General features: G+C 40.1%; 23 protein-coding genes across 23 annotated transcripts; 11 read left to right on the forward strand and 12 right to left on the reverse strand.

The window, feature by feature from the left end:
- Nucleotides 1-184: 184 nt before the first annotated feature.
- Nucleotides 185-3215, reverse strand: MELLADRAFT_44300 (family 47 glycoside hydrolase; the record flags this gene model as incomplete). Its single annotated transcript, XM_007412588.1, has 13 exons — nucleotides 185-798; nucleotides 906-962; nucleotides 1032-1246; nucleotides 1327-1472; nucleotides 1550-1711; nucleotides 1779-1865; nucleotides 1936-2055; nucleotides 2131-2172; nucleotides 2233-2539; nucleotides 2702-2745; nucleotides 2819-2888; nucleotides 2956-3131; nucleotides 3202-3215. 12 exons carry the CDS (start codon nucleotides 3108-3110, stop codon nucleotides 380-382), a joined length of 1824 nt encoding a protein of 607 aa, XP_007412650.1.
- A 5110-nt stretch (nucleotides 3216-8325) lies between these two features.
- On the forward strand, nucleotides 8326-9312 carry MELLADRAFT_89590 (uncharacterized protein; the record flags this gene model as incomplete). Its single annotated transcript, XM_007412477.1, has 5 exons — nucleotides 8326-8373; nucleotides 8447-9055; nucleotides 9142-9149; nucleotides 9200-9248; nucleotides 9301-9312. 5 exons carry the CDS (start codon nucleotides 8326-8328, stop codon nucleotides 9310-9312), a joined length of 726 nt encoding a protein of 241 aa, XP_007412539.1.
- A 2083-nt stretch (nucleotides 9313-11395) lies between these two features.
- MELLADRAFT_65080 (uncharacterized protein) lies at nucleotides 11396-13807 on the reverse strand (the record flags this gene model as incomplete). Its single annotated transcript, XM_007412587.1, has 6 exons — nucleotides 11396-11797; nucleotides 11913-12371; nucleotides 12458-12637; nucleotides 12676-12987; nucleotides 13079-13564; nucleotides 13637-13807. The coding sequence occupies 6 exons, from the start codon at nucleotides 13805-13807 to the stop codon at nucleotides 11396-11398; spliced, it is 2010 nt and encodes a 669-aa protein (XP_007412649.1).
- Nucleotides 13808-15806: 1999 nt separating this feature from the next.
- MELLADRAFT_108688 (uncharacterized protein) lies at nucleotides 15807-16601 on the forward strand (the record flags this gene model as incomplete). The annotated part of the gene is made up of 2 exons (XM_007412478.1): nucleotides 15807-15889; nucleotides 16322-16601. 2 exons carry the CDS (start codon nucleotides 15807-15809, stop codon nucleotides 16599-16601), a joined length of 363 nt encoding a protein of 120 aa, XP_007412540.1.
- A 15172-nt stretch (nucleotides 16602-31773) lies between these two features.
- Nucleotides 31774-32270, reverse strand: MELLADRAFT_108689 (uncharacterized protein; the record flags this gene model as incomplete). The annotated part of the gene is made up of 3 exons (XM_007412586.1): nucleotides 31774-31878; nucleotides 31967-32053; nucleotides 32142-32270. The coding sequence occupies 3 exons, from the start codon at nucleotides 32268-32270 to the stop codon at nucleotides 31774-31776; spliced, it is 321 nt and encodes a 106-aa protein (XP_007412648.1).
- A 480-nt stretch (nucleotides 32271-32750) lies between these two features.
- Nucleotides 32751-34760, forward strand: MELLADRAFT_108690 (uncharacterized protein; the record flags this gene model as incomplete). The annotated part of the gene is made up of 3 exons (XM_007412479.1): nucleotides 32751-33356; nucleotides 33445-34547; nucleotides 34685-34760. 3 exons carry the CDS (start codon nucleotides 32751-32753, stop codon nucleotides 34758-34760), a joined length of 1785 nt encoding a protein of 594 aa, XP_007412541.1.
- A 332-nt stretch (nucleotides 34761-35092) lies between these two features.
- On the reverse strand, nucleotides 35093-35930 carry MELLADRAFT_108691 (uncharacterized protein; the record flags this gene model as incomplete). The annotated part of the gene is made up of 5 exons (XM_007412585.1): nucleotides 35093-35188; nucleotides 35300-35357; nucleotides 35439-35476; nucleotides 35577-35676; nucleotides 35770-35930. The coding sequence occupies 5 exons, from the start codon at nucleotides 35928-35930 to the stop codon at nucleotides 35093-35095; spliced, it is 453 nt and encodes a 150-aa protein (XP_007412647.1).
- A 4055-nt stretch (nucleotides 35931-39985) lies between these two features.
- On the reverse strand, nucleotides 39986-43260 carry MELLADRAFT_44303 (uncharacterized protein; the record flags this gene model as incomplete). Its single annotated transcript, XM_007412584.1, has 7 exons — nucleotides 39986-40433; nucleotides 40550-40827; nucleotides 40922-41032; nucleotides 41104-41278; nucleotides 41364-42853; nucleotides 42887-43043; nucleotides 43130-43260. The coding sequence occupies 6 exons, from the start codon at nucleotides 42950-42952 to the stop codon at nucleotides 40259-40261; spliced, it is 2295 nt and encodes a 764-aa protein (XP_007412646.1).
- Nucleotides 43261-43783: 523 nt separating this feature from the next.
- Nucleotides 43784-44242, forward strand: MELLADRAFT_89595 (uncharacterized protein; the record flags this gene model as incomplete). The annotated part of the gene is made up of 3 exons (XM_007412480.1): nucleotides 43784-43789; nucleotides 43913-44011; nucleotides 44135-44242. The coding sequence occupies 3 exons, from the start codon at nucleotides 43784-43786 to the stop codon at nucleotides 44240-44242; spliced, it is 213 nt and encodes a 70-aa protein (XP_007412542.1).
- A 501-nt stretch (nucleotides 44243-44743) lies between these two features.
- Nucleotides 44744-45643, reverse strand: MELLADRAFT_89596 (uncharacterized protein; the record flags this gene model as incomplete). The annotated part of the gene is made up of 4 exons (XM_007412583.1): nucleotides 44744-44770; nucleotides 44857-45301; nucleotides 45392-45482; nucleotides 45589-45643. The coding sequence occupies 4 exons, from the start codon at nucleotides 45641-45643 to the stop codon at nucleotides 44744-44746; spliced, it is 618 nt and encodes a 205-aa protein (XP_007412645.1).
- A 956-nt stretch (nucleotides 45644-46599) lies between these two features.
- Nucleotides 46600-46955, reverse strand: MELLADRAFT_37633 (uncharacterized protein; the record flags this gene model as incomplete). The annotated part of the gene is made up of 2 exons (XM_007412582.1): nucleotides 46600-46687; nucleotides 46762-46955. The coding sequence occupies 2 exons, from the start codon at nucleotides 46953-46955 to the stop codon at nucleotides 46600-46602; spliced, it is 282 nt and encodes a 93-aa protein (XP_007412644.1).
- A 1327-nt stretch (nucleotides 46956-48282) lies between these two features.
- On the forward strand, nucleotides 48283-48934 carry MELLADRAFT_37606 (uncharacterized protein; the record flags this gene model as incomplete). Its single annotated transcript, XM_007412481.1, has 4 exons — nucleotides 48283-48410; nucleotides 48491-48562; nucleotides 48652-48759; nucleotides 48832-48934. The coding sequence occupies 4 exons, from the start codon at nucleotides 48283-48285 to the stop codon at nucleotides 48932-48934; spliced, it is 411 nt and encodes a 136-aa protein (XP_007412543.1).
- Nucleotides 48935-49690: 756 nt separating this feature from the next.
- MELLADRAFT_37553 (uncharacterized protein) lies at nucleotides 49691-50096 on the forward strand (the record flags this gene model as incomplete). The annotated part of the gene is made up of 2 exons (XM_007412482.1): nucleotides 49691-49852; nucleotides 49983-50096. The coding sequence occupies 2 exons, from the start codon at nucleotides 49691-49693 to the stop codon at nucleotides 50094-50096; spliced, it is 276 nt and encodes a 91-aa protein (XP_007412544.1).
- Nucleotides 50097-50436: 340 nt separating this feature from the next.
- Nucleotides 50437-51840, reverse strand: MELLADRAFT_49258 (uncharacterized protein; the record flags this gene model as incomplete). The annotated part of the gene is made up of 3 exons (XM_007412581.1): nucleotides 50437-51231; nucleotides 51321-51597; nucleotides 51683-51840. 3 exons carry the CDS (start codon nucleotides 51823-51825, stop codon nucleotides 50632-50634), a joined length of 1020 nt encoding a protein of 339 aa, XP_007412643.1.
- Nucleotides 51841-70185: 18345 nt separating this feature from the next.
- On the reverse strand, nucleotides 70186-70917 carry MELLADRAFT_53086 (uncharacterized protein; the record flags this gene model as incomplete). The annotated part of the gene is made up of 5 exons (XM_007412580.1): nucleotides 70186-70260; nucleotides 70349-70392; nucleotides 70492-70645; nucleotides 70731-70769; nucleotides 70852-70917. 5 exons carry the CDS (start codon nucleotides 70915-70917, stop codon nucleotides 70186-70188), a joined length of 378 nt encoding a protein of 125 aa, XP_007412642.1.
- Nucleotides 70918-71636: 719 nt separating this feature from the next.
- On the forward strand, nucleotides 71637-72104 carry MELLADRAFT_37635 (uncharacterized protein; the record flags this gene model as incomplete). The annotated part of the gene is made up of 1 exon (XM_007412483.1): nucleotides 71637-72104. The coding sequence occupies one exon, from the start codon at nucleotides 71637-71639 to the stop codon at nucleotides 72102-72104; it is 468 nt and encodes a 155-aa protein (XP_007412545.1).
- A 14199-nt stretch (nucleotides 72105-86303) lies between these two features.
- MELLADRAFT_108698 (uncharacterized protein) lies at nucleotides 86304-86969 on the forward strand (the record flags this gene model as incomplete). The annotated part of the gene is made up of 1 exon (XM_007412484.1): nucleotides 86304-86969. The coding sequence occupies one exon, from the start codon at nucleotides 86304-86306 to the stop codon at nucleotides 86967-86969; it is 666 nt and encodes a 221-aa protein (XP_007412546.1).
- A 1412-nt stretch (nucleotides 86970-88381) lies between these two features.
- On the forward strand, nucleotides 88382-88934 carry MELLADRAFT_108699 (uncharacterized protein; the record flags this gene model as incomplete). Its single annotated transcript, XM_007412485.1, has 2 exons — nucleotides 88382-88778; nucleotides 88837-88934. The coding sequence occupies 2 exons, from the start codon at nucleotides 88382-88384 to the stop codon at nucleotides 88932-88934; spliced, it is 495 nt and encodes a 164-aa protein (XP_007412547.1).
- Nucleotides 88935-96213: 7279 nt separating this feature from the next.
- On the forward strand, nucleotides 96214-97458 carry MELLADRAFT_108700 (uncharacterized protein; the record flags this gene model as incomplete). Its single annotated transcript, XM_007412486.1, has 4 exons — nucleotides 96214-96427; nucleotides 96522-96607; nucleotides 96709-96808; nucleotides 97304-97458. 4 exons carry the CDS (start codon nucleotides 96214-96216, stop codon nucleotides 97456-97458), a joined length of 555 nt encoding a protein of 184 aa, XP_007412548.1.
- Nucleotides 97459-97780: 322 nt separating this feature from the next.
- On the reverse strand, nucleotides 97781-98714 carry MELLADRAFT_37566 (uncharacterized protein; the record flags this gene model as incomplete). Its single annotated transcript, XM_007412579.1, has 6 exons — nucleotides 97781-97920; nucleotides 97991-98066; nucleotides 98149-98381; nucleotides 98459-98495; nucleotides 98577-98595; nucleotides 98674-98714. The coding sequence occupies 6 exons, from the start codon at nucleotides 98712-98714 to the stop codon at nucleotides 97781-97783; spliced, it is 546 nt and encodes a 181-aa protein (XP_007412641.1).
- Nucleotides 98715-99061: 347 nt separating this feature from the next.
- MELLADRAFT_49259 (uncharacterized protein) lies at nucleotides 99062-101771 on the forward strand (the record flags this gene model as incomplete). Its single annotated transcript, XM_007412487.1, has 3 exons — nucleotides 99062-99259; nucleotides 99337-99498; nucleotides 99584-101771. The coding sequence occupies 3 exons, from the start codon at nucleotides 99077-99079 to the stop codon at nucleotides 101576-101578; spliced, it is 2340 nt and encodes a 779-aa protein (XP_007412549.1).
- A 3814-nt stretch (nucleotides 101772-105585) lies between these two features.
- MELLADRAFT_89606 (uncharacterized protein) lies at nucleotides 105586-107408 on the reverse strand (the record flags this gene model as incomplete). The annotated part of the gene is made up of 4 exons (XM_007412578.1): nucleotides 105586-106042; nucleotides 106144-106328; nucleotides 106394-106619; nucleotides 106693-107408. The coding sequence occupies 4 exons, from the start codon at nucleotides 107406-107408 to the stop codon at nucleotides 105586-105588; spliced, it is 1584 nt and encodes a 527-aa protein (XP_007412640.1).
- Nucleotides 107409-108599: 1191 nt separating this feature from the next.
- On the reverse strand, nucleotides 108600-109821 carry MELLADRAFT_108703 (uncharacterized protein; the record flags this gene model as incomplete). The annotated part of the gene is made up of 3 exons (XM_007412577.1): nucleotides 108600-108931; nucleotides 109016-109417; nucleotides 109563-109821. The coding sequence occupies 3 exons, from the start codon at nucleotides 109819-109821 to the stop codon at nucleotides 108600-108602; spliced, it is 993 nt and encodes a 330-aa protein (XP_007412639.1).
- Between the last annotated feature and the right edge of the window lie 6078 nt (nucleotides 109822-115899).

Here is a 115899-nt window from a genome sequence, read left to right on the forward strand (position 1 = left end):
AATATAAGAAAAAAACATCAATCAAAATATCATCATTGATAGAAATGTAATTTTAAATTTCCTCCCTTACCTTGTACAACTTCATATGTACCATCAACTGAAACCTTTTGAATCGAAAGACTCAATGCAGAAATGTTTTTAATAATTACTTGATTTGAAATTAAATCAAATTCGACTTTTTCAATTCCAGGTAAAAGATCGACTTTTTCATTCACTCTTGCAAATACTAATTCGATTAAAGAACCCTACAAACGAAAAAACAAACCAAAACAAAGAAAACAACAAAAAACATCATAGAAATATTAATTTCTTTACTTCAAAAATAACCATCGTCATAATTTTACATCTGATCTCATCTAGAACAGATATAGATGATCAATCAAATATCTCTAGAGTCTTTGTTGTAATGAAACATTCTCAACAGATATTCCAAGGATTGTAAAGTCTTTCTTACATCTAAAACCGGTGCTTGAGTAATTCCATAATCAAACCAGCCAATCGAGCTATTGGAATTCCCTTCAATCCTACCTGTCAACATTTTAGCTAATTCAAAATCAGTTCGACCTCTAATTGTTAATTTCAATCCACTTGAGTATTTTGAACTTTGAATTGATGGTTTGAATACAGAACATATCTTTTCATTTGATTTTGATTTTGTTGAACGTGGGATTGCCATTTGAGATCGTTGGTTTTTTGGCAAATCAGTTGCATTTGGTATAAATAAAATGTGTCCTTCTGTTGTGAATACAAATGGATCATCCTTATGATTGATAGGATTGTCTTCATCGAAAGTGAGGTCTGTTGATCGGAGAAATAGAACAAATCTTTATCAGTATCACCTACATCTTGCACATTTGGGAGGTTGATCGGAGATATAGACAATAGAGATAAAGACAATGACTTACAAAGATATTTGAGTGTCTCAGATAACACAAAAGAATTCATTCGATCATCCAAAGCACCTAGACCCAAGATCATCAAAATAAACCAAAATACCATCTTCTTCAAGTGTCTTAGATTAGTTGACTAACCAGTTTTCAAATCGGCTATACATGCTAATCCACAATCGACCCAAGTCCGTTCCACAAGATCGTGAATCACCAACTCGGCCATTTCTAAATAAAATTCATCTTTTGTAGCACGATATAGAAAATAATTACTCTCAATGAATTCAGGTCGAAGTGGATAACCTAATGAGGTTGCTTCTCTCCTCGCTGTATCAAATACTTCAGGTAAACCTGAATACCTATATTGGTAAGAAGTCAGCGGAAGAAGTTTGATCTTATTGAGATTGTACATATTCCAAATGAAAATCAAGAGACTAACCTGATCCACAGATTGGCATAAACCATATGTGATTGTATTGCACCCTCTATATCGCCTGCCAGAATTTGTAATCCAGGGAAAAAAGCTGCGAGAGAATCGATTGTGAGTGAAGCGATAGATCCAGTTTGCATATTCACCCCACGATACTAACGATTTCAAACAACCAAAGTCTTAGCAGATGACATGATGTAGCTCATGGATTGAAAAGAAAGATGAGTCTAACCCAAAATCCATCAGAGGAACGAATATAAGTCATTACAGATTTATATGCAGCTTCCCATAGTTTGAGGTATGAATCATCTTGAAGCAAAACATAAGATTTAAGGAGGTATTCATAATACGAATCAATTCCAGCTCCAATACTGGCGATACCATAAGACCATGCCTAAGTTGGACCATCTCGATCAGTTTTGTCCTCTGTATGCTTTTCGCAGCAAGACTCGTGAACGTACGCCGGTTTGTACATCAATTGTATTTCCAAAAAGATCCAATTCCGATCTACGATTCCAGAGAGCATAAAGAGCTTTTCGTGCAACTTGCTGTGATGAGATAGAGTATATCAGTATGCAGTTATGTTTGTGAGCGATGCTGGTAAACCACGTCTCTTACTTCATAGGTCGGTATGTTGGTCAACCTGCTCAAGGTTGCAAACTCTAGCAGCAATGACCCTGCTCCGGCTGTACAAGTTTCTCTTGTTTCTCCTTTGGAGATTCCGAATCTCAAATTGACCTGTAATAGATGAGACGATCATTCAGGAAATTGGTAATTGAGTTTGTGTGACCACCAAGAACGAAATGACTAAACTCGTGCATAAGGAAGACCTGTGCGACTGGCAGTGAAAGCAGGCTATGATTTCAAACCATCAGTCATGTTCAATAAGATCAGCTCAAGTGGATGGTAAATCACCATCATTCGATCCGCAAGATCTTTTGCCAAATGTAACAATTCGTCATGATACCAATCCAAACGATACCCCCAATGATTTTCATGATCTGAAGCAAATAAATGACCACTTAAAAGTCCACCCAAGACTCGAATCGTCGTTTCAAAAACTTGTACACGTGAATCGAGATCGAAATTAGGTACGGTTTCAATGATCTGTCGTGTTGCTTTTGAAAATGAATCGAGATCTTGAAAGACGATAAAAGTATCGAGTGAATCAATCAACGTTAATGCAAAGTTTCCGAGTACGTCGTTAATCTCATGATTTGCTCTGTGTATAGGTTTCATAGGGTATCATAAATGGATTTATGAAAACGTAGGAAAAGGTACATTCAAGAGTGTCGGATACGAGTTTTTCTTTCGTTAGCTGCTTCAAACTCTCGGATCGTCTCGATAGCGGTAAGGTAGGTAGGTAGGTAGAATGGTTGATTACTGATTTTTGTCCGGTCCTAGACCCTGGCAAGAAATTGGTCGTAGCTATTGAAAATAGGAAGATGCTGGATCAGTGATGAGCAAGATTGAATAGGTTGAGTTTCCTGAAAAAACTAACTTCATCCTTTGGAAATGCATGTGTCATGTAGTTATCGAATCCATGGTTCCAAGTTCGTTTGACCAGATCTCTGTGTGATGAGTGAGGATTTCAAATCAGCTTCGTTTAAGATGAATTTGAGTGAATGAAGATCTTACCTTAGTTCTAGTTTCCTAGATTTAGACATTGCAGCGATTCGATTATCATCTTGAAGGTTCAGGAAGAGAAGAATGAATAAAACTGAAGAAAAGGTCTTGGTAAGATTAGATTGATTGGATTGAGAAGTATTGATGATAAGTGAAACCCATTTCATAGTATTCTTAACTGATGGACTGTTGATAAAAAGAAATCAAAGTTAGTTAGTGTTTATCAATCGATCAGATGGTAAACAGTTAAACTCACAAGTTGATGTTAGTTCTAGAATGGTTTGGATGGTGATGACCAATTTGATGGATGGTCAGTGGTGGTACCCAAAGGTACGACGGTACTATATAGCCCGGATCGGGGGTCCGGGGCCGGCTGTGAAGCCCAGCCCGGACCTGGTTAGACCCGAGGGCTTCTGAAAAGAGGTTGGGCCAACCAGGGCAGGGTCAAAACCCCTCGGAAAGGGGATGTCCATTGACAGTAAGCTGGTAAGGACTTTGTATGTCCTCACTGAAGGAAAGGGAATACCGGAAGGTATGTGAAGTTATTATAGGATCCCAGTATCCCCACCACCCCCCCTAGTATCCCCACCACCCCCCCCTAGTAGCCCCACCACCCCCCTCCCCTTCACAGCTGGTGAAACGCTTGGTCGCTGCTGACACATGTCGTGACAGTGCCAGCCTGAACCACGCTCTCAGCACTCACTGAGAATTTTCTTTTATTGTTTCTCTAACAAAACATCCTATTGGTACGATAATTGAAGGATCCTGCAGTTTTGCACAATGAACAAACAAACGAGATGAATCGAGATCGCTCCAACTGATTGAATTTGAATCGATCGGAGCGATTGGAAAACAATTCTGAAAAACAATCATTCAGACCGATTGAATTGATTGTGTTGAGTTGTGTTTCCCTTTTTTGGGGTTAGTGGGATTGAGCACTTGAAAGACCAGAGAAAAAAACACATGATGTCAGGGAAACCGATCGGATTGATCACATTGTTCTCAACCTTTTTGAGCAAGTGTGATCGCTCCGATTGCTCAGGTAAATTCTGTAGCTTATTGTGTAGCTGGACAAGGTTTAGTATCTTTGATGACTCGATTACACAAGAGTCATTCCCAAAGACAAAGGAGTGTAGTGTCAAAATGAATGATGAGAGCCAACAAGGTCTTGTAAGCTACGGAGACAGACAAAGAGGGAGAGAAGGACAATTCGGATCTATGTATGTGTTTGGTGGATCTTATAGTGTTTGTGCTAGGATGTGTCGAGCTTTGTACATATAGAGCATATAGAGGTGACTAGACCACTCCATGCTCGACTGTGGCCGGGTTTGCTGATTCTACTGGGATAGGACAAGTCCTCCTGTTGTGACCTGTCGTGTGGCATTGGCTACATCGAGGACCGTTCTGTTCAGCTTCCTGATGTTCGTGATGACAAACATCGCGCTTGGTCTTGTTTGAAGACCCTGTAGGCCGACCACGAGATCGAATCGGAGCTGGATCACCAATGGTGAGAGTCGGACTCACAAGAATCCGACTTAACTGACTCCACAACACGCTTTGTTGATGGGCAGGGAGAGTGTTATGTTGTGCTCGTACGAGGTTGAGAAGCGTGTCAAAGTCAGGTGGTTGGTTGTGTAGAACTGGGTCAACTGAAGTCTGATCTAGATACCAATGAGGGTCGAAGTGGTTCACAGCCAATTTCCTCGAAGATAACATGAGATGCTTCAGGAAGTGGGCACAGGGTAATCCCTGTGATCCAGAAAGTACGTAGGTGCAGTTGTTGGTGTCATCTAAAGAAAGGGCTTTTTGATACTGCTTGTAGGTCTATTTGTGATTTGTGTTGAGAATGTTTCATGATGAATCAGGAGAGGAAATGTTGGGAGGTAACTAGACAAAAACTTACCTCTAGTAGTGCGTAGTGCGAGATTTTTCTGTTGACATCAGTCCAGATTTGAGGACGAAGTCGAGATAAAGTATGAGTCCGATCAAAGGATATACGGTGTTCTATTCTATCTCTTTGCTGTTGACAAACAAATTCCAGCTTGGTGTATACAGTTGCAAGATCACCAGTTGATGTCCAGACCCAGCCTTTGATACCAGCATGACCACCTTCAATCCGAGAGGTGACGGTGTGACCAAAATGTTTGATATCCTTTGTCCAAGCAGTTACAAACTTTTCCTTGTGGATCACCCACGTACTCTTGATGTAATTGAAAGAAGTCTCGCCAATATCAGTTCGAAGAGCCTCAAATCGTGCTTCAAAGTCTTCGGGAGAGATTGAGTTGCAAATTTCCTGCCAGCTGCTTTGAAACACTTTCCATTGCTCGTCTGTTAATTTCATCTTGATGTTAGCTTGAATATTTTTCTCGATATGCCATTTGCAGAGTAGATTCTTGGTGTGTGGTAGAGTTTCCTTCAGGGCATTCATCAGGGCGAGTTCTCTATCAGTCACAACAGCCTGCAGATTTGAAAGCTTGGACCCAAAGCACAGCTTCATCTGCTCCAAAACCCATCGATAGTCGGCTTCAGTTTCTTGTCGCATTAGACCAAAGCATAGAGAGATAGACTGATGTGTTGGTGAAACTCCCATCACGTGGAGGAGTGGCATTTGAAACCTAAGACAACCAAACCACAAAAATCAGTCAGTCTCAACTCTGATTAAACTTGATTGCTGTGAAAGCATCTCACCAATTGGTTTTGTAAGTTGAATCCATCAGTAGCACATCAGATGTCCAGAAGTCCAAAGCCGACTTCACACTAGCTTTGGGAGCAACAAACAGACACAGGAGTCGGTGATTAGAATCCAGTTCAAAGGTATGGAACACATCATTTGCCTTGAGGTTGTCTATCAAAGCTTCAAGTGGAGTGCGTCCATTGAGGTCCAAAAGTTTTTGTTTCTTGATCATGTTGTAGATGTCCTGGCTGGTTGACAAGTTAGTGGGATTGGAAGCCTTCAAGGTGCGTAGAATGAGTCGTGGAGGAACACCTGCATTTGCAAGGTTAATAACCAAGTTGTGCTGTTCTGGTGTAAGTTTACGTGCAGCTGGTATCTCAGCAAGGTTTGTAGAAGGTTCGTGATTGTTGTGCTGATCATTTTTGAATTCAATCTTCCACTGATGAGTGATTTCCACGCGTTGAATTGTAGCAGACCATTTGCATCCCAGAAGCTGAGTTGAGGTGGATCGAACTGCACTGATGACTTGCTGAGGTGTTCCGCCATGAGAACAGGCAAAGACTCGTTTCTTTGGTCTCTTATGTTTATCAGAACAGGTGCGGGTGATTTTCAACCAGTAGCCTGATCCTTTGGCATAGTTCCGCAGTGCATCTTCAGCTTCTTGTAAGGATGGGTATATAACTTCGCCAAAATCCATTTTCAAGGTGTGGTGTGTTGTTAGACAGTGACAAGATTTTTTGAGTTGTGAGCTATGGAGTTGGATGATATGGAGCTGAGAATGAACTTCAAAAATTATGAAGGTGGGAGCGTGGTTCAGGCTGGCACTGTCACGACATGTGTCAGCAGCGACCAAGCGTTTCACCAGCTGTGAAGGGGAGGGGGGTGGTGGGGCTACTAGGGGGGGGTGGTGGGGATACTGGGATCCTATATATATAACTTCCAAGGCACGTTGGCACATTCAATACCACAAGAGTGGTGGAGATCAATACTCAGCCTACTTGTCAGCACTCGAGCTCTTTGCACTGACAAAAGAGCCATAAGTACTACACTTATTTGTAGGCTGAGATAGCTTTGAAATAAACATCTGATTGCTTATATTTCAGTCTTATAGGTTTAGTATGAAGACATATTAAACAGTACAATTACGGGATACAAAGTTAAAACTGGGAACCTACCTTCAGATGCAACGGTGCATCTCAATGCCGACACCGGGGAGTTCGAAAACTTGGAAAGTCTTCAACAAGCTGACGAGTCCAATAGGGCACACGAGGCGGCGCGTGATGGTGGACAATCTCAAGGAAAAGAGAAAGTATGTCTGACTCGTATGCAAACACACAACGATCAACTCATCGTGGGCCCATGTGGAATTATCTTGGCGCGCAAGACTTTCTACCATTCAGAATCAGTTAGTGCGGTAAAAGTGCGTGTCCGTCCCCTCTTTTCAAAAATGTTACCTAATCAACAAATCAAGCAAAACTCATTCTCAGTTGAAACGCACTGGCAGGCATTCTTGGAAGAGACTTTCCCTCAGGGAATACCCGAAGTCGTATTTTACGATAATGCGTGTCGCTTAACGCAACACATTTACCACGGGGCAGTCGATTCCAGCAGATTCAAGGACACCGTCATCCCAGTCGATCCGTTTCATCACCGCTCCCACACGGGGAGCGACGATTTCTGCCAACGTTTCACGAATCCTAGGCTCTTCCCTGACATCCAACAGGACGGCAAATGGGTGTTCAATGCCTCAGCCGTGGAACTGACCAATATATGGTACAGTGGTTTTGCGTCGATGTGCAGAAGCATGCACTCGACGAAGTATAATTTTTTTTTGGAGGAGATGGTATCGCTGAGGAATGCTTGGTTACTACGCAAGCTGAGGAAGCGTTCGGGTGTGGAATTTATAGGTAATGGAATTCTGTAAAATCCGGGAGAATCTCATTGTGGTAAGGGTATATGATTGGATTCTGCCTCTCTGTATTGTGATTTTGCTCTAGACTGAGAAAGATTGTGAATGTTCAGTTCGTATTTTTCAAATGACGTTCAGGACAAACTTCCATATGGATATGGAAGTTTGTCCTGAACGTCACAAACAAGAATACAAACGAAGCAACCTTGTGGGCTACCACTAGATAGACGGTCTTTATTGTTCAATGATTTCATCATTCTTCAAATATTGAAGAGTTTGGCCGCCTCGTTTAAGGTGTTTCTTTCTTTCATTTACAGCTCGTATAGTTGTTGGTATACCATATCGAAAGACCTTAAACGAGTTCTGTTCCAATGGGTTTACACCTTTGTTTTTTTGTCTTATGCCTGAATCAATTGGTTTTATAACATTAACACTGACTGGCTTTAGAACAAAAAAAAAGGCATATATGTAATTCAATCTACATCCTCTTGAAACGAATCCTACCGACAATCACCTCCTGCTACCGCGGCATGACCTAGACCACGATGCCTCGATGCCTAGGTCGGGGATTCCTCGCGAGGGCTGCTGCTGCCGTGGTCATGCGAGCATGGCGTGTCTTCTTCACCGAGGCATTTCTGTGTATCTATATAATGCAAAGGCTTTCCAGAGTGCCATTGAACTCTTGAATCTCATCGCATTTCTTTCTGCCTCTTCCACTTGATCAAAGACATCTCATCTCATCTCATCTTAGCTGGCCCGAAATTGTTCGTTCTTTGCATTTTCAGCGATACCGTAACCAATGCCTTTGCCTACCCTCATGTTTGCGATTCTCCCCAACCTTGATGATGTAAGTCGCATATTCTTTTTGACATATGTTTTGCATGATTCTCTTCGGGGTTAACATTCCTTTTGGCGCTCAGGCAACACGCGTGGACCCAACCGAAGACGGAGCGGGTTGGCACACGTCCAACACGCATCTTACCTTGAAAGCTCCCGATGGCGGTCACGTATTTGAGCCGCTGACCGCTCTTGGCTATGTTCGCCCCGACCACAAACTTGAACGTGCCAAAGCGTATAGCATCATAGGCCCCTTTGGGCATGATGTGATTTCAGGCAAAAGCATTATCGAGCACTGCCGCGATACCAAAAAGGAAGTAATCATCAACCCTCAAGAGTACGAGCACCTCGCAGGCAAAGCTGTGGTTAATGGCCTCGGAATGATTGTGGATTTCTACTTTGAAGATGTAGACGATGTCACAGGATGGGAACTCACTGTCAACGCAAAACATGATTGGTTTGACCCGCGTGTAAGCCGTTTCAAACAGATTGTAGTTCATTACGCGGCTACTGAGTCATCACGCTTTTGGCCCATTCAGACTGAAGAATTGAAGGAATTTGTAATCACGTACCACTTCGTTCTCTTCACTCCAATCAGCTTTGACTGGCCACAGATTGCTGTTGGCGCAAAGATGATGCTCCATGGTTCTGTGATCAGGAAAGATCCCATCTCCGGATGGTTTATTGTCAAGGTGAGTCACGTAAGCTTCATCATGGTGTCGACTCACACTGACGAAGCTTATGTCCCAGGTACGCGGTCATGGATTCACCAATATAGAGTGAATTGTGCAGTTCTTCATCTTTTCATGGATGATCGTTCACATCATTCATGACAGTGTCAACCATTTGCTAGTCTTTTGGAATGGGTCTCTGCTTCCTGACCAGGTTTGTGTTTGTAACTATATATAAATCACATCCAAGCGCAAAATCAATTAAGTTGTTGTCGTGAGATTTGATACACAAGATGTTCCGTTGAAAAGGCCATGTTGTATGCATCATGCACAAATGAGATCACACTCCCCCTATTCAATATGCACCGTATTGAATAATTCTGAACCACTAAATGTAAATGATTTGTTATAATTGGCATTTATGGTTCAACTCTACACTTGATGCAACTCTACATATTCACCAAAATTGTAGAGTTGCATTCTGTGTAGAGTTCAATTTCAACTCCCGCATTTAGTCCTGCCTGCACACCATCAGTGTTTTATGATCACTGATGGTCCATCCATTATAATATATAGATCATATCCTTTCTAGTGAATAATCAACCAACTACCACTCTCCACACAATCCCTTGCAGTGGAGTGTGCAGGCTTTCCATGGCGCTGCACCGTTGGTTTCGCCCCAGACATTTCAAGTCATTACATCCCTACCTGCACGGTCCACGAGGTAGTAAGGAGAACAGGTTGGCATCACCACATGATATATAATCTGGGGTGGTGCCACAGCTAGGGTTCCAAGCACATGTAGCAATTGCACAAATCAATCTACCTGACTGTCAGTGCACCAAAAGGAAATGACATGCCTCTTGGTGCCTAAACAATGATCCAAGGTTATCATTGTTTAGTCAAAAGAGGAGATCAATGGGTTTTGATAAAACTATTCATCTCCGAATTTTGTGTGTAAAGACCACCGTGTTTGGGGGATTCACCCCACCAAAAGGGTAGTCTTTCTGACACTTTATTGATTAGTCATGATGACATGACTAATTTTGGCATCATCACCATTCATTGGGGGAGTGCGCGGAAGTCATGCATCAGCTGGCTTATGGGTGCCTCTTGATGTTTGTGTGGTGTGTTTATGCATGCAAAAACACATCACACAAACATCAAGAGGCATCACAAGTCCTCCGCACCTGCGGGAATGTACCTTGCGGGTAGGTACTCAACATCCAGATATAATTAACATTATAATTGAAATTTATGACATTCAAAGCGCAAAAGTGTTGCAATCCTCAACACCGCAAGGGGGCAGGGCTTGCCTATTTTGCAGTCTTTCAACTGTCCCAAGGCAGATGAAATGTCTCAAATAACACGATCAAGGCAAACAGGGAGGCACTGACCACAGGCTGCCTGAGATGAGTGCACAGGAGGGGGGGGGAAGGTGAACACAACACTGAGAGGTTACTTGGTCAACCATTCATCCTGACCATTCATCCTGCAGGTGGGCCGAATGTGTCATGCGAGTTGGCCTTGTAATTGACATTGAAGGACAAGACTGTCAAATTGTAAGGGTCCCCAAATGTCAAAAGAAATGGAAATCATATCTTGAACCATCAACACATGATTGTAATAGCTTTGTGCTTTATGCTCAAATTCATGATTAATCACATAATTCAGAAATCAGGAACCAGGGTTCACATGCTATACTCTTATCAAAGAGTATAGCATGTGAACCCTGGTTTGGGGCATCAGATCCATTTTCACTGAGTCAATCAAACCTCTAGGACCACACTGATAGAAGCTGGGCGCTCATGGATTGCCTTTGGCATGAGGTTATGTCTGGTGCATATTTCATTAGATTTCTTTCTACAGCTGAAGCTTGGATGGACTGTCTTGTCAAATTCAATTGAATAATTACTTACTTTGATAATGCAAGCTTAACAACTCATAAAGGAAGTATTTATGAGTTCTTGAAGTAGAAGTGGTGCATCAATCAATTTGTCATTATCATATCTTCAAGCTTGCTTGAAGACAACAAGTTATTTCTTGATGACAATGCCTTATTGATGTAAAGGCATTGGACATGACATTTCTCAAGCTTGATGTCATGTCAAGAAGCTCCTTCTTGTTCTTGTCAAAGGCAATTGACAAGAAAGTTGACAAGATAATTCAAAAATTTATTTTTTGAATATTCGACAATATAAAGTAATATAATGGATCAATTCATATGTGTTTATAACTATCAAATGCTAAATTGTTATATAATTGTGATCTTATTTGCATTTCAAAAGCACTGAAAGTGAACATGCAGGCCACGCGCTTTGGGCACGTCAATCTAACATTAAACAAACGCTGTGTTAAATTTCAACTCTGTGGCATTGACAAACATGCCACCTGGTCTGCCGGCGTCGCAACCGTTTCACTGCCAACCCGCGCGACGTAGTTGAACTCTTCCTTGAACCAGAGACGTGCCTCCCCCACAACGGCATTGGGCTGGAATTGGTATTCAGCGGCAAAACGCTCGTAACCTACGCGATTGATCCAACCGCGATACCGGTACATGGTCGGCAAGACTTCCTTCCATTCATTTCCAAAGTGCTTATGCCAACTCAACACAATGTCGCTGTTTTTACCTTCCTTGTGCCAGGCGAGCATGCTCGAAACTAGCAGCGATTTAGAGGGCCATCTCGGTTTGAGAGGGCTAGCGCTAGGGGTAGCCGTGACTGGAACTGGATTTGAAGGTGATGGTACAGTCGGGGCAGATTCCTATTTTTATTGACGATCGGACGGCAAGACAAGCACAAAATTTGAATAATTAAATAATTCAATTTGTCTCGAAGTTATAGTAGTTCTGAACTATGTCAGAGGAGGAGGCGCTCACCAAAGATGACACCAAGGGTGTGGAAGCTTGGGCTTGCGGTGCTTCCGGTTGGTCCTCGGAATCGGGTTCATGCTTGACCCTTAATGGTGAGGAAAGTGTCTCAGCAAAACCAGGTGAGTCAGGCAGTTGAGTCAGGTCGACTACCGCTGATGGGCTCAGGTGGGCTGTTGATGTGATTGGGCTGGGCGCGCTGGAAAGTTTGTCTACTAGTTTCCGAAAGGGAAGGGGTGGAGAGCTGTGGAGCGCTTGGTCAGGGGTCGAAGGAACGTATCCTGACGTTTTGGAAAAACCGCTCGCTAATGACGATGTCCCTTCGCCTGCGTGTCCTGGGATGGGGGGTGGTAACAAACGGGCCCTCTGCGGTAAGCCAGGAGTGAGAGGATTAACTTTGGCCACGCGAAGCACAATGGACCGTTTGGACGAAGAGTAAATGTGAGGGTAACCGACCGGAATCTCGCGCTGTCAATTGTGGATGATCAATGCAGACACATTGGCTCGCTGGACAGGAAGAGCTTGACCAAGAACAGTTTGGAGAACTAACTCACCCAAGCGTCAATGCCTTCGTCCCACATGCTTATTGCTCGGTTCCAAAGGTCGCCAACCTCTCCAAGCACCGCCTGTATCATAAGATCACATTCCTCAAGGCGGGCTTGAGGCCAGTCTTTGAAATAGGCGGTGATTACCACCGGTTCGATTTCCTGCAGGTGGAACGCAATCGTCAATGACTTCGAAAGGGTGATAGATGTTGGTAGATATGCCTTACATTTAACCATAGATATACAGTTACCATCTTCGTTTCATCGTATTTTTTCTGTATTTCAGGTTGGTACTGTTCGAGACGGTTCTTATGGAGAGTTACGACACTGTCCACATGGAGGCGTTGACCTAAGGAGTTGGCACTCTGTGCCCATTGGTGACAACGAGGCTCGGTGACGCGTCTTTGGGGTGTAGAGATGCTTTTGGGGGTGGGGGTAGTTGATGATTGTGGTCGCGCGTATGGATGGACTGAGGCGTCGGTGTTCGAAAGGGCCTTAGGATGTGTACGGCACACGCCGGGTCCGTACGTATTGCAGCACTTCAAGGTATCAACTGTTAGCTGGCCGGTTGGATGTGGGACATTGTGATGGTGTGAAGTGCCAAAGAGAGAAAATTGCAGAAGCACTTACCGCCTGGCAATATTGAAAACGGCACTTCTTGTTGGCGTGCTTGCGGTGGCCCTTAGGCACGGGGCCCTGCGATTGTCTCTCGCATGGGACAGGTGGCGTACTGAGGTGCGGTCCGGAAATCGAGGCGCCAGATGGCCCGGTAAGAACTGGACCCGGTGTCAACGACGACGATGGAGTTAGAGGATAGAGAGGTTGGGACCATGTTGTTGAATTAGGTGCAATGTTGCCTTGAATGGCGCGTCCTTGAAAGGGATGACCAGTCGGTTGGGGTTGGAGGAAGTGGCTAAGCAAGGGGAGGTCATTTGGTACCGGCCTTGGGGGTTTGGGATACATGTCAAGAATGTGGCCGGCAGGTGAGATGCGAGGACCCCAATCTTGGAATGTCGATACAATTGGCCTTGGAACCCCAAGGTTGATGAGGGTCCTTTCGTGGTTGAATTGGTCACAGCGCCATGTTCGGGTGTTATGCTTTTGGTCATTTGGGCACTGTAATGACCAAAACACAGTATATCCGTCAGGCGTGCTGCAGTTCGAAAAGAAGAACAATCGTGGACTTACACCAATCAACCACGCGTCCGGTTTAGGAGTCCAGTACTTTAGTCCTGCATGACAAATCAGGCACAGGATACCGACGGGCCGCCCAGGCTTGGCTCCTGGGGGCGGAGGCTCAGGAAGGTGGCCAGGTGTTACGAAGATGTAATCGGGGTGGATCAGGGTCGCAACAACCATGTTGTTGCGATGTCGGAAGGTATTTTGGTGGTTTGTGAGCGCTGAACGTAGCGTAAAGCCAGTGAAAGCTGGTTGGAAGAGATTTTGAGTCGACCTAACATGTGAATGATATGCGGAGGGTCAACAAAAGTAAATTCACGGAAATGGGAAGATTATGGTGGGGGTGCACTGACCTGATATTTGGAAGGGAATACGGGTTGGACGAGTGAAGGAGGCAGATCGTGCAAAGATTTCAAATGTTGAGTGTCTGTGGAAACGATGCAAACATTGGTGGTTAGTGAGCAGGCATGGGCCAGTGCTTATACTTATATCCATAGCCGTCGTGGTGTGGGTTCGTCTGTGATGTAGGCAGGGTTTTTTGGGATCGCGTGGTAATGGTAAAAAAAATTTTCGTGATGAAACACTAGAGGTATGAATGGAATTGTTGAGATCAGGTAAGGTGGGACAGGTCAGTGACATGCACACGTGATGACCTAACGCTAAGGTTTCCGACTTTTCACATACCTACGGGATATGCTTATGTTTAGTAGTGAATATGCTTTGAGCGAGGGGCCTGTACGCTGTATTCTCAGAATTTTATCATTATCAGATTATCAGAAATTATCAGGAAAAAACCCCGGATCCTCAAGTGTTCCCGTTTTTGGCTGTGTTTGGAACTTTCCCACGTTCTCCCAGTTTCCCAGTTTGCATTTTTGGCTGTATTTTGAAAACTGGGAAACTGGGAAAAAACTCTGAGTTTTAACTTTGTATCCCGTAAATGTAATCTCAGCGGTCATCTGAAAGACGTCTCAAAACAGAAAGTGGATAGCTACATTGGTAAAGAAGAAATCCAAATAAGTTTCCATAACACTAAAATTCTAACAAGCTCTTCTGAATGAGGACAGGTTGAATACCAGAGGTATCATTAGTCTATTAAATATAGTCCACCACTGCACCATACAGATTATGTGATTGAAATGTAATAAATTACTGCCAAACTTATATATGATCATGTTCTAGCCTGTTCTATCACGCTTGAGAACAAATCAATTGGAAACAATCAATTGTATTTGATAATAGTTCAATCAAAAATCTTGATTGACATCCAAAAGACTAATGAAACAAGTCTTGGAAGCAAGATTGAACTGATCACATATAGAATAGCCTGGGCTCGAAGATGTATCAATTAAAACGTATTTGATAAGAAGACTACGCCAAGAAAAAGGTATCTCCGATATATCCCTTAAATCTGAACAAAAAGAATATAAATAAAGGGAAGTCTCTCCAAGAGATGGAGAGCCTCACCTTATCATACTTTAACCAATTATTTCAGACCATCCTCTGTTCTGAAGTCCAGCTAGATTAGTTACTCATGTATCTCAATCGTAGTTCCACTTTACCCTTAATTGCTTAAAGATGAATCGTTGCTTTGTCCCTCTTAGTCTCTTGAACTATAACCATCAACTATTACACTCCAAGTACCTTTATTAGTCCCATCGTATTCATCTACTTTCCGGCTGATAGCTTTGATTATAATATGTCCCATGATTTAAATTAAGAACCCCTTTTACGTACCTAAAAACTACGTAAATCTATTTGGTCACTACCCAGTTCTTGCAACGCAAAGTTGGCAAGATCCCTGTTAGTCTTTGGACGCAGGCTACTCTAGATCTTGTATCTCAGAGATTATAACCAGGCCTAAAGGTTGACCACCTTACATCTGTTAACTTACAGTGGGCCTCGGAATTGTGTTTCTTTGAATCACCATGAAGGGCTTGTGGTTTTAACCACATTCATTACGATCATTATCCTCACTTTAGGATAAGATACAACAGATATACCACGTAACCAGTGGAATCCCTTGTCAGGACTCAGAATCAAGTAATGACTAGACCACTTGACTCTTTAAGTAGTAGCCACCCTGACACTACTTCAGTGAAGGACACCAAAGCTCCTGCCAATGGCACTACAAGCGCTACCATTGTTGTAGCTCCAAACAATTCATCTAGCCAGACTCCAAATGAAGTTGAACCATTCTCCTAAAGATGCTGCTACTAGAGGTGGTGGTCCACCCTCCATCAACCCTGCCCTAGCCAGTCCCATGTCAGCACCAACCGCAGGTGCTAAATCACAAGCATTGGATTAGCCTCTTGACTTGCAAAGGAAGTGATAAATGAGAAAACATATGGTGATGCACCATGTAAGCTGTGTGACCCTTTGGTCAATACAGGAGATTCCGCTTTAACAATGCTGCAGTTTCTTGTGATACCACCTGTGGGGTGTGCCTCACTTGAGAGTTGTCCAATAAGACTAGCTTTTGAATTTTGACTTAAATGTTGTCATGTTGTAATTGTTTCTGCTTTGACAATTCCAAGTAACACCTTTTTCCACTCAGCTGTGTGCTACAAGGTTTCAATCTTGCCCCTCTTGTCCCTGACACCATCAGTTTTCATGCAGTTAAGATCTGCAATGGGAGTCGTGTAACACCTTCACAGCATGTCTCTCAATCCTTGTCAATGCCTACCTCTTTACCAGTCAGAGTGCTAGTGTGATGGTCAATGGTTCCATCCCAAATATCCCAGGTTTGTTGACAAGCAAGGATGTCTCTTCTACTGACACAGATTGTAAACCAATGGTTAGTCAGGCTATTGGGAATGTTGATCTTGCCTTTGTCAAACAAATTTCTGTTGAAGACAAACCTACTTCGGCTGCCATCATCAGGTTTAGTAATGACAAGATAGCCTGTGGTCTGGTTACCTTGTCAAAGTTCTTCACTGCAAAAATGGTTTTCCTAGACGCATACATTCTGCCATAAGTGTTTAATACACAAGGGTTGTGCCAAGACCTGTTCCAAGAATCATTTGCAAATGGCAAAAGAAAAGCTTGAAGATACATACATTGGCACTGCCAGCATTTTTGGCTCGGACACCAAAATCCGAGGAGTCCTCGGATCATGTGTCCGAGATTTCAACCGAGTTATTTCAACCGAGATAACACCGAGTTAATCAAACCAAGTCAATTGCACCGAGTTAGGCGTCCGATCTTCAACCGACGCTATCCCAAACCAAAATTTCATCCGACTAAATTCATCCGACCATCCACTGACCAAATCACCGACGGAATTGCTTCATCCGAACCAACACCACCGAGTGATCAAGTGACCAACTATTTCGACTTCCAAGGTATCAAGGTAAGGCATCTCAAGATCAGGTCAAATCCCATTTCAGTTACCTCGGAAGTAATAGTTTTACTTGACTCAATCCCCTTTTTCACCGAGGTTTTACACATCCAATGCGACCCAATCCATCTCTCCACCGACCCAATTCACCTCTCCACCGAGCCAATTCACCTTTTCACCGAGCCAACTGTACACCTCACCGAGCCAACTGTACACCTCATCGAGCCAAGATTCCTCAAAACAAAATAGATACAAAACTTTCCTAATTTGATTGAATTTATATGAGTGATACGGTCAATTTGATCAGATAGAAGTTGATTCAATGAGTAGATAGAGAAGTTGAATCAAGTTAGTATGAGATTAAAATAGGTGTTTAAATTGAATTGAATTGAATATAAGTTAGACTGAGTACAAAAATAGAATGTATTAGAGGTTGAATTGATTTAAATTGTTAGAATTGTGTTAATAGAATTGATTGATCGATGCAAGTTCATATCGAGGAGATTAATTTGAAGTACAGAAGGCAGTTTTCGGATGAGGTGATCAAATTGATCGTGAAGATTACATTTAATCAATACAAATTGATGTGGTAGGCGTTTTTTAGGGAGATAGAGGGTGGTTTTGTTAATTGAATGATCATTTAAAGACCTTTTATCAATAGATAACTTACGGTAAGGTAAGCTGTTGGTCCCTGAGTCGTTTAAATTGTTGGTAGGTGTCCAATTAGGAACTTGAACGCCATATTCTTCCTTATTTTCATCAATTTCTATACGGTTTAAGTAGAAAGAGAGACATTTTGGGTGTTAATGAGCTATTTGATTGATTAAAGGTAAAGTAGAAAGGTTCAAAAGACTTACCATTAGTCTTATTAGAGGCCTCTTGAGTGAAAATATCTTCAAGAAGATACTTATCAGGATCAGTATCAGATTTAGATTCGACATCATTGTTGTTGTTTGAGTTGGAATCAGAGCTCGAGTTGTCAGATGACATGGATTCTTCAGAACAGATTTAGTTCTTTTCTTCTTTCCTTTATCATTCAAATTTTTAGGATCAGAAGTAACAGATTTAGAAGTGTCTAAGTCAAGTAATTCTGTTCTTGATAGTATATAATCAATTGTTTAATCAAATATAAGTGTTAGTTTCAAGGTATCACCAGTTAGTTAGACTAATAATGTCCTCCAACTTACTTTAATGAGAATGTATTTAATGAGGATGTAGGTTGATGTAGTCTAGGAAAGTTTTGTATCTATTTTGTTTTGAGGAATCTTGGCTCGATGAGGTGTACAGTTGGCTCGGTGAGGTTTACAGTTGGCTCGGTGGAAAGGTGAATTGGCTCGGTGGAGAGGTGAATTGGGTCGGTGGAGAGATGGATTGGGTCGCATTGGATGTGTAAAACCTCGGTGAAAAAGGGGATTGAGTCGAGTAAAACTATTACTTCCGAGGTAACTGAAATGGGATTTGACCTGATCTTGAGATGCCTTACCTTGATACCTCGGAAGTTGAAATAGTTGGTCACTTGATCACTCGGTGGTGTTGGTTCGGATGAAGCAATTCCGTCGGTGATTTGGTCAGTGGATGGTCAGATGAATTTAGTTGGATGAAATTCCGGTTTGGGATAGCGTCGGTTGAAGATCGGACGCCTAACCAATACCCGAATCGCTCCAAAACAATATGAAATTTGGTCCATTTTCATATCGTTTCGGAGTGGGCGCTATGAATCGCTCCGCTCCGAGATCGCTATGAAAATGGAAAAAATCCTTGCCAGGTATTGGAGCGGAGGAATTGATCAATTCCCGCTACATAGCGCACTTAGCGGTGATGTAGGAAGACCAAACAAAAATTTTGTATTTCAAATATATTTGTACGTGACCATAGGGCTAGATACGTAGGAGAGTAGGACGTGTTTTCATAGAGACATCAGAAGCAAGAGAAACATGTATAATAAGAAAACTCAGAGTCAAGGTGAGACTTGAGTCACTTTAAGGAAGGAACACGTGTAAGAAATGAAATTGTATAAAAAGAAATTCTTTCGATGAAAGTAAATTGATGGACCTATCGGGTCATCTTTCCCGATGATTGCTTCTTTACCAATGCTTGCATATAAGATTGAAGCGCTTTGGCAGCTTCTTCAAACACCCCATCAGGGACAATTCCCTCCTTCAACCACGCTTGAGATCCAACAAGTCGCTCCATAGTTTTTGGGAGCATACTGCCTCTTGAAGGTGTACACACATCGGCAGCGGCTGAAAAAGTCCGCTCGCATGCACATGATGTGGCGGAAATCGCTAAGTAATTGCGAGCAATTGACGAGAGGATAGGGAAGTGGGTTTCGTGTTCCTATTGGTCATAAAGTAGGTAAGTAGGTTAGTATCCTCAGAAAGGGTGAGAAATAAGATAAGGATGGGACATACCTTCCACCATTGCAGAGGAGTTTCACCTTTACCGATAGGGAATTTACCAGATAAGTAATCTTCCAGCTCTGAAGTCGGATTCTTACTGGGACCGGTGTCAGATGTTCTAAACACATCAAAGTCATCGGACTCTGAGACTGTAGGCTTGTTAGTATCTTCTGGTGGTGGGGTTGGCTCGTGACGGTGAATGTTGATCTCATCAATGGCAGATTTGAAGGCATCCTCAATAAGCAGCTGCGATGACTCTTCGTGATCTGGATAATGAAGTTTGAAGAACTTGACTCGAAAGCGAGGGTTGACGATGGTTGCCAGGGCTATCGCGTCACAGTTGGCCGCCTTGTCTTGATATTCGGTCAGCCACTTGACATGACATCGATGGCCTTGTCAAGAGAAGGGAAAATGAAAGCTTTGTTTTGAATATCGAGGAGTTCTTTGATTACGCGCTTATATTCAGCCAAGAGGATGCAGCCAGTAGGCCCATCCCCTTCTACTCGAGCTGTAGCATCAACAAAAGTCTGCCCATCCAAAGCGGTCAGATCAGTCAGTCAATGAACAAAACATTATAACCAAACTTTTGAAGGAAAACTTACCTTCAAAACCTTGTTTACCATTTCGACAGCATGCCACTCTGAAGCTGAGATTGTGACACCTTTAAAAAAACACGCCTTTCTATCGGCAGCAATCATCGAATTGATTACCTGCAAGGAAAAAGATGGATTTTGAGTGATTCGAAATGAAAAATTAAATTCAACTTTGAAATAAAAAGAGACTGACCTCCTGTGCCTCACATGCTATCTTTCGACTCTCATAGTGACTGTTCCATCGCGTTTTGCATGGCCTTTTCAACATTCGGCCATTGTATCCCATTCAAGTGGCACGTGTTTTAAAGTCGTTTCTTCGGGCGGCACTACTGGCAATCTGTCCAGAGACAGCGTCAACCTACATAATAAACATGATAAGCATCGATCAACTATGAGATTGATTCCAGAGAGGGATACTGACCTTGTGAAGTGCGGCTGCGACGAGATCATCTTTATCACAAGGTGATAAAGATGAGTCATCAATTATATCGTCTTCGTCATCAACACCGTCAGTGTACTCAGGCAATCCTTCATCGCCCTCGGATTCGGTGTCAGAAGCATGGAACTCGATGTCGTCTTCGCCATCGTTGACTTCTAGACCAGGGATCGGAAGAGCCACACCATGGGGTATAGAAGGTTTCCCATTGCTTACCTTCTGGCCGAGGGCCTTGAGACCGTGCCCAACAACCAGGTTGAGTTTATGTGCATAACATCGCACATGATGAGTTTGGCTACACTAGTGAACCAGATCTTCAGCTTTGTTAAACATTCTTTGGAGCTCAGCTGCCATGGTGGAGTTGTTTCCACCGCTATCTGTAGTCTGCGCTAAGATGTAAATACAATACAAACATAGGTCAGCATGAGGTAACAATGGTTTGAAAGAAAAGAGAAACCAATAAGTGAAAGAGATATGAGTAAGAGGACTCATCTTTTTATGAAGATCATGACGTATCAAGAAACGCCCAACGGGCCTGGCTAGCAGAGCCCCGAAATGTCGCCATCCCACCATCTTGAGTGTAAGATGGGTCAAACGATATTGCCAATCGTTGTCGATGTAGTTCGCGGTTGCTCCAACAAAGGCATAGCGATTGCCTTTGGTGGTCCAAACATCGTGGACGAGACAGAATTTACCTTTGTTTTCCTGTTGAGATTCCAATATTAGATCAGTTTAAGTACTACATGTAGAGATAATATGTATTTACTTACCTTCAAGTCGTTGAGCGCCTTGTGGTGTAAAACTGCAAACAGATGGACTGACTGTTTAGTCGCCCAAGCAGTCGATTGACACAGTAGAACGCAGCACGCAGGGCCGGGTCTTGAAAGCGAATCCATGGGAGCGCATGTCGAACGATCCAGATCACGAGGATCATGTTCAGCAGGTCGACTGAAAAAACCGGTCCATTGACAAAGGAGTCCAAAGTGGAGTTCTTCTTCTTTTCTGCCGCCATCTGTTCGTCATATGTCGGAGGAAGTATGAGACCGGATTTGATCGCCTTATGGCGCATCTTACACACAGGCCGGGACTCGTTCCCGTCGCGGTGGCCCCAGAGGTTCCAGTACGATGTGGGATGTTTCAAGAACGTGACCTTGCAGAACCTACACTTGAAACTGCGACCCTTTATATTGAATGAATCAAATGCAAGACAACATCAGCTGTGCTAAACAAAAATCGAGAAAGATGTAAAGAAAAGAGATAACGGGGTAGATGGAAGTCAACAATTGAGCGAGTAAGTGTGAAACTCTTACCACTGGAGGCTCGAAAAACTTGAGGAGTTCTTGAACGTGATCGCTTCGAACTTCCATGTAGCCAGGTTCTTTCGTTCCAACAAACTCGATATCCGAATCTTGATCTAAGTTAACCTCTTCGGGCACCTCATAGGCCTACAGATCATAGAACAAGTTAGGTCAAATCGACTGTAAGTGGTAGATATTAAGATTAAACTTACATCCGTATTGGCCTTCTTGCTTGGTCGGACTGAAGGTGAGCCACCCTTGGAATTGCCTGATGGTGATCTTGCTCGCTTACTGGTTGAAGAACGAGCCTAGAAAAATTGATATCAGTTTCGAGTGGTTGATAGAGTCATCTTGACTCATCTTACTTTGCCTTTTGCATTCGGTTTGGGTGCAGCTGGAACCGGAGCTTTGCTGACCTTCTTCTTGGTTGGCGGTCGAGGTGATGCTGGCCGATCAGCAAGAGGATGAGATTGGTCACCATCCGAAGAAGGAACTATCAGAGTGGTCCGTGAATCTGATGGGGTCGCCACAAATCCTGGCTGTGATCGTGCAGGGCTTGGTGGCCTAAGAGTTCTCGATCTAGAACTTGGTAAACTAGGAACCTGAAGACTAGGAGTATTGGAGATGGATTGGGTAGAAGGGGTTTTTGAGATAGCCATCGATATATACGATATGAGCAAAAGGTTACAATTATGATGGAAGTAATAACTGTTTGAGTGGGTAACGAGAAAAGAACAAGTAAGTATCTTTGATTGAATCAATCAAAGATGAGGGATAGAATCTCACTGACCAAAAGATCACTACTAATACAACTTGGTAGTCGATTGGACCACATTTTGGCCCTCGAAATGTATTCCAGGGGTCGTGTTCCATTGGCCGTGGAGGTGGTGATGGACTAGGACCAATTAAGACAGGTGAAGTGGTCATCTAAGATCAAAAGAGGTGAAGGTGGGTGGCGTGAGGCGTCGATCTAGTGAAGGGGTGGGGTGACAACCCTCTACCCACCCCTTGGATCATGATGTCCGCTATATATCGGAGAACCCGATGTCCCGGGGCATTGCGTAGCGGTCCTTTTGCTATGGAAAAGTCTGGGGCTCGAGTTCGGTGCGCAGTTTCCGCTATGGACTGCGGAGGTCATAGCGGGTTCCAAATCCGCTCCGAAATCGCTCCGAAACAGCTATCTAGAGCGGAGCGATTCGGGTATTGGCCTAACTTGGTGCAATTGACTCGGTTCAATTAACTCGGTGTTATCTTGGTTGAAATAACTCGGTTGAAATCTCGGACACATAATCCGAGGACTCCTCGGATTTTGGTTTCCGAGCCAAAAATGCTGGCAGTGTGGTCTGACCGTTCTCCTTGAATGGAAGATGCCATTTGGCAAGTGGGTTGTGGCCTTCAATCTGTTTTTTGCCCATCCAGAATGGTAAAAATGGGCAGAATTCTCAAACAGGTTCAAGGTTCACAAAGGGAACATGTATTCCATCACAAATTTGCCAGTTGAATTTGGCTATGGCTTGGCAATCAGGACCACAGCAATGACCTTTAGGCTCCTTGATGGTACAGTGGCCACCATTTCTATTTGAGATGCATGTATTGAGAGGGAATATATATGAGATACTGATCAAGATTGAAAGAGTTCTTACCTTGCCTCAAGGAAATCAATCCCTACGCAGATAGAGAAGCAAAAGTTATGGGATACAAAGTAGGATCCAAGCACGTGCCTGGCCTTGTGCCCAGAATTTTTTAGCAGTAAATTTGAATCTGGGGCCCGGACTTTTGCCCAGAAAATCAAAATTTACGGCTAAAAGAATTTTGGGCACAAGGCTGGGCATGTGCCCGGATTCTACTTTATATCCTGCAAGTGTTGTTTGATCCAATCTCTGGTGTTGATAGTTAACGGTCTACTAATCCATCCAACAGCCAAGCTTTCAACAAGCAAACTCATTGTTCTTGAAGTTTTTTCACAGAAGATTAATTTCACTAGCTTACACCACGGGGTGACTTTGAACTGGCCCCACCTGAAACGAGGCATAGTGGCATTGTGTGGTGGGGCTGTGAAATTATAAGACGTTTTTACGTGACAGGCACGTGAGGGAGGCCACCTGGCCCTCACCCAAGCCGTCACCTAGCTGTAACGTGAAAAAAGTGACCACATCGGCGTAGTGTGGTTTACCAGCCAATTGGTAGGCAGATCAGGTCTGGAAATACCGACCTGCCATCCAGGTACTCTGTGAGGCTGGCATCGGCTGCTGAGCTCACGCCGGGTGCTCAGCACCTGGCTATCGTGCAATTGACAGGTGAAATATACCTGGGTCCTTTAAGTAAGGACAACGAAAGATCAGTGAAAAGATTCAAAAAAAATGATTCAAGACTTTGAAAGCTGACACGGCAGATGCGGGGTCGCGCTGACGCCACGGCTCGGGTATCTCAAAACTCGCGGGGTCTTGATGCCCTTCGACTAATCCAGTGACTTTCAACTTGGCAAGTCTTTCATCCAAAAACCCAGTCATCAACACATCTCACTCGCCGCGATCTCATCAACATATCGAACACCCTCACTCTCAATTAAAAACCGTTCATTACAGCAGCAAGGTTGATTATTGCTGACTGGTTGCAGTGCTCTAATCACCTTGTGGCCATTTGAGAATTACAACTGGTGTGTAACCTCATTGGCTTGCTTGAACTGGGCTACAATCGGTTTTTGAAATACACACTCAGTCGTCGTTTTGGATATTTTCACACTCATCTTACACTCGCTCTATCACACTCTTTTACTACTCTGATCCTATCACTGGTCTGTCTACTTTTCTCTTTTCTTATCAAACCTTCATACTTGATTCTCAACCCGGATCTTCTAATTTGATCTCACTGACTTTTAATTCACTATCGATTATTTTTAATGGTAATCATCTCTAGGTCTATTCATCTCTAGTTGGATATCACCTTATCGAGTTCTTTGTTTCTTTCGATCAGTACATTATACGTCTCATCACTCTACTCAGACTACCTTTGACTTGTCTCAGCTCAAACCAGCAAGTCTAAACTCATCTTCATCAAATTTATCGAATCAAGAATCAATCATTAATCAAACTTCAGATGATATTTGTAATATTGATAAATCTAAAATACCATGGTAAGTCAACAATATCACTTATTTTGTATATTCTTACTGATCTGATTTGATTCTTTGAAACTATAGACCCTATAAATGTCCAATATGTGATCGAGCATTCTATAGATTAGAACATCAAACTCGTCATATTCGAACTCGTACTGGAGAAAAACCACATCATTGTACTCATTTAGGTTGCGATAAGAGATTCTCTAGATCTGATGAACTAACTCATCATGCTAGGATTCATACTCATACAACTCAACATAAAAAGAATAAATCAATTTAACAACAACAATGTCATCATCAACAATCATTAACATTACCATTACTTGTACCACCTTATCAGTCACATCAGCAGCAACAACAACAGCTTGAAGTTTATCAACATCATTCATTGGTTTGTCTTCCTTTTGTGATGTTCATTTTGATTGATTAACTAATTTGGTTCTCTCCTTTAGCTTGAATCAGATCTTCCGAGATCATCCTCATTGAATCTGAATATGAACTCTCAAGTACGTTTGAATTTTCGCATTATGAACACTTATTAGCAGGAGTTCATCTTTGAGCAGGAGAGAATCAAACTCACTTACACTACCAGAAAGATAATATTTTCTGGGCAGAAAATTAAATTATTGATACACAAAAATATTGAGAGGCCAGGAGGAGAGCAAAAAATGAATAAAAATATGCATCTTGTTCCCTGCGTTGAGAACTTCACTCTGCATATTTTTCCGTATTTTTACAGTCCATATTGATAAGTGTACTAACAATAACCCTTCACAATCATCCAATTACAACCTGTAACAAGCACTGAAATCTGGCTCATCAGTGTTTAGAGAAACTTTTGATTTCTGAAAATACTCATAACTTTTTCAATTCCGGTCTAAAATGCTCGATTTTGGGTGCATTGGTAAGCTGGAATTGTCCTCCAAATAGTTCATAATAGGACCACACAGCATGCTGGTCTGCTAAAAAAGATATCATCTTTTTTATACATTTGTACATACCGATCCATAGAATGCTTTTCATACTACCTAAATAGTTCTTGATCTTATGAAAGTTCGAGAGGAAGAGTTCAGCTTTCTAATGCACTTAAAATCGAGTGTTTTGAGGCAGATTTGACAAAGTTATAGGTGTTTTCAGAAATCAAAAGTTTCTCTAAGCACTAATGAGCCAAATTTCAGTGCTTGTTACAGGTTGTAATTGGATGATTATGAAGGTTTATTGTTAGTACACTTATCAATACGGACTGTACAAATATGGAAAAATATGGAGAGTGAAGCTCTCACCGCAGGGAACAAGAAGCAAATTTTTATTTATTTTTTGCCCTTCTCCTGGCCTCTCAATATTTTTGTGTATCAATAATTTAATTTTCTGCCCAGAAAATATTATATTTTGTGTAGTGTTAGCGATACGGTACCAATTTTACAGATCGGTCAATCTTCCAAGTTTATCTGCTCATTTAGTAATTTACGTGGATTTTATCTTGCTCCGTAAGTTTTTATTTCACTTGTCTTTCTATTGTTCTGGAACCATTGGAATTCAACGATCCCGATCCTCTGCATCTTTTTTTTTCATAGTTTTGTTCTTTCCTAAACTTTCTCCAATTATCACTATGTCATCCACTTCAACTTTACGATTACGACCAGCTCCTCAAGCTGAGATCTCCCGAAAGACTACATGGACACACTGTGTAGCAAAATGTCGTCTTGAAAGGGAACAACCAGATTTCGCTCGCAGTCAACTACAAACAATCGCAGTATATTATAATCATGAACAAAACCTTAAACTCTTGCAAAGGATCGACCCGTTCAGTTCGAGAGGAAGAAAACTGAGCAAATCTCAAATATTGACACCGCGACAAATACTCTCCCGACCTTACTTCAATCAAGAGTTGTATCATGAATATTGTCAAAGGAAGCCATCCAAGAAGTTGTCTCGAGAAATCCGCACCAGAGAGAGGGAAACCCAAGATTTATCCCAATACATTCCATCATCTGATTTAAGTCTTTATTGAGCGTTTCCTAGACAAATCTCGTCATATCAAAGTACAACTCTTAGGGGATAGCGCTGGAAATGTGATCCATCTTTTCAAACGTGATTGCTCGGTTCAACCTCGTCACCAAAAGGTTGTCGAGCTTGCTCCTGCTTTGGACTTGACCGACAAAGTGCGCTCAAAGATCTTGGAGGATGCAAAGAAGTTAGCATCAGCTGTGAATTACCGTAACGCAGTGACTGCCAAGTTCCTTGTCGATCAGGTGGGCAATACACTAACCTCATGTTTCAAAGCCAACAACTTGGTCTTGGTACACAATGGGCTGCGGTGAAGAAAGCTTATGTACGTGGTTTCCTGCTCAATCACGCAATTGCTTTGCTGACTTGGCTATCTCACTTCCGGTTGCTCATAGATTGAAGCCAATCAACTATGTGGTGATATTGTAGAGGTAACCCCTTAATCAAAAGTTGTGGGAGACTTTGCTCAGTTCTTGGTGTCCAACAAGCTCTCTAAGGCTGATGTCGAAGCCCGAGCCAATAAACTTGACTTCCCTAACTCAGTGGTTGAATTTTCCAACGCTATCTCGGTCAACCTATGGGTGGATTCCCAGAGCTGCTATGTAGTCAAATCATTCGTGATAAACCTAGAATTGAGGGTCGTCCGGGTATCAGTATGGCACCACATGATTCTGATAAGACCAGGAAGGATCTTCAGGAGAAATTTGGAAAGAGTATCACCTTAACGGTTCGTTGTCTTTTTCAGACTTGATAATGAATCACAATTCCTGCAAATGCCAATTGACTTTTTGACGCCTTTTATAGGACGTTCTCTCTTATTGCATGTACCCCAAAGTGTATGAAGCACAGCTACTGCTTCATACTGTTCTGAACTTCAATACCTTGCTTCACCTGTGACTACTCATGTTCAAAGTGCCAAAACTCATAATCAATCCGTGAATTCACTGAAGAAGAACAAAATGGAGATAGCAAGATGATAATGGATTTGGAAATGGGCTTCATGATCCGTCTGTAGATGAAGACACTGGTTCACCTCAAGTTTAAGATGATTTTCTGTTTTTTTTTTTCAATTTTCTTGTTTTTTTGTTTTTTTCTCAATTTATTTGTTAGGCTTTGTTCTAAGTGTAATTACTATTTCCTTTCTCATTTGTATTCTTTCCAGTCTTCCTGTAATATACTATATGTAGCAAGAATGCTATAGATGTGAGATGCCTGAGCCACAACAATAAATTTGTGTCTAATGAAACATGACTGGAATAAGGTGAACCTGAACAGATGAGATGGCTCACCTGTTCATTAGATGATGGCTCACCTGTTCATTAGATGATGGCTCACCTGGTCATCAGGTGATGGGACACCTGGTCATGGTGTGATTCATCTCACCCAATGAACAGGTGTCCCATCAGGTGAGATGACTCACACCATGACCAGGTGAGGCTTCTCACCTAATGACCAGGTGAGCCATCACCTTGTGATCACATGGCCATGTTGGGTGATGGTCACACTGGCTTTCATGTGTAGCCGGTAGATGTGGCATAGTGTGAAGAGCCTAGGATTTATTGGCAGAGGCCAATTTCACCTGATCTTCATGTGCCGGCCGCCCCGTGGTGTACCTCTGTACAATGGACCAGGTGTGGATCTTTGTTGTTATTATCATTCTCATGAGCTAGATTAGAGTTGACTGAATGTTCCGTTGAAACACACTGGCTTTGGGTGACAACTTCAATATCTTGGCTCTCACCAAGGAAACTGTGGGCAGAAGCAAGCCTTGTATTACCATGTCCTGACTCAAAAACACACTCCATCTCAAAGTAATACTTGCACTTCTTCAAGATAGGTGCTATATGAAAGACATCGAACTCATCTATCCAAAATCAGGACCTCATCATCATTGTGAAATTGAATACTTACCAAGAGCTGTCTTCTCTACACAGAGCCATTCCGGTTCACCATCTCCCCAACCCTTACTTGCCTTCTTTTCACATGTGGTTTGCCAGGCTTCAGATCCAGTGTGGATATGTATATTGTTAGCATCACACCAAGAGGACTCTAAGCATAAAATCCTCAAGTGAGAGTAAAGGTAAATGTATTGAGAAGATATTTGGAGTCATGAAAAATCAAATATGAAGTATGAACATACCTTCCTTTGAATAGCACTCACATCTCACCATAAGGTGTCATTCTTGATCATGTACTGCTCAATCTCTTCTGCTGATCCTCTCTTTTCTGTTTTATTTGTTTTGAATCTAGTCAATTTTGCTTTGTCTGTGTGCCATTTGAGAAGTAAGTGTGTCAAAGATTTTCCTTGAGGGAACCGACGAGGCACGAGTTGGTTACTAAGCCCATGGGGACTTAGCGGGGCTAGAGAGATGAGGACCGAGTCCCGAGAGCGGAATTACGAGAGATAGGATCTACCGCTCTCAGAGAGATAAGTTGAGAACTTAAACAAACAAACCTCAATCTCTCAGCTTCCCAAAACATCATTCTTAGTCAAAGAATTAGAACTTTGGAGTTTATACATTATTTAGACCATCCCACCCACCCTACATAGAATAGAACACCCTCCCACCGACCCAATGGTGTGAAACCTACCTTTCAGCCCTTGGTTCTACAGAACCAAAAGAGGGCCGGGAGGTAGGGCTCCGCCACTACCCCCAAACTAAGATCCTCTGACTAATAGGCGAAGTAAGAGGATCTTGAGTGGTGTTCTCCTAGAAGTTAATCTCAAGCAAGAGATTAACAGAACTAAGAAATTCAACAGTGTTAACATCTCAATCAGCTAACTGAGGAATGGGCTCCTCAATATTATCATGAGCCCATTGAATAGTAGTGTTTTGCAATTTGTTTTCTTCAGACAACTCATTATCATGTACAGTCCCCTCCAAGTGGTTTATGTAACCATTCAAGTTCTGCAGTGGCGGGGGCGGGGCCGGGGCCGGGGCCTGTCGCAAACCCAATGATCACAAATCCTAGGCGCGGGACGTGTTCAGTCTTGTTGGTCTTCTCAAGGGATCTGTTTGGTATGGTGGCCATGGACGGCCAAATCGGACAAAACATCAAATATGCAAAAATGTTGATGAAACACCCTTTGAAAGCCCCATGGAGCATGTCCCAAGCTCAAGTCCGCTGTGCCGGACAGCACTCTGCCTGTGTTTGCACCCTAGTCCCCAAGAACTATGCTCAGCATACTATTACGGCTTCTGAGATCTACAATCTATATGTATCACATCCTTTCTTCAGATCCTGATCAGCCCATAGCCAAGATGAATGGCAATTTTAGATCATTGTAGATATTTACATACTATCATATCCCATCCCAATAAACAAAGATCAATCTTTAAGCAATTTACATTAGAAGTCCTGAGTTGAGACAAATCAATTGTTTGTCAACAAAAATCATTGCCTCAAATCACAATGTTGTATTTACTGGACAACTGATAAATGGTGATGTCTTTGGAAGACACTATCACATATTCTGGAACATCACAGCTCTTCAAATCCAACGTGTGTAGGTCATGAGCAAAACAACTCCAATTCTTATGAAAGCAAATTATTGTGAGAAGAAAGACAAACAAAGAAACAATATCGAGCAAGCAAGACCAAGGCCCAAGTCGTGTGATCCTTATGATTGGGCCAACGGACTTGAGCTTGGGATATGCTCAACATGGCTTTCAAGGGGGGTGTTTCAGGGTGTTTCATCAAGATTTTTGCATATTTCAGAAGGGGTTTGTCACGGTGCAGCAAGGCACAGGTTGTCTACGGAAAACGGGCCTGGGCCCTGAATGTGATTTCCCCAAAAAACACACAACAAATAAGCCTAGAGAGAATAGGAAGAAAGACAACACATGAGGGCGGATTATTACTATTTCTACATTTTGTTGTTGAGGGTGCAGGAGGATGGGCTATAAAAAATTGTTTGATAAAGAAGGTTTGAAAACTAGTGTTGTGAATGAACTACAGTATGGAATTGTATAGAAGAAGGTAGAAGGTGTAACTTTGACTAGACTGTATTCAGAGGAATATGAAGGAACTGATAGGAGGAAACAATTTTTTGTAACTTTTCTGGGACAAACGGAGTGAACTAAACAACAATATGAGGAAACATTTTCCAAACCCCCATCCAAGCTGTGGTTCAAATCATAACGGACTTCTTTTGTGAGTGGCAGCACGACTCTGTTTTCCCAACATGAAGCCAAATGCACCTCTTGCTGGATTGGCTCCTGACTTCACCCATTCTCCTTAGCCAACTCCTTGAGCCAACTTCCAAATGTTTCGTCCAATTTGGCTGTCCACAGCCACCGTAGTTTGGCCAGATTGCAACTTGTATCCAGCATTCAAAATTTCTGGCCACAAGCCTGGGCAGGCACATGGCCGGATTTCAACTTTGTATGTATGTATCCCCTACATCTTCACATCTCTCAATCATCCAAATCATTCAAAGAGCGCATTAGTGGCTCTGTTGACCCAGTTACAGAAAACCCAGTTGACCCAGTTGACTCTTTGGCTGGGAGCTGTCAACAAATGTCAAGTTGATACACAAAGTTACCACCAAAAAGCAACTGGGTGAACTGGTTTTTAACCAGGTCTACTTTGAGAGCCACTATTGCTTCTATACATCCACTCAAAAAAACACAACAGTGTTGGTTTGAACAATACAATTGGACTTGTGTGTAACTCTAAAAAGTTGATCTCATTAGCACATAAAGCCCAAAGTGTACTAATTCTAAATTCAATCAGTATCAAAATTTCAAAAAAAAATAAAAAAGAATACAATCAAGTGGAAAAGGAGAAGAGTCACAAAACCATGCATCAAAGATGAAATCCTATGAAAGCCTTATTTTTTTCAATCTCTACAAAAACAGACGTATTAGACTAACCAGAAAAAAAACAGACATCGAGTTTGAATTAGACTAACATTATCAAATCTTCTAAACCGAACTCGAGTCTTGAATTTCTTAAGATTTGATGGGTTTAGAAGTAGCTGATCCATTTGAAGCCGAATTCTTAGGTAACCATTTCACAGGGTTTCGATTATAACAAGGCCAAGGAGGAACAACAACCTTTAAGAAACCCCAAAAGATCCAAAAACCAAGAAAACCTCATAAGTCAAAACCGCTATGTGAAACCATTTTAAAAGAAAAGTCTTACAAGTAATGCAATCACCACTCCTACTGCATAAACCCCAAAAGTGATCATCATGGATTGACCTATATAACCCAAACCGAAAGCAATCACCTATATCCATTCATTCATAACCCCAAAAGATCAACGTTTACTTTAATTTTCATATCGGTTTCAACCTTATTGCGGTTGAATGACTTACAGCAAATGAAAGAATAATGATTTGATTCCATTTCTCAGCTAATCTTTGTCCTTCAAAATCAATTTTACCTTCGAGTTTGGATTTCAATTGGTCTACATATCCATCTATTGTTTTAGTAAGTGAATCCATCTTTGATTATTGTTTGTTTATTTATTTTGAGAATGTGATCGGGTTTGTTGAATGATGATCCTGGTTTCTGAAGATGAAGATGAATGAGATTGGATGATGAAGTGTGGTGTCACTTCAGTGTGAATTGATTTGGAAGTTTGGTTTCTATTTCGACTTCGTGGAATGTTATCTTCTTATAAGCAATTATCCTACAACCGGGGTTTCAGGCAGCTTTGTGTCCAATACCTAGTTTCTGACATCACTAAGGTCAGCGCTTCAAGCTAGGTGTGCCCCGTGTCCGCTGCCAGATCCGTAACCCTATCCGGTACTTCTAAAACTTAGAACGCGTCCACAATTTGTCTCAACATTCTGACCAAGAGTTCTCAATGAAAATTGTAAGTCTGAGTTTGATTTCTAAATTTATAATGGTGATATAAAGAGACTGACAATCTGATATGTTGATATTTCCTAGTTACAGACTCTTCATCTCGATAGTGTAAAATGAGTACACCCACTCAAGCACTTTCACCGATTCGTTCATTCAATAGAACTCCATTACAATCTCGTCAATTATCAGGTTCAACTTCAAATCTCAATCCAAATCCAATCCCACCAGGTCCTTCACCAGCCTATACGACCAATCTAAGATCACGTCATGCATTATATGGTACAGATGATAGAGTCGTATTAGATTTAGGTTCGAAAGTATGGAAAGCTGGTTTCTCATCTGAAACTAAACCCAGAATCGTGATCTCAACTCAACAACTTTGTTCATGTGAATCTCTATGGAACTTATCTTCTTCTTCTTCTTCTTCCTCTAATTCTAATTCAAATTCAGTTAAAGTTTCTCAAGATCTCATTTTATTGGGTTTAAGAAAATTGTTTTTTGATCATTTGATGGTTGATCCTAAAATGAGAAAAGTTTTGTTAATCGAATCAGCTTTGATTCCTATTGAAGTTAGATCTCAAATTTCTTTAGTTCTTTTTGAATATTTACATGTTCCTTCGATTTCGTTTACTCCTTCTTCTGTTTTGGTTTTACTTGCCACTGGTACTGTCACGGGATTAGTGATTGACGTAGGTCATCTTGAAACTTCTGCTTTACCTGTGAGTCTTTTTCTTTGGATACTTGATCATATTTTCTTCATCTAATCAAACACACACAGGCTAATCAAATTGATTTGTGAGCAAACAGGTATATTTATCACGCCCATTGTTTCCACTTGTAAGATCAACCACAAGAGCAAGTTCAAGATTAAATTCACGTTTGAAAGCTCTTCTTTTAAGATTTGCACCATTCATACCGATTCCAAAATTCGGTCAATCTTCAAATTCATCTAGTACGGCCATCATCGATCGAAAGATTCCAGTCCCACGTGAATTTTTAACATCAGAAGTGATAGAAGATATCAAGACTAGATTATTATTTGTTTCAAAGGATCCATTAAGACCTTTAAGCACTTCAACTGAACTTCTTGAGACTCATGTGGCTACGAATTCACCTACTACTATTAATCCGAATGATTCGATTCATGAGTATTCAGAAGAAACTGATACAGTTTTACTTGATTCTTTAGAACGACATTATAAACATTCAACTTCACCGGAAACTATTGATATCACATATAAATTACCAACGATACAAACTTCTACAAGTAATCCAAGAGCTCCGTGTATGGGAGTGATTAAAATTCCAGGATGGATAAGAGAAAGAGCAGCCGAGATCTTATTCACCAATAGTCATCATCATCAAATCCATCAAATATTAGAAGAAGAAGAAGAAAGTTTAAGTATTACAGAAGTGGTTTTAGAGTGTTTGGCCAATCTTCCGATCGATTTACGTAAACCTTTAGTATCTAATTTAGTTATTGCTGGTGGTGGTGCCATGATTCCTGGGTTTATTCCAAGACTTAAAACTGAATTGATTCAACTCTTGGAATCTTCTCAATTGCAACCTCAAACTTCAAATGATTCAAAACCATCTAAATCCAAAAGAGGTACCCCGAAATATAATTCGATTAGTTCATTATCAACATCGATTCATATCTTAAACGATCCTCACCTAACTTCAAGAATCCCACCTTTATCACTCACCAGACCAGCTTCATTTCAACCTCATCTTTTATCTTGGATCGGTGGTTCATTAGCTGGTTCCATGAGAATTGGTGGTCAAGAAGTTATAAGAGAACATTGGGATTCGGTGATTGAAGCTTCCTTAGTTTCACAGGAATTTGCTATTGAGGATCGAAATCTGGAAGAGATTGAAGAAGATGGTGAAGAAGAAGATTGGGAAAGGAGGTTGGTTGGCTTGAGAATCGCTTGTGGGATCTTACCCGATTGGACTAAGATTATGTCTTGAAGATTATGTGATTTCTTAAAGGATTGGTATATAGTTCATAATTATATGACATTTGGATCATGGTTTGTTTTGGTAGGACATATTTTTTTGGTGGGGATGTTTTATTAGGATCTTATTATGATACTTGGAGTTTATCTCTCAAAGTGGTGTAGAGCTTAAATAATGAAAAACTTGTAATGGTAATAAAATAGATCTTTGGTTTATGATCAAAAGTTTACATTGTTCTTCTGAATTTGATGAAGGTTCAAAGGAGATGATTCTTTTGAAGAACTTCAGTAGTCTGACTTTCTAAGATGTACAGATTCTCATAGAAATCAAAGTTTTCATCAAAATTGAAGTCCATATGATTGATTTTAGAACATTTTACAACCAAAGAAAGAAAGAAAGAAAATCTGTATACATTTGTCATAGATAAAAACAAGTTAAGTCAAGTTTTGATATCTTGATATTTTGATTTTGAAAGAAAGGGTTTTATGAAATTCTTTTAACACCTTTCAGAATTAGTAGCATCAATAATTAAATCAACATTATCTTCAAATTGTAAGTTTGTTGATTGAATTGGAATTTTCATTTGACCGTACTGCCCCCCAAAAGAAAACCACAAACATACACATCAGATTTATGTTGTAGTTGGTCTATGTATGTGGATGAATTTGAAGGGAAGATTTTTGGCGGGGTTTTGGAAACTTACACCTCCAGTACAATTTTGAAAGATTTGTCTTAATGCTTCTTGTGCTCCATCTGTTGTACTAAAAATTGTTAAAAAGATGAGTTTGGAAATGTTTTTTATCTTGACCAAAAAGTGGGAATTGATTTTTTTGATGACTTACGTTTTGATTTCTTGATCAGTTTCAGCTTTTAATGTGATCTATCAAACAAAACAAAAAAGATACAAAAGAAACAAAGGTTTGGTAAAAAAAAAGATTTTATGAAGGATATATATAAGGTTTTTTTTGAAAGAGACTTACACCACAATTTCCACATGAGATTTTATAAGTTTGATCAGGAAATGAAATGGTTTGATTAGGTTCATCTGGATCACCTGAAGCTTTTATATTATTAATCGCTCTATTTCCCCCCACCCGCAAAAAAAACCAATAAGTATATGAAGAGGTTCTGTTGTCGAGTGTAGGTAGGTTTGATGAAGGGGTTTGGATTTACCTTGTACATTGAACTAAATCAATCGCGTATGGACCTCTGATATTACTACAGATTGGAACGTCGGGAGGTGTGGTGCTTTGGTATGATGTTGTGGTAGCTTGAGATTGGTTGATGAGAATTGAAATCGAAATGATCGTTAAGAGTTTGATTCGGTTGATCATTTTGATTTGGAATATTCGATTAACGAATCTTTGGAAAGGATTGCTTGCAGAATTTAGCTTAGAGGATTGAGCTCTGTCTTAATCCCAAATATAAGAGGTAGGAAGGCGTATCACCGCTCCCTTCTGCGAGCAGACGGGGGGATATTGCGACTCCGAGACGTGGGGTGAGAGGGGGTGAGTAGTACAGCTTGTTTCTAATTTTTTTTCGGTGGCGCTTTTGTTCGCTTAAGACTTTTTTGCCCCCAAGAAGATTTCTTAAACAGTTTTGCAGCTTTGTTTTGGAAATCTGCATCGCCACAGTGGTCAAGACTGATCAAAGATTGTTTTTACAGGGTTTGTACCCTTTGCATTCTCAAAATTAGCAGAGAACCAAAACTTGATCAAAAAGAGAATCAGGTTTTGCACCATGATGCACTTTCAAAAGAAGATCCTTCATACTCAAATTGACTGCATCAAGCTATCTATATGCTTAACTAAGCCCCTCTTGTTTTTTAAATAAAAGTGCATTTTGGCATGATTGCATATTACACTATCTAAATTTTACAACAAAAAGACTAGTTAGCCTTGAAAAAACAGCTATCTAGTCAAAGCAAAGTGTCTAGTCAAATCAAAGTGATTTGTCAAATGTAAGAAGCATATTGATTCTTTCTTTCTTGAGATTTAAGTACATTTTGTTTTTTAAATGTCTGTGAATCACATATCTTGGCTTACCACAAGCTCTGTCCAACTTCTTGTGAGGTTGCACAATGTTTAGAGCCCTCAAAATGAGCTTGCAAGTAAAAGCAAGTGAAAACCCTGCTATGCTCAGGCCAAACCCTGGGTTTTAGTCATAAGCCCCTCTTCAAGAGTGGATGAGGGTGTGTTGGAAGACTTAGTTAAGCTTGATGGATACAGAATTTTTGAAAATGAATGTTGCTCCTGTTGTTCTCAATTATTTTTTCATATCCGCAGTCAATCAATATTTTGCCCGCCTGGGTTATTCATCCTGATTGGGATCAGAAATTGAGCTCATGCAGCCTCAAGCCTGCTCAAGTGTTGGTATCAAGTGTTGAAGCTGGCTCGAGTCAAGCAATGTAATTCAACCTCAGGCTACATCATCAGCCATGTCCTCCATGCTTTTCCTACCAGATTGAAAACTACAGATATGAAAAAAAATCAACAATAACAGCTGGAACATTTATTTTTGAAACAGCTGTAGTATTAGATAAGTTATGTGAGTTTAGCTGAGCTCCAAGGACTTCAAAACATACAACTGAAGGATTGAATTTAATTTACACACCCTTAAGCCAAGAATATCAGGATTAAGATTTGCATGGTTAGCCTTGACATTGTATTCCATAAGGATATCATTAAAAAATCTTACCATCAAGAAATGTCCAATGCTGTTGCCAGGTAGAACAGGGTCTTGATGAGGAAAATATTGGGCAATTTTGTTGAGAGGTTGGCTGGTGTTGGATGTGGCAGCAATTGTGCTGGTGCCCAAAAGCGAGTTGATTTGTTGAATGTTGTTGACTGCAAGGCTATGTCCACGAGGTGAAGGGGCTGAATTGTGGGGTGTTTCAATTTTGCTGGGTTTCCAAAGGTCATACTTGTCTTGACAGGGGGCCTTGACAGCTACTTCAACCATGGTTTGGTTGACCTTGCCTTGGAAGCTTTTGTCTCTAAATACTGGATTGAGCAGGGTGAAAACAAGATTTTTTTTCTTTCTATTCTGTACTTCTCAACTACCCCATACTCTGTATTAGGTATCAAACCTAACTGTGTATGTGATGTTACACAACTCCTGCAACTTTTCTTGTCTCATCCAAAATGGACTGTTGAGTACTGTCACAGGCTTTGGGAACACATGTAATACTTAACAATCTTGGACTCAGCACAATTGCAAGCATTGCCAGCGCTAAGGACTTGCATGTGCTTCTTCAATATGCTTCAAAGTCAGCCTGAGCCCCGACCCGAAAAACGCGGGTAATGGCCTATCCGCCCCCCAAACCAATACCCAATGAGCCCCCCCGCAACCGAACCCTACCCCGAACCAAAGAAAACCCGGCTCTCAGACGCCCCCCCAAACCCTATCCCGAATGCCAAACCCCGCGGGGAGCCGGGGGTCCCCGCGGATAAAATCGGGGGTTTAAGCATTATGCCCCCCCGCCCCCGAACCCTAAGGGGCCCCCAATTTATTGGCACTGCCAGCATAAAGTAATTTTCCCAAGTAAAAAATGAATACATTTAGAGCCAAAAATGATTGAAAATGCATTTGATCAGCATTTGATCAGCATTAAATCAGCATTATTTAGCATTAAATGAGCATTTTTGATTGAAAATGCATTAAATGTAATCATTTTTTCCTTGGGAAAATTACCTTTTGCTGGGAGTGTGGGGGCCCAAAAAGCCTGACCAAACCGGCACCCCGAGGGTTTGGGGCTCGGGGAACCCTCGGGGCGTCGGTTCCGGGGCTCAGGCTGACTTCAAAGGACCCATAGCACAGGGAGGACCATGTGCTTGGTGGCATTTGACTGGAAGATTTGGGTGATGTTTTCAAACATTTCTAGAATTGGCAGCATGTCTTTGATGGTCAACCAGTTGGCCTTAGAGATGGAAAGTTTGGATCTCTTTGGGTCTGCAGTGTAGAGTTCAATTAGCAACTTCCTGAGAGTCAGAGTCTATTTCACCTGCCAAAATATGTAACACATGAATCAGTGTTCATGAAAATAGTATAGAGAGGAGAAAATTCAATAAATTACAAAGATTTTCAAAAGAAAAATAAAGGAAATGGAGATAATCAAAAAAGAAAAAGAAAAAAAAGATTGAAAGGAATAAGATGAAACCTGAAACACTTACTACATGCATAGTAGAATTAATTCCAGCGGGTAGGGGGCAGCTCAGTTGAACCCATTTTTAGACCATTGATTCTGTCCCAAATCTTGACAAAAGATTCAAGTCCCTGGGGACTCTTGCAGATGTCAGTATTTATGGCTCTAACTTGGCTGGCCATGGTAGTCTTCTTCTTGCGGGTGATGATACCAACAGGTGGGTTTTTGTCCAGGCAAGGTTCATTTGGATTGATGGTGGCTTCAAATGAGGCTTGACTAAAGTCAAATTCATCTTGAGTTGAGCCATGGACTTCCAAAGAAGCCTAGTCCAAGATGCCGTCTGTGAGAGGGTTGATAGTGGCACCAGAGGCCACACAAGTATCATTCTTCATCCAGGGTATCTGTCAGGCTCAAAGGTTATCTGGGATTCCACAAGTCCAGAGGTCTTGTAGGCATCAATATCGGCATAAGTCACTTGGCCCATGCCTTTGAGGAAATCCTTGGCTACAAGCTCAATTACATGGCAGAGAGAGACAGCCAGGGAGTCTTGACTGGAAAGGCCAGTGGATTCCAATCAAAGCATATCAATTGCTCAAGAGATCTACCGTTGTGTGGTTTTTATCTCCAGTCACTGAGAGATGTTTGCAAACCACTTCAACATGTTCTAGAGCCTCCAATAAACCTTTGCAAGGTTTTCCCTACTGTGTTTTCCCTCCAATGATTTGAAGGAAAAGATACAAACAAAAAGGATTTCCCAATTAGCAAAAATTGTGAGCTATCATAAATGAAATCTCAGCTTAACCAAGCCCTCTCTGCGCGGCGGTCTCTGCCCCCTCACAGAAGGGCTTATGACTAATTGTGGATTCCTGGTGTGAGCACTACAACAAGGATCAAGTGTCCTTGAGTAGTTTTTTTTGCATTTTTACGCTTCCCTGAGAAGGAAACCTCACTTCACTCCGCAAGCAAAGTTGTTCACACCAGGTTTTTCTACATGATCTTGTAGCCTAACATGCTAGGCAGTCTAAATAATGCGGCCAAAAAAGTGGAGTGAAGATTCTTACAACACAACTGTATTGTTAATTCAAAAGTTGGGTATGACATGAATATTCAATACACACTTGTACGCCCCTTGATAAGTGGAACATAAGGCTTGGAAACTAGCCTCAGGAATAGCATGATAGAGTGGTATTTCCCTCTTGATAACAAGAAATCAGAAACACTCTTACTTTATTTATTCTCTGATTTCCTCATTCATAACGACATTTCATTTTATTAAAGAACCAATCTCAATTTAATAAAAAAAAACCGATATCTAACACATGAAATCCAACCTAAAAGTCTTAGTCATTTGGTGTTGGTAAAACTGAAAGAAAAAGAAACGTTAAATTTGACCAAAGAGAAAGAAAGAAAAAAAGAAAAAACAAAAACAAAGCAAAGTATATAAAAAAGAGATATAAAATAATGAACACATTGTTACGAAAGAAAAAAAAGAGTTGAAAAATCAAACAAGTCGATCATTCATGTTGTTGGAGCAGAAGGAGTTGAGTTATTCACATTCGTTCCGGTTACACTTAGTTTAGCCATTCCACTCAGTTCATCTTGATGTTCGATCAATTTAGTAATCTTTCCAATCGCAATCGTTTTACCTTCATCTCTTAATGTGAATCTACCTAATTGAGGATGATCTTTAAAACTGATTTTTCCCCCAAAAAAAACACACACACATCAAAAATGCATCAAGAGTGAATCACGTAAGCAATGAAGTTGAGTGATGATACCAATCAATCCAAGAAAATAAACCAAACTTACGTTTCAACACAAATCGGTGCAGCCATCTCAAGTAAAGCGACGACCTTCATTCCTTTCTTAGCAAACTGAGGTGGTCTTCTAGACTTCTTACCTGATTTCTTATCATAATAATGTAACAAACCTGAAAGTGTACATTCTTCTGCCAAAGTATGTACATGCATCACAGCTCCATATCCTGCACAAATTATGTTTTTCGAATCTAAGATGGCTAATTGAGCTTCGAATCTGGAAACTGTATGGATCGGTTTATGATGATCTGTTAAAACAAATCCTGGTAACTGGTTTTTGTTTTAAAAAATTATGGTTTAGGTTAGTATCATTCAATCGAATTGAAAAAGTCAAAAAAAGTCATTGGTCTCAGTTGTCACTTACTACATCCTCATCTTCGATTCCTTTCAATCGGATCCGAACGTTATCACCACACAAAGCTCTAGGAACTTCATCTTCCATTTCATTATAGATTGCTGAAACCTCAACCGTAGTCTAAGGAAAGCCAATAAATGTAATCATCAGTGGTTGAAAACTTGGACTTTGAAGCTTTGAGAAATGCATACCTTGTTGGGCATCATCAAGACTGTATCACCCTTCAAAACCCTACCTGATTCCAATTTACCAACGACTACAGTTCCCATATCTTTATATTTTTCAGAAACAGGCATCATTAAAGGTGCATTATATTTTCGATCCAAGAGTTGCATGTTATCCAATAACTCTAAAAGAGGAGGACCTCTAAAACAAAACCATCACAGAGTATCAAAGTCAATTCAAAGAAGTCTCAAAGCTTAAAACCAAAGGAAATCGACTCATCACTTACTCATACCAAGGGCATTTCTCCTTGCTTACTTTATCCTTAATGTTTCCTCCAGTATACCCTGAAACCGGAATAAAAGTGATATCTTTACTTGGATTAAATCCGGTTCCTTTTAAAAATGGAGTTAATTTATTAATGATCTCATCAAATCTAGCTTGATCCCATTCAACAGTAATATCATCCATCTTATTGATCACCACAATCAATTTCGAAACTCCTGTAGTCTTCACTAACATTGCATGTTCTCTAGTTTGACCACCTCTTTCGAATCCAGTTTCGAATTCACCTTTTCTAGCCGAAATCACCAAGATAGCCACATCAGCTTGACTTGCACCTGAGATCATAGCCGGTACATAAGTCTTATGTCCTGGTGCATCTAAAATCGTATATCTTCTCTTTTCAGTTTCGAAATAAGCTCGACCGATCTCTACTGTTTTTCCTTTAGCTCTCTCTTGTATTGTTGAATCTAATGCCCATGAAAGATACCAAGACTCTCTACCGGCTTCTTTGGCTTCTTTTTCTAATTTTTCCATCGTACGTTTATCTACCATTCCAGTTAAATATAATATATTACCTCCCATCGTCGATTTACCTGCATCTACATGTCCAATAAAGACTATGTTGACATGTGTTTTACCTTCTTCTTTCACTTCGCTATCTTTTTTAGTTTCATAAAGATCACGTAAGGTTTCTTCATCAACTGCTGCTTCTACTTCAGATTTGATCGCATCTGCATCTTTCACATGTCGTCGAACTTCTCCCATAGTGATGACTTTTCCCGTACTTTCGTGGGTGGATGAGTCAGTATTCTCGCGTGTTCGAGGGGTCTCGACTTGAGCAGGAGGAGTCGAAGTCGTCGAATCGGATTGAAGAACCGTCTTGACGTTCGATGAACCAGGTGAGTTGTTATTAGACATCACCTTTTTGTTTGATGGTGCAGGAGTTTGAGCTCGACTACTCGGAGCACTGTTCTTCAACTCCACAGCCGATTTAGTAGGTGGAGTGTCTTTCTTTTTCGAGCCTCCGATACTCAAGGACATCACTGCAGGCTTATCCACACTTCCAGCACCAGGCGCACTAGGCTTTGATCGAGTGGTAGAAGCCAAAGAGATCGTCTTGCCTCCGTTCGCATTAACTACTGGTGCAGAATTAACAGCTGGGTTGACACGTGGAGGTTGAGCGGATGGAGCTGTAGAACGTGGAACAGGATCTTCCCAATTATCAGGTGCTTGGTGTTGTTGAGGACGTTGATACTGTTGCTGAGGATAACCATAAGAATGAGGAGGAGGATGAAATGGTTGTTGAGCACCATAAGCACCGGGATATTGATGATTGTAAGCTTGGTGTTGTCCATAAGCTTGTTGTTGATGATGAGGATGCTGATAATGTTGTTGATAGCCATGATTAGGAGCTCCTTGTGGTGGATAAGCACCACCACCACCATAACCTGCTCCTTGTTGAAATCCACCACCGTATTGAGACTGAGCTTGACCCTCGGAAGGTGGGTTTGAAGAACCAGGTGGAACAGCACCTGGTTGAAAGGTGTTTGCGTTGGTTCGAAAGCCTTGGAATGAATTTGCGTTTGGATTCATGACGTTTTGAAATCCGAGAAAACAGTTGAAACTGAAAAGAGTAAAAAAACTTTTTGTGATGAGAGATTTGATCGATTGATATGATTTAGACCTTTTGGTATTTAAAAGTCAGCTCGTGTGATCTGATTGTGCTGAATGCCGATGATAGTCGGAGATTGAAGTAAGTTGAAGACGAACCTAATGAAAGTCAACCGATTCCGATTGGGAAGAGTTTGATATCAAGAAAAATGTAGTTGATGATACTCAAGAGAAGAGATGGTTTAAGTTTCTATTTCTGGATGAGTTCAGGTTGGTGTCGATCAGTTTTTTGATTTTAGTAAATTCAAGAGTCAAGACAGAGAAAGAGAAGAACTTGAAAATTCAAATTCAACGATCCGATACTCTCAGAACAAATCGGGTCAGCTCAAACACCGGGTCGGGCTAAGACAAAAGAGCTCATTCAGAACTTCAACCCTGCTTCATTTCCATGATGTTTTGGTGAAATCTGAACATTGAACAGCTCATGTTCTTTCTCAAAAATGGTAATCAAACAAACAAAAATTCACACAAATCATCATTCAAAGTATAAACATTCCAAAACTCTTTCTCCTTTGACAGCCTCACAATTGATCTAAATTACATAGAACAATCTCTGGAATTCAGGCCGGGACTGTGACGGTCTGTAACTTGGCCCGACCCGAAGAATAAACTCAACTCGACTCTCGCGCCTCAGCCTAACGCGACTGATCATCCATGATCCATAAATGAATGCCTTTCATCTGAATTTATCCTGAAAAACGAATCACACCATTGAACCTTTCGAAGCTTTATCAAGAAATCAAAAAATCGATAATGCAGGTGAATTCTAAAGATTTCCTCTTCTCAATCTTATTCTCCCTCTTTTTCATGTAACTTACCAAAATAATATCTTTTAATATTAATTTTCGATTTTCGATTTCGTTGGTGTTGAGAAACATATAGAATCCATTCGAAGAACAACAAACTGTATTACTAAGTAGAATGATAGGAAATATAGAAAAACTATCAGAAGCTATGGAAGAATTAACCAATGCATTAGAAGTACGTTCTCTTTCTTTCCCATCAACCCAACTTTGATAAACTTTTTCATACTGAGAAGTTTAACCATTTTTTTTTCTGATTGGGTTTGGGTTTGCGTTTGGGTTTGGATTGATGGGGGTTTAGGAATGTACAAAGTATAATTCTAAAGTCTTTGAGTTTCATCAAGCTTTGGAACATTATAATTTGAATGTAAAATACAATTTAGAAAATCAAGAAGTAGAAAACCATTAAAAGAAACCTGAAAGATTAAGAAATTCGATATAACAAAGAAGATCTTGGTGTATGGACAATTAAATGAACACTTTGATTTGTTTTGAAACAAAACTTATGATCAGATAGGTTCAATAAAATGATTCATGTAAAAAATTGAAACTCGATTGTAACATATTTTTTGTTGGATTCAGATCAGATCATCAAAAGTAAGTTTCAATTTCAAACGCCGATACCACAACTACTAAACCTCTTGAAAAATTGGTTTAAAACTTTCTGTATATCTCAAGAGCTTTACCAAGATCTTCTGTTGCTTGTAAAACTCCAGCTGGATGTACATTTCTAGTTTCTGTTAATGATTTCAAATGACGTGACATGAACGTCACAGCACCTTCGATGGCTTCTTTAGCATCGAGCAAAACTTGTGGGTCGCATTTTGAGGCTTGTTTTGAAACTGGAAGAGTCGTTTGTGATTTGACTTCGGAGGATGATTCTCTGATGGGTTGGGTGGTAGGACTAGGTTCATGGTGAATATACCGTTGGAAAGTACTCGTAGTGGATGGTCGGACCGATGTAGACGATCGATCAGGTAAAGTAGTGGTAGAAGAAGAAGAGCCGATCGGGTTCGAGATCACTCCTCGATTTCCGTTTCCATTCGCTTCAGGTGCTTGTGAAACTGTTTGATTAGGTTGCCAATCTTGTTCACAAATCACACACCATTTCCGTTTGAAAGTAATATCATTGGTAGGAATCCGTTTAGGACTACGCATCAAAGGAATTGCCCAACAGGTTAAGTTTTGACAACTTGAATCTAATAAAGTCCAACCTTGTAATAAGAGTGAACCGATTCGACTAGAAGCTAGATCTGATTGAAGTCTTCTAGACTCTAAGACTTCGGGTGATGCGATTGGATTGAATGCTTCGAGTTCTTGGTTGGCTTCGGTTTCTTCTTGGATGGTTAAGATTGGGGTGGGAGGTGTTGAGGTACGTGAATGGGTTTGGTTTGGGTCTGGGATACTTGCGGTTGATGATCCAGATGGTGAAGCATTCGGTTTATCTTCTCTTGGACCTCCATCGCATCTATTTATACAAAAGTACATTCCATGTGATTAATGATTGGTCAGTAAGTATCTTAATAGACGGTCAACAGTACTCAAAGCGATCACATACCTTGCACAAAACTCACTACCTGCTTTAGATCTCATTAATGGACAACCAATACAATCACTCTTTGGACAATTCACATCTGTTAAAGTCCAACCTATTCAAATCAAATCAAATCCAAGTCAAGAAAGCATATAAGAGTTAGTGATCAGTTATGAAATTGAAAAGGTTTGAGCAAGTTCTCTTGGAGGGAGATTCTTTACCTTGTAACATATAACGACCAAGTATTGCTGAGACATCAGAAGTTTTAGTTGCCATGATCTTTAAAAGAAGTATATTTTGAGCTCAAGACCTGTTAGAGGGTTTTTGAGTTGAATGATAGGATTCGAAAATCTTCTGACCAATACAGTGAAGAAAACTTAGGGCTTCCTTAAGCTAGGGTACATATTAGAAGGGACCCGTATTTTAATTTTGAGTGATGAGTTTTGATATCAAGATGACATCTACAAACAAAGGCTCAGCGCTCCAGCCCAAAGTATTTGAAATCCCAGAATGAGGACATCAAAGACCAATCTCAAATTCCATGACTTTCTTTCCTGTTTCATCAAAAAGTAAACAGTTCCAAATGATGCTATTTGGGAGGGAGCGTGAACTAAAGGTAAGGTTGAGTTTGGGGTAGAAGGAGCGATAAAAAACGTGAAGGTGACCGTGTACATATGTAGCATCCTCTCTGATCCTCCTGGGAGGTGCCGGTGTACTACAGAGGTGAGTCAGGGCTCGACTATGTATGACTCGGGGGGAAGGGACTTTAATGAGTTTAGACATGGGCAGACTGCAAAGACAGAGGGACTGAGTGCTTTCGCCGATCGGACGATTAGGTCCGATCGGATCTTCAGATCATGGATCTTATGAAAGGTCAAGAAAGGGAGGGCAATCATCATATTGGAATGAATTTGCTAGAACCATCATTCTGACATGTTGTAGGGTATCGATCAGGATATATTGTATCAAGCCGACAACCAAGATAAGAATAAACTACCAAACTACAACTTCTCCTTCAAAATAAAACATGATCGAGATAAACAACACACACACACAAGAGTACACAAAAAAGACGAGCAAGAGAGGAATGGTAATCGAAAAGGAAAAAAGCTTATCAAACAATCGAAAGAAGAATGTATGAAAACTAAATCTCTTGTATCTAATATCTAATCTAATCAAATCCGTTCTAAAGTAAAAGGAAATTGAGAGTGAAAGGTTTAGGAGAGATTCGCTTATGCACCGAAACCGTAAAGAGTTCGTCCTTGACGTTTGAGAGCGTAGACTACATCTAAAGATGTAACTGTTTTACGCTTAGCATGTCTAAGTAAGATGAAAGAATGTTACGTCAGTAAATGAGGAAAAGGAGTCGAAGAAGAAGATAAAAGTTAACTAACTCGGTGTAAGTAACAGAGTCCCTGATGACGTTCTCAAGGAAGATTTTAAGAACACCACGAGTTTCTTCGTAGATAAGACCAGAGATACGTTTGACACCACCTCGTCGAGCCAGACGTCTGATGGCTGGCTTGGTAATACCTTGGATGTTGTCTCGCAAGATTTTACGATGACCTATATAAAATGACAAAAACATAACAAAAAGTTAATATAAATAGAAAGACAGATGTAGAGTGTGATGAAATAGGAAGAAAGGATCTTGTAGACTGACGCTTAGCACCACCCTTTCCAAGACCTTTACCACCGCTTTTACCGCGTCCAGACATGATGATATGAAGTTATAAGAGGGTTTTAAAAGTTGAAGGTTTGGTAAACGGTTTGGATAGTGTAGTAGATTGATTTAGATGTCGGTTGAGGACAGATGGGGGTATGAAGAGAAAAGGAAAGAATTGAAGGAGATAAGACAGGCTTTTATACCCTCTTGTTTGGCTATCTCGGTACCGAGACCACCTGAGCGGGTATCCAATACAGGCTTAGTGCACCTTTTACAGTTTGAAAAGAACTCCGGACCACGCGTTGTGATTGACCAAAGACGCGTCGCGCTTTTCCCTTTGACTGCTCGAGCAGATTCTATGTATGAAAGCCCCTTTGATTCGTCATACGGACTCAGCATTGATTTTCTTATACAGTCAGTTTTAGTCCTCAGCTTGATCACCCTGGCTCGAACACCATCTCTTGATGAACGTGTATTCAATCTGATTTCTTCATGAAACGCTTGTATTTTTGTTATCTTTGATGAGCATTTAGTCAAGAACTGCTTATATCCTTATGAGCATCATGAGGCACTTGCAATGCATTGTCAGGCCATGTTGCTTATGCCTGAGTCAACACTCGACCATTTAGCTTTGACAGTTTATCTGAGACGCGTCAAAACACTTTATTCCCATTAAGGAATCCCTCAACACAGCTCCACGGATGCGTGTTAGAATCATTTACAATCAGGGGTACTTAGATGCGTCTGAGTGATGAGTGTCGACCAGTTGATCCTGAAACCACAGATAAGCTTAACCTGCTCAACCACAACTTCACAACCCACAAGCAACAGAGCAGGTGTACAGACATCCACACTGCGTTCACTTTTCTTGAGGGGCGTTTCTCATACATACAGGGCAGCTTGCCAGGGTAACCACGATCAGATTACCTAAGCGCGTGGCTCGATCGCGTGTGTCGCGTGCGTTTGTTGACGCGACTTACTTTGGCGCGTCACAGCAATACAGCTGCTGCGTACAGCTTAGCTCATCACCCAGCTTTATCAACAAAGAGTATTCTGAGAAACACGTATATAAAGGCCTCTTCTCAACCCACAACCTTCTCTTTCTCTCCATCCGTCAGACAAACTATTACCCACCAACCTCTGCAACCTCTGTTACCAGTTCTCAAACTTTCAATACCCTCTTAAACCTATCAGATTCTACCAGATCCACTTTAAAACCAAACTCATCCTTATCAATCAATCAATCGAAATGGCTCGTACTAAACAAACCGCACGAAAGACCACTGGTGGAAAAGCTCCACGTAAACAACTTGCGGCTAAGGCTGCTCGAAAGTCTGCTCCTGCTACTGGTGGTGTTAAGAAACCACACCGATACCGGTTAGTCTTTTCTTTAATTTCTTTTGACTCTGGGGTTTGCTTTTGACTGATCTCTTTATTTGGTTTTCCTTTTACTCTAGTCCTGGAACTGTTGCTCTTCGAGAAATTAGACGTTATCAAAAATCCACTGAACTTTTGATCCGAAAACTTCCGTTAGTCATATTTCTCTTCATTTGATCCTTTGTCCTTTAGTGGATCTCAATCTGATTTTATTTTATCCATTTTGGTGTATGTTTTATAGTTTCCAACGTCTTGTTCGTGAAATTGCTCAAGACTTCAAAACCGATCTTCGTTTCCAATCTTCAGCTGTCATGGCACTTCAAGAATCGGCTGAAGCTTACTTAGTAGGGTTAGTGACTCTTTGCTTTCTTTCTACACCCACATACAAACTCATTTTATTTTTAATTTATTTTTGGTTTAGATTGTTTGAGGATACCAACTTGGCAGCCATTCATGCTAAACGTGTTACAATTCAACCAAAAGATATTCAACTTGCTCGACGATTAAGAGGAGAAAGATCATAACCTGTTTTTTTCTTTCAACTTTTTTTTGTTTTGATCATTGTTGTTTACCTCTTACTTTTTTGTGTGTGTCTTGAATTGTTGTGATGTCGCTTTCCTTTTAGATTAATTTGTGTTTTTGATTTTTTTTTGGATGTAATGTGTATTGTCTAAAAAAAATACCTCTTTGAGAAAGATCTTCTTTCACAGTCGCGTGGTCCAAAAAAACTATCGTCCTTTGCCTAAAACGAGCTTCACTTTGAAGTGGATTTCAATTGATGACTCCTTCTAAAACATGAGTGGTGCCTGAAAATTTCTGGATCATTCAAGTTCAATTTTACCAAAGACAGATTCACAATTTCCGGCTAATGACCTCCAACCGTTATATTTCTTTGAGATCTGCTTTCCTTGCACCTCTTCCGCTTCACCTCGATGTCGTGCGCAAGCGGTGATTTGACTCAGGGGTGAGCTTGCACTCTGCGTTCGTCCCTATGTAGTATGTGCGACTGCAGTCATGTCAGTGTGGTGGACGAGAGATCAGAAGAAAAGATGCGTTTGGGGACGAGGGTGGTGCGCGCCCGTTTTGTGGCTGCATGCAGTGAACGGCAGCAACTTTTTCACAAGCATGTCACATAAAGTAGTTCACAAAGGTGACATGAGGTCTGATCGATTGAAATCACCCAAGGACCAAACCAACAAATTAACCAATCGATCAACAAAACCACCCAAACCATCAAACCAAACCATCCCATCAACATTGTAACAGAAAAAGAAAACAAAATGGACGCATCTAAATTCAATTCACAAGAATCACAACAATTAAATCAACTAATTGAAAAGAAACAAATGAAAGATTTTTTAAAATTATATTCAGGATTAGTTGAAAGATGTTTTATGAATTGTTGTAATGATTTTACTTCTAGATCTTTATCTACAAAAGAAGTAAGTCTAACAACCCTCTCTCTCTTTTTCCGTTTTACTTTACTCTTTTCTTTTATTCTTCGTTTTTTTTGATGTGTTTTGACTGATTGATCTTTTTTGGGGAATTTTTCTTTTCGATTGGAAATGATAGGAAACTTGTGTAAATAATTGTACAGATAAGTTTTTAAAACATTCAGAAAGAGTTGGAGCAAGGTTTTCAGAACATAATGCAGAAATGATGGAAAAACAACAACAAATGAAATAGAAAATTGAAAACTTAGAAACCTCAAAACTTCACAAATTCAGATCAAGAATCGATTAAATGTTCATTGGAGTTCATATGTCAAGAAATCTCAACCGTAATACTTTATCTCATGTATTGATCTAATTAAATAAAATCAAACCCATTAGGTATATTTCTTATGAAGAATTGCATTTTCAAAGGACGGAAAGATAGTCAATGGGAGTGTTTATATCAATTTAAATGTATACAAAACACATCAGTTTGAATGATTCTTCCTTCAATGATCCAAAAAGAAACCAAACCTTTATGATCTTTACTGATACAATGCCTAGGCCTAAGCTGGGTTTGGGTACATTGGATTGAGTTCAAAATGATCAATTTGATCAATTGAATCCCAAGATCAATCAAGTGAGTAAGTATACAACTTATACAAGACTTTGTGATATATACAAAACGGAGTTTTGGTAAGGAAACCAATGCGTGAATACAACTGAGAAAGACGAGTTTTGATATTAAAAACTAAAGATGACTCTTGAATTGGAAAGTCAAAAATCATTTACAAAGATTCCAGTCTAGCCCTCACAGGACTAATCCCAAAAGTTCTCCAAAACTCAGTACTATCTAAAACCCTACCTAATTGATCAGGCGAACGAGGCAAGACTTTAATCGAATCAGTCACCATCAATTCTTGAACCCATTTAGCTTGTGGACCGATAGTAACTTCGGTTTTTCTTCCATGTAAACCTGATTCACCCCAAGCCGATGCTAAATCCCACCAATCATAAACTCTTTGATCAGTTAAGATCCAACGTTGACCTCTAGATTTTTCAAATTGATTGAAAACTTCTAGAATCGATCTTGAAACGTCTATTCCATGAATCATATGAATACTAGTTTTGGTAGATAAGATTTCTTTGGTAGGCGCTACTTTTGAGACATAGTTTCGGATCGATCGTTCGTTTCCATATAATCCTGATAAGTTTAAAACCGTCGTATAGAACTTCATGGATCCTATAATGGTCTGATTGATGCGCAGTAATTCGTCTTCTGATTTCGCTCGGATGTTGGTTTGATCGTAGGGTGAATGACGATCGATATAGGTTTCTGAACGTTTTGGTTTTTCTGAATTGGATGTTGGATTTAAAGTGGGACCTCCCTAAGAAAAAAATGAAAGAATGATCTTATCAGTTTATGAATTTCTTGAAAAAAACTTAAATCAAGTGAAACTCAATGAATCAAACTTACATCAAAGATTCCAGTACTACCTAATTGAATCACATTAACCGATTCAAATCCTTCAAGGTTTTGATGAGTTTGACTGTAATTCTCTAAAAGGGTTTGATATGCTCCGATTTCTTTGATAGGAAAAGTGATCAGAATACATTTGGTAAATGGTAATTTTTCATAAGATTTTGAATTGTTGCCAGTCGAATCAAACGTGAATGGGATTGAATTAAATTCACCACCACCATTTCTTGTGGTTGATGCATAAGTTAATTTAGTATGAGTTTTGATATATGGACTGTTTAAATTGAAAACATAACATCGATTTAAATGTTAAGATATTATTTGATTTGAGTTTGAATTCTTGGGCAAAACAAACTTACATTAAAAAGGTGCAAGTCCAACCTGCACCTAAGATTAAGATATCAACTTCTTCTTGATTTGATGGTTCGTTTGATGAGATTGTTAATTGGTTCATCATTTTATTAAGGAATGGTAAACAAGATGAAATCAAATCGATGGACATTGGATTGGATATGTAAACCGAATGACTTGGTGTTGGTATTTATAAATCAGGCGAATGGGAATGGGAATGAGACCGGATGGTAATCTGATTCCTACTGACGGGTCGGGTCGGATTCTTTGAATTCTGAAGCCATGACGTCATACATAGCTCTTTACCAGAATTTCCAACTCATCCCATTGGGTTCAACTTCAAACTCGATTTTTGATTTAAATCAATCTTTCTGTGTCTCCCTCTTCCTGTTTTGACCTGTTACATCTTCTTCTGGAAAATATCATATCAAGATACTCATCTAAACAGATCACTTGCACAACATGAGTCTTTATAACTCAAGTCTCAAAGGTTGAGTTGATGGGTTCAGTTTCAGTTTCAGTTTCATCAAGAAATAAAGTTGGTTCACTTCTATGGTGTTTGTTTATTTATTTTTTGCAAGTCACTGGGATCATAAGCTACAGAAAAGGGTATGGTGAAACACAACTGAGACAAAATTATAAAGTACCTAATGGTCAGATCGAAATCAAGATGAAATGGATGAAGAAAAAGGGAAGAGTTACCACCAAAAACATCATAATTGTGTACAGTCATCTCTGAGATAACCCATACCTTTTTATGGACCCCAAAAGGTATGGGTTTTTATAGAGTATGGGCTAGCAAGATTCTCTGCAATAACCCATACAAGCAAATTCATGGGTTATTGCAGAGAATTGTTTCAGAGAGTTGAGGTGAGATTGCTGAGCGCTTTCATTGCATATGTATCCAAGAGGATTGAAAGAGGAAAGACAAAATGGTAGGCTGTACTAGTGATTTGGAGTGTGCTGCACTAAAGGCCCGCAGGGCTTGACGGAGAGCCCCCCCCCCACAAGCTTTAGCTTTGCCAGAATCATTGTGTGTGAGGTAATCTGTGACAACTTCTGCAGATTTGATTAAAGCAGAATACACTGGCTGAGCAGGCACCTCAACTTCAGAGTGCTCTGGAGCCGGAATATCTGTGCCGTGGTTGCATTGTTCAATAGCTTCAAAAATCTCCTCCGGAGTCTAGGTCTCAAGTCCACTCACATGCTCATTGGTAGGATTCAAGAGTTCGGACAAAGACATCATGTTCTTTTTATGAACAATATTGAATTTCTGATTTATTCTCAGTTTTCAATCTAGCATATCCTTCTTCAATATTTGAGACATAAAAAGTTGACAGGTCATTAGGAAGCATGTTTTTTGGTAGAATAGTTGAATCTGTGATGAATTGTGTTGAGCTTTGATGATTTGTGTGGAATGGATGGAGTCAAATGGCTATGAAAAGCTTTGAAGGTGTGTCTCAGGAGTCTCCTGTGCAGTATTAATTTTTTTTTCTTGGGGTGAAGTATGGGTTTTTTGTCTCTGGTTCTCAAAAAAACAGTATGGGTTAAGGGAAATAGTAGAGTCATGGGTTTTTGATCCATTTCCCCCGCCCATAAAAAATATGGACCCAAAAACCCATGGGTTAAGCTAGAGCATGGGTTATTGGGTGTATGGGTTATTTCAGAGGCAACTGTACCAAGTTTTTTGGTAACCAGATTAGGTTTCAACATGGCTAATCTCATAGTAGTACTAGAAATAAATAACTAATTCATGATGTAAAAGAGAAGAAAGTGGAACACATCTTTCTTGATGAGTTTGTGTTCAAGAAGATGTATGTAACTCTTGAGATGCTCAATCTCATGACTATGGTAAAATTTTGATGACTGAGACATTTAGGATGATCCTTGAGCCCTTAAACTTGAGGATTGAGGGTTCTGGTAGCCAAAATGTCTTTGAAAGTTCTGTATGATGCAGTATTTATGACCCAAAAAGGGTTATATAACACAGGGAAAGGATAATCTATCAATTTACCAATAACTAACAAAACATGTTGGGCTACGGTAAAGCTACGGTCAAATCCTGTATTAAACAACCAGGAGATCTGGGCCTTAGTCTTAATGGGATGTACTACCCTCTGGCCCAGACCACACATGTACTTTATCATTTGGCAGTGCTTGCAAGGATAGGAGTGGTGAAGCAGCTGGGCGCCCAAGTCCCTAGTAAACTAAACTAATAGAAGTTGTCTAAGGAATGTTCTTCTGACACCAACAACTGGACTTGAAGGGTACTTGCTCATGAAGGAGTATGGATAATTAGTATCAAATGAGAAAAAGATAACAGCACCATAAAGATATTTCTGAGAATTGATATAAGTATTCAAGTTCCAATCAATTCAAAATAGACAAAAACCAAGCTTAGCCCTCTTTTGCAATGTTATTCTAGAATGGTAATGAAATATAAATCACATGAAACAAATTATATCCTTTGACATAAGGGCTGTTTAAAATCACCTAGTAGTTTCAAAATAAGTTTATAACAATAAAAAAATTGAACATTTGTAAGAGATAAACAAAGAAAGAAAAACAACTTGGACAAAAAAGGTTACAAGTGTATAAACCATCATACAAAAATTGGTAAACCACTGAAACCCCAAACTTATTGTTCTTGGTAACTGTTAACACAGGGGAATGGGAAATTTGAATTGAAATTACAGGTTGGACCCGTGAATGACGGGTGGGTCTTTTCAATTATATTATTTGATTTGACAGATATGACATCATACAGGACCCTGGAATGCCCCTACAAAGGGTAGTCACAAAAAAAGTTCTTTTTGAGCTCTCTCGGGGCCCCCAATTTCCTATCATAACCCATAATTCCCGGTAACTATCAAATAACATCTACAATCTCAAGACGACTTGATTCAAAGCAAGAATCAATCAGGAAAACACTCAAGGGGTGCTTTGGCGATCCACTAGCTGTTCCTCAGCATTGATGAGCTAGTTTCAAGTAGCCAAAGTGTCTTAAAAACTGGTGTTTGGCAATGGTCAAACGGATGAGAGGAGGACAATGAGCGGGCTAAAAACCAAATGAGGCATGTGTAAACCCATGCTGGAAAGCCCCGATAGAGCTCAAAAAGAACTTTTTTTTGTGACTACCCTTTGTCGGGGCATTCCGGGGTCCTCATCATACTGGTTTACCACTTTCACCATCAACTTTCTCATTGTGTTTACTTTCATCAAAGCATAATGTCTTTGATCAATAAATTTTTCATTTAATTCTATTGTCTTAAACTCAGCTTAGTTACATTAAGAGTAAAAACTTTAGCCCATCCGCCCATTTCCCTTAACAGTTGTTCAAGAGTATTGAATTTTGTCAAATGTGATTATTAGTTTAGTTCTTTTTTAAAGTTTGTATATTTTTGGCACTTATATTTTTTATCTATTTTAGTTAGTCATTTTTTTCTTTTTTTGGTAATTTTAGTTCAAGAACTGTTGTATGTGATTATGTCTGCTGACTACCCTGTAGGGTGTGTTTCATTCTACAAGTAATCTTATCACTCTTGGCTTACGCCTTGGTCTTTGCACCAAACATATGTCTTTCCGTTATTATTTTTATACCAAGCAAGTAGTAAGCTTAACAGTCTCACTTCCCAAAGTCTCTTCCAAGGTCCCAAGGCTTGAGCAAGGGACTCAGCACTAAAAATAGATTCCTCATGTGAGAATCAAGCAGAGCCTGTAGTTTGATAAAAAAATCTACAATATTTTCTGTTTTTTCTCCCTGTATAAACAATATTTGGTGCAAAAGAAAAATATAATTGGCAAGATATAATTGTATATTCTCCAATTGGAACCCTCTCTGTATCTCTCTGGAAACATATACTTTTGAGTGATTGAAGATCAATCATTTTCACCTCTTTCTACAAAATACAGGTTCAAAGCAGACTCATTGCTTCCCTGTAACCCATTAGAAGGTGTTCCATAAATGATCAGGCTGAGCTTCTAGTTTTATTGTATGTACCAAGCATCTTTCATTATCCTTTTATTTTGCTTCAAGCCCCATTCATCTATACACAGGATGGGATAATTGAAGTAATGTTTTTTAAGCCAATACAGACTATTTCTTAGGCAAGGGATCCACTTTTAGTGTTAATTCTTTGCCTCAAGCCTTGGGCTTTTGGAAAAGGACTTTGTTAAGTTTGTGAAAAGCTCCTCTTTACAATTCAAAACAAAAAATAAAAAGATAATAAAAATAATATTAGCACAAGCCCAGTAAGCACCTCATCAATTCACACTATATCATTTGTTCTCAAGTCTGACTCTTAACACCTTGCTCATTATAATTCATTTCCTGACAATCAATCTTTCTATAAATTGTCTGATTATATACACGTTTTTTTGTGATGATAAATGAGATTTTGTGACTATTGATTGATTTTTATTACAATGGTGATGGTATGTTGTTTAATCATCAAAAGCTGTGTATTTTTTCTTCAATGATTAACTGATCACATTCCAATCTCATTTGATTGGGTTGATTGTTATTGATTCATTTTTGATCTTAATATTATTGATTGAGCAAATGTACAATTTCAAAAAATCAGATAGATATCCCTCTCATAAGCCATGACACACATACAGAATAACCCATAACTCATGAATTGAAAGTTCAAATCCTCTTTCTTTTCATTCTCAGCTTCGCTTCGACCGATCGATGACTTCAATTCTTCCAACACTCTTCATTAATGACTGATTAAGTCTCTTGAATCTTCTATCTTGATGATAAATCTTGATAAAAATTCAATAACTCATTGATTCTTCTGACTCAACTCATAATACACTTTTCAAATCCACTTTACTCTGTTCGCTCGGCCTTTCTTTTTAATCACACCCGATCACTATATTGACTCGTATTATAAATGTGGAAAAGTCTTCGCCCCATTGGTAACAAGAGGATGGATCTCAAGCACTTCCTTTGATATAAGATGGCAAGAATGTATGCTGAAGATAACCTCAAGAAATGGAATCGGAATCGGACCAAACATTTGCCAATACGATAAAAGCTCCCCCTCCACAGCCTTCGGGGCTTGCAGTCGGTATGGGCGTTTGGTATGATGCTTATAGATATACATATTCTCTCAGTTCAACTGACATTCATTCCCAAAAGTTTTCTCGGCTAGTTGAAGATTATCTTTGCTGTATGGGCACCTTGTGTATGTACATAACAGAGGGCCTCCTCAACAGCTTCTCACATCTGTAGAAATAGTAGGAGTGGCTTTGGTTCAAGGGCAATCAAAGGCACGGTAGGTGTGAGTCAGTGGCTCAATTCCAAATAATAATTCTTTCCAAGTGATGACATTGGAAAGGCTGTGTTGGCAGTGGAAAAGCTTGTGAAGAATATGACCAAGAATAGGAAATCAAAATATTCAAGCAAGGCACCCTTTGGTTGTCATCAATTGCAGTAAACCCTTTTTATAATTGGATTTCCTTGTAAATATATGTTAACTGGCCAAAAAAACAAACCAATCTTTGCTTCTTTATATGCCCATTTTCTCGTGTATTTATAGGTACATCTCTTTCCGTTTTTCTTTCCTTTTGTACATACTTTTATGTTCTCCTTGGCAACAATTAAACATGTATGTATATCCCCCCAAACTTGTGATTTTGGGTAACTTCTCCACAGCCGGTGGGTTCATGATATCTTGAATTTTGTGGCACAGCACAATTTAATACTGTTCCAAGTCACCGCGGTGATGTCTCTGCCTAGCGTGATATTTCTCATGGTCATGTTCCTGTATTTCCAAAGGTCTGAGGTTGGGTGCCACAGTCAGACATATGCAAAACAGTCCATAAAGGTTTATGCACAAAGATTACTGACTCTTCTTGGATCTCCACCTCATTAATCAGGTGGGTTTTCTTTATGAAGGTGAAACTGATGTTATACCCTGGAGATTTCCAAGCGGCAATAAGGCGGTCTGGGAAATCCGTTACAGCTATTTTGAGACAATTGAATCAATTCCAAACCACTCTCACTCATTTTAATAATATTTAAGCATCTGTTCTGGGCTTACTTGATTTCAAGTGCGGATACCAGGGGGTAGCATATTTCCCGGTGCGTCTTTGCTTCTTGAATTCTTTATTGAGTATTGATGTTCCACAAATGCAATATACATTTATCAGCTTTCAGATGACACACTATCACCAGAGGCATTTTACTTTTTTGACATTCCAGAAAATCTCACCTGTAGATGGAATTCTATGTCCATTGTAAGTGATTAGTACATTCTCATCCAAGCGCTTGCGGAGGTGATGATGATGCGGAAGCGGGTCCGGTCTCTCCATGACACATTCTTTAAATCGGTCACAAAGGTTGGAGAAGAATTCTGCCGTTGGTGGTAACTCTCAGAATATTGGTAAGTCTCCAAGCCACATGACTTTTCAAGTTCATCCCAAGACTCACGGGAGTTGTAGCCTGGATCCAAACGTGCAAAAGCAATTGATAAGGGGATCAAAACCCAGAACCAATTCCTGACCATATCGAATAGAGCACAAGATAAGTTGTATTTTAAATGTTATAAGTTTTATCAAGTGGAAATCAACTCCAACACAGGTGATATTGATCCTATTTCAGTGAAAGGAATTGGCTCTTTTATATTCTGGAAGCTGGCCTGTCATCGGAAATCTCCTCAGAACGTTCCTTTGCACATTCCTCCTTATGGTCTTCATTCCATGTTGATGAACTGCTTCAACAAATGATACAAGATATGGATCCTTGTATAACCAATAGTCCCTCTAAATTAATGGGGTGCTACCCAACAAGTAAACGAGTTAGCACATAATGTGGATGATGGAAAGATTATGATTTGGCGGAATTTGGTCTGTCATCGAGAATTCCCTTGTATCGTTCCTGTGCAAATTACTCCTTAAGGTTTTTGTTCCTTCTTGATGAACTGCTTCAACAAACCATACAAGATATGGATTCGCGTATAACCAATAGTCCCTGCGAACTAAAGGGGGTGCTACCCAACCAGTTACCGGGTCAGAACACACTCCATCTGAAGTATGCAAGGATTATGATTTGGCTTAACTTCAAATTCTTATAGATTAGGAGTACACTGAAACATTGCCTGCTGAACACCTAGATCAAGAAACCTTCGGACTGAAATCTAACACCTGATAAGATTTCCACAAAGTTTATTTTCTATGTGAATGGAAATTTATCGGCTGCTCTGCCCTTAGCTTATGCAGTAGGCTGAGAGCAGAGCTTTTCTGGAGGAACTCGGCACGGCTCGTCGGAATGTCCGTCACGGAGTCAAGCTTATGTTTTATTGCCGATTTGACAGGGTTTACTCTCAACTTAGAGCACACCATTTGAATTATGGAACAATCACAATTGTATGTCTCATCTTCAAAGGCTTGGAAATAGGGAACCCTCACCCACCAAACACGTAGGTAGACATAGAGGCTTCAAGCTGAATATAGTTTGTTTTGTGAGTTGTATGTATAAGGTTGTTCCGCACGTGACATACGCAGTGGCATGGTGATAATGCCACTTTTGAATCGCTTTACGTATTGGCATGATGACTGGGCGCAGGTCGTCCTGTCTTGGTTTGTCGTTATTGTTAACGGTGGCGCTGGTTCTTTGCTCTTATCTCCGGGTTTACAGGGTCTGCTATCCACTTGTTACACACCATCTAAATCAGATCCCAGGAAAGGATTGAAGGTTATCTTCGATGTCTGATTGATATGGAACCATCCGCTGAATAGGTGTGTCAAATTGTCTTCAGAGCAAATTCCACAACTCAAATACTCACTCACAATGATTTTTTTTTGTGAACGGCCGATCATATGTCTAAGGAGGCTCCGCTTTTGGCCTACGCAGTAGCCTGAGGCTGAAGCATTTTGGGGGAGCTTCGGCACGGGCCGACGACTGTGTTTGTCACGGTATATTACGTTGACGATGACGCTGAACCTTTTACCATATTGCTGATCTTGCAGGGTTTTGTCTTAACTCAGAACACACCCCATTTTGATCATGGAAAGTGATATACCTTATATTTAAAGTTTGATAGATACTTGGAACCAAATACTACTCATTAGTTTTCTTACATACTTTGTCTTTTCTTTTCTACTTTTATATGTGCGTGTTATGAGCGTAGTACTTTTGTCCAGAGACTTTACTCACTACTTTTACATGCTTGACCTAACCTCATATTGTATCGCTGATTGTTGTTATCAAATCCCTGATCTGAGGAAGTTTTTCTTATTCATTCATCATTAAAACTTTCTCTATCAAGAAACATCTCATCAACATAATTCTCTCTCCAGATCCCAACTGCTCCTTTATAGATAATTGACTGATAAGCTGTTGTTTGATCTGATCAGGTATGCCTCAATCATTGTTGTTAATTTCTCTTTCTTACAGCCCTTTGCAGAATTGATGACTTTGGAAAAAGAGAAAACACTTGAGTTTTCAAAAAAAACCTGCGAGTTTTTTTCAAAAACTCATCGAGTTTTTCAAAAACTGAGCAAGCTCTTTCTCTTTTAGAATTACTGGGCCAGGTTTTCAAAAAAAACTCACTGACTTTTTGAAAAACCCAGCAGCTTGTTGACAAAACTCGGTCAATTTCCAAAAAAACTCGAGGTTTTTTATTTGAAAACTCGAGGTTTTTTTTTCTTCAAAGTCATCAATTATGCAAAGGGCTGTACCTTATTCAAAAATGTTTGCTTGATAAAAAGAAATTCATTCATCATTAAAAATTTCTCTATCAAAAAACCATCTCATCAACATAATTCTCTCTCCGGATCCCAACTGCTCCTTTATAGATAATTGGCTGATAAGCTGTTGTTTGATCTGATCAGGAATCAGAGATTCCTTTAACAGATACTTTGGAGATCTCACCCGCTAAAGAGGTGTGTTGATTCATCTTCAGACTCAATTCCTCAACTTGATCATCTGTTCACAAAGGAGTTCTTTAGAAAATGGACAGTTCTATGTGGTTGCTCCACCCTTGACCTACTTGCAAGATTCTAGAGTACATTGAGCCATCAATATGGTAACTTATAGCAGCCAGGAAACGGGTGTAAGTCCTACGGCACTAAAACCAAAGACAAAAAAGATATACCACACCTCTTAAGGTGAGAGACAGACAACAGTGTATCTAGTATGAAGCACAATTTGGTAAACTAAGTATTTGGATTTTAGGAAGAAGTGAGATGAAACCACTTACAGTTGCTAAAGGATAGGGAGAGGAGACAGGGTATCTGTGCTTGCAAACATATTGTCCAAACGTAAAACAATAGGAGGGGATTTTCTTGTAAGCCTCTTTTGTAAAAACATACCAAAAAAACTGGCTTGTCCTAGTTTGTAGGGTATGGATTTGGCAATTTTTTACTGATTCAGGAGAGATTCTTCCCTGAGGGCCTTCTGGAGTCCTTTGAGAGTATTTCCACTGTTGATTCTTTTTGTTGCAAAAAGTTTCATTTGATGTCCTCTATTGAACTTACATTTTGACTTAGTATCACAGCAGATCACAGCTTGTTGTTATGATCTCTGACACTGGTCAAAGGTGTCAATGATGTCACAACCTGTGAAAGGGGAATAACTCAAGTCCCAATCCTGTAGACAGAGCTTTTCACTTCACACCTTTCTCTATGCTGCAATAAATACATCACATAGTACCTAACATCCTCTCTCTCTCTGTCCATCATGCCAAGACCCTCAAATCCTGTTCATAACAGTCATCCACCTTTCTGAAAAAGAAGGGAACAACCCAGCCTCACTGCTCATTAGTGGCGTTTGAAGGTGTCCATATATCCTTTCCTCATCTTGCTTTATCAACAAGGCTCCATCCTCCACCAGTCCAATAATCAGTCAAGGATTGGAGGGGTGTGGGTAGAAGGCCCTCTTAGGATGCAGAGGTCACAGGCAGGGCAAGTTCTAAAGCTTCTGCTTTCTCTTTTGTTATTTTGATGAGGATCTTTCTTTTATGCCTCATTGAATTGACCTAGACAATGGATTGCCTTAGAAAGATGTGAGCAGGAGAGCCAGATCAGTCTCCCTAAGGTGACAGGGGGATATGTATATCCTGATTTGTATGGACGGCAGGATGGACAAAAAATCATCTCAGCTAGCTATTTACAGTACTCAAAGTTGTGTATACTTTGTGTATACTTTTTTTTGGCAGGGAGAAAAATAAAATATACTTTTGGCTTCTTTTTCCCTGCCAAAAAAAACTATACACAACTATACAAACTATACACAACTTTGAGTACCGTAATTTATACACCATGTAAGATTCCTGGTAGCACATCAAAATGCTCACACAAAGAGATCTTAAAAAACACAAAAGGTTTATCTAGTTGTGTTGAATTTTAGTGACAAGATCAGCACCCCTTTGTTAACCTGCTTTCTGAGCACCTGGAAAAAAGGAATGGGTCTTTGAATCCAAAGACCTCTTCAAAGCATCTATCATTCCTCTATGAATTATCTTTGGTGTGTGCACAGCAATGTGCTACCAGGAAATTTACACAGTGTTATCTGTTGGGTTAAAATAACAAGCTGTTCATTGAAATTAGAAAATGGATTATCATGAGTTTATGGGTTGTTGGTAGCAAGTAGTGAGATATAAGATGAATTAAACAGCCAAGGGGCCAGGAGAAGGAGTGGAATAAAGTCCAGTCTTTATACCCTCCGGTACAGTTACTCTTCAAACTTGGATGTATGTAGGATGTGATATATGATCTGTCACTGTGTCTTGTAATTTTGGCCCCAAAACCAGTATTTCATATGACTTCTTTGGAACAAAAGCTATCACACTTCCCTCATCTGTCAAGAATTTTTCCCACCTTTTGATTGAGGTATGTCTTCATGGACTTGATCCCACATGTGAAGACTAAGAAAAAATGCCAATGATACAACTGTCCTTATATAAAAATTCTGCTTTAAATGTTGAAAGTTTGATAAAACTCTAAAGCCCCAAACCAGACCTGAGAAGCACATTCATGTTGATTTTTCAAACAACTTGTAAATTTTGTATTCCTGGAAGTTCAACTTGTGGGTGCGCTCTTGTAGGTGCATGCCTGGATGTAAAAGACAGTCTGTTCAAGGGGCACATGCACCACTGAGATGCATTAGGTAAACCCTTAACCTGAAAAAGTATGTACTACCATTCTATTATATCTTGGACATTGAGAAAAGATAACTCAGTTTTACTACCTTGAAGATGATTAAACTTCAAAAATTACCACTACAAAAAATATAACATTTTTTGGGCAGAAGACATTAATATTGAATAACAAAATAATCAGCAGTAAGCATTAGGGCAAAAAATACAACAAATGCATCTTGTTCCTGACACTGCAAATTTAATGTATTTTTCAAAGGTGACAAATGATTCAATTTAATTTACAAAATGATTAAAAATGCATTAAGTCTGCATTAATTGTGCAATTTTGTGCATTAAATTCAATTATTTTTTACATTGGAGACATACATTATTTTTGCAGTGTGAGGTTGAGAGCTTCGATCTGAGTATTTTTTTGAATATCCAGAGTGTATATTAGCTGTTCAAACCAAACCCGGTACACCCGGTTGACTTTTTGGCTGGAAGCTGTCAAGAGCTGTCAATAGATACACAAAGTTACCACCAACAAAGCAACTGGGTGTTTATGCGCAACCGGGGTTGGTTTGAACACAGCTATTGTTGAATGCACTAATAGAAAACCCTATGCTCATCAGTTGTAGACCTGTAACAAATGCCAAAATTTAGGTCCTCGTTTCCATGACCACATTTTGAATCCTAGAAATGCCCATAACCTTTGCAATTCTTGGTCTAACAACTTAATTTTGCGACCATTAGAAAGCAAGAGCCTTGCTATAATTATTTTTTTTAAGTCAAAGCTTCAGCTCATCTTGAAAAGCAGCTATTGTTGATATAAATTATTGTCTATCAAGCCACATAGATTCTTTGTAAGGCTAGACACTCATGTGGTGGGTGCGGCGCCAAAGGTAGGCCTCATCCCCCAGTACATTAGCCAATTTCCATCACTTTGTCATCCCACATTGCAGCCATCCCAAACCTTTTAAGATCCCTTTTATCATGTCATCACAAAATTTTGGTTCTTCATTTTTGTATTCAATTTTGTATTGATAATATTATGGAAAGTAGCACATTGTCTTTCAGTAGTACTTTGAGGTTGCAACTTGCACTTTGAATGTATTAGGACCTTTAGAAGTGTACAAGGTTGTTCTGGCTCTGACTGTTACATCTTTGTGTATTCTATTCATACATAACTGTGTTCTCTTATTTTCCTCATGACTTAACTTACACCAATTCCACTGCCCATTATCCTCTCTGCAACACCTATAGCTCTATAGTCTGTAAAGGTGTCTCTGGTACAAACCCTTTGAATATCAAGTGAAGGTATCTGCTTACGCAAATGACTGCTTCAAGCAGGTGGGATTGATGTGTTGAAAGTTTGGATGCTTGCTTGGAACTTGGAAGACAAAATTCCTATGTTGTATTACAAGATAGACCATGCTATCATTGTCAATACCTCTAAAGACATTGAAGGATGTCTTGCGACAACACAGCTGTATCAGGTCTTGGATTGATTATCAAAAGATATTCTATCCAAAAGTTTGATGAACCCAGTCCCACTGTGGTGTCAATAGTTGAACACAGTGACTACAATAACACCACTCATTATCCCTTTGTTCTGTACAGTTTAGGCTGTTTCTGATTGGTTATTGATTAGGCAAAGGAGATGGTTTTATTCAAGATGGTGTATTATGGGAGGCCTTCTTGCAATCTGTTTTCCATACACAAGGACCGCCAGATCCCCCCTCGACGTCGAGGGGGGTTGACATCCTTGCAAATGTTTTGCAAATGTGTCCAATCCTACCCGCCTTTGTGTGTCCTAGCCTTAGGCAGCGCTTAGGCAAAAATTCCATGATCAGAGGCCTGACCATCTTTGAGCTCTCAGCTCGGGCTGAACTCCTCATTCAACAATTCCGCTCAGAGAACTGGATGAGCCTATCTGGAAAACTGAACTTTGACATTTCATGCGGGAAGATGTCAACATACCTCCAAGAACCCATATGTAGTATGTATCATATGCAAGACATCTTGTCTATCATCCTTACAGTGTTCTACTTGATCTCACAATAATTCCAACAGCTACAAAGCTTTGGCTTTGAGGGATACGTCATCAATTTAATCGTTGGACCAGATCCACCTTTAGCGTACTTGTGTTCTCAGGCAGCTCTCCATCAGATTGTGAGTTGGAAATGGATCATGTCTGTATCCTGCGGGGCGGCTGACTTCTGGTGTTCCTATCAAACAGCCAATCACGCTTGCTCCGCGATCTTCCTTGAATGTATCTCGCCTTGAGGATCACAGCTGTCCGTTCAAATCATGGATTGTTGGAGACACCCGATTCAATGTTTTGTTTTCAAATTACGGGAATCAAGAGCAGAGCATTGGTTCGAGTTCCTTTCATAAACCCAAAGTGCTCACCATAGGGACTCGTAAGCTTGTTTCACTTGTTATTGTACCGCTGCCTCCTTATCGATTGCTTTTTTGGGACATATAAGTCGATCACGCTGCTATCGCCAAGGGGGAGAAAGACCTCAGCACTCTTCAGGAGAGAGACGACAAGATGAAGGGAATAATCGCGGAATATATTGAGACGGATAAGTGTCTCAGGGCAAAACACGCTGAGTTAATGACAAAAAAGGTTACTAGATTCCAGTGTCTTGAGGACGTCACCTCGCTGACCCTTGTCTCTGTTTGGAATGATTCTATATTACGATCATATTCAGAAAAGTCGAGAGGCGACTGAAGAGAAGCACCAGTGCTATCAATCAGACCCTATGCTATCAGAATTATTGTACCAACAACAGCTTCACCTCTTAATCATTCTCTTTTTCCCCATCGTCTCTTTATAACACTTTATGTTTTGATTTGCATCAGAGACACATCGATTCAAAATAAGTTTCATAATTCATATTCTTCTGTTCAAATAAACACGATACTGATGTTAAAAAAGAAAATCACAAGTTGTACGATCAAAATGATATCAATGGCATTACCCAGCTTTTGTCACAAGTGACGCTTTGATAACGCTAGCCTTAAATCGCGACAGCTTATTATGAACCTAATGATCAACCTAAATCTAAGATAATGTTAAGAGACCGTTAACAAGTTTTGGATCTTTGATTGCTGAAAGAGCTGGATGGAAAGATGTTTCGCAAGTTTTAAGAGTCTCAAGTAAACAGAAAGAACGGAAAGGTTTTCTACGTGCTAAGCCTGTCTCAAAGCATCAATTCAAGTCTCAACATCAAAGGACAGATACTAACACACTTTCTATGTAAACTACAAAGAGTAAGGTAATGCAGCCAGAGTCAATCAAAAATGATACATCTAACATTGTATACCTGACCCAATAAACAGTCTCAGTCTTTTCAATCCTAGATACCTCAACTCTAGCCCTTGACACATTAAAATATACAGTCCTGTAACACATCTATTTAAGTGCTTCATAAATCTTCAATAAAATTGATTCTGAGGTCGAGGTGGCTGGTACAATAGATCAACTGTTTTTGAATATTCTCTTCAATCTCTTTTGAATGTTCTTCTACTGATAATTCAATTGATCCTACATTCTCTTTTGCACAATATACATAATGTTGCCATAATTTGTTTTGTCTTTGAATAAGTAAATTTGTTGTAGCTAAATGATCTTTGGCTAATTTCTTTCTCGCTTCAAGTGCTCTTTTTCCTCGTTCTACAAGGATCTCTCTTTCTAACTTGTGAGCTCGTCATGAACGTAAAGACTCAAGCTCAGTAACGACAATACTGATCGGTTCTTGAAATCGATTAGTACCAATGATATCTTCTAGGTATTTTAATAAACCTTCTTCATGCTCTGTGACTGCCTTTGGTTTCATTTGTGCAATGGATTCCACTTCACCTTGTAGTATCAAGAAATGTTTGTGGTCGAGGTCAATTCCCTTGTCTTTCAACATAGTCGTTACCTCGGTGAAATTTGAAAGTCCACTGTGTTTTAGATTGGAACTCACAAATCAGTCAAGTATAAGTTATCATCTTAAAGCTTGTGTACTGACTTTATTGTATATTTTGAGTGATTAGACTGTGTTGCAGTACAAGCCACAACCAATGCAGAGTTTGGAACAACAGTATAGTCATCTGCTCCTTCTTATTGAAACAAAGTGTTTAAAAAAACGGGCGCATCATCAATTAAAACTTCTTTCTACACCACTAGTTGATTACACTTTCAAGCCTACCCGATCAATAATATTTCGAAACCAAACTTCAACTGAACATGATTCAAATCCACCACTCGGAGAGGCCAAACAATTATGAATCAGTTCTGAAACTAAGGATCGAAATGAATAGATTCCGATGAGTGGAATTCAATGACCATCTTGATCTGTTGATAGATTCATATGCAGGTGTAGATTGCACTCAACGTTTTCCTTGTCTCATCTTATTAGCTTTGAATCCAAAGACAAAGCATAACACGTTGATAGTCTTAGATTTACCGGATCCGTTGAGTCCAACAATAGCAGAAAAAGCCTAAACACAAGGTAAAATCCACACTAGTGAGTCAGATTATCCCAATTCCTGATCAAATATAAATCACAAATTCACAAACTTTATGAAATGGTCCAATGACTTGTCTCCCAGCATAACTTTTGAAGATTTTAATACGATTTGATGAATCACCAATCTTGGTTCACCTACACGTGTAATTGTATCCAAACTCATCTTCATTGGTGGTAAAGGTGGTGGTCTAGCTATCGGAGGAGGTGGTGGTGGTGTTGCAGCACGCATCTGTAGATGGATCATTACTAACTGGGTCAGGGTCATCAGAGTTTTCTAAATTACGGGCTTTCTTGGATGAAGGTTCTTCTAGAACCTCGGCCTCGTCATTTTCGCCAGTCTCATCATTTTTACTTCGATTTTTTACTTCTTGAACTTGATCTTTCGAATTTTGATTTAGTATCAACCGGGTTTGAATCCGCTTTGTCTTTCAAAACCGCATGTAATAGAACCTTGAGTGAATGAGAAAAGTAAACGAGTGATGAATAGTAAGTCGCAAAACAAATTGCTTCGGGCATTTCAGTGCGAGTTGAATGGAATCAAAAGATGTGATGCATGAAAAGATGACTAGCTTTTGATCACAGGATGCACTAAGAGAGTCGGTGGGATTTGTTCAACTTACGTTTGCAGTAATTCAAAACATTGCAAAGTCGAATGATTTGCGAGTTGTCTTCGGTCCTTGATGCATTCAACGAACCCAAATCTTTTTACCATCCCATCCCCCAAGCAAATTGGCGAATGTGTTTTTATTTGGATCCGACTGTCGTCCTGCCCAATGAGATTTGATGTGATCCGCCAAGATCTGGAAGTCGTACTTGACTTCATCTGCTTCCGACTTCCCAGGTCTCAAAAGCACCACTTTACCATTGATTAAATATGTGATGGTAGCGTGATTCAGATTGTTAGATGGATCACCGAACCGTATTTAAGATGTATCAAATGAGGAGAAACAGGGAATTTTTTTCGCGGTTCATCAGGATTTGGTACGATTAGATAATGGATGTGTATGAATTGGGTGACATTAAAGGTGTGACACAAGTGTTATGTGTGTGTCATATTGTGAGATGTCTGGGTCTCAGCATCTGAGACTCAGTCTTGACTCTTGGGCCTCTCAATATCCTTATGTTCCCTAAAGTTTAGAGGATTGGCTGAACGTGCAGGGCTGTTCATTGGGACTTATTGTGCTAAGGTGGTGAAACCATGCATATCTGAGCTGCTCAGATGGAAATCAATTGCGATGCAGGCTGGAGACAACTGCAAGACTCTGACCCCCCTGGACGTCAAGGGGGGATCTGGCGGTCCTTGTGATACAAACCTTTTTCCAGGTTAACCATGAAGTGGTCATCAACAGATATATTGTCAATCACAATCCAGATAATACTTGTGTCATAGTCAACATATGTATGTATCACACTTTCCCCAGTTCACATCTTTTGTCTTGTCCTTTTTATTCTCTGGCATTAGGCTACTGGAATTAACCTGACTACCAGTTGTGCAAGCAACACAGGTTCTTCTTCTGCTGTGAAGTTGAAAGACACTGTTATGACTCCTTCAGGAAGAGCCTTGTTAGTTTACAATTAATCCTGTTTGCTTCTTGACAATGCTAATTTTTGTGCACCTTCATATAGTTCCAAGACAACTAAGACCACACCTGATTCCACTGTCTACCCTTCACCTGTTGAGGACAAAGAAAGCCCACTTGGCAACTTGCTTAAACCTTGAACTATGTGTCTGCAAATGTTGTAAAAATGCCTCTGTGCATCATATAAAGTTGCCAACATTCTAATGCACTATTGCACCACCAGTTTTGTTGCTCTCCTATGTTTTGTAAATTGTACTTGGTGCTAATGTCACTATTTTTTGTATTAAAGTTTTCTCTGGTATCATTTTGTTTCACGCATCTCCAGCTTTCTAAAGTATGTATTCCAAACTCATACACCCACTGAAATTCCCAGACAGGAAAGTTTTGAGAGCAAAATCTTGGTGAACATGACATTTTGAATTAGTTTCTACAATTTTGGTATGTATGATTTAGTAGCAAGAGGGCACAATTGTATGATGATTCCCCTGTTGCAGGCATGCCCACATATTCTCTAGTAAAAAAAAGAAAATAGAAGATATAAAATAAGAATATATGAAAAATAACCTGGCATAATTGACCTTGTCCAAGGATTCCAAAAAATGACCAAGACACATAAAAAACTGCCCATTTTGACAAACGAAGGGAACAAACAGGGTGGGAAGGCTACAAAATGAATTAGGAATAACATAAAAATTGGGTTGTGAACACAATGGGTAAATATTTGGTGAGATGGTCAACAGCTGGAATGACATCATCTGTGGTTGAACAAAATGAAGAATAGATACCTGACCCGCCAGCAAATGTACATGTGCATTAGAAGTTTGAATTTATCCATATTCCCATGGGTTAATGATGTTATCAACAACTATCAATAGACCAAATAGGAGTGAGTGAGATGAACCCTTCAAGAGGTCTATGTACTTACCTTGCAGTGCAATCTTTGACTCGTGATTGATCAAAGATCTTCACCACTAGACTCAACTTCTTCATACCAATTCTCAATCCATAGTACCACCACTTAATTCTGAGCATGTAAAGACACATCATCTAATCAACAAAATTGTAAACACTTTTGTGATCTTCTCCCCATGATTTTGAATCACTCAATCTCACTTTGAAACTCAAATAAATATATACAAGAACTGATAAAAGCATCATTTCAAACATTCTCAACCATTGATCATATCTTTCTTCTACAACATCATAACTCTCTTTAACAATAATATCACTTGATAACACGTTTTGAGATTAATGAATTGAAAGATTTTGATTGAATTTTGATTGATTGAGTAAGTAGGTAGGTAGGTATGAATCGTATGAATCATGCTGGAAGTCCTCTAGGTCCTAGGAAAGATTCTCTGGCTTTTTGTCGGTCTGCGTCTGAAAACATAGTAGGCTGAATTGGTTGAAAACGAAATCAAAACTTCGCTCAATAGAATGATCATGATCTAGAAGATAAAGTTGAACGTTGTTGGAATTCTTACAGGAATGTTTCTTTCCCATTTAGTGCCATCTGCTGCAGTTGGGGCTATAAAACAATCAAAGAACCATAAATGGTTCGATCAATATTTTGATATTGATTGCTATAAGATAACAAAATTGAAGTAAAGTCCAATCAAGAGCTTACGACGATATGGTTCCGGGTGTTCCCATTTAGCAATTTCGAGTTCTGCTTCATGTAATAACTTGCTCACCGCACGTGGGTCTCTAACATCTCTATTCCTTTCAAATTTAACTCTAATTTCAATTGCCTTTTGTCTCCAAATATCACGAAAGACAACCTAACGATGAGAAAATCAAAAATTAGTCAAATTAGTAAACAATAAGCTCCACAAATTTAATCAGAAAGGTTTTTTGAGAATTTACCCAGTCTAGTGATTGTTTTAATGCCTTTCGGTAAAGTCTCTAGACGACGTAATCATAAATTTCACTTTGCTCAGCCTCTCCATGTAGTAATAATAATGAAAAGAGAAGGTTTGGAGCAGACCTGGACGTGTGATCGATGAGCTTCGGTAAAAGGTCGAATCAGATTTGTTAATGATGACGACGACATGATGATGATTTGATAGTGTTGGAGATAGGAAGAATGAGGCTTGGGCTGGCTTGGGTCGATCAAGGTCTGAGTTCGATAGAGTTCGACAGTTGAAGTGGAGTGACTCAAGTTGAAAGATGTGATAGCTCTGTAACATCCAAGACCTTGGATCGGAAGCTTGAGTTTCACGGGCTATACATCCAGCCTTGATATGCTGTGACATGTGGTGATATTCTTCAGTCAACTCAAAATCAAATCGCAGCAAACCTCAGCATCAACATACGATACAAGACCACTTGCCATCGATAATTCATAGTGAATCGAGTCAAACGTGAAATCTTCAAACTGAATCTAGGAACAGGAAGAAAGGAATACATCGAAATCGAACTCGCGAGTTGCTGAAGATTTCTTGAAATGTCAGCGCGAAGCTTGATTTTCCAATGTCTTTTCAAGGCTCAACTTCGACGGACTTGTTCCGAAAGGATACCTACTATCAACAAAACTTATGGATCTCTAGGAAGGCCAATGACTACAAATGCCATCAATAAAAGTGGTGAGTGACATTTTGAATAGATTAAAAAGAGAGGAAGTGGCTTTTACTGACGTTCAAATTTATCACAGCTACTTTAGAAACATCAACCTCATCAACCATACCCCAAATCAAGTCCTATCCATTTTCCGATTCAGTAAAAATCACAAATGAATCAATCCCTACAGATTCAACTATCGGATTAATGCAAATGATACAAAAGAAATTCATTTCAACTTCAGTGAATACTGAATTTCATTCATTATTTCAAAAGAATCATCCAAATGCACTTAGACCATTATCAATCATTCAAGTTGAATCATATACAAATTCAAGTAGAACAAGTACGAGTTTATTCACAGGAGTTCTAATGGCAGTTAAAAGACGTGGTACAGAAACAAGTTTTAGACTTAGATGTTTGATTGAAAGAGTAGGAATTGAAATCAAATTTAATGTGTTTAGTCCAATGATCAAAAATATTATTGTGGTTAAAAGGTCAGGTGAAATTGATGATAAAAGAGGTAAAATGATGATACAAAAACCAAGAAGAGCTAAATTGTTTTACTTAAGAGATCAACCTCAAAAATTACCTGATATTAAAAAAATCATTAAAGCTGTTTCAATCGAAAATCAAAACTTACGTAAACTTAATGAAGAAAAAGAAAAGGTTGTAAATTGATTTAATTGTGGTTTTATGTTCTTGCAATTAAAAAATTATGCGTGTTAAACTTTAATTTAAATGCTTCTCGATACTTGGGTGGTTTTACCTTTCTATTTCAGTCAGTGTTATATTGTAACGTAGGTTTGGACGCAGTTGAAGTAGGTGATACATTCTTCAGTAAGAATGTCGGTCTCTATTGTACACGCAGTTACGTTGTGTGGTGCGGGTCAATTTTATCATCATCTGTACCTCTCGACGTATGAGGCTGGGGTAAACGACGACTGATCAGTGAGGATTTGGCCTTGAATTTTCACTGGGAGAGATAGATTTTAACCCAAGAAAGATTTTATCTAGGAATACTAAAGAAGTAGCTTTTAAAGCGACCTTCTTTTCTGTATCCCAAACTATTGCTCCTTCATTATTGTTTAAATATGAGAGAAAAATAGCTGGACACGCTTGAGGTTTGAGCGTCGAATTTGGTTTTATAACGTGAAACCACACTTGACAACCAAATGAATGGAACGTGTGTTCTTGACGTTTACAAATATCCATAAGAGAAATCAGAGATTGGAATTTTTTGTCCGTTCTAGTCGGCATGTTATTCAGCGTTTCAATACAGTCAACTCCCTCGAAACCCATACCCATTTATGGAAACCCAAAACTATGGGTTTTATGGGTGTATGGTTTTGGAGGATCTCCCTCAGAACCCATAGATTAAGGTTTAGCAGGCAAAGTATGGGTCGAGAGGGAGATTTTTTTTAAAGAGTTGTTCAGAAAATTCATTTCTATATTGTTGTGCGATACAACAGCAGTAATAACATTGAAGACTATTGTAGTTATTTCTTATTAAAGAAGTCAGATACCGAAGCCTGCTTTAAAGAGCGTGTATGAACCATACGAAAATGTCTGGTAGCAGCACAAATGGCAGCTTCAAAAGACTTCGCTTCGGATGTATCTGCATGCTTAAGAGCATCCACAACGGTCCACCTACTTTGCGGGCCCCCAGCGATGTAGGGGGTCAAAACGCAAAAAAACGCTCCAACGGAGCTCGCACAATCGGGGGTGAGACGTCGGGGGCCTCCAGATTTCCATCCGGACCCCCCACATCTGCGAGGTCTATAGGGGCTCCCAATATCACGTGCCACTGCTTCCACGTGACCGATATAGTCACGTCTCAAACCGCACTCGAAACAAGATGATATGGTACAAGCATACCATATCACTCAATCGAGTTCTGGCCCCTGACTTCAAGTGCACCGCTGTGGACACCTGTTTTTTTGACCCCCTACATCCACAAAATCAGGATCGGGGGTCTGTTCCAGGGCTCGCAAAGTAGGTGGACCGTTGTGGATGCTCTAACATACTCGGAAACAATGGAAAGAGATTGTTTGAAGGCGGAGTAGCTCGGGCGAGGAGGGGAAACCTCTATGATATCGGACGCGGTATCGTGATCTTCCTTAGTGTCTCGTTGAGTTATCGATTCAAATATTTCATCTACAGTTACGGGATACAAAGTTAAAACTGGGATTTTTTTCCCAGTTTCCCAGTTTTCATTTTTGGCTGTGTTTGGAACTTTCCCACGTTCTCTCAGTTTCCCAGTTTGCGCAAACACAGCCAAAAAGTCCGAATTGGGAAACCCGGATTTGTTCCGGGTTTCTAGTTTGTATCCCGTAAGTCCATTGCTCTAATCCACTAGAGTGCTCTCCCTGAGGATTGAGAAGCTCAGCAATCGACATTCGGTTCCGTTGATTAACAAGGTTGAGCTGTTCAAGCTGGTCGAGATCTTCAGCCAACAGAGCCTCGGCTTCAGAATCCAAGACCTTTGAAAGGTTCATGTCGGAGTCTGATTGGAGGCAAGTAGGGCCGTCCTTTACCGATCCATCGGGATTTCGAGGTGAGATGATCCCAGTCTTACGGAAGCAATTCGATATTGTGCTTTCAGTGACACAGAACCAAGCATCTTGAGCCAATTTCATTGCATCGAGTTGATGTATCTTGTAGATTTTGGCAATCGGGACCTCTGAATCATAACGCTTCAGTGAATAGTTGATAAAGTTTGATTGGTAGCGACACTTGAATGTGGCTATTATTCCAGCATCCAAGGGTTGAATATGAGAAGTTAGATTGGGTGCGAAGAATTCTAAACGGATGTTTGTGAGCTTGTACTCGGGAGGCTCTCCATGCCCGCTGAAGTTGTCAACTAGTAGGAGGATGTGTCGTTTTTGAACCGCAAGATCTTGGTCCCACTTCGTTATCCAGCTACTGAACAGCTCAAAAGTCATCCATGCTTTGGTGTTGTTGCGGTAATAAAAACCAAGACTCTCGCCACTTTTCTTGTTGAAGCATGCAGGCTTGTTTGCCTTGCCAATAATGAAAGGTTCAATCTTTTCACCTTCGGCACTAGCAGCAAGGGCGTAAGTCAATCTTCGCTTATCACCTTTAACCCTTGATGTTGGACCAAATGCAAGACCTTTGTCTGGGGGCATGCTAAAACATAAGCAGGTGATTGTTATCAATCAACGTTACACTGTATACATATGTTAAAGAGATAAGATTTGAACCAACCCGTAGAAGAGACCAGTCTCATCCATGTTCCAAATATCTCGTGGATGGTAAAGGTTGGTAATTTCTCGGAGGCGTTGACGCTCGGCAGCAACAGTATTGGGAAGGACGGAGCCTGCTTCTCCGTGCTTTCTTATGTGGCGTAAACCGTTCCGAGTCTTGAATCGAGTGAGCCATCCCTCACTAAGAGCAAGCCAGTCTTGTTCAGAGATTTTGAAGAGTTTAGCGAATTCACACCACTTGGCTCGTATCACATCGCCTGTGATTGTTAAGCCTGCAATGACAGCCTGTTGAACCCAGGCTTGAAGTGCTTCATCAACCTGTGGATGCTCGGCTGTGTTCTTTCGAGATCCAGTGTGACCAGCTCCATGATTCTGTCGAATCTTGTCCTTGTCTCGGACCCATTCTGAAACGAGTGGTTGCTTGATATTCAAATTGGGATAGATTGAAGCAAAGTGACGCGCAGTCTTAGATTGATTGCAACCATTCCGTTCGTACCAATCAAGGACTTCAACTCGCTGAGCCAGAGTTGATTGAGACTTTGTTGATTTATTCTTTTTACTTTTTGGTGGGGTATCTTTGCCTTTACTTTCCTCAGCTACACGTTTCTTGGAGCCTAAAACGTTGAACAACACATCTTTTCAGCAAGTGAACAACTCAATTACAGCTTGAAGGTTACAGCTTACTTGGTTTTTTGGCAATCACTGCTTCCTTTGTCAGATTGAATTTCAAAATCAAAACTTCAAGTCTGTTCAGCTCATCCTTGTTGAATTGACTGGCAGCCTTAGCCACATTTCCTTTGTCTTTGATCTTCCTCAATACAAGTGTTTCATCTATTAAGTTTCCAGCGCAGTCTATGAATCGTTCATCCGCCTCCAACAATTTTTTCCCTTCACTCATAAGTTGCTTGAGAGGCTTGAGTCTTTTGTTGTTCTCTGTTTGTAGGGCATTGAAACCGGTTTCAATATCTGATACGCTGAATTGTGAAAGGTCTTTTGGAAGCATTTTGAGACTGATTAAGCTGAAAAATACACAAGGATGCAGATTTTTTTCATAAATCTTCAGCTTTGGCAAATTTTGGTTATGGCTTTTGACCTCAGGTTTCCCAAAAAAAACTATGGGTTAAGGGAATAGTGGGAGGTATGGGTTTTGGGCCACTTTTCCCCGCCCATAAATTTTATGGACCCAAATTTCTATGGGTTAGCCGGAAGTATGGGATTAGAGGGATATGGGTTTTGAGGGAGTCGACTGTAGCGTATTCCAAAGCATCACCCCAAAATGATTCTGGCAAACCAGACTCAATTAAACAACACCATACTTTTTCTTTCACAGTCCTGTTACATCTTTCAGCTACACCATTCAGTTGTGGCAAATCCAGAGGTCCAGTTGTTTGCTTTATTCCTTTCTCCGCACAGAATGTAGCAAAGTCCTTATTAATGTACTCAGTTCCATTATCAGATCTCAACTCAGCAATAATCCCATTCACTTTTGTTGTCATTTCATTATAAAACAATTTGAATTTTGTCAAAACTTCATCTTTGGATTTCATTAAATAAATTTTTGTGAACCTTGTATAATCGTTGATAAAAGTTACAAAATATTTAAATCCTTTTTGAGTTACAACAGAATACGATGACACATCAGAATGGATAACACTAAGGGGATTTTCAGACCTCCACCCTGCCCAACTCGACATATTACAACGTCTCATCTTGCCCTGAATACAAACCTCACATGAATGCAATTTTTGTAACTCCGCTTCATCAACTTTGATGTTTGATGAACTGAGCTTCTTTTTCAGAGCCGCATAACCAGGATGGTTAAATCTGAGATGCCATAGATGAACGTCAGAAGTCAATAGAGATGTTCTTATCAGCCAATTTTGAAACCAAAAGAAGAGGTTCTGATAACAATATAACGCAAAGTGATTTGATGTCATCGAATTCAGAAAACAGAAGAGATACCAGTCCTTTCAAGATGGCTCTGACATTTGACCCATTAGCAAGACTTATAGTTGTATCATCAGGCTTAGTACGTTTCAGTGCATCAGAGTATGGTGTCATCATCTGAGAGGTTCCAGAGTCTACCAACCAAGCATTACTTCTCACAGCAGAGGCTTTGACTAGTGCTGCCGACAAGATTTCAGAATTAATATCAATTGATTTTTCTGAATCAGATGAGAATTGCAGAGTCGCAGCAGCTTTTGCTTTGGCCACCTTGGATTGTTGAACCTGTTTTTTTGTAGGCTTTGTTTTCGGCACATTAGTTTTCTTTTCAGATTTAAGAATCTCATACTTGTCAAGCTTCAATTTTAGAATTCAACAATCATCAATGATATGACCAGCTTTCAAACAGTGAGAGCAGATGGTTTCCTTCTCTTTAGATTTATCGTTCTTAGCTGAAGATACAATTTCAATGTCTTCAGAAGATATTGACCGTTGAGTTGCTTCTTCACGGAGCACTTTAAGAATTGTCTTAGACAATACAGAGTCACGTTGAAGTAATGGTGCAAGCACCGGTTGCCAATCCAAAGTGAGAGACAGACTTACCGCTGTAGCAAAGATAGTATCAGCGGTAAGAGGTTTTGATGGGGTAACTAGCGCCTTAAACCGTTGGTAGTCAGAAGACATTAAGTCAAGGTGTTCAGTGATCGAACTATCACCCATTTTTGCAGTGACCAGTTTCTTTAGCCAGTACATAATCAAACCAGAAGACCCATCTTGATGCGCTTCACGCAAAGCCCTCCATTGACTTCAAGGATTGTCCTCGTACGGCGAGAGAAACTCGTAGTTGGAAGGATCAACATAGCAAAGAATAAGAGCAGAGACTTTGCATCTATCGTTCTCTTCAGATGCAGGAAGAGGATAGGTCTATACTTCTTTGATAAAATACCCAAAGGAAGAACCTCTGATGATGGTTCCCATAACGAACTGCCATTGATGGCAGTTCAATGCTGGTCCTGGCGCTTCAAGCTTGACAATTCCAGTAGCATCAAGTATTTCATTAGAGTACAAGTGAATAGTGCTCTTCTGTCTAGCCAACAAAGAGGGTGTGGTTGACGACATTGCAGGTAGTTTATCACCCGCAGTTGAGGTAGGAATTGACATGATGGTTTCAGATGAAATAAGATTAACAGTGGTAAACTAGAAGTTTGAACCACTTTAGTTAATTAAGATTTTGTCGGAGATTTTTTACCAAACGATTGAGTTTTTATTGTCTGTATACACAGACGGCCCTTTCCAAAGGCTTTCTAGACGATTTTGGAAGTTTAGATCGATGATTACAATCACTGCAAAACTGGTTTTCCAAGATGAACTTCTTATTGAATCAATGAGGTGGGACTCATAACCTGATGAGAAGGACTTCACAACTGAAAGAATATGTTAGACAATATTGGAAAGGTAAAGAAGAAGTCAACCATTCCAACTAACAAACAACTAATCAGTATAAATAGAACTAATGCTAATACAGTTATAGAGATAATGTTACATAGAATATCATTAGCATACACTATGATTAGACAACAGTAACTATCACAACGTTGACATTCACAACACAAAATGATAGAGAAAAAAGCGGAACGGCAACACCCAAATCCTCCATTTGATAGTACATAACACCAAAACAATGATTAACAACCTCAAAAGCATCAAAAAAACCAACAAAATCCCTCCAATGTAACCTCATGATGTCATTATTAGCATTGTTTGTTGTGATTCAAGCTGTGAATCTGATCAATTGAGGTTGCTAAAGGATGAACAGATCTTCTTATGATGAATACAGGTGATTTTTTCCTAATATTCATAGGTGAAAACCATTTTTGGAATTGCAGGTTTTTGTAAAGTTGGTGAATTTTGAATTACTATAGCTCATTTTGTAGCCCTTGTGATACTGATAATTCATAACCCCAATATGACCCATTTCTGATGTGTAATGAATAGGGAATTGAGCTGTAGAGATCAAGAAAATAAGCTTTTGTCATGTAAATGTTGCTTTACGTGTGTATGTAAGCGCCGAATTTGAAATGCACTCCATTTTCTTTGTTTCCTTAGAGCATCTCCAACGGCACCTTGTAAACGTAACAATACATAGGGTGTATTTTACATTTACAGGGTCAGGTCAAAAAACAACCATCCAACGGTTGCCAGCTTTCTCACATCTGGCCATGTGTGTGAATTTTGTTTTGAGGAATACCAGATATCACATGTCAGCACCTTCATATATGAGGGGATCTTGCAAAAGATGCAACACACAGTATTTGGCATGTTTTAGACATAATGATACCACATTTGTCTAATGATAAATATTATAACCGAAAGAAATTACATATCAAGTGGATAGTCAATGAGATATCATTCAACTTTCAAAAGGGATATCATGCGCTTTTGGAGTTTTTGGCAGGAGCACGACCTTGGGAGTCCCTGCATCATGTGAGCGGTGGAGGTAAATCATTTTAAAGAAAAAATACAGCTTACTGTATGTTTTCAGACAAGCCTGTACGCCTTTTCGCAATCCAGGACCGTTGGAGATGCTCTTATAACTTTTTCACTAATCCTCTGTTATCAATAATTTAAAGCTCACAAGTTATGGAGTGAATGATTCTGCGTGGATTGAGCTATTGCTTGTCCTGATCTGACAAGTTTTGACATATGTAATTAGCTGAAAACCCCCATTTTCGACAAAATTCACACCTCTTTTCCACTTTTCTCATCTAATATTCATTTTCCTTCTATCAAAAGATCATCCATAATCAACTAATTCTTAAGAATAACTATAAAATTGATCTGCAAAACTCTTGGTGCCATAAGTCCCTCAATGACATCACTACACAGGAATCAATCCCATAGTACCATTTCTCAAAATTCCCCCTTTCTTGAATAAATTCTCTCCTACCTTATCAATTCCAATGATCAAGATTGTTGATGACTAAATTGACCTTCATTCTTCACAAAAAAACCTTCTTGAACCTATAACTACCGTAATAATAACCTAAAAACCATTTTTCAATCTCTGTACCTATATTTTTTAATTTCTTATGTATTTCTTTTTCTTTCTTCTTTTGGATAATGTTTAACATGTTTTAAATTGCTGAAATGTAATGTAAATAAGTGATGATTATATAAGAGTGATTTCTAATCAATGAACACTGCAATAAAAATATATGAAAAAACCTGATTTTGCCCTAAAAACTTCAATTCTTCTAATAATGAAATTATTTTTTATTTTTTCCTGATTGCCCATATAAATTGATTACCACAGTTTCCCCAAATTTTGGCCCCAAATTTCAATGGGAAGCGGAGTACCCAGGGTCCGAGCTGCCTGGATGGCTAAGCGGCTGCGCCTGGTGCTGCACACTTTCCTCAATGCTGCGAGCCAGACTTGTTAACACCTCATGAGAAGATCTATTCAACCTTGAAATGATTCAAATGAACAGTTTCACAGCATAGATCATGTCATACATTAGTAATAAATTGATCATCAAATTGTATCAGGGGGATTTTGAGGGATTTTGTCAAAAATGCAAGGTTTTTGAGAGCTATTTACCATTATTAAAAAAGTTTAAAAAAATGCTATATACTATTGATTAAAGTTTTAAGGGCTTTTGTCTCCTGTTTTCTCATCTTGTACATTATTTGAAGTGTTTTTGATCATCATTGAATCACTATATCAGTACTAAGTTCACTAGATGGCCCCTTCACATCAAAGGTGATTTTTGGTGTGTGATAAGACTACAAGTCTTCATTGGAATAACATTCCAAAGAGTGTTGCTTTGTTTTGCTCAAATAAAGTCATACTTTTTGAGATCTTTTAATTGGAATAACACTTGCAGCAATTGTTGGTCTGTTTGTCTTCACAATTACAGGAATAATACTTGAATTAAGTATTGAGAAAATATCTTGGGAGATTTATCTTAGAGAAGTCAGCAGATCTCTGTGTTGATTCTTTCAAAGAGGCAGTCTTTAGGCAACTTCTATTAATTGTTATACTGTTAGATTATCCCTCTTTAAGCTCTTTAAGCTTTTTTTAAGCTTCAAGTTCTGTTGGAAGATGTACATAAGCAACCTGGAGCCACACCAGGAAAGAGTTCTTCTTCTTCACCCTTTCCATTTGCTTTGTATGGGCTCCAGGTATGTCTTTCTCTTTTTGTTAATTTTTCTTTAGATGGTCATATGAAATTGCATCACCCTTCCATTTGATTTACGTGCGCTGTAGTATTTAAAGCTCAACAAGAGCTTTACAACACCTAAGAAGGGATAATCTACTATGTGAGGATAGTAGAAGTTGCCTAAAGACTGCCTTCTTCAAAGAAACCAGCACAAGTGCACTTGCTGGCCACTTTGTGATAACAGAGGAACAGATAAAAAGGCACCAGAGGAATCTTCTCAATACTTTTCTAAGTATTATTCCAGATTTAAGCGCAAAAAAGTCACAAAACGATATCAATTACTAGCAATACTGTTGTAAGTATTATTCCCAAAGAGAGTTATAGTCTTGAACACACATAAATAAATTTCTCCTTGCTTTGAAGGGGAAGATTTCAGTGATCTCAGTACAAATGTAGTGAATAAATGATGATTTATAACACTACAACAAAGGTATAAGATGTAGAAAGGGAAAAATTCCTAAAATCATCAGTGAGTATATATATTGATGTGTGACAACTCCTACAATGGTCAACAGCCTCAAAAAGCCAGTCAATTCCGCCTAAAGAACCCTAAAAACCATATGATGAAGCAATGTAATGATCATGTTACTAATGTATGATGTAATTTACACAGCCAAAAGTGATCAATGATGTAGTTGTATGATGTACAGCACTTCTTATGATGAATACAGGTGTTTTTTCCTTGCTAGCTGAAACCCATTTTGAGGAACTCACATAATTTTTTGGGGCCATTAAACACTTATGTATGTATTATTATCAATGGCACAGCGTGATAGAGAAGAAGGAAAAGAACAAATTAGATGAAAGAGACATTTGTTTGAAGTGGCTACTTTTTTCCCTTAGATTGCTGAGCCTGAAAGGCCAAAATATAAGCCCAAGCATTGGCATATACACCTGATAAATCAATACCAGACTTTAGCCATTCCTGTACACTGACCAGTTTGCTGATTGTTCTCGCTGTCAAAGAGGCTTGTCCGGGCACTGCTATATTGGCTGCAGATGAAAAGGTCCTCTCGCATGGGCAAGAGGTACCAGATACCCCGATATAATTGCAAGCAAGGGTTGCCAGGACAGGGAAGTCCTTTTCATGCTCCTAAAAGTAGCAAAGTCATGTTAGGAATTCAATACAAAAAATTTAGAGTAAAATAAACCCACCTGCCACCAAGCCAGTTTGTTCTGACCTGCAACCATCAAGTGAGCACCATCTATATAGTCTACGTATTTGTTCCGACGTTTATCGCCTTCTGACTGAGACAAAACTTGGGTTGTGAACACATCAAAGAGGGAACAGTCACCAAGAGGAGAACCAGAAGGGGAGGGGGATCAAAGGTTCTCATCTGGAACGGGGTTGGTATCTTCAGGCCATTCCCGTAATGCTTATTCAAAGGCATGATTGAAGATTTCTTTGGCTTGGGCCGCCTTGTCAGGATAGTTCAGGTCAAAGAATTGTAGGCGAAGTCTAGGGTTGAGAATTATCAATAAGATGATTACTTCAGAAGCGGCTGCCTGGGCTTGATAACCCTCGAGCTTGGTGCGCATGACATAAAGCATCCTCTTCAGCTCGGTATCATCACAATTATCCATAAGCTTATCAACTTCCTGAACAACCCGAGAGTATTCAGCAAGGAGTATGCAGCCCGTTGCCTTGTTGCCTTCCATTTGTTTGGTAGCATACAGAAAGATCTGATAAAGGATCAAGTTCAGTTAACAATCAGATCATACTGGAACGAGGAAAGTAAAGTGGAATTACCTGCAGTATAGAGACTAATTCTTCAATAGAATCCCATTCCTCGGGACTGATGTATATACCTTGAAAATATTGAGTTTTTCAATTGGCAAGGAGAATTGCATTGACAACCTACAAGAGCAGATAAAGAAATTCATTCAAGATATTGCTTTGATGGAGGAGTAAAGTTTGGACCTACATCACGTGCGTCACTCAAGCCTTTGAGGTAATCCGCGTCAATATTCCATCGGACTCCCCATCCAGAGATGAGGGATTGGCCCTGATAATCCATATGTTTTGCTTTTCCTAAGAACTCCTGATGTCTTGCTGAACTGCCGGTACATAACCCATTGAACTGTTTGGCCTACAATTAGAAACAATAAGCTGTTCATTCTTCCTAGCAAGATGGGAATAAAGAAAGAAAACATAAAGAAAGAAAACATACTTTACGAACAGCTCAAGCCACATTGGAAAGAGCAAGATCATCTTTGAAATCAGAGCCACAATCCGAAGCATTTTTGTCTGGTATACTGCCTACTGCAGGATGCTGAATCAAATCACTGTTGTCGTCCTGCTCATCTTCAGATGATTCCAATGCAACATCTTCTTCCCCGTTGTTCACGGTCACAGTAGGCATAGGTAAGGTGACGCCGGGCTGGGTTGTTGGCTTGATATGGCCAGCTCGCATGCCAAGTGACTTGAGCCCTGCTTTGACCACAAGACAAACCTTGTGAGTGTAGCACTTTAACTGGCACTGCAGACATTATTCGGGTTCCCCAAGTGGGCAGGGAAAAATGATTGGGAGTATGATTTGTCATAAAATGGTCTATCACTCCACACCTGAGCCATAACACCCACACTACATATGTGTAGCAGGCTCAGTGAATATGTGGTTATCATGTACATACAGTTCTGCTCAGTTATCTGCTCATCAGGACAAGTTATTCATATGTAATACATGCTGTAACTTCTTTCAGATTGAAAAAAGCTTCCAAAAGATTGACTACATACACTGACTCAATGTTTTGGTGTGATCTCATCAACTCAACTGCATGTAACACACTTTCTGTTACTAAGACATAGCTTCAACAATATTGCCTGAGCAGCTACAGAATTATATGTAGTGAATTTTTGGGAAAAAAATTTCAAAGTCGAAAAAGTTACATGTGGTATAACATGTGATTTATTTATTCTGATGGGCAAAAAACTGAGCAGACCTGTATGTACATGATAGACAACTATTGACTTAGCTTGCTGCACATATGTAGTGTGGGTGAAATGGCCCAGGTGTGCAGTATTAGATTCTTTTATGAAAAACTGTACTATTAATCATTTTCCTCTGCCAAATTGGGGAAGTTGAATGATGTTTACAGTGCTGGTTAGTTGGATCCCAATCGACGATTTCATCGGCTTCCCTGAACATGTCTGAAAGTTCTTGGGCCATGGTATTGTTCAAGCTGGCTGAGTCAGTCGTCTGACTCAACATGTGAAAACCAATTTCATGTCAGCTCAGACGGATTGATCTCAGTTGGCAAGATATATGAATGAAACAGGCCAGAGAGAAAGGAAAAAGATTTTTGAAAAGTACTTGTCTTTCATGAAGCCCGTTAGATATCAAGAATCTACCAACTGGCTGAGCTAGGAGGCGTCCTGCATGATGCCATGTTACGAGCTTGAGGGTTGGGTGCTCAACTGAGGACCCAAGGCTCATGCTAAGTGGGTAAGGGATGATTGGTAATGTTTGATAATTATCTTTTTATATTTCAATTATAAGGTAATTACAAGAAATATATGAAAGATAGAGAAAGAGGAAAGGGGGACTGGTCTGTTTGGACAAACCCAGACAGACTACAGTTAAATGACTCCTTGAAAGTGTTAAGGCTGAGGTGGCTGTGGCACCGTAAGTGGCCAGGAAGTCTGCCTAGGCTCACCTGTTTCTCGGTTTGGACCAGTTGGAAGTCGCAGGAAGTTTTGGACAAAACAGGTTTCATTCTATCTCTAGCATCATTTTTTGTTACGCCTTGTCAAAACTTGTTCCATATAAATTGTTCTTTGTTCTTCCTACAAATTGTGTTTTCTTCTCCATTGTCACAATCTTATTTGTTTCGGTAGATTATTCACTAACACTAGTTCAACTAGGTAGAGAGAGGTAGAGCTTATTTTTCTCATATGCAATTGTCACAATCTTATAAACTTAGCAAAGTCCCACGCTCGCGCATCCTTGCAAGGCGTCAAGCGAGGGACTTATGCCAAACTTGCACAAACTCATTGCTCAGGGTTTGATCCTTTTGCAGGAGAGCACATTCAAAGCCCTCTACAGCCTTTTCCTTCAAGTAACGGTTCCCTGGACCCAAGAAAGAAAATGTGCGCTGTTCTTTTCCACACATTGTACATGTTTTTTTCCCGAGGAAGTTGCTCCCCTCCTTCCTTAAATTTATCTCGAAGTTTCTAACAATTTATATGTAGATGTAACATGTGTGAGTTTTATGTAGGTGGACTGCGGTGGAAAAAACATGACAAAACTCGCTGCCAAACCTGTGTATTTTTTAAGGAATTGCTAAACAACACTACGCTCGGTCGATCCTTCCAAAGAATATATCAATTCGTATCCTCAAGCGTACTAATGGCCATGTCCTTTTTCTAGAGCGCTCTTACAAAGGGCTATACTCACAATTGGTTGTGAAGTCCAGCCGAGCTTGACTTTAACTCACTTACTCCGACAAAACGGCAAAAACTAAGTGACTCAAACTTAACTAAAGTGACTTAGCACTCGCAGCAGTTTTACATGTTACAGCTCAGAGTTTTTAAAAAACTTTAGATGATTTTTGAGGAAGGAGGGGAGCAACTTCCTCGGGAAAAAAAACATGTACAATGTGTGGAAAAGAACAGCGCACATTTTTTTTCTTGGGTCCAGGGAACCGTTACTTGTAGGAAAAGGCTGTAGGGGGCTTTGAAGGTGCTCTCCTGCAAAAGGATCAAACCCTGAGCAATGAGTTTGTACGAGTTTGGCATAAGTCCCTTGCTCGACGCCTCGCAAGGATGCACAAGTGTGGGACTTTGCTAAGTTTAACAATCTTATTTGTTTTGGTAGATTATTCACTAACACTAGTTCAACTAGTTTGTGTTTCATCTGTCTTTGTCCCAACAAAAAGGAGAGTTTAATTGAACAAATATGACACAAAATCTTACAACAGCTGTATATACATATTTTGTTAAATATATTCTTGAGACAACTACTTCCATCACAACCTAATTCCAATGATGATAAGTAAAAACATATTTTTATCCATTAGATTTGCAGCTAACCATGATTTGTAATATTGGAAAACTGTTTGAAATCAATAACATAATTCACAACATATTTGAAATTGCTACAGTTATCATCTTGTCTATCCTTCACACCCTCAACACCTGCTTCCAACAAGTTCAATGTGTCACTGTGTTGTTTTACAGTTGTTCTCAGAAATGTTGGAAAAATCCAACATCTCCAGCTGAGTGTTGTGGTCACATGACTCGGGCACGACTGCGGCACAGACATCACGTGCCAAAGACAACAAAACCTCTCCTGTTTGCTCCAAGATTCCACATCAACATTGTGGAATCCTTGCTATTTTCATACTTATGCGTTTTTGTTTATCTTGTTCTCTACTATAGGTAAATCAACATTGTGGAATCCTTGCTATTTTCATACTTATGCGTTTTTGTTTATCTTGTTCTCTACTATAGGTTATGAGCCTGCGCTCACGGTTCGACTCAATCCTGAATGAACACAAGGAGTAGGGACTACGCAGCGAACCCCAGATCTCCACCTAAACGAAAGAGACGTAATCAACGCAAAACGAATACATTACCTGAAATAAGCACGAACAGTGAAAATCCACATACATCTTCCCCATATTTCTCTTACAATCTTTCCGCTCTACCTCCATTACCACCATCCCTGTTAAACTTTAACTTAACGGAATTGCCTAATCTTCCTGATTCACCCTCACTCACACCAACTCAGTCTCCACCGTGTGAAGAACTATCTTTCCAAACTATGTCATTGAAATCTAAAACATCACCAATTGATCCTGCATCTCCGGATCTCACTACGTTACATCACCTACCAGAGTCAACAACGCCCAAATCGGAGTTAGTTGAAACTTTATCTAAACTACAATTACGAGATACAGCACTTGTATCTACCTACTCTGTTGATCGCACTACGAAACCATACCCAACGCTATCTGAAAGATTCTTCACGTCCGACCAGAAGATCTTCGAACGAAATCCCAAAATATTCCCAAAGAGATACTTCATACATAACGTATACAACAAGATGTCTGAATCGAAATCAACCGATTCACCAACTACGACTACGACGAAACCTGCTGCCACTCTGACAACTCAAGACATAACTGAAGCGAAGGAGAATTTAGGAAATTAAATTAAATTTGATCACCTAAACGCCAACGGATCAAACTTTGTGGAATGGAAGAAGAACACCGCAAGAGCCATCAAGGCGTTAATCGGAATCAAGAACTACTGGGATTGTCAGCCTTTGACTAAAAACTTAGAGCAAGTAGTATAGAAAAAGGGTGAATGGTACTTACGAAATGTAAATTTCAAGCTATAAGCTTGTAAATTGATTTTTCGATTCTTCGCGTAAGTGATTGGTTCTTATGAGTTAACTCGTTTCAGAATGACAACTCTATAATTTGTACTGGCTAAAGTGGATACCTAAGTAAACTGGCTTTAGCTTTGCTTTAGCAAAAATGTTGAACAAAAGTATTCAATCAAAGAAAAATAGTTGTAAAGGACTACAGTCGGATAAATGTAATTTAAACGATCTTTGTAGTTCCTTGAATTTAGAAGAGAGATAGAGATAAAAAGAGAAAAGAGACAATAACTAGAATCAGTGGTGCTTTAAAGAGTCTAACGATAAGAGATCTAAGATAGCAAAAACTGGTTGTTAGTAAATTGTAGGAAGAAAAGGTGGTGACTCGATGATCTTCACAAATAACTGTTCCTTAGTAATAAAGAGAAGATATTTGATAGATGAATTTTTAGTAAGTTGTGAATGCGGTGAGTCTCTCTCTTTTTCGGAAAGATAGACTCGTATTTAAGTGGTTCTGTTTTGCTTTCTTCGTTTGCTTGGTCAAGGATCAAATCAGCCTTGTTCGTAGTTCTGTTTTAATTAAACCCTTATCTTCGATAAGGGCTGGGTATTGGTTGTCTTGGTTCTAGATTGGACTGGTTCAGGGTTCTTGTGCTTCAGCCTTCTTTGGTTCGCTAGGGTAATAACTTGTGTAACCAAGTTCTAAATTGGCTAAGGGTTCATTTTATTATCAAATGTGGTACGCTCTTGATACTAGAGTGAGAGAGGTGTGTTTTAATTTGTATTTTAATATGTATATAATATTTTATGTGGTTTCTTAAGGATGGTTATGTTAGGATTGCTTTGTCAGATAATACGTATTCTGCTCTGCAGAACTACTCATAGTTGACAGGGATGTTGACCTGCCGGTTTCTACATACTTAGATAGAAAACGAGACGCTTTAGCGACCAGTGTGATCAATAACACAATCCACATGAACTTGAAAAATGTCACTGACGACTCTGACACCGCGTACAAAGCAATGGAAGCACTCCAAAATCACTTTCGAAAAGGAGGTCGCACAGCTCAATTTGCCCTTTTCACTCAATTAATGAACTTGAGATTAGACTTAGCTGAGACTGAAATGATCAATCACATGTCCACTGTCAACTCTATCATATCGGAAATCGAATCCACAGGTTTTATATGGAACTCAGAGTCGATAAAAGGTTTATTTTATCAGATCGTCATGCCGCCTGAAATGACCAAAGAAATAAATAAAGACCTTGATAATAAGTACGACAAGAACAATCCTAATTATAAATTGAAAGATATCAAGTCAGCTATTCAGATTTATTTAGCGCGTGAAAGAACTGCATCAGAAACGATTGTGATTAACAACCTCAGCACTCAGATGGAAACTATGTCGATGAGCACCACGCCAAGGAGTTTTAATCAAACTAGACAATTTACCCCAGCTAGATCGTCAGGAAACAATTATCAAGCTTCCCCCACGTCACGTTTCACTTCTCCTTGCCCAGCACCGAAAATCGATCCGATCAGATGGCAAAGGGGACCTTCAGCATGGAGCAGAAACGAGAATGATCGCAAAAACTCATCAAACGTACCTCTCGACATACCAAGCAGTGCTGTTGGGGGTGTGAGGTCTGGATTACTTCAATGTTTCATCTGTGGGAATTTTGGTCACGTCTATAGTACCGGAGGTTGTAAATCATACGATGGAAATGGAGATCGTACTGGAGCTCATTGGAGAGACTGGAGGAAAGTCAGTAATGGTCAATGGTATAGCTTGAATGCATTATTCCCGAATAAGTACAGTCTTCCAGTAAATCAAAGATCGTCATCACTCCGCCCCAACGCTAGCTCAATAGAAGTCACAAACACTGAAAGTCAACCACGAATTGAGGCATCAGCTGTGGATCTCGACTGGTCTTCGGAGGGTTTTGGTCTCACCAATGGTGACAGTGAAGTTCCCACTGAGTATTTATTTGATGGTGGCGCTACCGATGCTGTAAGCAACGATCGCACGTCATTAAAGAACTACCACCACTTACCCAACCTGCTCCCTATCAAGACAGCAGCTAATGACTCTAATGCTGTTATAGTAGGTAAAGGCGATCTTGAAATTTTAACAGAAGACGGTGAAGTTGCGGTCATCAAAGATGTCTATTATTGCCCGAAAGCGACGACTATGATCATCTCACCCGGAGCGTTATTAGCAAGTGGAGCAAAAATCTCAATGAAAGAAGATAATAACTATCAAATAAAATCAAAAAATGGAAAGGTCTTATATGCTGTACATAAAAACAGAAGATGGTTTATTCAATCAAGAAAATTTAAAAAATCAAATTGTACTCCCTCTGCTTTGTCTCATTCAGTATGCGCAATGAAATCATCTCACAAATTATCCCAAATGTGGCATGGACGCCTAGGTCACGTGTCTTTGAAGAGAATTAAGAGACTATTCAAAAACCATGATGAATATGGATTTCCGGATCTGAAACACTCGGAGGTAACTTGTGAGGATTGCCTAAAGAGTAAGAGCATACGTCACAGAACATTAGGCAGTACTAACAGAGAACCTAGGGTGATGGAAATCCTTGTGACTGATGTTGCAGGACCCTTCACACCGTGCTTAACAGGTGAACAACTTATGGTGACATTCCGAGACGTAGCATCAACGTTTTCAGAAGTATGCATAATCAAGCACAAATCAGAAGTACATCAAAGATTAATAAACACAATCAAGAAGTGGGAAAGAATGACGGACATGAAAATTAAAACTGTAAGATCAGATCATGGAGGAGAATACATTGGTGCAAACTTGAGCAAATGGCTGAAAGAAAATGGAATAAATCATGAATTTTCTAATCCTTATGAACCAGAACAAAACGGGAATGCTGAAAGACTCAACAGAACTCTTGGAGAAATGGCCCGAACGTTGTTATCAGCAAGTAAACTATCAAACAAATTCTGGAATTACGCTTACATGACCGCGGCATATATTCACAACCGACTACCGAATTCAATCACAGGTAACAAGACTCCTTTCGAGCTACTTTACAATAGAAAACCCCAGCTAGACATTCTTAGATCATTCGGGAGTGTAGCATTCATACACATTCACCAAGGACAACGACAACCAGGCAAATTAGAAGACAGAGCTCAAAAATGTGTGATGATTGGTTATGTTGAAGGTGGAAAAGGTTGGCTCTTCTACGATGAAGTTTCAAAGACTGTATTCCCTTCAGCAATAGCTCAATTCCCGTACGAAGTCGAATCATTGCCAACAAAGTCAGATGAAGAGATTACATCGTCCAATTCATTAAATAAAATCCTGAATCAAAACGTGAACAAGAAAGGAAGCATTCAGCATATCATCAATGCACTTAAACTAGGAGACTTTGTAGAAGAAATCAAGATTGATAAACAAGATGCGGCGGCAAGTCACGCGTTAAGCGGTGAAGATTATCTCAAAATTCTCAAGCCACCACGTTCTTTCGCAGAGGCTATGAGATCAAATGAATCAGGTAGATGGAAAGAAGCATGCGACAACGAAATGAACATGATGAATAAAATGAAAGTGTGGAAAGTGGTGGATAAGAAGGAAGGTTTGGTACCACTTGATTTGAAGTGGGTGTTTGCGTATAAAAAAGTAGATGATGAAGGAAATACGATCAAATTCAAGGCTAGATTAGTGGCAAAAGGCTTTCGTCAACAGGAAGGCATTGACTATACGGAAACTTTCGCACCAACGGCGACGTTTGCTGGTCTATGAATCTTACTCACAGTGGCTGCTTATCAGAATTGGCCCGTAAACTCATTTGATATCACATCAGCGTATCTCCATAGTGATATAGACTCACTCATTTATTTCTCAATTCCAACAGGTTACATGTGTGAAGCACGTAAGAAGAACCAAGTCTTAGAAGCACTGAAGGCATTATATGGACCTAAACAAGGAGCAAGATGCTGGTGGAAACACATCCACAAGATTCTTACTGAGATGGGATTCAAAAGTAGCCAATATGACCAATCACTTTATATTTACCGTAGAGGAAATGACACCTGTATAATTGTAAGGTTCGTGAGAACCTTCACTGAGGGTCCGGATAAGTTTCCGGCTCGACTTCTCGAGAGAGCACTTAACTAGGAACTTCGTTATCTCATTTGATATCACATCAGCGTATCTCCATAGTGATATAGACTCACTCATTTATTTCTCAATTCCAACAGGTTACATGTGTGAAGCACGTAAGAAGAACCAAGTCTTAGAAGCACTGAAGGCATTATATGGACCTAAACAAGGAGCAAGATGCTGGTGGAAACACATCCACAAGATTCTTACTGAGATGGGATTCAAAAGTAGCCAATATGACCAATCACTTTATATTTACCGTAGAGGAAATGACACCTGTATAATCTGGTTACACAGTGACGACGGATGTGTCACCGGAAGCTCAACCGAACTCCTTCGAGAAATTCATAATCAGCTGAAGGAGAAACTACTCATTAAATGGGATACGTCATTAGATCAAATTGTCGGAGTGAATGTCCAGAGGAATGAGGATGGCAGTTTCACCCTATCTCAACCAGGACTAACTAAGAAGATAATCAAGTCCTTTTTACCAGACGAGAAATCAGCAAAAACACCGATGAACCTTCAAAAAAACCCTATGACACCAACTGAAGAAGAAGAAAAATTTGGCTCAGAAAAGTACCTATCTGCCATAGGAAGCCTCAACTACCTCTCAGTCGCGACACGACCGGACATAACATACGCCGTCAATTACTTAGCCCGTTTCTCATCTGACCCTAGAAGACAACATTGGAATGCCATCGAGCACCTAATTAGGTACGTAAACACCAATGGTGTCCAAAAGCTTAAAAATAAACCGATAAGATCTAAAGTCGATACGCCAATACACACCTACGTTGACGCTAATTGGGGAGGAGAAGGTGCACGATCATCACATGGCTTTATAACTTACTTTCTGAACTGTCCAATCTCGTGGACATCAAAGAGGCAGACGTGCGTTGCTTCTTCAACGTGTCATGCGGAGTACATGGCAATGGGGACGGCGTGTCGAGACGCTGTGTGGATAAGGAATCTCATTGAGGATATCACAGGAAACGGCAACGTAGTAAACATGCATTGTGATAACACGTCTGCAATCCACATTGCAAGTGATAATTCTTCAAATAAGAGAACGAGACATACTGATCGCGAATTCCACTACATTAACGAGCAAGTCTACAAAGGTCGAGTCTTTCTTCATTGGATTGACACAAAATCTCAACGAGCCGACATCTTAACAAAACCACTTGGACCAACACTGCATGACCTAGCTCTAAAAAATCTCAGACTCACTCGATGAAAATCACTAGTAGAAGAATTCATGAATCATCTTTATGTCAGATTATCCACGTCTCAAATTTTATCAACGTTTCTGGTGGAACCGATTCCGTAGACAGAGGTCGACTATACCAGTTTAACTGGGTGAATGTGGTTTTTGTCTCGGGGGAAAGAATTCCAGATAACGCGAATTTTCTTAAAATTCAATATCCAATTATCAAAAATAAATCAATCAAAAAAAGTAGATCAAAGAATGGAAGGAGAGAGAGAGTTTTTTATTTTTTATTTTTTATTTTGATTCTGCGCGCGTAGATATGTTTCTTTAGTGTTATTATTGTGTGTGTTTTGTCTCATTTTATATTGTTTCTTTACTTGTGATTTTGTTTTATTTCTCTGATGGATGTCTGTGACTTGTCGTGGGGGGGGTGTTGTGGTCACATGACTCGGGCACGACTGCGGCACAGACATCACGTGCCAAAGTCAACAAAACCTCTCCTGTTTGCTCCAAGATTCCACATCAACATTGTGGAATCCTTGCTATTTTCATACTTATGCGTTTTTGTTTATCTTGTTCTCTACTATAGGTAAATCAAAATTGTGGAATCCTTGCTATTTTCATACTTATGCGTTTTTGTTTATCTTGTTCTCTACTATACTGAGGTCGTGGTCCCGAGGAGGTGACTTTTTCATGACATGTGTCACGGAAAAGTCATGGCAGCTGTCGAGTGGAGATCAGTGTCCCTTTCACCAACCTCAACTCCCTTGTGTCCTCTCCATGCCATCCTTCCTCTGATCCTCAGCTCGTGTTACAATCCCTTAACCATGAAATCATACGTTGTCACCATTTTTCTGAAGAGATCGGTCCGTTAGCCTGGCCATTGGCAAGATAGGTGTGTGGTCATCGAGGTATGATGGAAAGTAAACAAATTTTCATCTTGAGATACCTGTCAAAATCAAAGTTTTTGTCAGTGTTTGTACACTACGGGTCAATGGTTGACAGGGGAGGATGTCCATTCTTCATCCTCCCCAAGGACATCGCGCGGATGACTGCAAGATATCCTCGCGATGTCTTTTGGGTTCTGGCTGTCAACAATTTGAGTCCGGTTGACACATAAGACAGAACCCTGAGACGAGTCCCACGGCTTGCTCAGACCTTGACAGTGGTCTGAGATTGAAAGAAAGTTTTGTTGAAGGGCTTCTCATAAGAGGAACTCGTGCGTTGGCTTCTTCCTCTTTCTCCCCCTTCACAAATTTCAAACTTGATCATTTTTGTACCCTCAGATCTTCTCATCAACCTTTGCTGTTCGGCCTCGTTTGGCCTCGTTCTATGGCCATGTTTGTTCCTTCATATTCTACAAATTTGTCCCCTTCATCTTACTATACACTTCACAAGTCAATCCAACACTTATGAGCAGGTCTCTTGGTTCATCCTTTTATATTTACAATCCCTCAATCATCTCTTTTATACAATTCTCAACTCGATTTTTTTTGGTTATTGTTTTTTTCCTTTTTTCAACTGTTTGTACTCTTCTTGTTGATGATCCAATGGATGAAATTACGAACTCATCCTTGCTTACTATTTATCAATGTAACCAATTGCCCCAAATCGAGAACTACAATAGGTCGCACTGGGCTGGGCTTCCTGCACCCAGAACCCAATTCAAAGCGGTCCAAACCATTTGAACTACATATTTGAATGCGTTTTGGCAATTGAATCAGGTCTCTCAGCGTCGCGCGGAACCTAAAGCAAGGATATCGCGCCGATGTCCTTGCTCTCATCCGCGCGACCTCCTCTGTGAGGATAATCAACGGAGATCGGGCAGATCTCCGTTGGATGTCGCAAGACAGGACATCCACCGGATGTCCTGATTGGACCGTAGTGTATCTGCGTGTCACTGCTCAGCGCACGGACCCCGAGCTCAGCTCGAGATTTTGCGTTTTTCCAACATTTCTGAGAACGACTGTAACAGTTTCAGTACTAGTAGCCCAGCCAGGCCCAGCCAGGTTTACCATTTGAGTACCTGGGGTCACATCTAAACTTATCCAAGTCCCGCGCTGCTTCTCTAGTGTGCGAGGAGCACCATGGGAATTGGATAAATACAGTCAACTCTGAAATAACCCATACCCCTTGTAACACATACTCTGGCCTAACCCATGCTTTTTTTGGTCCATAATTTCCACTTTTTAGCCCAGAAGACCATTGTGATAACACATACTCTATGAAAACCCATACCTTTTGGGTTCCATAAAAAGGTATGGGTTATTTCAGAGACAACTGTATACATAGGTGACATCCCACTGCCACACGAGGTGGTTCACAACATATTCAAAATTGTTACAGTTACATATCATCTTGTCTATCATTCACACCCTCAACACCTGCTTCCGGCAAGTTCAATGTGTCACTGTGTTGTTTTAACAGTTTCAGTACTAGCAGCCCAGCCAGGCCCAGCCAGATTTATCATTTGAGTACTTACCTGGGGTGACATCTAAACTTATCCAAGTCCCGCGCTGCTTCTCTAGCGTGCGAGGAGCACCATGGGAATTGAATAAGTATAGGTGAGACATCCCACTGCCACACGAGGTGGCAATTTCCTGCGAAGTCGTGTGACGATACTCCCGAGTTCCGACGCGGCCATCGAGAACGGAGATACATAACAATACCGCGGTAGACCGCGGTTATAGTTATACAAATATGGTGTCACATTCTATTGATTTGACATACTCATGACTAATGTCAAATCGCAATATTTACAAAATACAGTCAAACCGGAAAAGCTTGACCGATTTTGCCCGCAAAACTCGAGCAAATTGGCGGGGAATTGGTGGCAAGCTTTTCCGGTTTGACTGTAACACAGGTTCCTTGCCTGTGAGAGATGTCCGATACAAACTAAACTCAACAAAGTCCCACGCTGCGTCTCGCACGCTTCGAGCGCAGGAGTTTAGATAGGACCCAGGAATGCGCCTACAGAGGTATCTGATGAAACCTGTTTTTCAGTTTTTGGGCTCTACACAACACACCACTCCTTGTCTCAAGGTCCAGAGCACTTCAAAAGATGTGCATGGACTAGGGCTATCAAATGAGCCTACTCCCAGCCTCTCAACTCCCCTCACTTTCGCGCAAAATCGATTGGCGCAATTTTTTTTCGTGCCTCCAAGGCCTGATTCCGACGTTTGATTTTAAGGCTCTTTTTGACCGTTACATCCCATTATCTCAGGCAGTATTGGTGCTATGAGGCTGAAAGCTAGCTTAAACGAAAGCCTTTAATGTCACGCACATTTTGCACTACTGTAGGTGCTGTGAATGTGTCGTTTAGTGCCCTAAAAACCCGCCAACAAAACGTCGGAATTTACATCAGATACCTCTGTAGGCGCATTCCTGGGTCCTGTTTAGATACAAACCAAGGAATTCCTCCAGGGACTCAGTTGAGTTTTTGTAACAGCGTGGAGCTTTGATATGCTGGGATGTGAAAACCTTCGAGCTATCACGACAGATCACGACACAATTTCAACAGAGACTCAAAATAACTTGGAATAAATATCAAGAATAGCATCTCAATTTGAAATGGAAATGCCAGGAGTACCTCAGCAGGATCCTATAAAGCTGCTCTGTTTCTCGACCATCCAGGACCATTCTTCACTCCAAATTCACATTACGTCTACTAAACAATACCTGTACCATTTCCATTCGCATTTCGCTTTATAAATTGTTCATCATGAGGCTCTTCTTGTTCTGCTTATTAGCATCGTACGTCGTATACTTTGATATATCGCCTGCCGAAGTCACAGCCAGCGGCGCTCACTTCTGCACCCCAGACTATTGTGGTGACGTCTCCGACCCGAATGTCGACAACTCAATCGTGCCCTTATGCTCTACAGAATTGGGTAGCGGGGAGCTCGACCCAAGTCAAAAATATTCACTGAACAAGGGTTAGTGGATCCATTGATATGGAAAGATCATTCTGCCTGCGTGTCATCATCTTCTGTCTATTGCTGATATTGTGATGGTCACAATCTCTGATAGGTGTCTTGGCATGGAACGATTGGTCTCATGCCGGTGACCACTGTGACGCCGCAACGGAAGGCAGTCTTTTTTGTTGTCCAACTTGGGTGAGCACTGGAAATTTGCCTCGCAATCAGATTCAACCTTTCCTCCTTTCTATAACTTTCCATAAATCATCCTGACTCCTTACATTTTCTTGCAATTCCAGGACCTTGTGGGAACTTTTGATTATACAGGCAGCGATTGCACTTTCATTAGGGTGGGCTGGGCGGACGTTCCCGGTGTAAAAGAGGAGGGCGATTCAGACTGTGAGCCCTACTCATCAGGTGGCTCAGGCAAGCACAAAAAGAAGAAAGGTCAATAAGGGAAGAGAAACTCACACCGCAAGTAAGCTTTGCCAAAGTCAGTCGGACAAGAAATCCCAAAGGCTCTTGCTTTTCATATACATACACCAAATCTTCAATTCAATCCTTGTTTCTACGCTCTTTGAATTCACACTTCTTGATGCAAATTTGGATAGCAATTAACTATATGTGTAGTCGTGTCATTGGCCTCTTTGTGTTTTCTTTGTCAGTACATACCTGTCCAGTTGGAGTTTACGTTGATGTCTTTTGTACGAAAGAACGAGTCCGTCTATTAGTCCATTGTTGTTTCGAATCAAATATCTTCTTGGTGTAAGTTGTCGCGACTTTTATGAGAGTAACCCAGTTGAGCCATATCATAGGGGGAATGAAGGTTGTTGCACGACCATAATAAAGGACGTTTGAAAGGTTTGAAGCCCACTGAATCTGGATTGTAAGTAGTGGCGGAGTTTTATCATGAAAATTTTACCTGGGGTTTGGTTATCGAAAAGGCCACACGGGTGAAGGAAGTTCAAGTACGCAAAACGGCAGGAGCTTCATTTGAGTTCTGCTTAGAAAACACTCAACCAACTCTTGAGAAAGTGGGACTACAATGAAAGTAAAGGTATGGCCTTGTCCTACAACAACCTCAAGGCAGGATCGAAATTTTACTCATGCTTGCTCACTGTTTCCTTAGCAGTGTGTTCCCAGGAAGTGGTTTCAAAAACATATCCCTAGGATGAGAATGTATTTGTTTGAAAACTTATGAACGGGTTGAGCGGATGCATCATACTGGCTACTGCTCAAAAATGGAGATTTTTTGATTCGAAAGATATTTATGACGTGCCCTGTTCCATTCCATCGGCCTTGAAACAACCGCTGAAGCAAGATAAATCAACTGATACAAATATGTATATACAAATATTATTTTTTTGACTTTCAATCCTTGATCATCGCATACGTGGGAGCATTGAGGTGTTGAGACCCTTTCAAAAAAGAAACTTCAATCAAGAACAAGTATTCGATCACTTTGGCACCTAGTTTATCTACTAGCTCTCCGGCTGCTTTTGCCGATCCACCTATGAATCATTCCAGGTGAGTTTATGAACCTGTTTATATCAATAATGTTTTCATAATCGAATCACTTACCAGTAGCAATCAAATCATCAATAACAATGACATTTTGATCAGGCTTGATAGAATCCGCTTGAATTTCGAATACGTCCTGAATATCAAGATGCAAAAATTATCGACTCATCAGTTTGACCCTTTTAATCTTCCCAAAAAGCCATTTTGAATTTACTTACAGTACCATACTCTTTTACATATTCCGCTCCTACTACTTGACCAGGTAATTTACCTTTCTTTCGAATAGGTACAAATCCACAATTCAATCTCATAGCTAGAACTGGACCTAAAAGGAATCCCCTAGCATCTAATCCTACGACTACATCAATTTTTTTGTTCTCTAATTTAGGTATCGTCTCTGATGTTAGATGATGTATAAAATGGGTTATCAAAGTTTCAAATGCCAATGGGTCTAATGATGATGGAAAAACAATCGTGAGTTCAGATATCGTTCTGGAAAGCATGCAAATGTGATATAAGATGATTTACCTCGTAAGATTGGAAAGAGGTCTAAAAAGACGATTCCCTAGTTATTGTCATTGTCATAGGTTCAATCTAATCTGGCTTTTCATGTTTAAGAACTCGTTTTGGAAAGTGAATAACACACCTTCTTGGGGAAATCTGGGCTGATCACATGGAAAAGAAATATTTTTGTCAGATTCTAATTCGAAAAGGTGATCATCGCAGAGAGGAAAGCTTCTGACTGGACGCCCAGTAAACTCTTGAGATAAGCTACGTCTGACATCGTTTATGAATTCGAAGTGGCCTGTGCGATTGATATATTCTTCGGGTTGGCTATGATAGTAGTATGCAGGCTTGGGATGATATCCTTTTACTTATCAAGAAGCGAGATCAAACTTGCTTTAGGTGGATTTATCGGTAGCAAATTCCACCCGGAGCTATCGGCGGAGCTGGCCGGCTTGTGGCAGGGAAATAAAATCGCTGTATGGGAACTGGTATTGTTTTTGACAGGCTTTGCATACTAGCATATCAATATCCCTATAACATGAGGTAGACTGTATTGCCTTTTTCTGTAATTTCACACCACAAAAAAAGTTGAACAGCTGAACCACATTGAGAAGATTTCCAACTCAACCAACATCAAGAATGCCTTCAACTTTTACCGCAACTGGAACTCACACGAAACTATATACTGTAAATGGAGGTGTTGCACCAGGTCATACCCAACCAGATTGGCTTGGAAGTACTCTTACCCGAGCTCATCGAGACAAAGCTAAGAAAAAACGAAAACCTATTGCACCGGGTACTGAAGGAAAAAGTTTAATTCAGGTTAGTGATCTAGAAAAGGTTCTTGTAAGGATTATTGAATCGGTTTGAAGTTGATTTGTAAACCTTTGATTATTTAGGATTTTGATTTTCCTGAAGCTTCCAATAAAATTAAATCGACTTCTGATGGACGTTATATGATCGCTACTGGAACTTATAAACCACGAATGAAAGTGTTTGATTTGGATGAATTAGCTATGAAATTTGATAGAGTAACAGATAGTGAAAATATTGACTTTTGTGTAAGTTCAAAAATTCACATTCTCGGATTTCAAACAAATTGATGTGAAGCATTTCACTCACATTGCTTGTTTTTTATGACTACAGACTCTTTCGACGGATTGGACAAAGACAATTCATCTTCAAACTGACAGAACTCTTGATTTACATACACAAACTGCTTCACTCTATCGAGTACGGATACCCAAACACGGTCGAGCCTTAGCCTATCATTTTCCATCTTGTGATGCATTATGTGGTGGAGCTGGATCAGAATTATGGAGACTAAATTTAGAACAGGGTAGATTCTTAGCACCTTTTCAATTATCAGAAGAAGTTTTAGGTATCAATACTATCGATATCAATCCAGTTCATGGTCTTATTAGCTTAGGAACTGAAACAGAAAGTGGCGAAGGTACAATAGAGTTTTGGGATCATCGAGCTAGAGCTAGAGCTGGTCGACTTTCTTTACCTTGTTCATCATTAGGTGGAGGTCCTATATCAAACTTGGCTACTACTCAAAATTCGGTTCCAATTTCGGTCACAGCACTAGCATCTCGCCTTGATGGACTGACAGTAGCAGTAGGCACTTCTAGTGGTCATACTTTACTTTACGATCTTAGAGCAGCTATGCCGCATACAACCAAAGATCAAGGTTACGGATTACCCATCAAGAAGATCGAGTGGCCTACATCTATTGCTGCTAGTGGATTCGGACAGAATGAAGGGTTCGTTGCTACAGCTGATTCAAACGTAGTCAAGATCTGGTCACGTCATACCACCGAAAACTTAGTTTCAGTCAATCCAGTTTCACCTATCAATGATATGCATATCTATCCTGAAAGTGGATTAATCTTTTTAGCAAATGAAGCAAGTCCAATGACAGGGTACTTTGTTCCAGCACTCGGTCCAGCTCCTAAATGGTGTCGATTCTTGGAAAATATGACAGAAGAGATGGAAGAATCAAAAGAACCTGCTATTTATGATGATTATAAATTCGTATCTGATTCAGAATTGAAAGCTTTAGTTTTAGATCATTTGATTGGTACACCGGCTTTAAGACCTTATATGCATGGTTATTTTGTTGATCTAAGGTTATATGCTAAGGCTAAGGCGATCGCTAATCCATTTGCTTATATTGAACATCGAGATAAATTGGTCAAAGAGAAACTTGAAAAACAACAAGAAAGTCGAATTCGAGCAAGTAAAGCACATCAAAAATCTCATGAAGCTGATAAGATGTTGGAAGAAATCAAGATTAATAAAGAACTCGCTGAAAGGATACTTGAGCAAGACAATAAACTTCAACGTAAACGTCAACAAGATCATTCATTGGATACTGAACAGAAAGCGGCACCTAGTGGATCATTATTACAAGACTCCAGATTTAAAGACTTGTTTACAAATGAAGATTTCGAAATTGATGAATTTTCAAGAGAATACGCAGCAGTGAATCCATCAAGTGTTGCATCGGTTAGGAAGAAATTACGAGATATGGGTCATGATTCTGAGAGTGAGGGTACGGAAGTTGGTTCGGATAATCAATCGGATGGAGAAGAAGAAATTGAAGATTCAGATGATAGTAGTGAAGATGATGATATTTGGAAGAAGAGCCGACGTAAAGCCGAGAGTTCAGACAAACGACAGAAGCGTAAAGCAACAACCCAACAAATACCAACACCATCAGCTTCAAACGAATATGAGCCCAACAATCGTCCTCAAATGCTCATTGATCAAGATGATGCAGATGCATTGGCTCTTAGGTCGAGATCAAAGCAGACCACATTTGGGAAACGTCTAGCGGGTGAGACTGAAGGAGGACGGAAAGGAAAAGGAAATAACTCTGATAGCAAATCTGAATCTGTCCGGGTTTTACCTGGAGGTGGAATGGAACTTTCATTTATCCCGTCCGAAGAACCGGTTCAGGAAGCACCTTCGAAAGCTAAGCCTAAAGCAAAAGTCAGTGAGACATTTGGGATTGGATTATCGAAAGGAAGTAAAGAAGATGACGAGGTACAACTTGAAGGGGAGGAGAAAACTGGTCGAACTAAACGTAGAAGGGTGGAAAGGAGTGCTAGTAAAACCAAAGTTAGATCACTTTGAGCGTGCATTTTCATATCACAGTCTTCTCGGGGGGCTCAGATTTCGTGTTTTGTGGAGTTTTATCCTAACGGGGCATTAACTTGCTTATTAAAGTACTTTTTCTTCATGCAATTGAATGTTTGTTTTTCATGGTGGTTCATACATTGCTTCTCAGGTCTGTGTCTAAGTAATCATACTGTTTATATCAACTATTACATCGAGATTATTTTTTTGGATATGACCCCGAATTATTTCTTATTTTTTTCTTGTTGGTACTTAGTCAGTCATGTAGTAATAAAAGTGAGCTCATAACAGGACCTCTGCAGTTGGTTTGACTTGATCGCACTATATATATTTTATTCTTGTCAATCCCAGATCTTGTCATATCTCGATAAGTTTTCAGTCAAAACCATGTAGAAGCCTTATGATTTGTCAATGTAAGCACACATCAAGTTCATCATAATCTTACATACGCTTAACTAGAAGTAGCACGGGCGTAATTGTGATATTTAACCTCATGTCGTGCTTGCATTGCACCTCTAAAGTGTATGATTTTCTGAGAGAATTGCAACCTTTTAACAAGCTGATCAGAACTGATCAGGAACACGCCAAGACTCTTTTCCCTCAACACATGGTCCTCCTGCCAATTCCTTGTGTACATACAATGTTGAAGGAAGTGTTAAACCAGTGTCACTTGGGATACAGGGCTTCATAGTTCGCCGGGCCTTAATTTCTTAAGGGGTGTAAGAAATTTGCGGTCTTCCATGACCGCAAAGGCTGATGTCCGCAAAAGTCAATTAATCCCGGGGCAAAGTTAAATTTTACGATCATTCCAATTTTTCCAAAGCTCACAAAAAAAATTGATGTAAAATAATGACCGTAAAATTGGGCCACAGGTGTCAAATTATTTATTTTTACGGTCATGAGTTTGCGGACATTAATGTACGTAAACAATAATACTCGTAAAAGTGTAAACTTTTGGGGTAAAGTTGAGTTTTGCGACCAATGTTTTGCAGTGTACAAAGACCGTAAAAAACTTTCCGAAATATAGATTGCAAAAGTGAAAATTATCATTTTTAAAATGTAATTTTGCGATCCAAACTTTACGTTCAAAAAAATAAAAGTAATTCATTACGAGCACGAAAACAGCTTGAACAAAATGCAAGAAAAAGTGACCAGCGAGAAAAAGAAATGAGGATGGAAACTTCAAAGAAAGTCAAGAAGGTAACACACACAAATGTAGCTCGAAGGAGTGACTAGAAGATGAATACCAATTACGCTTGACAATAGGAGTGAGACTCAATAGAACAAAAAAAGACTAAAAAGAGACTTGAAAGAGAAACTTGAAAGAGTGACGAGAAAATAAAGAAAAATTATCGAGTAACCTACGCTATTACGTTCTCTTGCGTTTTGTACGCTTTGACTTCCGTGGTGCAATACTTTGACCCTCATCACCTTCTTCGGCGGCCTCCAACACCTCATCATCATCCTCCTCCTCTTCCACAATGGCCCATCCTTTCCAACCTTTCGCCTTTTTGGCTCCTTTAACTAAAACCCCTTCTTCTTTCTCTTCACGTATCTTCCTTTTCCTGGTTGTCTTATTAACTGTTTCCTTTTTAACTATAAGAAATAAAGAAGAACATACATAAGAACATAAGAATCAATGACTGCAGAATTGATATCTGAATAAAACAATCGAAGTGCTCACCTGGTTGTGGACTCTCCTTCTTTGATTTCTTTGATATCCTCTTCCTCTTTGGCAGAGGAACTTCGTCATCTTCATATTTGTTTTCTTCTTTCTTGGTTTCTACAAGAAATAAATGAAGAACATACATAAGAACATAAGAATCAATGACTGCAGAAATGATATCTGAATAAAACAATCGAATTGCTCACCTGGTTGTGGACTCTCCTTCTTTGATTTCTTTGATTTCTTTGATATTCTCTTCTTCTTTGGCAGAGGAACTTCGTCATCTTCATATTCGTTTTCTTCTTTCTTGGTTTCTACAAGAAATAAATTCATACTGATTGTAAACAATAGGTAAAGCAAACCAACCAAATAAAGACTCACCTGTTTCACGTAGCTTGGTCTTCAGCTTTGCCAAAGGAGGAGCTTCGATTTCTATATAATAGAAATAGATGGCAACATCTCAATAAACAAGAATCTAGTACATTGCAAAAGAAAGAAATCACACACCTTCTGCGTCATTGGTATGTTCTTTTTCCTCACAAATTGGTTGTGAAAAAGGTCGGACAATTACGTTATTTTTACCCAGAGACCTGCTTATCTTCGTGTTGGCATCATTGGAGATAGAAGCTTCTTTATCTGTAGGAGCTCGCGAATACATCACCCATGATGTATTTGCTATTTGACCCCCAATCACTTCCACATCACTTGACAGAAACGTCGCTATTCCTGCATTTTCCAAATCATTGTGGCCCCATACCCCGGTCAGGTTTCCTACTGTACGTACCACTTGACACCAATAATGTTCACCATTCCAAAAACCTCGTGCTCGCATTAAGTAGATAGTTCCGTCGAGTATCATTTCGTATGGTAAGTTACACTCTCTCATCATCTTGAAGGCTTCGGAGCGATTTGTTCCATGTAGGTAGGCAATGTCAACTTGGATATGGAGATGAGGAGGTGGAGGATTGAGGTGAAGTCGTGAGTGGAATTCCTTGTAAGGCTGGGCATGAGGATTCGTCGTGGTCTTGCAGCTTTTACAATACCGATTTGAACCTTGATAGCTACCTGTGGGAGCCCAATCATGTAGGATCTGGGGTGTTTCAGAATAAGATTCATCACCGTTGTAATTCTCGTGCGATAAAATGATAGTGTTGAGATGTGATACTTCTACTAAGACATGATCTTTGTTTTTTGGACATGTGTATGTGCGTTTGAGGTCAACACGAAACAAAGTTTGTGTGATTGCTGGAGAGGCTGGCTCCTTAGGTCGTGTTTCCCGATCAAAAATACCGCTGAAGTATTGGTCAGCAGAGGAGTATCTGTCCAGAAGGAAACTTCCAGGACATCGTTGTTGAATAGCTGTGTGGAGACTATTTTGGCCATTAGAAAGGATGCTACGAATTTTACCTGCCTGACCCATTTCCCAGGTGGACCTTGACAAAAAAAACTTCAATAGTTTCGCAAAGATATGATCTGATTTTCCTGAAGACTTGGTGTACCACAACGCCGTATGAATGGCATACAAGCATTCAGTCATGGCATCAAGCCAACACCTGAATTGACGACCAGGAGTTGAGGAAGCATAAAATCCAGGGTACGTAGTGACCGGGTTCCGGTCCACATTCACGGAACCTTTAGGACGTCCAAGCTTCTTGCTACGTCCTAGCAATGCATCAGTCGTATCCGGGGGTCTTCCATTGTTCTTAGCTTCGCGCTTTTTTCGAGATTTCTTGGTCCAGCCAAGAACTTGTGCTACTTTCTTGTAGTTCTTAGCCTCATCCCCATACACTATTGCCACACCGCGAAGCCTGTCCTCATGGTCCCTTTCAAGACAGGCCACCAAGGCATACAGCTGCACGATACCAATCTGAATGGAGCAGTTTCCTTTGCTGTGAAGGAAAAAAAGCAATTCAATGATTAATTCAAAAGCTTACAAAGAAAAATCAAAAACATACGCTATCATGTAATACACACGATGCATCGATTCTTGTGCATTTGTTGTTGACGGCATGATGTCATCGCAAAGGCTATCGTCGTCAAGTTGCTTTTGTCGTGATTTGAAAAGCATTGACTTTATGTTGGATGCTTTCCACCATTCAAGCCACTGTTTGGCTTTTGGGAACTGCTTAATCATTTTTTTTAACTTCTCATCAAAAGTTAAACTACCTGGCCGGTCTAGTTTTAAAAGTGAAGATGCTTGCGCTTGAAATGAATCCTGTAAATTCAAATATAAAAATATCAGCAATATGAAATACAAATGGAATTGTAATAATTAAACACATACCTCATCCTTTTCAGGTATAATTGCTCGGTTGCGCTTGACCCGAGTGACTTGAGCTCAAAAATGTTCATGACAACCTTGAAGTTTGGAAAGTGCCACTGCCGGATCAGTCTCCTTAAAAACCTTCATGTACGCTTTGACAAATCTGTTCGCTTGGGCCAATGAAAAGTCGACTACCTGTCGAACCAGCGTATCACGTTCCTTGACGGTTATTTCGGCATGCTTGAATTGTTTCATCAGGGTACTGAAGTGTGCGGCGTAGTGATTTTCCGTCATGCCTTTCAGCCAAGTCAAAAGAATTGGGATCCATCGTCGCAGATCCTCGTGATACATAGAAGTTGATAAAAGATAACCGTTTTTGAAAAACTTGTATGTTACGTCTGAGAGGAGACCGCCACCATAGACCCTGTTGTCCTCGTCTCGAGCCATCAGCTGCTGATGCATCCAATCCGTTTGAAAGGTCATGTGCATGTTCACACGCTTCATAGAACATGATACAACGTTCAAACCGCGCCTGAAGCCAGAATTAAACCAGGAAGACCAAAAAGAAGTGGCAGAATATATATAAGTATCGTAATCACAAAGAATATAATTATCTTGAAATAGAAAACATACTCAGACCAGTGATACATGTCCATAATGAAGTTGTCTGCCGCTCCTGGAACACTCTTTTCGGGGATAACACCTGCTTCCCCAAGGAGCTTACGTCGATAGTAACCAGTCCGATGTAGGTTGCCAAAACCTGCATGGATGTTGCTAGCGGTAACAATTTCCTTCTTGCCTGCAGGAGCTCGTCCGACCTTGCAATCAAATAATTATTAGTAATCTTTTGAAATGGTGCAGAATGAAATGAATTCGAGTGTACCTTGTGTCGTAATGGTCCCACATCAGGGTTTTCAACTACCCGTTTGGCAAACTTGGCCAAAGACAACTTGTCCGGCTTGCCACGTCGAGGCCATCGATGGTTATGGATCCCAGAGTGGCGTATGATGCCCCAGCCGCTGACATGTTCGTCCAACCGGCATAAGGTGTCATTACATTCAATATATTGAAGTTCCTCAGTACACCTTGCAGCAGGACATTTCTGAGGTCTAAATCCATATGAGAGCGATAATGGTCAGAAATATCATCTTTTTCAAAATATTGATACTTTGAAATACTAACTTGCTCATCCATTCTGCTCTCTTGGGGGCTGCTGTTGGCGGTGATCCAAGATAATCACAACCAAGACTCTTGCAGACTATGACCCCTAGACAGCTATATCTGACTGTTCGCCAGTCACCTGGGCCTTTGCTTTTGCCACCAGACGATGTATAAGTGAATCCAAAAGTCCCCCAGTTGGTGAACTTTTGCTTGGCTGATAGTCGAAGACAGACAGTGTTTCCATTTGGGAATAATGGATAACCTTCGTCGTCAAGGGTAGTGTTGTCATCTATGAATGTTTCGAAAGATGGACGGTCCAAGGGTAGCCTGAAGGTTTTCTTAACTTTGATAGCCACCTTCCGACCCTTCGTTGAATTGGTAGAAATGGAGGATTTCTTTCCCTGAGACTGTAATGGCGGAGAAGTAAGAGGAGGTTTTCCCTTGGTCGAATTTGTAGAATTGGATGATTTGTTTCCCTGAGACTGTAACGGAGGAGAAGTAACAAGATTTTTCGAAGCAAGATAAGGTTTTTCATCTTTGAATTCAACTTCTTCAACTTCTTCATCTTCTTCATCCTCACATACATCTTGTTCATCTTCTTCGTCTTTGTCTTTGTATACAACTTGTTCATCTTCTTCGTCTTTGTATACATCTTTTTCATAAATTTCAGGCTCAGAGTCACTGATATGTGAATATTGATCTCCTTCAGAGTTGCTACAGTAAGATGGGTCACTCATGTTGGTGAACGTAAATTTTATTGATTAAATTCTTGATAGTAATGATTAAAGGTCAATTGGGTATTATTGATAAAGCAAAACTGATCAAAATGTGGAATTAAACGGTAGAAACTGATTGAAAGGTGGAAATAAATGATAATTGAGATTAATGAGGAATTGAATTATGATGTGGTTATTGTTGAGGTTGATTGGTTAGAGAGAGAGAGATATGTAAGATTATTCTGATAAAGAGATGATGTTGTTGAACTAGCAAAACGAAATGATCGTTTCTAAACAAATTGATCAGTTGAAAGCTCGAAAAGATCTTTCTTTCTTCATCATGAGGGCTAGTCATTATGACACCCCTTTCCTCTCGTTTCAATATCTGTCAATCCTTGGCTTTGGATCGGTAATATTTCATCAATCCGTCGGATTGGTAGTGATTGCTTTCTTCATCAATCCGATTGGATTGGTAATTATCTGCTTTGATCGCAAATTTGAACATTTTGTGCGAAATGATTGACTTTTCAGGTTATTGTTTTGCGATGCTTTGAAATGACTGTGAGACTTGGCCTGTGAAAGTATCGATTAGAGGCGATTTATGTACTTTTGCGAGGATTTTTATTTGCAATCAAAATGTGTCGCGAAGTTCAGGTTGCAAAATTATATAATGTATGTACAGGGATGTAAATTTCAGGTGATCTTTTTGCGACTGTATTTTTTGCGATCATTCTGAATTAGGGTTCAACTGTAAAAATATGATTTGCCCCGGGATAAATTGACTTTTACGGACATCAGTCTTTCCGGTCTTTAATGACCGCAAAGTGATGATCGCAAATTTCTACGATCCCATTTCTTAATGCTTATTACCTTTCACCACCATGTCCTCAATTGCGTTCACTTACGGCTTTCTCTCCATCTCACCTCTCTTTTGCTCATAAAGTTGGATCATATGTTTCATAAAGAGTTGTCAGTTTCTTCTTGTCTCCCTTAAATCAGAGGGATCATCCTTGTGTGGATTTGCATACAACTATCGAGGGCTACAAGTGATAATGATAACAAAGGAATGACTGTTCTCTCAAAGGAGACATTTTTTAGTCGAGACAGTCTCAATTGTAAATAGATGTGCTCTAAATGTGGTAGCACCTCGGTTATATAGTTCAAGAATGTAGACATGAGACTTTATTGTTCTTCGTAGCGCGACGCTCTCGATTACTGCTCCATACTGTCAGTGTCACTGATTAGGTCTTGTTTATAGTTTTCTATCAACCCATGAACACGTGTTTTGATGCTTCGCAACGCTTCAATTGAGTCGTCGGTTTGTGGGTTTTCTTCCATGAGCTTTTTCCAAACATCAATGCTTGTCTTGATGTCCTTTTTTGCACGTTGTAGGCTTGTCACTAGGTTCGCCAACCTTTGATATTCTTGATCACTTATTTCTCCTTTTATCAAAGAAGGTTGCACGTTATTCTCATCGTAGATCGTCAGTTTTTTCAGAAGCTTATCACCGTCTTCAGACGCTTCTGATACTCTCTTCCACGCTTCTGTTTACCTCAAAGATGATGAAGTAAGAATAACTTTAATATTCAGTCCATTCACGCAAATTGACATAGGAAACATCAACGCACGTTCTCCAAAAGCATCCCTTAGCGAAAACTTTACATCCCCTTGCGAAACTCCGACTATCCCTCCGGTCGACAAAGCCGCACCCCCAGAGGATCCTCTTTTTTCTAAAACCTGATCAAAAAGATTGATAGCTTTCTTGACCAATGGTCCATTGCCTTCAATGAATCCAGAGAGTGTTTCTACCATATGTTGTCTTTCACTACCGATAGAAATGACCGCTTTTGCCAATGACGCGCCAACACCATGGATATGCTGTATATTGTGAGTCACGTATCCTGCCAAATCCGTCCTCCATAAAGATAGAAACTCTGTCTGTCTACTATCCGGGAATAGAAGACCGACCGTCTGGAGTAAGGTCCAAGTATCGGCGTGCTCCACTTGAGGGTGAACAAATTCTCCGACATCTGATACAATCAAGGGTTGCCAGGTATATAACGGAGTCAAGATACAGAGTGATACAAAGTGTTAGTTCTTTTGATAGGATAGACAGATCTCGACGGAAATACATCAGGGAATGCAAGTGTGCCGCTATAGCCCGAAACGACGTACATGGAGGGAAGAATTTGGGTTCTTTCAAGGTCGATTTCTGCAGCTTGACCAAGGGCTTAGACTTCCCAACGGACAATGCAGATATTTCCGAGTTGAGCGCGTCGGTTTCAAAGGATATAGCATGCGTTCGAAAACTATCCACTGGTAGCTCTTCCCCTATCGCGAACCTTCTTTTCTCCAAAACACGAGACCGCGACCAACTCAAAGCAAGCGAAATGAAGAATAAAACGTATAAACGATTGTTTAGCATCGAGCCCATGATGTGTAACAAAGAAGAGGATTCTATGTGGAGAGGCAGTTGAAAGATCTTGCAAAGAGCAGGAAAGATGGAATATGGACTAAAAATTGATCAATGAGGATAGGTAAGATATATATATATATATATATATTTACGTCGAAAAATGATTCACTGTGCTCTCAGAGGAAAATTCGCGGATGGATCTTTACTAAAAATGCTATTAAAGGCTTCTAGACGGTGAAAATTGTGGCTGCTTGATAGCAAAGGAACGGAAGTTCTAACAGCATTACGAGGGTATTTATAAGTCAATCACTCCTATGATATCCATTACCTAATTTGTCTGAGCCGTCCTTCAGTAATTGTACCAGCCGATCTTACCGAGATGATCTCAAGTTCCCGTTTCAGGGACTGGTGAGACCAGATCTTCGAGGACACAATCGACTCCGGCGATCAATGAAGGAGTGAATGAAATGACCAAATGGAATGATAGTCTTCGCTATCTTCCCTTCCCTCCGTACCTCAGACTCTGTACTCTGGAATTGAGTTCAATAAAATCCTGAGCGCACCACTTAAGTTTGCGCAGACTTGTGTCCCCGACATGTGCCGCTCTACGTACTTCCGTATCCCTCGATTTAGAGTGGAAGGCTATGACACATGTGTTTTAGCAGATGTACCCTGATACGGCTACTGATGTCAATGGCTTTGGACAGACAAGGAGTCATCCTGTGGATGAGTTATGATCCGTCGAAACAGGAGCATACATGCATATATGATAGGATGGCGATGACCAAGGCACTTGAAAGAATGCGGGGAATTATTTTCATATGGGTTACGCACAACCATCATCATATCGTGAATTGCTGATAGGCCGGACGGTCGGATCTACAAAAAAGAGACACAAGCATGCTTCCAGTACAAAAATTGAAATGCCATGTCCCAAACTTCTCTTGCATTTAAAGTCGAACCTTGACGGAAACAACTTCACCGCGGCGATGTCTTTAAGTGGTTTGACGTCCCTTCACGCAGCCACTGGGCTTGCCGAGGGAGGCTTTAAACACCATTTCAGGTTTGACAGAACAGCATCGGCATCACAGCCATAGACATCGCCCTCTTATTCTCCTCTTTGCCGCACTTCCGCTCTAGACCGTACGTAAGAGGATCAATAGTGATAGCGGAGAATCAGGCTCAAATATCTGTAGCGACGGCGCAAAATGAGAGGATGCGTTATCATCGTACTTGAAATCGACGAAGTAGACCATCAATGTCAAACAAGCGAGGAAAATGTATGTCTCGTTGAAAGGACGTAGGGCAGGCACGTTCCGATGCCTCCTGGCAGTCGCAGAAAGTTGCTGACCCAAACTGTGTTGAAGGTCGGATAATACGTTATCAGACTTGTTTGGACTGATCACATCCCAGCAAGTTGCAACAGAGACAAATCAAGAGCTCTCGAACATCTATACTCGGGGTAATGGAGGAGAAGGTCCTGTTCGACGAGGCTCCACACCACTGAACACCAACACTAACTAGTGCGGAGCTCGGGTGCGGTAAGGTAGATTTACCGCCATTTCAGGGCTACTTTCACAACGGTACAAAATTTGACCCGAGTCTCGGTTATAAGTGGAAATCTTGGTGATAGATACCATGGCCAAAATCGCAGTCCTGCTTCACTAAAACAGATTTGTATCTAGATGGTGCAACGAGTTACAGAGTGGTGCTTTATTACATGTGTCCTATGCCCCAAACCGGGACGCATGCCGGAACTACTTGAATCAGTATGCCGTCAAACAGGACCATACACAAGATTAAACCTTCAAAATCATAGAATCCGAATCGATGATGGAGGAGTTGTCTTACACGTAATCTCCGCGACAATTCTTCTAATTGACGCAACAAGTGCACGTATTCTTCAATGTATAATCTTCAAAAATGAGAAACCTCTCTTGAATTGTAGTTCAAATTTGCAAAAAAGACATGCTAACCATGTCAATATCCTTGTAGCACGTTGATGCGCACACGTGGAGAGTTTTGAAACAAATCTGAAAGTATTTTGGTAGGATTTAGACTGAGCTTGTTGTTGAGCACCCTTGGTGAATAGTGATTTCTTGAAGGATTTACGGAATCCTTTGTGTTCAGCTTGGGTCATCTGACTGTCAACACTGCAGTTGATGAGGGGAAGATACACCTGTTATGGCACCTCTTTGATGGGTCTTAATTACAGAGTCTAAGGAAAGACCTTTGTGGGCGCACATCAGTGTGCTCCAAGGATATTTACATGGTGACAGTGTTAAAGGCCATGTAAATGTTCATGATTCAATATCCAAAGGCAAATATAATGTGTGATACATTTAGAGCATATAACGATGAAAACAAAACAAAATCCAGACATCCTTGGTGTTCCAGAATCACATGGCGGATTCCCTTTGTCCACACTCCAGAAGTAGCTTGAACAATTGAAGGATACAAAGTAGAAGCCGGGCACGTGCCCGGCTTCGTGCCCGGCTTCTACTTTGTATCCTGTAAATGATCAAATCAACTCGTTGTTGGTAACTGGTTATTAACACAGTGGAATGGGGAAAGTTGGATATGTACATGTGGTCCTGTAACTAACAATTCGGGGCTTTTTTCACTTTAACTAATCTCTGATTACAGGATGATGTCATCCTGTTGACCATTTCAAATCCAACTTTTCCCATTCTCATCACCATCGTCAAAGTTTATTCATCATTGCTTTTATAGTTATATCTTCAAGTTCCATTCAAAACAAGTTTTTTCGATAAAGAAAGGTTTATAAAAAAGCTTCCTCTTAATATATCTTTCTAAAAAACCTACAAATGAGCAATGAAGGATCATTTGATTACAATGATGCAAAAGTGGTCACCGAGAAGTTGGAAATCTTATCCACTGAATATGAATCAGTTGGCGGTTCCAACGGTAGATCTATGGCAGAGATCAGATCATCATTTGCTGAGATTGTTCCGTACGACACCAAACTGGTACCGACAATGGTCCAAGTTTGCGTCCGACCTTATCAAATCAGATAAAGATAACGGTCGTCCCATCCATGAGAATGAGGGACCTATTCCTACAAGGCCGGTTACATCAGATGATGACCCGGTATACGTGTTTGACATATCTACGAATCCAACGTTTCCGGATGATATTGTTCTGGAAAGAAGGAAAGATTTTCAAGGGGGTCAACAAACGGGCCAAGTCCATATTCTCACCCAAAAAGAAATCGACATGGCCCAAACGGCAAGAAACCTGCTGGATGCCGAGAATGAAAAAGAAAGTAGATCATCTCGAGCAAGATCTAGTCCTCCTGCCAGTCAGAAGAAGCGTAGTAAGAAATCAAAACATCATAAAACGGACATCGACTCCGAAGATTCAGATGATTCAGATGCCAAATTGGCGAAGAAATCGAAGAAATGGGATTGGTCTTCCAGAGCTCTATCAGGCCCGAATTCAGAAAGTTCCTACACACCTGGAGCAATTCGGTTTGCTAATGCTAAAAAAGGTTACGCATCAAGCCTGTCCTTGGCGGTCAAAGGATTTAACAGATCAGTTAGACGTGCAGATTTTGCTAAAACTCTATCTAAAGAATTGTTGGAAGGAGAATACATTGACCTCCGTCGTATTAAAGGAGAATATATGGCGAAACAAAAAGGTTATAATGCACCACTTACTTTGGACGGAAAAGATAAAAACTTATCTTTACAAAACAAAGCACTATCCGAAAAATTGGTCAACACTCAAGAATGGTTCTATTACTTCGACATTCTTCAAAAAACTTATCAGGAAGCATTTCCAAGTTGTTACGAGGATTTTTCAAAATACGCTGATTTTATCAAAGATCAATTCATGTCGGACGGTTCAAAAGCTGATTGGATTTGTGTGGCGAATTTTGACGCAGCTTTGCGTCGAAATTTTGCAGCTAAGGAGAATTTGTCTTTTGGGGATTTTGATCATAAGTCTCTTTCAACTCTCGCAATGAAATATATGGCAAAAGCTTTCAAAATACGACAACCAGAAGCGTCAACAAGTTCATGACCTTACCAAGGTCCATCCAGACAACGTTCAAACCAACGAGACTCATTTGTTCCAAAACCTCAAAATTCACCTTTGTACTATAATCATAACTATAAGTACAAAAACGGATTGGGTGTTGAAGATACAAGGAATATGCGGGAAGAAGAGCAGTATTGCTTCGCATATAACCTCGGGAACTGTAAGCTGGGTGAAAAATGTCTCCGACAACACCGATGTGTTGGTATTTTTTCATATTGTTTTTCCTAAAAAAGTTTAAGAATCGTCGAGACATATGTGTTAAAGAGACTCAGTACGAGAACTAATGTATGTCATATTTTACAGAACGTCAAAGGGTGTCGGAACCAGCACCCAGGAGTTGAGCATACCTGAAGGAGATAAAACATCTGTCTTTGGGTTGGTATTTCTCTATCCCAATCTAAAAAATGTTTCATTTTATCAATATGATATTTATCACAAGAACTGACATATGAAGTGAATTACAGATTATCGAAAAGGAAACAGGAGATGATTGTGGAAGAAGACATGTCGCATAAGTTTTTACGAGGCTATATCTGGGACGGAATCAACAACAAGGGCTGTTCTCCAGCAATCGAATCCAGTATTTCCGCCAGACCATTTCCAGATGCACCATTTTTTTTTTTTTTCATTGTTTTAAGTGTTTTTGTAGCCGCTAGGCTATCAAACACTTGTAATATGTCCAGCACCGGTAAAACCCCTCTGGCTGTGTCAGGGGAAAGGGTTACTGTTGGCTGTTTCATCTAAGTTACATGTTTGTATATAATAATGTGGAAAGGGCGATGAAGTATGGAGATAATAGAAATTACTCTATTGGTTGTGTCCTGTTTGGTAGAAGTTGATGGTTGTTGGTACGTGCCCATATCCATCGGTTAGCAAATCTCCAAGTGGAGTTACAATATGTTGCAATTAGCTTGAGGCAGGCGGGGTTGGTAAGGATGCGTTTGTCCATCTTTGCAGAGAACTCGTGAAGTCCATGTTGTAATTGGTTTCGATGTCGTTCGTGTGTCTGGCAAATGAATAGAAAGTGTTCAATGTTCTCAATGCCTTCTTGGCATTCACAAACCGGGTCAATTGGTTGCTTGAATCGGTTGAGATAAGCGTTAAGGGGCGCGTGTCCTGATCTCAGTTGTGTGATCGTGGCAATTTCGTGTTTAAGTAGTCGTGAAAGGGCATCAAGATGTTTCTTGGGCTGGGGTTGATGACCTAGATGTTTTAGTTCTTTTTTGTCAAAGGTTTCAGTCTGAGTTGTCCTCCATTCTTTAATGGCGGCAAGGAAAGCTGCGGTATTTGGGGTGTTAGTGAAGGTACTTGGTAAGCTTCTTTTTGCCAGAGAGTTAGCAATCTTATCAGCTTTTTCGTTTCCGGGAATTCCTTTGTGGCCAGGACACCATCGCACCGTGACGCGCATACCCGGAAAACTCTGACGTAGGCATTGTAGTATCTTGAAGGTTTGTTGTCGGTTATCGAGCAAGGAGACCGATGAGGAGTTTGATAGTAAATCTTTTACTACTCCTTGGTTATCGAGAATTATCGTGGTTCTTCTTGTGTATGAGGTCGCCGTTTCTAGGGCAATCTTCAGTCCTAGTTGTACCCCTCGGTATTCGGCTTGATAGATGCCGTGGGATCGGGCTGGCCCTAAGTGTTCAGATTTGGAAGAGTTATTGTTAGCGCACCATGCTGCAGCTGCAGTGGTCTTTTTTGGGATGCGTGAGCCATCAGAAAAAATGAGAAGGTGTTGCGGTGAGGGTTTGAGCTGGAGGGTGTTGATTTTCGCTATGTTCTCGTCTTCTTGGAGGATGGTCGAGTAATTGAGTGGTTTGATGAGTGTCGAAGCCGGATCAACTGGTAGTTGTGTGACAAATTCCTCGAATTCTTTGTGAAGGGGGTGCTGAAAAAACAAGTGAAACGGATTTCTGTGACTTTTTGGGTTAGAATGCTGGGCTTGTTGTATTAAAGGGAAGAAAGGATGTTTTCGTGACTTAGCAAGAGATCTCGCCATGAAACTCAGGGCCTTGCTTTGTATCCGGGCTTTTG

The sequence above is a fragment of the Melampsora larici-populina genome (genome assembly GCF_000204055.1).
Source record: "Melampsora larici-populina 98AG31 unplaced genomic scaffold MELLAscaffold_31, whole genome shotgun sequence".
Classification (NCBI taxonomy): domain Eukaryota; kingdom Fungi; phylum Basidiomycota; class Pucciniomycetes; order Pucciniales; family Melampsoraceae; genus Melampsora; species Melampsora laricis-populina.